We start from the raw sequence: 106,922 nt of genomic DNA on the forward strand, positions 1-106,922 counted from the left end.
CGGACACGCGCGTTTGTAAAGAAATAAAGAACCCCGCTAGCTTGTTTGTGCGTACTCTTTCACTCTCTATTTTATGTCTATTCCCTATCGCCATTACTAGTCGGGATTTGAGTGGGTCTCAACCGTCCGGAGGGTTTTCCCGCCGCATCAATTCCTTGCGCAGCTGCTGCTTTTTGCGACGGGGAAACAAATTTCCTCATCACTTAACACTAATGTCGCACAGCGCGCTTCAACAAGGCAGTCAAACTTGTAAACGCCAAACTGTTGCCGCCCGGGAAGGGTGTAGAAAAGCGGAAAAGCATATTTATCGTCAATCACTACTACTTCGAATGCGATTTTTTCATCCTTAAACGCACGGCGACGTTGTGTATCCTTGTTTTTTTTTTGCTTTGTTCGCCTGTGTAATCAGAGCTATATCGCCGGTCTTGTTTTTTCTCACTTTCGAGACACTTTTGCTTTGTTTTTTGCCATGGTATCTTCTCTTCCTACGTTTCGAGGCAGGCAAAAGGATTCTGTCTCGCTTCAGTTATTAAGAAGCGCTGATCGGTGAAAGCGCTCCAGCCAGAGAAGCGTGGTCCATTTGAAGAAAGCGTTTGCGAAAATTAAGAAACTTCATCCATTTTCCTGCTGCTTTTCTCCCTCCTACTTGTTTAACTACTTTTTGTTGCCATTTTAGTTGCTGGTGTGATTTATTCTCACCGTTACCTACCCACCCACCAACCCACTCACTGCTGAGGCGTGTGCAAGCGGGTGAGTAACGTAACGCCCTCGGAACGCTTATTAAATCCCCTACTATTCCTTCCTTCTTGCTAGCACAGACTGCTGCTTTCTGTTCTTTACAATAATAAACACACTTTCGCTACAGTTTCACCACACTGCAACAGCACAAAAGCAATAGCACTGTTTAATACATAATTTCAGCTTACGGTTACACGATTACTACACCTTTTGCTTACGGTTCCTATACAAACCAAGTCGGGACTTTTAAGTTTAAGCTGTTGTTTTTAAAACGCTGTGCGCGGTTGTTTTGTTGCTGTTTTGTTTCTTATTGTTCATCTTTCGCTTATGTACACACTGAGCAGCGGCAGTACGGTCAATGTTTTGCGCTAATGTTTTTGCTTCTTCGTGCGTATTATTTCAAACTTAGCATTGAAGACGCTTTATGCGAATGAGGAGCAACCCGCTTTCAACACGACGAAGCCGATAAAATGGAACTTTATCAAATGAGAGACACCGGAAGGGAAAAAAGAAATACATAAAACGGACGACCATCGCAAGACAACGCACGGGTTCGACTCAATTAATTATACTTTAAACTACCTACATCCAAAACTTTCCAGCTCAACAATGTTCACAAACATTTCAACGCATCATCATTATGTGTATGTGGTGATTGTTCGCATTTAACGAAGCTGTACGCAGCGTTCTGTTGTTTTTTTTATTATTAAGCACGAATAAGTTTATTTAAAACAAAACATGGAATGCATTCTTCCTTCATGCTGCGCTAGAACTAGAGGGAAGACTTGGCACGAAACGATCGAACAATGGCACCGCCAAACGGATACACTAAAAGACATAGTTCCGTGATAAGATGATTAAGTCACTCGAACGCTCCTCCTTAACGAACAGACCCTTTACGCAGCTCATGCACGACGACAATCACGAAGGAGGAGTGTTAGATTGTGGCGTTACTATCTAATCGTGCCACAATTTGGAATCCGCACCAGGTGCCCGGTACGCTGCAATCGGACAGACGGGAAAAGAACTATTGGCAGGAATACCTACTACAAGCTAATGGCACATTCGGTTCTTGACCCCCGATTCAGTGACGCCGGCACCTGGCTGCGTGTGGCTTAACCATTTAAGAATGGTGCCCGTTTCGCGATTACTTAATCCAAACACTTACTTTAATATTGGACAATATTCGATCCCGGATACGATACGTAATCTCGATCGTAACAAACCGATTGCTTTCGATACACTTTATCTTAAACCGATAGCAGCGTCCTCTCATACATGTGGTGCTGCTGTTGCTGCTTGTCGACCATGTTTTGCGCTTTCTTGTCATAAAACCATTGCTCTACGCGTACTATAGTTATCTATATATACAATCACAGTTTTAAGTTGCACCATCATCCACAAATGTAACACCATATGTTGCCTGCAAAAATAGAACATAGGAAAACAAAACGATTAAAAAGAGTTCATTGAACGCAACAAAGGCGCTTTGCCGTAAACAAATACATACCATCTCTGCAAGGAGCTATATTTTGAGATCAACATATTTCGCTCCCTGTAGTTCTGACTCAGCAGCACTACATGGCCGTCCATCCGGTGTCGAAGGTGAACATTTGCAACAATTTCAATGTTTCAATTAAAACAAATAATTTAGAAGGAAAAGGTAATTTAATTTGAACTACGGTTCGACAGCGCTTCTAGCAGTGTGCAGGGCTGGTTGGTTGTTGTTTCCCTCTGCAATTGTCGTCCGTTTTAAGCATGCTCCGGGCAAAGATGATTGTCTCATGATTTTGATTCGTCCAATTCAGTGCGTATATTATGCTATTTTCCATCATTCGGTTCGTTGTCGTTTAGTTTCAAACTCGTTGTTTCGTTGTACCATGGCGGCAATCGGCCACTACCTTTGACGGCCGTTCGCTTACACCACAATCTCGTGAATGACACGGCGATTGCGGGAGTTTGGTGTCGAGTAACCGCTTTCCATTGCCAGCGCATCATCGTAGCTCATCGAGAGATGCTGATTCTGCACGGGAGACTTTGCCTCCTCCTGCTCCATGTACGGATCCGGCAGCCCGCTCACATCGTGGTACGGAGATTCAGCAACAAAGTCTACGGCGAGAGAGAAAATCGGATTAAAATCGTACCACACCCCATACCACACACCATGCTCCGAGAGGCAGAGAACGACAGACACTGATGGGAGAGTAGACACATTGGCTCAGTTACAAACACTCACCCATATGCTGATCCATGCGTTTCTTGGGCTTGTGAACGGACGCGTACGGATCGCTGCAGTAGTCCTGGCGCGATGGATTCTGGCTGTTGCGCATGTTGTGATGGTAGTCATCTCCACCGTGCTGGCTGGCTGTGGTCATCAGATGCGGGTAGGGAGCGTAATCGTCAACGGCACCATAGCCCCCATGGGTCATTGGGTCATAGCCGTAGTTTTGCTGCATCTGTTGGTCCATGTAATTGTGCTGCGGGATCATGTTGGCCGAGTTCGAGGCAGCAGCCGACATTTTCAGCTGCCAGATAGAGTCCTGTGAGTTGACGCTTCCACCGTTGTTGGAGTTGGAGTACGAATTCTCTACGTAGCCCATGTTTGACCCTAATTCGTGGAACGATACAAAACCAAACAGAAGATGTTAAATACGCATGGCAGTAGTTAGCCAAGTAAAACCCCCAAAAAAACCCGTACAAGAGCGCCAACTGTAGCAGCAGTATGCGCCTACAAAAGCACCATCGTTGTGCGAAACTTACAATCATTTTGCGGTACTTGCGGAATCATTGCATTCTGCTGGTGGTAGCCGTACGTTGGCTGCTGGCTTGCATACAGGGCCGTGTTTTGATCCATTGCCAAATCCATCGAATGCTCGAGGGCCTTATTTTCCAGGCTGCTGGCCGAATAGTACGGTGGCGGAGCTTGGTTTTGTTGGGCCACAATCGACGGATGGATTGAATCGATATCGTACTCCTTTGACTTTACCGATTCCTTCTTTTGGTTGCGCCTGCAACGGCAGAACATCACCAACAACACGGCGGACAGGGCGGCAACAACGCTGCACACCAAAATCGCTATCAATGTCGGTAGCTCGACAAAAGATGCTTCCTGGATCAGAGATTGTCCAACTGTAAAGAGGAAGGGGAGGGAAAAAATGTTAGCAATTTGAACAAACTTTACCCGCTCCCTCCATCACCAATGATACTTACTGTCAGCTTCCAGATATTCACCACAGTATTCGTGATTAATTTTCAGACACAGCTTTACCCGCACTCGCGGGTTCAATTCGTCTTCGATCGGAATGGGAATTTCGTCCAGTGTGTTGCCCAGTGAGCGTCCATTGTTACGTCGATTTGCGACAAAATGCTTTATCTCGTGCTCACGGTACGTTGGATCGTGACCGTTTACCTGCAGGTCCACCTTCTCGATGATGTGCCAGGCTGCCATCGGGGTATCGCCGTACATAACCGATTCAACGATCGCCACCATCGATAGACAAGTTGCACCAATGTTTAGGCCCAGGATCTTCGTCTCGGGATCAAAATTAGCCATCAGTGGAATCGGTATCTTTTCCACCTTCGTCGTCGCACTGATTTCGTTCGAATGCTCCGAGACACCCTTAGTGTTCAGTGCTTTCACCTTGAAAACGTAGCTCTGGTGGTGGTCCAGCGGGCTGATGGTGCACGGCACCTCACGCTGACAGTCGTACTCCATCCATTCAGCACCGCTAGCGGCCACCGCTGCACACTCTTCCGTCATCAAGCTTTCGTTCGGGATCACTATTTTGCGGTACGAGACAAAATATTTCGTGTTTGCAAGACCACCGTCGAACCCGGGGTTCCACGACAGAACGACATAGTTCGAACCGAGCTCGACCGCTTTCAGCTTGTTGGGTTTCTCTGGTGGGCCCTTCGGTTGCAGCCGAATTGGCACTTGGATGTGGTTCAATGAATTCGACACACGGCAATGATACTCGCCATAGTCCTGGTGACGCACATTGCTGATCTTCAGGATGCTTGTGTACACGTCGTTACCGTCCGAGTTAGTGATAATTTCATAATGTCCACCCGTGCTCAGCAGCGTCGTTCCAAAGTGCCACAAAAATTCTGGCTTCGGGTACGACTGTACCTTGCACAGCACCTCAGCCGTTTCCTTGATATCGTTCGCCACCTTGTTGTACTGGTGCAGCACTATCGGTTCATGTTCGATCTTGAGGTGCATCGTTGAGTTTGCCTTGTTCACTTCATTCTCATACAAACACGTGTACTGGCCACGGTCGGTGGAAATGAGATCGTTTCCGTTCGGGCGTGCCTTTCCGGTGAACTTCAGCATGCTCTGCACGGTCACCATACCGTTAGGTCCCTTGTCGACGTTCGTCTTTACCTCATAACGGTGCAGTTCCGGGGTGATCTCCACGTCGTCCTTCAGCCACGTGATCGATGGTTCCGGCTTTCCTTTAGCGCTGCACGTTACGAAGAAATCTGCCTCGCCAGCGCGCTTAATCATGTTCGACTGCAGCTTGGCCAAAAATTGCGGTGGCTGATGAATTTCCAGCGTAGCGCTTGCCATCCCACCGTTGCCGAGCTCGTTGCTTGCGTGGCAGTGATATTTGCCCTCGCTGGACAGTGCCGCCTTCGGTATCAGGTATTGCGCTCCCTGGGCAATCACCGTCGTCGAGACCTCGCCGCCCACATCCCGGTACCAACGGTACTGCGGATCCGGATAGCCGGGAGGATCAGCTTTGCACATCAAGCTGACACTATTGCCAACGTGTACAACCGGTTTTTCCGGCGTAATTACGGCCTGCCCGGGGCGGTGACGCACCAGCAGCGCTACCGAAGCATTGCCTTCACGCTCCAGCGTCTTCCCACCGTACGGCTTCATCATATTAATACCCCGGCAAATGTACGTCCCGGCGTCTTCCGCACGCACGTCTCGCAGCACCAGCGTATCGCCATTGCGCCGGAAATCAATATCACCCTCCTTCAGCCACTCGATGGTCACTGGCGGTGGGTTGGCGGTAACGTTGCACTTAATATGCACGGTTTCCTTCTCTTCGGCCGTCTTGGCTTTGGTTTCGATTTGCACAATCGGCGGGTAGAGGACGTTCAGGGTGATTTCTTGCTCACCGATCTTATCCAACCCGTTATCGGCCGAACAGGTGTAGCGGCCGGCATCCTGCAGCGACACCCGGTGGATCGTGTGCGTTGGATGTGACGAAATGAAGCGCCCGTTTCGTGTCCACTTCACCTGCTCGGGTTTGGGTTTGGCATCGATGTTACATTCCAGCTTGGCCGTTTGATCGCGCTCGACACTCAGCGGATTTTCTGGACCAATCTCCACCCGCGGGTAGTCTGTAAAGAAGAATAAAAGAAGAAAATGAATCATTTTCTCTCGACAATGGGTAATATCATGTAATATTTACATTCCATACGATCAACAGATGGTACATGAGCGATATTTTCAAATGTACCCAATCGAAATTAGATACACTGTTTTTACATGGTGGTACAAAATATGCGTCTTGGGTGGCAATTCAATGAAGAAAAACCATTCATCCTTAAACTAGTCTAAACTCCATTAAAAAAAACATAATCTCGATCTTCTCATCAAATCATCATCTGATGGAGAAAAAAATGTAAAACGTTTACAACAGCCAATCTCGCCATCGAAATAGTTTTCGCTCATAGTACACCCTTGCCATATTGCTGCCTAGCAGGGAAACCATTTAAATACGATACTTTTAAGAAACTTGAGCACGAAATTTAATCTTTTGCTACTTTTTTGTGCCTCCCGTACAACATCCATCCAAGTTAAGATCGTATCTCAGCAACGCTATCGATAATGTTACTGAATATTATCATTTTCTTCATCTTCTGCCATCGTTATAAACTGCGCAGATGATTCTTCTTCTTCTTCTGTTTAGGTTGATGGGTTACATCCTCCTATACTCTCTTTTTGGGAGGTATAATCAGAGGCGTACCATCTGAGTTTGGGAGTGGACTGTCATCCATGTCTCCTTTTTTTCCAGGTTGGTTTATATTGTGTCGTTAGTTACTTAGTCTTTTTTCCGTTATTTCCTCCGTTCATTATTATTATTATTATTTTTATTTTTTTGTATTATATTGTATTTTTGCCTACGTTATACCGGGCTAGATTCGGTTTATTATTTCTAAGCGATTTTCCATTATGGTTCCCCTTTCATGGTCTTTCCTTAAATTAAATTTAAATCTTTTTTTTTTTTTTTCGTTTGTGTTTGTGGGTTGTGCTGGTTTTTTTGTTTTTTTTTGTGAATGAGTTGTTATTATTATTATTTTTGTGAGGTAAGAGAATAGTTGTTCTGTTTGTTTCTTTTGTATGCGGTTGTATGGTTATTGCTTATTTTTCTGCTTATTATTTTTATTTTTTCACGTCCCTCTGTTTCTGAATTGGGATTTGCCACCTTAAGGGCAAATTCCAGCAGAGAGGGTGTTCTGGTTGTGACTAGTGGCATATGGCTTTCTATTCATCTTGTTGCAATTCTCGTGGAATTGAAGGATGCATGTGGCCTGCCCTTTCTCCTCAAAAATACGATGGAGGTCCCGAGTTGTAGGTAAGGTTTTCCTTTTATTTTTTTTTGTTTTTAATAGAAATGTATAAAATATTAAGTAGATAAATAACTGAGTAAAAAAAATTTTTTTTTTTCAATAAATATGTGAATAAATATGTCAATAAATGTGAAGGAACGAGGTGGAAAATGTTATGGATATATAGACTGCGGTACGTAATGAAAGTATGTATGAAATGTGACCGTTTGTATATATGATGTGTATTTAGTTGTCCCTGAACCTAAAATTTCTATAAAGATATATTGTTTTTTTGTATAAACTCTATTATTTGTTTGCAGGTTTTACCTGATTTGTCTAGCCAGTTCTTTGTGAGGTTTTCTTTAGTGATCTCTGTGTTTCTTTGGTATATTTTACAATCAAAAATTTTATGTCTCCCTGTTTTTGGTGTCAGGCATGTTTCGCATGTTCCATTTTGCATTATTTTCATAATGCTTAACCAGTATTCTGAGTAATCGTGTCCTGCTATTATTTTATTAATAGTTTTTATTTCATTGCCTTTTAGTTGTATGTGTTTGTGCCATATTTCTGTTTTAAATTCATTTTGAAAGCATAGGAATTTTTTCCCTTTTGATTGTGCCGTGTTTTTAAACCATGTTTGTGTTTTTTCTATCATTTCGTTTTTAAAAATATTGATGGCGTCTATGTATCTGATTTTATTGTTTATTGTTGTGCTTGATATGGTTCCTTTTTTTGCTAAGTCGTCTGCGATTTCGTTCCCTTTTATTCCTATGTGTGATGGGATCCATATAATTTGAGCGTCTATTTGACTTGCTATGTTTAAAATGTTATAAAATAATTCCTCAATTTTTGTTTCCTTGGAGGTTTTCCTTAGGATAGTGCAAGAAGTTAGACTATCTGTGTATATTATTGGTTTTTCAATTTTTAATTCTGCCGCTGTTTGAAGTGCTTTTTTAATAGCAATTAGTTCTATTGTCGTTATGGACGAATGATTTTTTATGTTGTAGTTGTAGTAATGTTGGTGTGATTTATTTTTTATGTATATTCCTATACCCGCTTTATCTGACGTTATACTTCCATCCGTGAAAATGGTTGGTTTGTCCTTATTATTTTTGTATATGTATTCTAGTGTTTTTTGTTTTAGAGTATCTTTGTTGTTATTGTTTTTTGTACCTATTAGTTCTTTGAGTTCAGTGTTGATTGGTGGATATTTCTTTAAGTCGTTAGTTTTTGCTATATATATATTTTTTATAATATTTATATCTTTCTCGTATAGTTCTTCCTGGAAAGTTTTTTTTCTTTTTTTGTATCGCGTGTTATGTTGTGTGTCTAATTGTTTTCTTGTTGTCTCTGAGTATACTATGTCTTTCACCAGCTCCTTTCTGGCTGTGAAGTTGCTTCTAAAATTGAAAGGGACTTCCGCGGAGATAGCATGCAATGTGTTAATTGGTGTAGTTTTTGTGCATCCTGTAGCTTTTCTTAAGGCCTGATTTATAATGGTGTGCATTGTTCTTATTTTATTTTTGTTGCAATTTAGTGTGTATGATGCTCCCGATTCTAAGGTGTTTCTGATGGTGGCTCTGTATATATTAAGACTTTTTTCCGGATTTAAATTGTTGTGTCTGGCGCATGCTATTTTTAGAAGATTTAAGCGGTTAGTGGCTTTGTTTCTCAAGTGTTCTACATGTTTTTGGAAGTTTAGTTGATTATCTATTATGGTACCAAGATATTTGTATATCTTTGTATTTTCTATATTTGTGTTCCTAATTGTTAAGCGTATATTGTTGTCTTTTTTTCCAAAGATAATGTATTTAGTTTTTGCTATATTTATGGTTAGTTTTAGCGATTCCACATTTTTGGTAAAAGCGTTTAGTGCCTTTTGTAGATTTGTTTGTAACTCCCGTTCATTTTTTCCCTTGCTGAGGATGACAAAGTCGTCTGCATATTGTATGATTGTGTTACTTGGGTGTGATTCGTGTATGGTTCTGTGTATTTCTTTGGTGTATATATTAAATAGTGTAGGTGACATGACATCTCCTTGTGGTAGGCCATCCGTTATTAGCATATTTTGTGATTTGTTATTACTGGTTATTTGTAGATTTCTGTTTCTTAGGAAGAAACAGATGATGCCAGCCGCGTGAGGTGTTTATTTTCTTTTCAACTGTCATAAACATCCAATCGTTTGCCTGACACTCGTTTGCCTGGATGATGCGACGAGCGGACGGATGGTACAAATACTTTTTAAAGGACAAATCTGTCTCTTACACGACGGCGCACCCAGCGGAGAAACACGCAGAAAAGGATTGTCAGATCAGATTCAAGAGCCGTGCAAGCGCCGCAACTGTGCCACTACTACGACACTTTGTCATCCGAAGAAGAGAAAAAAACGTGCGAAAAAGCGAAAGAAAATAAAAACCCGTCCGCACCCTTGCAAGCTGACAAGCAAGCAAGCAAGCATGAGCCTTCCATACCTTGGGTAACGTTACCTACCGTCACGACGACCACTGCCAGCCACACCAACGGAGAATGCGGATGGATCTGCTGACACACCTGTAGCCTTCGTACGCTGATGGCGATGGCGGCAGCAGGCAAGCTGCAGGCTTTTCGCTCGTGTTGCTCTTTACTTTAACGTTAACTTTCGTCCCTTTCGGTCGCGCTTAACGGATAAGTTTGCGCGGTGACCGCCCGGTGTCCGGCAGTGTGTTTGGGAAGGGGCAGAGCCACGTTTCAAAATGATAATGAACATCTGCCGCGGGAGAGTCGGTCGATCCCGGGACAGGTTTTTCAACTTCGAGACAACATGAAAAATAATAAGCAAAACCCACCGGACGACACACCGAAGAGGAAAATAACAACCTGCTGCTGTTGCTGCTGCTGCTGCTGCTGCTGCTGCTCTCGTCGCACGTTAGGAGAAAAGTGGCCGCTCAAGACGCTTCACAGCAGCGTTTGTCGAAGAGACACAACCCAAACCTGCTTGGAAAGTACTGACAAATTCGTTGGTTCATCGCCATTGTCGACGACGTGGCAGTCCAGAGCGCGGTCAATCGAACCGTCATCAGAGGGTGCGCACCATCGCCATCGTCGTGTCATCAGCAGCAGCATCATCGTCATCTTCGCTTTAACAGCGGCATGAATTTTAAATTAACGTTTCGTTTCAGATCAAAACAGCTACCAAACGGTGCAAACGATGATGACGTTGCTGACACACACACACGCTGTATCTCTCTGATGAATATAAGAAAATTCGTCACGATGAAAGCTCTCAAAACTCCAACCAGGACAGAGCACAGAGCAAACGGTTATGGGATGGATGGTGTGTTCCAAAAAACTTCCCTCGTTCCTAGTTTGACAAGATCGACTTCACCCGAGAACACAATCGTCATTTCGAATAATCGATCCCTGTATAATTAATTGAAATCAATGAAGATCGGATTTCCTCATTAAATGTGTACGAAGGGGTTCTTAGGTAAATGAAACGTAGCTCATAATCCGACGTAGCCACGTGGAAAATAGTAAAGCGGATGGAGGAAGAGAGTAAGAAAGACAGACAATAAGATCAGGTTACAGGCATTCTACATCCAAAGATTAAAATGAACACCTCCCCATTTCTTTCGGCAATCTATCTATTAAGATATATGTTAAGTAGTGTATTGCTTGCTCGCTTGCTAGGGTGGTACAACGACTCACTTTAGCCAAGGTACGGCCAAGGTACCTGCAAACTATTCTGCATTTTATCGCTTACTGTTGCAATCATGCAGTGACCAAAACGATACTGAATATTTCATACTGCATTCATTTGACACTGAATAATAATAATACAGCAATCGATCGATCAGTTGACTACACGATGATAAGCCACTGTTCATGCCACACAAAAATGCACCCCCATCTCCTCCCCCTGCATATTGATTGGGCAGCAGGGCGGCAGTGCACGGTCAAGTTCAGCTGTCAATATCGTACTATAATTGCAAGGAACATATTTTTTACTCGCTAACCACTCACTAGGGCGTACTGTGAAGTAAAAAAGAAAAACATCAAGCTTCACATTCAACTCTTCCATTGCACTAATGGGACAACAGCAATCCCTTTTCGGCAGGTATTCGGCACAGCAACATGCGTGCAACACACTCCACACAACACGCCAATGCACCTGCCACATCGTAATGATGTTGCATTTTCCACCTTTTCCACCTTTTGCTGCATTGTTGTTTCCATTCCCCTTGATTCATTGTTCTTTTTTTCCTTCTTTTTTTAACTTTCATCGTCAAGGGCCCGAAAAAAAACAATATGCTCGTGTCAATTTGCTTGCCCTGGATGTAGGTGAAACAGGGTAAACGTGCCATAGTGCAACGTGTTGTCATTGCTGAACTTCAATTGGACAATAACACATGCTCCAATCATGTTTTCATCCACCAGTTCTTCTGCTAGCCTACAAACGATGCATCACTTCAGTTAACGGCTCCACAAAACCTTCCACATCGACTCGTCATTTGGTTGTGTAATGAAACGGTAAAGCTACTGATTGACGGCAAGCAGCGTCAGTAGAGAATCATGAGAGAATAATAAATAGCATCATACATATTTAATTAATCAAACGTTTCATTTTACCTAAGATTCATTTAAGATAATTTCGAAATAAACAAGAAAAAAATTGAAATTGATGATTGAAGTTAACATGTTGCTACAAATTTGGTTTTAAATTTGCAATAAAAAATGTCAAAAACATTGTAATTGTACCACCCTACTTCTCGAAACAGATACATACCACTTCAACCACTAGCTCCAAAGTATTCGTGGGAAAGCTTTTCACCCACAAGAAGTAAAAGTTTTTAGATCAATTTCAACACATTCCTTACTACAACTCTTTTACTGCTATCCTCCTCAAGAGCAGAGCTTTTGCAAGGAATTGTGTTTCGATCGAACTAAAAATAAGCCTTCAACTAAAGTCAATACTTCTTTCGCCCACCAAGAAAAGCTTCAACAGAAAGCGGAAGAACTTTTCTCACCTTGCTGTATATCTATCTATCTACATCCCATGCACTTTCCATCACCTGCAACAGCCACTGCGCTGCTTTCCCCCACTACATGCTTCACTACGCGTTCGACAATACGGAAGGCAGGAAAGAGAATAAAAGGAGTGTATTATGCTAGAGCACTGTTAGCATGAATTTTATAACTTCTACAAAAATAACTTTCTTCATTGCCAACGATGAAAAACTATGGATTCACGGGCGTTTAGTCACATCTGGTGCAGCAGCAGCAGCAGCAGCGCAGGATAGGGGGAAAATGAAAACAAAGGGCGGCAGGCACCCGCAGGCGAAGAACGAAGCAAGATTGTGCGATAGATTTGAGCATAAAAACAACCCCAGGATGCTTTACCGCCGAAGCGCGCAGAGAGTGAGTGTCGAGTTTTGCTTTCTTCCATGCTCCACTCACACACACACACCAAATCGCATCTCAAGTTTTTCCAAGGCTGGCCACAGCACTGCATTCCTCTTGCAACCGCAAATGTGTGCGATAAAATTCGCGGATAAAAAACTTTCCTCCGCACCACATCAAGCGAGAACCCTACAACAGCATAACATCATCCCCCCGCCGCGCACGGGCATTACTCTAGCTGCTTTTGCTGTAAGTTTCCGTCTGTCTGCCGTTGCTGCATGGCCGGGTGGTTGTACGGGCCTTGTGGTAGTGTGTATGTGTTAGTGCTTCATAGTTCCACTTGCTCAAAATTTGCCTCCCTGTCTGCAGAAGAGGAGGGAAAAATGTTTAAAACTAACAAGGAAGAGCGGGAATTTCCCTACAGCCATTGCGCAGCGACAGCGGTTCCGCGTGCACCGCCCGGGGGCCATACCCCGGGAGCATATTGAAGAGACCCGGGACAAGCCAAAAAATAAAAAAAAACTAACAAAGATAGAAACGTACTTTTATTTTACCAGTTGTTCAGCAAGAACTTGGGACGACTAGCAACTCGGGCAACTGCTTCACCAACACTAAAGAATGTGCACTAAAGAATGGAAAAAGCTGAAATTTTTCCTTCCCAAGCCCCACGGGACGATTCAGGCCATCAATTTTTCTCTTCGCAGTCGGTCCCGGGTGTGCTGTCACCATCACTATCTCCCCAACCCCTCCCCCATCCAGTACCTACCACAACCCCCATTTCTAGCCCACTTCCAAACGCAGATCTTCCTGCTGGAACCGGTTGTCAAAAATCTTGCACAGGCCATTCATTTTTACTTCCTGCAAAACTAAAGTGATCCAGAAAAACGAAAAGGACTCCTCCTTTTCTTACCACTCCACTGTACTGCCGTTCGCTTTTACCTCGTTTTCCTATCTTCTCTTCCTTTCCTACATAGATTGGTATCGCTGTTTGCAGTTAGAGCTCCACACCACTGCTCTCCCGATGAAACGGGTCAATGTAAAATGTCGGAAAAACAAACGGTCACAAAAACAAGCGGAGCGACCAATCCACCAATTCCGAAACCCATCCGTGGTCCAAACTTCCGGCCAATGTTGTACGGAATATGGTTGGGAAACAAGCAGCCAGAAACAAAAAGCAAAGCCTTCTAAAAAGGAGCTATACGCCGTTACGAGCGTTTGAGCACCAAGTACATTCCCACTGCTGATGGGCCGTCCAGCGGTCCAGCGGTCCAGGAATGGTGACCAATAAATTTCCATCGAACTCGGCTAGCTAACGAGGTAAGCATTTTATTCTGTAACTGAAATGAAAAAGAGCTTTTCGGGGAACAGTCTTTTTCAAATACAATTTTGACATTTTAAACTAGCCTTAAAAATTCAAATCCAACAACTCATTGCAGAAGGACATATCTTTTATTGTAAAAATTGAAGACGTATTTTAAAATTAGTTCTTCAGCGTAGTTAGGTAAACTACTTTTGCAATGATTTTTTTTTCTTAAGCAAGTGAGCCTTACTTACACCTTGTTTCGTCCTCTACAATTGCTTTCATAGGGCTATACAACACCGACACAATCGCGCTATCGCAACGAGCAAATCAGAAGTTCCCCCTACATTTTGATGCACGATAACACCACACTTGGACATTCCATAGTGGGTTGTTTTTTCTTCTTCTTCCTGCGCGAATTACGCATACCACCCACGATTTATTTATAGACTACAACTGACAAACTGGTCAGCCTGCCGTGCCGCGCTGCCAAGCTGCTTGGAGGTGCTCCAAACTTGCAATGGCACACCGAAGACGTATAAGAAGGTCCAACACCGAATGCAAGAATTTCTTGCAGGTCTTTCCCCACCGCGAACCTGGATAGAATGTGTAACGCGGCAACCGTAGTTACAAGCAACCCCCCTAGAGATCAAGATTTGCTCGTTAAGCCACCTGCTAGATGTGAAGGCTACTGCTACTTGCACCTTCCTAGTCCGCACAGCTCGTGGAAACAAAGCAAAGATGCATAAAAGAAATGCATCGTACCCGTTTTTTGCACCTGCACACCTCTAAGAACTGCCCGTTGCACCAATTTACATTACAACACAAAACTGGCTTCGGGTTGCTGCTACACACCGTTGTTCGCACAACTGCACAGAGCAGTGCGGGCAAAATGAGCAAGGAATACACATAAATTAGATTTCCAGCCAGTCTTGGCTTGCTACTTGGGACCGTTTTTCACCTGACGAATTCGTAGCTCCAAAACAAAGTGGGCAGTAGAAATCGATAAATTATCTTTATCTACTCCCCCATCGGAGGCGGAACTGAGGGGAGGGGGGCGGTGTTCGTAATGGCGTTACTGTTAGCTTTTTGCTTCGCTCAAGTTTAGGACAATTAATTTAGCTTCGTACAAAATGGCACAGCAGAGTAAAACAACAACAACAAAAACACCTTTTGTTCTGAAGGATGCGTAGCAAATAATGGTGCAACGAAGCGTAGAAGTATTGCGTACCGATTTGAATGCTATGGGGTGTGTATTGTTATTTTTCAACATTTCGATTGAAATCATAACATCCAGCCGTTCAGCTCCTATCACCCAATTTTAAACGCACGCAGAAAACAACAACAAGGCTGTTGCCCCGCTACGACCTTCTTAATGTGGAGGGAATTAATTGCCGTCCTGCTGGTTAAAAGAAGTCGACAGCAACATTCTGTTGTCTACCGTCGACCGACGCGAACCCGCTGCTACACACCAGCATAATTTATGCCAATGCGGGCAAATTTTTCACTGTCTTCAAACTATTTTTCTATCCCCGTCCAATCTGTTACCGTCCGCGTCCGTTTCTTTCCAGTCAGCAGGAAACGCGATCCTCAAGATACTTTTTTTTCGTATACGGACACTCCAGGTCTAATGCGGAGTAAACCATTCCTGTCTAGGACGTTATACAATCCTCTCTCTCTTCCCTGTGCAGGAACATATAGAATACATACACACACACACACATTCAGGCCGAAGTGTGTGTGTGTGTGTGTCCACATCCAACGCGCAAAAGGTAAATTAAATGAACAACATATTTTACGACACTGACGCGCAACCCACTCACACCCGACACATCACCTTGACTTGCTTAATCACGATAGCGAATGTTTAGCTGATGGCCAACAGGTACGGTATAAATCTTATTTAACGGAACAACGACTTACAACATAGCAAAGGATCGTGGAAAATGTCGCCTTTTATCACTGACTTAGCACACGTTAAAAGTGTCTCCATAAGTTACTCAACGCATCCGGATGTTGAAAGGTTGACAAAGTCAACCATTTCAACGTCAAACCGGGGAGAGAGATAGAACAAACGAGCGATGTTTTGTAGCTCCAACTTGTCCAATTCCACGACAGTTTTTATCGAGTTTTACAAAAGTACAAGTGATGTAACAATAAAGTACCATAAATTGCACATAAATCAACAATTAATGTTCAAAATATCCAATGATCGTTCCTAACTCTTTGATCCTAACCCCGTAAGATACAAATAAGACATCTTCTGTAGCATTGCATTCTACGAACGCTGGGTACAGTAGCTCCATAGCATTATTGTCATTCCGTTGTCTCGTTGAGCCATTCTATCATTCCCGTAAACGCTTAAAACGACCAGCAAACAAGATACTTTCAAGAAGTACACCTTCCGAAAGCAGCATACCTTGTACGATCATTTAAACCATCATTTTTCATTCGTAATGACAGCAAATTGCCTCCTTCAAAAATTACAGCAGCAGCAACCGAAAGGAAAATCCGTCAAGCAGGAATCATTCAGTCAAATTCCTATTGTCATTCACGAGACCCTACCAAAACATTACAATGTGACGCTTTTTCGGCCCATTTGTCCTTCGCCATACAATGAAAAAAAAAGAAGCATGGCCTGACGTCTTGCTTGTTGTTAGTACGGTTGCCTTCCTTTTGCCGTGGGCTGCTAATGTAAAATCCATTTACAAATTCTTCATTCCAGCATCCGGAGAGCATAATTTCATCGACTGGTGGTGATTATTTTACCTCCACACCGAGATGATGATGACACTTAGAGCGTAATGTAGTACGCTCCAATAGCGTGTAAGAGACTTGCAGCAGCAACAGCAAAAGACAGAATCCCATTCCCCAGAAAGAACCCTGCAGCTTGCTATTTTCAACGGAGATTAAGTGACTCGTGGTAATCTACAGCACTCGAGCGAGCGAGCGAGCGAACGAACAAACAACGAACCCATGGTGCGTAACGTTTAAGACCCTGAATAGAACAACCTCCACACGCTCTACATATCTTCGGTCCGTATACCCTCGCCTTAATGCCCTCCACAATTCATTAATCTCTTACGCCCTCGTCTGCAAGCAACAGAAGTCTCTGCAGCGGAAACGAAAACAGTAGAAGCCAAAGCCTCTACCGGGCAAAACGAGAACGAGAAACCCGTCACTGGCAGCTGCCAAATTCCGATGGAATGATTTTTCATCTTCGCATCGCACTCAGTCACCACCACCACCATCACCAAAAACCGCCCGTAGGCCAATCCGGCACTCGATCGAGCTACGCGCAGGGCATTTTTCCCAACGCTGTCCCAAACCCGAAAAGTGGAAGGTTATCTACCCGTGAAAAGCATTTTGAAATCGTTTTCTAACCGTTACGGTTAATTTTGTTCGTGCACGGAGAGTTTCCTTTTCCTTGCGTGCTGCTGTGCCGCGCGCGAGCTTGAACTACATTCTACAATTAGAAGGGCCTACTCTCAAGATATGAGTAGCAACAGAGGCACACACGACTGTGACCCGCAGTATCTTAATCTACTGCTCAACTCAACTGTTTGCCGAGTCTTTTTTGGGGGTACTAGCCTTATGCGACAATGCTGCGTAGAAATCCGGCAAATTACGCTTATCACCATTTCTTCACTGTTTCACGTGCTGAGCGCTAAGTGGGATAGCGTGGTTTAGGCGCTTTCTACAGTACTACACACTAGAGTAATTCAAAAGCTTTTACTATGTACACGAATTATAGGCACATGCTAGGAGAAATCCATGATATAGAAGCCTACCTAATCTATTACTTTATTGTAGTACTAATTGAGCCACACAAACCCTAACGTTGGCACGTTGGCTAATAATGGTCCAAAAAAGCTTCGTATAAAAGAACACCCAACAGGCGAAATATAAAAGTGACAATGAAATGTCCAACAGCAACGAAAAAATATGTAACATTTATGAGATTGGGAATCATTAAGTAAATAAGTAGATTCAACTCAACTAAGAAGTTCATTCGTTCAAAAAAATCCATTTTACTGTTGCAAAACCGATAACCCACGTTGCTAAGTCGTATCGTTCTCTGTTATAACGAATTACAGCCAACTTTAGCAAGATGGTAAGACTATTCATCCTCAACGGTATTTCTTATCTCTGGGATTGGTTAAATTTCGTAACAAAGTGCAACAAAACATCAGTCGATAGAAGACAGCAACCGTTCTGCATTGTCGTTAAACGTTTGCCCATCTGCATTCTGCAAACGGATTCTGCACCGTTTCGATTGCAGCACATACCGAACAACAACACACTATAACAAGACCGACTTTGTACAAAATTGACAAACTTTTCAAATTACAAACATTCCGGTATTCATCTGGCTGGGTAATTTATTAAAATACATTAAACATTTGTTGACGAAGAGACACATCCTCGACGTTCCATGCAAGCGGGGCTTTCCTGTTGGGCCGAATGGGCCGTCCAGAAGAGATGCTCCTTTCCATGCAGCGAATGGGGGGCCCCCACCACCGATAAGAACTTTTAATATATCGTGCTATTCTCTAAACTAGAAAACTATTTACGTCCCTGTCAACAGCAATAGTAGTAGCAGTAAGCTCGATACCAACCAGTGCTAGGCGTTCTCATCCTACAAGAGCCTGATACACGAAAATACGAAGTGACACTGAAATTGTTTACGCTTTTCGTGACTATGGCCGAACAAGTTGTTTCTGAAGGATCTGTGTATTGGAACCACATACTAATACAAGTTCAAAACAATGCTTCAACTCCACAAACTAGTTTAGAGACATCGTCTAGTCGTCAGAACATCGAAGAATACAACAAAATTTATTCGCAAAGCAATTGAACTTCTTGCTTCCCTGTGCTTTAAACCTAGAGCGCTATATCTACACCATTCACACTAATTAATCAAATGATAACATTTTCTTCGTTATCCTCTTCGACACAGTTCAACAAAATCTGGTCGACCCAACAGATAAGGGTTGGCGGCGATGTTGCTGCCCACTGAGATACAAATAACCATGAAGTTGACGATAAAATCAGATTTCACAATTGCCCACCGTAACGAGGCCGTACCACAAACAAGCTTTAAATCAGATGAAAAATAATTAGCATTTGTTGCCTTCCAAAGTGGGCGGAAGGAGAGGTCACAAAGCATTGAGCATAAAATAAGCACGAAACGGACCTGCACAACAGTTTATATATATACCCGGTGTTGTATTGCGCGCCCAAAGAAAACATCTGTGCTTCTCCCCTGTCACCTCCAATGCAGCAGCCGCCGTGTAGCTGTACATAAGTCCAATTTTACCAGTCCTTGAGCAAATCCAAACAACGCACAAATCGTAATTTCAATTTTCGCTTCGAAACACCAACAAGAACGGCTAGAAATGTGCTCACGGGGGATAAAAACAACACCAACAAAGCACAGTAAATGAGCACACCCAAGCAAGGACACACACAAAAAAATCGAGAAAAGTGAAATAAGAGAATATATACACAGCAGAATGGCAAGTGAAATAACAACCGACGACTCACTCCCCTCACTCTCGATGTGCAGTCCCCCACGTCCCCCCACCTAACACATCGCTCAACCACCACGACCGTGAGGCGGAGGAGGGTGCGCAAATGAAGAACTTGGAGGCTAATTAACGGAAAACAAAATTTCACTGCCATCAACACCGGCAGCAACTCTAGCCGTACACAGCGTGTCCGTCGTCGTCGTCGTCGTCCGTTGTTCTCGCAATGCTTCCCTCAAGCCACCATCTTCTTCTGCCTATCCAACCTTACTTATCACCGACTTTCTAAAGGTTCTGCCTTTCCTCTAACTATGCGAGTACAGCACTGTGTTGTGTGGTGCTGTGGCGCTAATGATGCCCATTAACTTTTTTCCCCCACGATTTGATTCGGTTATTAAGAGCGGTCAGTTTGCCTAGTTCCACCGTTGCAGTAGACTCGACCCATGCCCGCCTTGGGGACAAAAGATATCCGAAAGAGAGGTGAAAGAGTGATACCACGCACAGAGCGCTCTGTAGCGATCCTATCGGTGGCTGTTCTGTAGCGTAATGGAGTACCTTCGCCTGCCGCCCGCTGAGTTGCGAATGACACAAATGACAGAAACCGACCCAAGAATTATCATCCACAAAACGGTACAAACCCATCCAGTTTATCCCAAATTCATCGAAAACAAAACATTGTGAAACTAATGAGAAAATGAAAATACAGCGAACACCCTGAAGCCGTTATGTTCTGCTAATTTAACTGCACCGATTATATCGTACTGTATCGTGTTGGAACTTTTTAATGTTATCTTATTGTTTATTTATTATATTAAAAAATAAGATTTTCTTTAAAAACCTATGCGTATTCTATATGTTTGCTTTTTACTGTATCATCACAAAATGCTTTTTGGCATTTCTATAGTGTTAAGAGAAAAGCGAATTTGTGCAGAGCAATTCAGACATAAAAAGACCTTCTTCCTTATCAAACGTTCAACAGCAACGCGATTGCAATAAACTGCAACCATAGCACGAACACACTGGAAAATCTAAAACAATCTCTTATCCTGTTCAATAAATGTACAACGTGTCTATTCATCCATTGTCATTGTTCATCCGAAGCACATCAAAAATGCATTGAATATTTCACAAATCTGAGCAACAACATATCACGGCCCACGTCCACCGACAAAACCAACGACTTAAACACAAGCAAATCAAAATAATAATCAAAACACGGCACGGAGGAGCACGTGGCGTACACGCCTCATCCGACGCTGCTCTCTAACATAAATCCATCCAACGAAGCAACATGAATATTCTTCTTCAAAAAATGCAACAGTTACGCTTCGTTCAACCGCTACCTTGAAGCTGGTTCCTTTTTTTATTTTGTGTGTGTCCAAATCGCATCATCCCTGTCAATGTTGCCATTTTTGAAGGGATGAAGAATTGTGAATAACTCACGGTGCCATATTCAAATCATTTCCTGGAACACGATCTGGTGGAGATCTCAAAACCAGTACACATACACACAAAAAATCGTATCTGGCTGGCTCAGCGTGAAGGTCGAAAACGCAAAAAGAAACGGGAATGAAATGAAAGTAGAATCCAACCAACCATCAAACGCCTCACGGAAGGGAATTGGATCGAAGGAAACGGAATAAAACAAAGGAAAGAAAGAAAAAAGAAAGTTTGCACAGTCAGCCGGAAAGCCTTTACTACGCTACGGAACGAACAGAAACAGGCACAGAAAGGCCCCGCACAGTGGCGCGCGAATTTGTCTGATTAATATTTTACGTGTCATACTTCCACGCACAATGATGGCGCCCTGCTTGTTAGGAAGATAACTCCTTTTTTTTGCTTGCCAGCAAAAACCGATATGCTTCTGTGAGTAACTAGCTGAGTTCAGGTGTAACATGATTCATAATTTGCCATCTCCGGCAGCAGAAGCAAACGAGGTCAAACTAGGAACAATCGCATTCAAGATGCTGATTTGCCTACGTTTTTTTTAGAGCGGATTGAAAGACGCCACGGGAATTCCCTGCTAAAAACTGTGGAACAGCTTCCAAAGATGTGTCCATCTGCAAACGAGTGACTGAATCATCTGCGCTCCAACACATCAAACAACAACAACAACAACAAAAACAACTAAAATCTCTACAGCTCTCGAAAAACGGAATGTACGTGTGACTGACTAATGTCTCACTTCCTGGAAGTGTTCGATTAGCTGTCCCAAACGCTCGCTCATCGATCATCTTCCCTGATCACAGTCGTTCGTTCGTGGTGCGATATTTAAGCATAATTACAGGAAGACGCACAAATGAACGCCCGCTCCGTGCGATTTGAGAGCAACGGTGCGCGGTGCTACATATGGAAACTACAGTGAAATCGGGTACTTACATCGCACCGACAATGTCGTAACCGTTTCCAGCCGCTGGCTCTCCGGCATCGCTCTGTTCCACACGACGCACGTAAACTTCGCACCATCATCCTCACGGCGTGGGATAATGGTCAATGTGCTGGTCGTCTGCATGTCACGCGATCCCCCATAGATCAGATTGGCGGCCAATGGTGTTGTACTTCCTTCACGGTACCAGCTGCGAACATTGACAAAGTTGCAAAAGGGAGCGGCATATTTTTATCTTCATGAATGACACACTGGATATTTATTTTGAAACTTACGAAATGGTGGGATCCGGGGAGCCACCCACACTGCTACAGGTGAGTTCCTGCTTTTTGTCTTCCGTGGCGGTCGTTTCGCTGCCCGGAAATATTAGCGGAGGCTGTGGCGGAGTAAGAACCGTCAGATTGTAGTAATCTTCGTAGATCGCATTGTCACTGCCGATCTGCTTGATGCGACACTCGAAGCGGCCGTTATCGCGCGCGTACGATACATTAAAGATTTGCAGATCGTAAATACCCTGATTAGGTCGGTAATCAATCCTAGGAAGAGAATAAAAAGCAATAAAATTTGATTTTTCAGACGAAAAAAGAAACAACCCTATTCAGTATCGGTTAAGCACACTTACTTGTAGTTGGGGTTGAAGGTGTCACCCTTGATCGCAACATTGTCGTACTTATTTGGTGACTGCTGCGCCCAATAGTAAGAGTATTCCCGGTCCGAGTAGTGCTCGTTGAAGCGACACTTCAAGATCACATCCTCACCTTCCCGTGTGTCCATCGTTTTGTTCGCCATCGCCAAACCGAGCAGCAGTAAAACTGTAAATAGAAGAAAAAAATGTAAACAATGCATTAGCATTTGCCTGAAAATCGTGGTACGAAGATTCTGCAGAAAACAGCAACAGGCGGTAAACATTTTTAGCTATTCGATAAATATTGATACGTCGGTTGAAATGTTTGGTTTTCGCTCATTACTGGACCGGATTTACAAAACAACGAATGAACGATCGTTTCGTAAGATCGTATCTCGTATCTCCCCCCATTGTCATATAAAGCACTTTCAGCAAGTAAACAGCACTGTTAAGTCGAGTAACTCATTGTGCATATGGTATCAGTTTCAGCAGACGAACAAAAAAGCTATGAGAGTAAACAGTTTTGCTCCACAAGCAGTTGATCCATTTTTATGTTGACGGTAAACAAAACTTCGCGGTAAAATTCCTGAGAAATTGCGTAAACACAAACAAAGCAGACAACTGGAGTTTATTCGGTGATGCAAAAAGAAAACACACAAACCTTTTTACTAATTTGGATTAAAACTCCTTTCAAACATTGAGTGTTTGTGCCCAAGTAAGACGGTATTTGAAAATAAATTAAACTAACGGTAGTATACGCAGAACATGTGAAAACGTTTGCGAAGCCGTTCTCACCCACTTGTGCCACTTGTTTTGCCGCCTTGAGCCATAGTATGGTGCTACTGACATCCATGGGACATGGTAACCCCCCCCCCCTCCTCTCCTCATAACAGTAGCCATGAGGCCATCGTGTGTGGCTCTCACCGCTAACGCTTTGTTTCTAACAAGACAATTAAATTTCCACCCAGCCACGACACTGCACACATAGCGCCGCCCGGCCGGCGTCTTTTCCGCACGACGGATCTAGTCTGTCCCGAAACGATACTGGCACGACACCTTGCAGATGCTCTATTGTGTACAGCGTCGCTTGGGGCGACGATTGAACTTGTTGTTGTTGCTGCTATTGTTATCAAACCATATGTCGGCCAACATTAGGTCGGTGACTTTTCACCCACGATTTTTTCCATCAAATGTCTCACGCACGGCATCACATCACGCGTGATACACCAAACAGTGTCCATACCATACATCAAGCATGTGTGTGTGTGTCTGTGAGGAGGGGATGTGTTATTCATTTTCCTATCCAATGTTCTTAGCACCTCTCCCCGCGCTTGAGTTCCACTTCACCATAGCAGCCCCATTGTTGGAAAGGCCCCACAACCCACAGTTAGTTTACTTGGGCTTGTTTGTTTTATTGTTCGGAGTTTTCGCCCATACTCATTCATTTGGCCTTTGCTCTCTTTACGCGGCCACGCCATTGCTGGTGGCGCGCTGTGGCACGGCGCACTCGGTGAATTCATAAAGTATGAAACAGTTAAGAATCGTGTGATCATTATCAAACATAATTACATTATGCTGCATTGTTTATAAGACCCTTTCATTCCATTCTTCCGAATCGGTTTCCCGTTTCTCAGCGCATACATACACATATGGCAAAAAGAAACCGGGGCAACCGGTAGGAGACGGGATTCAATCTGAACGATGAACTCAGTCCCACGGGCGTCATCGTTGTCGTCGTCGTCGTCCTCGCCAAACGAACCAATCAGTCAAGCGTACAAATCAAGTCACAAGTCAACACCACACTCAACCCCCCGATCCGGCGGCTTCGGCAACTCCTTACAAATCAAACCTAATTCACTAATGACTGTGCAGAAAAATACCTGCGAAACGGCATCTGCAAAATTGTGACTTCCTAAGAAATGTTTTCCCAGGCGGCCCACCATTCGCCGGCTTGCTGTAGCAACAACGACGGCATGGCGAATATTTCGCAAAGAAAATGATGAGAAATCATTCCATATTGCCAGGACATTTATACTTCAAAACAGCCTGGAGCTATTGATACAAGATGCTACAGTAGCTGTTGCTAACTCGCCAATGTGTGTATCAGTCAATTGTCATCTTGTGCGAGACACCGTACGGGCTAATGGATATTCTCAGGCTTAATGTAAATCACCTGATTGCGCACAAGCAACGCTACACCACTTCTTGGGGCTTTTTTTCTACAGTACATGCTGCAAACGCTTCATCTCATTTCGCAATACAAATATCCCATGCATTTCATTTACCTTCAGCTCCCGGCCATTCACACTAATTCACTCTGCTTTATTGCATAGAACAGTATTACACAGCTCTTCCTGCAATTCCAACAACATGTGCGCGGCTCTAAGACTTTCATTTCCTTCGTGATTGCCTGTCAATCCCACCCCGAATGGAATGGAATTTTACAGCAATTAATATTTTACTCCACGTACACATCCCACCATCGCTAACTCACTCAACACATCAGATTCTTAAAAATCAATCAACTAATCGAAATCCACCCAGTGTACCAGTGAGTAGGAATTAGTAATGCTCTTCCTTTGTACCCAGACCATCACTTTGCAGTGAAAAAGAAAACCCAGCAACTTAACATCGGCTGTGTACAACCACGATCAACCGATCGACTAAAAACTACCTCGCCGTGGGTATGTCTATCCAATTGGCTTGGTTTTTGCTTTTTCCACCAACTTGAACGCACAGAAAACCATCGAAAATCGTACATTGATACTGCGGGAAACGAAATACTTCACGCGAGTGCACGAACCCTCCATGATGCATTAGCCGAGCTAGTCTAACTATTCGCTTCAGTTCCACTTTCAAAACTACCTCTGTTCATCATTGAGTCATTCACGTTCGTGGCGGTTTTTTTTTTTGCACTTTATGATACTTTAATTTCCATGACCAAACCACCACCGTGTGCGCTAAGTTCGTTTTGGTTTCTCTTTCGTCTCGCAGTATCGCCACAAAGACCGCGTAGCTTTAAGCATAAGCTAAGTAAACGAATCAATAAAGATGTGCGTTCGACATGGTTATGATTTTCAGATCTTCTTCAGCAGCGAACAGTGTAGCTAATTCACACCTAAAAGTGAAAATCATTACCCGAACAGTGCATTCGTACAAAAAATGTGCATTAGTTACATGATTTGTTATAATAAAATGTCTATACATCGATGATTGCTGATACAATGTGGAATGGTTGTATATTCAACCATTGTACTCGTTTTGGTACAGCTGTTAGATGCAATAACAAACAACAGGTGGAACTAATACCGAGCTTAAATCGAAAGAAGAAACATTCAATCGCTTTTATGGCAAATGATAAAGAAAAATAGCATCTCTATACCAGCTAAAGACTACCTGTGATCCATCAAAGTCAAGTAACGAGAAAGAGGGAATGAAATATACATCTTCCAGGAAACGTTAAACGCTCAATTCATTCACTAAAATCCTCCCGTAGTTTCGGTTTCCAGATATTTTCATCTACTTTTAATCAAACTGGAATCTAACGCCTGAAGTGATTTTTAAGCTGTAATCAAAAATATAGCTTCCGTTCCATCCGCCATCGCTCACTGGCAATCGTAGTCGATTTATTTCGTAGAATGCTGCTCTCTGTGCTTGTCGTCCTATATCCAAACATTTTTAACATTTTCGCGCGAATTTTGACCATCGTTTCGTTCACGCGTTCGTGTTTATTGCTGCTATCGATGCTATGATTCTCTGGACTCCTCGCAAATACAGACGATTCCCCGTCCGATGACGATTTTGCATTTCAAACACAACCATAGCTACGTCGTCAACAATTTCACAAGAAATAAAAAAAGACCTAGCACTACCGACGCATCACTGGCACAGTATTCTAACCATCACTCTGTGTCGACTTCGCCCCCAGCTTTAAGCGCATTCCAAGCTTCTTCTCGATACAGCCACCGCTTCACCGAACACCAAACCGACAACTTCGCCTGGATTCCCACCACGGACGATGGTTTCCTATAGCTCGAGGATGAAAATTAATTAAATCGTCCCGAAGTTGAAAATTAATCTGCGAAATCGGAAACTTTTCTTAGCCCAGTCAAACACGCCGAGCACCGGGCAATGTGCCGGTTACCCAATGAACGATCGTCAGCATATTGAAATGATGCCCTCGATTAGACGACGACGTGAGGGAAGCTGAGTGAACTGACAAAACAAAAAAAAACAGCACGACTAAAAGGTTCCTAGTAATCGTGATCGGCATACTAACCATAGCCCGTGGGGCTCCGTTAAACACGCACTTTAACTTCCAAACATCACACAGAGAAAATGGGGTACGTAGGCGCAATGTAATTGGTTGTGTAATTAGTTGTACCACTCTTGTTCCCCGAAAAACTTCAAAGCCCACAGACATGTACCACAAGACGGAAGACTGCAGCACACGAGTGTTTGTGCTGATGCTATCGATACTATAGCTAAAACATTAACAACACTCGATTTTAGTATGTCCCCACCTGATTACTTCTGCCTTCCGAAGACCGTCAAACCCTCCCCCAAGGGCTGTACGAAATACTAACCGGTATACTTTGAGCTTTCTCGACTCGTCTTCATACATACCACACTAAGCAAATCAATCACACACCACCACCACCTTGGTGACCGACATTAAAGTGGCACTAAATTTCAAATTGGCACACCAAAGAACCGACCACCCTTTCGCCGGAAATTATGTCGCCCAGCGTATGCGGGACAACTCTTACGACCGGCGCCGCCGCACACGCTCGAGTACCGAACGAAGTGCAATTTTTCAAATCCCAACGCCATGGCTCTGCATCGAGCTATACTCAAACAATAAGATAAATGATGCTAGAGTCAAGTACTACAACGCAGACCCCGTACCCGGTTCCCGGTATTTCTTCCATGTGCTTCGTTTCTGTTCGAAAGTAGCAAGTGTTTGATAGCAAGACAACCACCAGTTGAACAGCGTTTTATCATTCATCATAAAACCTAAATGATTTAGAAACTATCTTGAACGAAGATCTTTTCTCTTTTTTTCTAGATTGATGGTATATTTTTTATTGGCGAAACAAGTATTTTATCACAACGTAATTCCTTATTTAAAACAAATAAGACGACTGTATAACTTTTCAATGAAAGGTATAGATGAGATTCGAAGAACAATTAACAAACCCGCTAATAACATTTAATTGTTTGTGGTTGTCAATCTTATCGTAATAGAACACTCAGTATTCAATCAAACGAGAGTTCGTGCCTAAAACTTCACAGGTCATCCAATTACATGCTATTAATTAATTAACCTTCGAATTTCACGGTTCTGATTGGGAAAATTGTACGCGAAATAGAATGGATAAGCTTAAAAGCCCTATTCTCAGCCGAACCGGAAGGCGCAAGACTCGCGTGAACATATACACAAAACAAACATTCACCAACCACGGACTGCGGTGAAGAAAAATAGCTCCATGCTTTCCAAGATCCGAAGTGTCCGATTGTGTAGAGTGGTTTTCCTCTATTGTGGTGCCCCCGTCATAAACAACACAAAACCGAACGTAAAGAGAACGCAATGGCAACGCGCAACACTAACGCCAGCAACCATCAACCACCCAGACACAAGGACAAGTAAGCCATTAATTACCCTCACACGAAAAATAACCGCTAATAACCGTAATGGTTCTGACCACTATAGGCACACTTCTTCCTGCATCCCAAACATACCACCGCCGCCAGCCAGTGCTCTCTCATATGCCAGCCGAAAGATGTGGGTGCCCATTTGCCTGCCAAGCATCATCAAACGGTACCATATCGGTTGAGTTAAGCTGAAGTGCAGGCTCGCTTGATATTGATTATGCTAATCAACTTTGATTAATCAGCTGTCGATAGTGCGCCGTGAGCCGGTCAAATGGACCCACGCACACAAACTGTTACTCTTCGTAAAAGGGCATCCACGCAAATGTGCACACAACATACCTTCGTCAATGAGCGCAAAATGAAAAACCTGTTCAGTGGAAAGCGGACAAAGCTTGTGTTACTATTTTTGTTTTTAATAGTGAAAGAATTTATGAGTAGTCATTCCTTGTTTTCACCACAAATTTTACATTACATTTTAAAGACGATATTTAGTATATGAGAAGTGACCATTTGTGACCAGTGTAGTCAAGGCCCAAAACTTGTCAAATGCTCGTTTAACTACACAAAACTAACCTTTCTTGCTGGCCATGTTCGGGGCATAAAAATGACATCATGTTCAAGTGACGAATGAATTGCTCTTTGTCACAAGTCCGCCCTCCGCCACGAGCTATCGCCACGATACATCGATATACCAGCAGAACCGTGTCATTAAAATGACGGTTTGCCAAGCCGTCCGCAATAACTGCCCTTCATGTCACCAAACGATACGCCAATGATTTTGAGCGAAACAAATCTCTTAACTAAGCGTATTTATGAAGTGTACACGCCCCGGGGTTGAAAAATCCGAAAGGAGTTGCTCAACCACCAGCAGTTGAGTTTATTTTCCCCTCGGTAAACCAGCCGGGAGAGACACAGCAGAGGAAAAAACGGGCTTGCTCTGCTTGGCGCAAATGTGCGTCTCACATTCTTGCGCGCAATACAATCCGATCCAATTTTCTTCGCTCCAGGCCACCCATTTGTGTTCCACGACTCATTTTTTCTGTCTTTTTTTTTTTGCTAGTCAACGCTCCGTTCCGAGCACGATCTCTTGTGCCCGCAGATAGCTTGTGATCCACGTTTACTCATTTCGAAGTGGGCCATTTGCGGTGCTCCACGCTGGTGTGCATTGGCAGCAAATGTAGTGTAACCGCAGCATAACACGATTTAATCACCGAGCCACACCTCAAAATACGTCCTTGCAATAGGAACCGTTTTCTTACGCAGCGTGCAGCTAGAGTGGAGTAGGAAAAGGCACAACTAATCTCAATTGGTGGCCAACCATCCTAGAGCAAGTTCAACGAGAGACTGCAGCCCAACTGGGCGGCTGCAGACAACTGTTCAAAGGCAGACAATAAAAAAACGTATGTCCTTCACGCTGCACCATTACGAATGCTGACAGTTCCTGTGGAAGTGTTGATGAATTGGACAAAAAGAGCAAGAGAGCCCATGTGAGTCACCAAAAAGTAGAGCACTGTTCTACGCTGCCCAGATCACGTACTACAAAAAAATCATATAAATGGTATACGTTTTCAGAACCAGTGTGCATCATGCCACTGTTGATGCATACCATTACACAAGAAAAAAAAACTTGCAGAAAATTAAAAGTGTACGCAGGGAGATTTGATCGTGATGTTGCATTTCCGAAAAGAACGGTGACACAAGGCACGCCGGAAAACAAACCGATGAACTAGAAGAAAAATGACACTAAAGAAATGAGTTCGAAGCGCAGATAGAAAGACAACCCTGATCGCGCCATCGGATGTAGACGAGATTAAACCCCCGTCCAGCATCCAGCATACACTATCACATCACGCTTATGTGTGTGTCCGAGCATCGGCAGCTCAACTTCCTTTCCACAGCAGTTAAAACTAGCACAAAAATGCGAAAGCTCAAAAAAAGGGAAACAGACATAAAACCGAACGAAACACACCACTCCGCGAGAGAAAGAAAAAAAAACGCTCCATTCACGTGCGGTCGCGCGGTTCCGACCGAAGCGTCATGGAGAAAACAAGTCACGCGCAAACCGCCATCGTCTAGTCTATAGCTCCATAAACGCAGCTGCAGCAGCAGTAGCAAACGCGAGGAGAAAGTATGAAATCGAAATTAATTTTGAACGGAAGCTTCAAATCCGATTCAAATCCAGCGCCACTGCTTGAGCCATCATGCCTTGGCGCGTACCACTCAGAGCACTTCCGCCGGCGCTCCGAACAAGGGATAAAAGATTCGGTGAGGTCACATACTGTGGCAAAAGGGTTTTGCTCGTCCGGCTTCCCGCACATACACACACACACACAGTTGCGTACGTAACGTTTCTTTTCCTCCCCCCTTATCGAGGTCAGCCGATCGAACAATCTACGGGTTGCGTTCCAATTATCCAAAAGGTGGTACAGAATAATCAGATTTGTCCGTCTCTTGCTCCATCTGTGCATGTCCCGGTACTTGGCTGCCAGATGATAGCGACACAACTGCACTCAGCTTAAAGTAGCACGAGACTAAAAAGAAATAAAACAAAATCTGTAACCCGACCGTGGCACTTCGCTTTGTGTGAGACGTCCAATTGCGTGTTTGGCATGATCGACGTGAGGACACGGACGCTCCAAATCCGTCCCCGGCAATCTGTCATCGATTATGAACACGGACATTCCCGGACAAAACCGTTCCATTGGTTTGACTCATCCTTTCCGACCATCTTACTGTGTGCAGCTCAATGCACACTTATCCATTCCGCCGAACGCCGCCAGCTCCTCACCGAGACGGGAAAAGAGCAGGATTTTCTTTAAGTATTATCGATGATTTAAATCACCCCGCTTGGGAAGGCTGTCATACTAGACACACACACCATGCACAGTGGCTACTTACTGTGCAACATCCTCATCAAACGGGCGCTTCGCCACATGCATTTCGCAAACGACGGAGTAGCTGTAGTGGACGGACACGGAGGCGGTGCTGTGATTTGTGGAATGTTTATTCGTACGAAGCGTATACAAACGACAATGACAAACACTCCCGACATCACGGTTTGTTCACGACGCCTTCGAACCCCGGCATCCCTGATTGAGCCATAATTTATGCATTGCCTCGCCGAGCCCCGAAAATAAGGACCTGCGCCTCGTGAGACGCAGTAGTGCTGCCCGAGTGAGTGGAGCATCAGCAAGAGCAAGACATTGATCTTTCCGGAGCCTTCTATTGCCGTGATGGATAGCCTGATCTCCTGACGATGCTTAATTGTTCCCATTTCCCGGAAGCATCCAAAGGCGCACTAGGTAAACAAATTTCACTGTTCCGAAACTTCTACACTAATCCCCGTAGTGTCGATTGCAAACAAGGAATGGATGTTGCAACTATCCTTTCCGTGCAATAGAATTTAGTACAAAAAAGATACATATATTAGATGAAGGCGAAAGATAGGATTACCCAAGATAACACGACCAAGTGCGTCCTTTTACGCAAACAAACACGCAGACACACCCGGGCACACAATCAGTTTGCATTTACGACTGCACTGAGTAGTGGCTGATTGTTTGGTTTATTTGACTTCATCTGCCAAACCGAACACAGTTTCTATAGTTTGAAAGTAGAAACACTCTAAAAAGTTCATTAACTAATCCACTAGAGCATGAACAGTAACGGGTACCCGAAAATGGTACAGCATTTGTTATGTCTGATGCTGCGCTTTATATTCTGTTTCGATGCCATAGTACAAGCACGGATTATTGCATCCACAGCACGTCCTGCGACGAAAGACTCTGCTGTTCCGAATTAGGGTTTAAAATTGAACAGCTACAAGTAATCTCATACCAGAACAAATAAATGATAGACAGTACCCAGCGTCCGAGAGATAGCATCGCTCTCTATACTGTCACAGTACTTTTCACGATCCTTTCGAGACGGGTGCAGCATGGAACAAGCCAAAGGACACACAACATAACAAGCACTGAGCATGAAAAAACGAACACACTCACACACACACACTCCTTCACTACGGAAGAACTAAATTGATTGCTTAAGATTATAATCAATCTATCTCGGGAGCTCCCAGCAGCACGGCTAAACTCGATACCACCAAGGGAGTATGCATCCCAGTTTTGATGTTCACCCTCTACCGTACCACACCCAGAGTTAACAAGCAGAGATGTTTCGTGCGATAGAATCTCTTCCATATTCTCAGCACCAACACACCGAAAAACACCTCAGCTCGGCGATGTGCTACGTTATTTGCATGTTCGCTTGTTACGGCTCGATCTTACCATCTCCAACCGTTACTGGTCGCATCAAGATAAGATCCCAAAAAGCGTAAGGCAGATTGAATGTTCCAATGTTTCTCTTTCTCTACCTCGCAAGATATTCTTCGTTTTCCGCCCTGTTGAAGCCAGAGTACCCTCGAATCGCGACGAAAGACGAATTTTCAGCCAGGAGAATGCATGGTGCAGAGTACTTATGTCGATACTTTTCACTTCCACTTCAACGGTACCAAACTCGTACACTCTAAGACTCGTCGATTTTTTGGCAGCTCACATCACCGGCAAATGCACACGGGACCATGTGCGCGCTGCATGGTTCGCATTCCAAGCGGTGGACGGAAGAGATGAAAAGCAATATGTTCCGTAAAAGACATAAATGTACTCTTGGGATTCGGTGCCAAACGAACGCCGGCAACTGCTTCCACGAGTGCTGCTGCTACTGCTGCACCGATGTACCCGTGACCCGGAAAAACGGGTTTCATTGATGGCTGTGCTTGAACGCCCTCGAGAAGGTGGTAACGACACAACTGTAATTAATCATGATTTGAATGCTACTACTTCAAAATCAATCCCCGGGCGTGTATAACGTCCTCCCCGTTCAGCGAACCCGGCAAGTAAAGGGTGGTGTTTGGTTTTGAGAGGTGAAATTATTTCTTTCTCGTGGGGAGAAAGCGGCAGAGCGCAATTTTTCACAGTTTTTTGTTTTGCTCGCCTGTATTGGCAAATGTGTCTGTGCAAAATAATTCCAAAGCTTATCGACATTTTTGCGGCATGCTTGGCGTTTAGGAATGTACTTGCTACTATCCTTACATTCTTCTGCTGGCGGGTATGGGTAGCGTTAATTCAAACAGTGTGGAATTAGATGCCAACTTGTTGAAGCTTCCAACACAAAAGAGCTTACCAGACGTCACTCACCACGACCACCACTAAAATATTATGATAACATATTTTTGTTTCACTTAGTCCAACGCTTTGCACCGGTGGCGACCATCGAGATCAAAACCGTTTTGCCTTAGCCGCGCTCTATTAGAGTGCGGCAGTGAAGCGCTTCAAGGTAGGAGGATCATCCGGTGGATTTAATTATTAGCCTGGAGGAACATTCCACCACAACACTATTCCAAGACAATCGTATGAACCAACGGCTCTCCATCATCATCATACCATTGCGTTCCCTCTAGTGACAGCGATCATCATGATTGATTGTCTCTCCGCAGCGACCCTCGTCGAGCGCGGTTTCGTCAAAGCGAGCTCATCATTAGCGCGATACTCCGCGGCGCTTGACGCACAAGCTCGATTTTGCAACACTTTTTCGCCGTTTTACGCCGAACAGACGCGATAAACTCCACTCTATTTATCTGTACTGCAAAATAAACCTGTGATGGATTTTCTAATCAATCCTCACTCCATACGACGCGTAAGATCCGGCAACGCAAAGGTCCCACCCCTTACCCGTTGACGGCCACATTCCCCCCCTGGGGGCACATGTAGCAAAGGGCACCGAAGAAAATGGTCGGCGCAAATTTTGAAACTTTCTCTACACCTTCTACCCCATTCCCAAGCCTCCCCCCCTCCAGCGTCAGCAGCTACGTGGGAATGGAAGGGCTGGCCCAGCACATGTTGTGAGCTTCTAAGCGGTTTTGATCAGTCAACTGCAAAAATAGCTTATTCAAGAAACGAAACATTAATTAGAATTCGTAGCAAACCACGTAGCGCTACCAGCGACCAGAAGTACGGCCCCGTTTCGACGCCACTCTCTCTCTCTAACTCTCCGGGAAAGAATAATCTTTCATTCGCAGGCATCAGCCCAATGCCAGCGCCGTTAAGCCGATACAATCCTACTTCAGCGAAGAAAGGACTTTCGTTTGGTTCGTTGGCTCCGTTGACTGGTTGAAGGATTTGGACGGCTGCGATAAGATGTTCCCGATCAAGTAATCCTCCACTGAGATGATGACGATGGGAGGGGGAAGGGAGGGTTGATGCACTGCCGTTGTCGATTATTACGCCACGATTCACCCACTTACCCAGTTATTCATTCATGCTCTACTTGAACAAACGACATTATTTCTACAGCTCGTACTTTGCGATTGGAAAATGATAGAATTACACAAAGCTGCTCTGAACGATGTACACGCTGAACGACGCTTCACAAAAACTGGCCACCCCTCACATCGTCTGTAGCTGTGCGCTTGTTGCACTTGACCAAAAACGAGCGACCAGCTTCTAAAAATGATCCTTTTGGTTCGAACCTCATATCCTTTGCTTTTTTGCTTCCATCATGCTCGGAGGCTATTTTCATTGCGGGTTACTTGCCGCGTGTTGCAACTCTAGAAAATGGCCAAGAAACTACGCTTCAAGATATACACACCACCTACCCACGTACCCACGTCCCCCTTGCATGCGCATTCTTGAATCCTAATAGTGCATCTGCTACCCAACACAACGCCCCAGGGAATCTATGTGTGTGTATGCGTGGTTCCGCACAGCAACGGAAGCGCGCTAGAAGTGCAACTACGAAACTGTAACAAATTTTCTCGAGCGTCAAGTGCTTCTTGAACAATTGAAAACATGTTTTCGTATGTGGAAGCACTTGAGCACTATCTTTCTTGGCACCTACCATAAGCGTGCTGCCTCCTGGTAGGACACAATTCGATCACACCACAGTCGCCTCGGGCCAGAACATAAGACGCCAAGCAACCGTTCTCCGAACCGGAATGTTCGATGGAATCAAACCGTTGCCGATGTGTGGCCCAGGGTACACCAAAATGAAGCTCTACCACTAACAACACCTCTTCAACTCGACGGAATCGTCCATAACACATTGGTTCCGTGCGAACGAATCACATAAGTGCAAATAGATGGATAAATAGATCCGCACGGACGTACGTTCGTACGTACGTGAACGTGTGGACAACCAAGGTCCACCTGCATCGCTGCTGGGACAATTACGCTACTACCCACAGCAACAAAGCTCTCCTCACATGCACAAACACTATCAGCACGTTATTTTTGCCTTACTTTAATTTAATTTCACACACTGCTCACGTTACTTTCACTCCATCCTATCGGCAGGGAGGGAGGGATGGGGAGGTCGGGTGAGCTGGAGAGATAGCGATAAGTCGAGTTTCCCACAAGCGTAATACACTTGGAAAAATGCAGTTGAGAATCAAATATCTGTATCTAGAGGTGTTTCAATGGACCGTCTGCCGGCAAGCAGACCAAACTTGCACGCATCACCTCATCACAGATCGACGATAATCGTTATGATAATGCCGCAGAAATGGTTACAGAATTAAGGCACACTTAAAAGATAATGCAACATAGAAAGCTATTGTAGAAGATTAATTTGAAGTAGTCTTCTAAAGCAAAGCATAACGAAAAATGTTTCAATTGCAAGCATTCGATTTAATTAATTTGGTTTAATTATTTTGATTAAAAACATGTATATTAGCGAATAAATCGTCATCATTGTTTCCCTAAATAACTCCAAATAATTTGTTAAAAAGATTCTTGTTTTACTATCAAAAATCCTTCACCAAAACTTTACTCATGCCACAGGTGTTAGTTTGCATCAGTGTAAGTGTTCCGGAAGTGAAACTTTATCGATGAGTGGGTTCCTGCAACGACCACCACCTTCGCTCTACCACCGGAGCACACACACAGCCATTCCATTCCAGTTGGAGTGTCAGAGTGCGTAAACATAAAGCGGAAATTGAATGCAAACAGGTAGTCACGGTTGAGAAGTGAAGAAAACGCTGACGTCACCAGCAAAGGAAGAAACGGCTGAAATCGCTCAACCGTAGGACCGTTAAAGACGAAGACAAAGGCAAACATGTGCATGCTGCTAGCTTGCATACTCACCGCATACATACATATATACCTACGCACACATACCCATACACACATACATAGGTACATACGACCGTGATGGTGTGCCACAGGACGGGGGCGCTTTTACACCAACGCCACCCGCAATCATCCAGAACGAACCGAACTTGCGCTCCAGAAGAAAAGTGTAAGGGAAAATAAAATTAAAATGTTAATTTTTATTTTAACACAAACGAGGTGTTTGCTGAGCGTGAGAATTTTCTTCGCTCGTTTCCCAGCATTCTTGGCCAGCGGTTGCCTAGTCGGGGCAAAGGTTTTCCGGGCGATTTTGTTTTCCTTTTTTTGTCGCAAACCAAAATCACCCACAAGCAGCAGAGCGAAAAGAGGAAGAGGTGAAACTTCCGTCTACATCAGGGTGTCTTTTTTGTGTCCTTCGAGTTTTTATTTCGACTTTGGTTCACGCTCGGCTCCGGGTTGCCTTTGTCTTATGGTGAGTAATTTTTCACCATTTCCCCCTATCCCTTACCCCCATCCCCACAAACCAGTGAGAAAAAGGCAACGCCATAAAAACTGCACCTTTGAAGAGTTTCCAAGTCAAGCGAGGAAGAAGGCGGAAAGATTGGGGAAAAACACACCATCAAATCTTCCACCATCTCTTAGGTCACTTAGTTCAGGATAGGGTAAAACCTACCGAATCGGGGCACCCACCTGAAGACTGAAAAAAACCGCGAAACAATGGACCTTTTGCGTCTAGATTGAATGACGCAGATTAGCTCACACTGTGCTGGCCGCCTCCTACCCCGCAGGGATAAGATGGTAGGTGATATCACGCAGTGGGTGCCTCTGGGAGAGATAAAATTAATTCACTTTTATTGTTCTAACTGTCTTTCGCTGGTGGGTGGATTTTTCCCCCCACACGTCGCACGGTGCTGCCGTTGTTAGTAATTTGGCAGCTCACAATTCTTTTCCCTGCCCGTTTCCGGTGCCCGTTTTGTGTGTAGGAGAGAGCTGAGACGGCAGAGCGACAGCGGCAGTGGATGCTTATTATGCGCGATCGAGGAGGAGAGAGGTTACTGAACCCACTCGCTCAGTAGTCTCATACAAATAATGATTGAATAATTTATTTGTTTCAATTAACGAAAAGGGGAGAGGTGAGTGATGAGTTTTAAGGGTTGGACCCAAAACAATCTAAGAATAAAACAACACACACACAGACGTAGACACAAAATTGACCCAAACGCATTATGTATCCGGAGCAAGCAGTGGTGGAATGAAGAGCCGTGCGAAAAGCTACAAACAATAAGTATGACATTAGAATGAAGTCTATTTATCTTATATTTTGCTTAAGTCAGATACTTTGCTGTCTTGAATATTCATTGCAAGCGAGTTTAAGAAGTTTTTGTCTCGACATAATTGAAGTTTCAACGCATCATCACTGTGAGCTTTGCCAGAGTAAACATACGTGTAACGTGTAAACTGATAAATCAGCTCATCACATATACAATCGATCGTTTTTCTCAATGCGTTTGTATTAGTTCTTTTCTAGCGCCACTGTCATAGAAGCTCGTTTCGATAAACGTGGTAACCTCACACGGTAGTTTGTAATCCTTTCAACCAATTTATTTCCCTAAATAATCTTCGACAAAGGGAAGAATGTCGTTCGACTTTGAGCTATCCCTACTCGAGAGCACATTGTTCTTTTCAGCTTATACCGAAGACATGCAACATTTAGAAGCTGGAAAAATAATCAACCATCGAGACACGATCACACACACGCATACAGCTTAAAGATCTAGTTCATCCGGGAATCGTTGGCTTGGGGGAACCGTGGCCTAAGCCGCTTACTTCTCCCTTTTATCTAATCTTCCACCAGAACTATTAAATTTGTTACGATCGCTGACTATGCCGCCGATACCCTCGCTTCCTACTGCTTTAATGCAGATTAGAAAAAACTCAAGATAGGATGTAGTGGAAATGAGTGGATCACGTGAGGATTTATTAACATCCTTCAAATATATGAACATGCCTCTTCTTTCGCTGCTAAGCGTGATCTTGTCAAGATTCACGTTTGGTTGAAATCCACGTTTGCTGGCTAAAACAAACCTTCCAATTTTCGTGATTACCGCAACCAACCCACACGTCTGTCTGAAGCGGCTTAATTACACACGACGTTTAATCTTCGATGCCTCGAGCTGCTGTTGCTGCTGCTGCATTTACTAATTTTGTTCGATTTTTGGTGAAACATTCGAGACGAATTTTTGATTAAATTCAATTTATCCTTGACACGATCGCCTGCAGTTATGGAACTGTTTTTCGATTTAAAAATGTTTGAACAAACCATGGCCAAGCATTAAGTTCACTGCCATCCCAAGATTGTACCGCTATAATTTCGGTAGTTTGTACTGTTAGCAGTATGTGTATATAAGATGTGTATGTGTTTGTTTGGGTCGGTCTATGACCTCATTGCAGCGATTTCTCACCATGATAGAAGGACTGCCGATACTCGCGGGGCAAAGGAAACACCATCATGGCTGGCGAAAATTTGTCGACAAATTATCGCACACGCATCAAAACATTAAAGCTTTAATAACCATCACACGAACACGACCGCACTAGCGATGCTGTGCCCCAGCGGGCATGACCAATCCCGCATGGTGCATGTAACGATCAACGCTTTTCTGTAATCGTTTCTTTCCGTAGCTGCTCAATCCGAAGGCCAGCGCGGTATGGACCAGACACATTTGCCAAGACAAAGACGCCCTTTAAAGCCCTGCCGGTAATATGTCACCATCAATTGCACTCAACATTCAAGTGCAGGCATACGGTTCATTCACAACCATACCAACCACGTACGCATGTGGGAAGCGGTGTCTTTCACATTTTAAGACATTTCGCATACAAACTTTTCAACCGCACTTCCAATCGCACATGTCCCCATGCTTCATGAGACGGGAAAATTGCTCGCCCGACTGACTGCACACAATTATGATTATTATTTTCATTTATTATTGTCATTGCAAACACATTGTACGGTCGGTGGCTGTCCCGATAGGCCGGTGGGATATTTTCTCACAGCAACGCAATGTGTAAAATCGCACGAACATTCTTCCACCGCTTTCCTCCCGCTCATTGCTAACTCAATTCCCACCTATCGGTGGATATGAGGAGTCATTGCATACGCCCAGTCCACTGCACTTGGCATACCAAGCTGGCCAGGTATTCTAGGACCGCAAGACCAGCCCACCTCCTTTCCACAACACGCAATGAGAAACCCAGGGGGAGGAAGTTAATAGAGCATCTCCTTGCCAGAAACAAACATTGAAATATTTCGAATATTTTTCGCATATCCAGCATATACACCCCAGCCACAGTCATCATACTTTATACTTCCCAGGATGCAGTTCTTTGGGACCGCGCTGAGAAAGGACCATGGCAGATTTCTCTCGTGCATCGCATTCTTGTCAGATTCTCAAAGATTGATTCTGGATAGCGACCTCAAAGCAAGTGGATCGTACGCTTGACGATGTCACGACGTTTAGTCGTTATTTTTTCTTCTGCTTCTGCAACTGTAAGATTTTCACCGTTTCTGTCCCTATAATTACACCTGGACAGCCCAACACAGCAGGGCCATCTTTTCACTCACTGCTGGTGTAACCTAAATAACACCATAATCGTCATTGCATCCATGTCACCCTCGCGCGATGCCCCATTTAAACTCAATTGCATCGAACGGGGTCTTAAATGAAAGACAACACTAATGCCGCTAATTGCATCAATTAAAATCAACTCCAAACCGAACCGGGGAAACCAACACACTCAATGCCATCCAGGCATAATTTGATTTGCCAGGATTTGTTTTGATTTAATTATGACTGGGCAATTTGCTCGGCTTACTTCACTCATTACTACCGCCTTATTATTTTAAAGACTGCATAAACAAATTGCATCCTAACTAGCAAACACCCCGGGCAGCATCAACTGCGTGGAAAAGGAGGGGGAGGTAAGGAGGGGTACATAATTTACATAAACTCATTTCTGCACGCTTGCCTTGATAGTTAGAAGCGGTAAAAATCGCCCATCCGACCCCAATTTCAATCAAACGAAACAGATTGTCCACCAACGGCCATTTGTCGCGTTGGACATGCTAGCGGCCATCACACATACGAATCAAGGAGAACCCACATTGATTCTTCCGCTTGCAAATGGCCGACCAGCCAGACCTTTGATAATGAACCGTTACGTTGCTTCTCCTTCGCCATTGCTTTATGCAACCCGTCCACTCAATCCGGCTTGCTTGTGAGGGTCCAAACACGACGACGACTGATAAAGGAGAATAACAAAAAACCACTTGCCAGAGCTTGTACATACAGAAAGAAAAATACCCCCACAAAAAGGGTTGTAAGATGGCGGAGAAAATTGAAAAAAGTGTCAGCTCAACTTCAGCGACACTTTTTCACATCGACACGCATAATGGTGTCACGAAGGGGCTGCTCTTCTCCTCCATCGCGTGATAACGTCGCACCGAATCACCTCAGGAAGTTAGTGGACGTCTCTGGGACCAGAAAAACTTTCTTTTCCCTCTCACACAAACATACTCACACGCGCTAACGTCATTGCAATATGGCTCACGAAGAGAGTAACAGAGCCATTTTCCAAATATCAATTGATTAAACAGAGAAACCACGATACTGATGAGGATCGGACAACGTCATCACACTGAGGATTGAGCATCAGTAAAAAAAAGTAACCCTGAAGGAACACATGAATGAGCCCCCCAGCAATTCGGTGGCAGGATTAAACAACCGACGACGTAGGATGAATCGGCGGGGTTTGTATAAAAACAAATCTACACAGTTCCGCCCGTTCGTAGCATACATAAATAACTTCGATAATTGCGATCGAGAAGGGGAAAGCCCGGAACAAACCTCAATGGAGGACATTCGAATGAACGATCGGAGAAAGGTCTTCCCAAATTTAAAGGGTTAAAGATTTATTCAAAACGCTGCACTGTGTCCCTCGCTCTGTATGGTAACACATGCCCGAGGCTAGCTATGGCCACCGGGCAAATTGGTAGGTGGCATCGCTTCATGCTTTTGCACGAGAACTTCAGCGGACAGACCCCCGCCGCCAGCGATAGTTCGAATGGGAAACGGTCCAACAGCCCGCGGAGAAGAACGCCATGACCGCCGATAAATTATGATCGTGAGGCTCGTGCTATCTTCGCATTTCGTTTCCTCTTGCAACACGTGCTCCTACTTTCTCCGATCGTTTTTCTCTATCGCGTTGCAAAGCTCGATCGATTGATTCGCTGCGGAATACCGAGACATTGCTTCCAAACAGCGGCCGACCCATACCAGCATCTACCCCCGCGCGTGTGTTGGTGAGCCCACCACACAACAACTTGCATCAACGTCGCCATTTTGAGGGTGACCACTTTTTCTCTTTTTATTCCCTTTTTTTATTCTTTTTAGACGTCTTTCTCTTTAACGTCTGCTGACACTTTTTTCTTCTCGTCGCTCCATCGTACATGTTCCGACGCTTTTTCTCTGTATCTACGTGTGTATAATGGCCTACATGATGACCAACCATTGCCAACATCATTAGCGTCCTCAAACACGGAACTCGAAGCGGGCGAAGCGAACAAGACAAGAACAACCCCTACAGGACCGTATGAGGAAAAAGGGTTGCCGCCTCAACCTACTGCTCGTACTCTTCCACAACACAACATCATCGATGGATATTTTTACGGTCTTGACCGGGAATATGTATGTCAACCGCTTCCCGCCGGTACTGCCGAGGAGACCAGTTCCACTCACCGCAAACACGAGAGTCGCCGGCAACAAGACAAGGAATGGGTTCCTTTTTTATGAAGCTTTTATCCAAATGAAAAGTCACAGAAGTGCCTACGGCAGAAAACGGAATGATCGACGAACTTCAATGACCACAAGGGCTACAAATACACACACACCTGGGTGCTGCGGGTTCGTTTCATCCACTCATGGGAGTTCAGTGCTTCTTGTTTCTTCAATCTCGTCTTCGTTGTCAATCTCATCAATACGGGACAATAAAATTCGATTAGCTTGAGACGAACGAGCTTTTTTTACTGATTCTGAGAACCGTTCCAGGAACGCCGTCAAATGGTAAGTTTTCTTGGCGCGAAGAGCATTTCCAGATCGCGTCTTTTTCAAATAACTCTAACAACGGACGAATCCATCATTGTAAGCATACAACAGGTGACAAAACAGGCGCGGAGAAGGTGGTCCTATTAGCAACAAGAACAATCAACCTTGATTTTCTGGTGACTAGCCCCCCAAAACCGATCCTACCAAACAGAAAGGAATTGTGAAAGTTCTGCTCTACACGTCAGTTATGCGATTGAAGTAGGAAAGGAAACCCACACCCCCACGGAAAATCCGTCGCGACGCTAAGACACGCCTTACATTACGCACAACCGCACAGAACTGTGCCTCTACGATCAAGCCTCGCATGCCACTCGTGAAGGCAAAAATGGTTAACACTCCTTATATCGCCGCGCTGCTATGATCGATTGATGGGTCACACCTTGTTGGAATTGCCTTGAAAGAAACTTAGGGGCGCACCCAACATGACGGGTTCAAAAGGGCAACCCCGAAGAAAGCAATTAACGCACTTATTCTCCAAACCAACTTCAGCCTAATGTTCCGCATCCGTTCAACATGGGAGACGCACCCTCTCTTATCTGCTCGTGTAACAACCAATCATTGAAGAAGCGAAGCACGCGATCCAACCAGAACACCACGGATCAAAGAGGATCATTAATTTTGATCATCACCGACGATGAGTGTTTGCGTATCTTTCCTCTTAGCTATCGTCCGCCCGTCATCATCTCGCCAGCATTGCAAGAAAACGATACGGGATACAACAAAATACAATGATCCCTTTTTTCGTTTTTTTTAAATATCTCAAAAGCAGCATCTTTGGCTGAGGTACTGTAGAATACCAAAATCATTCTCTGTCTTCTCTATCTCTGTTTTTGGTACGTGGCAAAACAAAAATAATGAGGCAGCAAAGGTATCGGTAGGTAGGTAAACCCTTAACTCTACATTCAAGACGGGCTATCTTACCCTTTCCAGTCAGGGTTGAATAATTACTATGCCAGGGTTTCTTGAGACTATAGAACACACAACCAACAACAATTGTTCTGGCTTAGCTTTTGTGCTCATATGCTACAGTCGCGCGCTAACAACCCCTCAATTATCTTTCTGTTCAATCCTTAACTCACGATCGATAATAGAATATCAAATAAAACATCCAGAACCGTGTACTACAAACAGCCATCCAAGCGCATTGACTTTCCATTCCTAACATCGGTGTTCAAAATCAATTAGCATCTACAATTTTAAAACAACTATAGCGCTTATGATCCTAATAGTTGACTTAATATTGCTACATGTACTGGGGTCATTAATTTCTCAACAAATGCTTGCTGCCGACATTCTTACAGATATTTAATGATTTTCAAATAACACCTACACAAACCAATTGTTAATAATTTACAAACAGCTATCACAGCAAAAACTGTTGTGCGTGACGGTTATTTCAGGCGACGAATGTATTTGGTATTTGGGATGTAGACAAACATCACTACAACTCAATATGTTCATCATGGCTCCTTTAACGATCTACACCAGGGGCCTCCAAACTTTTCAGCCCGCGGGCCGCATTGCTTCAAAAATCACTATGTTGAGGGCCATTTGATGTTACCTATAATTGAAGAGTGTACGTTTAAATCTCATTTTTATAACAAAATACTAACGATACTTGAACAGATTCGTGTTACTAAAGCTTGATTTTTGTCTAAGAAATGTAAAAAAATACAAATTCTTTTGAAAAAGTCAAAATAACCTAATATTTATTCTAAATCTGGCAAAGTCATCAGGGCCGCATTTTAAGCTCTTGAGGGCCGCATGCGGCCCGCGGGCCGTGGTTTGGAGACCCCTGATCTATACAATTCGTCTATGAAAACAGCATCAAGCTATAAAAAGCACGTGCATAGGATGCAATTTTAATTTATTTTGAAAGTGGCGTTACGGTCCAACTAAAACTATAATAACGGCAACAAACAGCATGGATCATACATTAAATTTTTAACTTTACCGCCGAATGCACACGTTCTCCGCCGCAGATGGTGTAAAATATGAAATCCATAGCTTGGTGGATGCTTACCTGCAAGTATAGAAAACAAAAACAAAATTAGAAACATAAATCATTCTGCTCGACGAAAGCACAGGACTATAGCAGAACATGCACTCAAACTTCCTTATAACAAACGGTACATCGTTGTGTTCGTGTTCTGATTTTTTAAAAAGCAGAATATGATAAGAATAGCTATCGAGTCTCTGATCCTTTGTAAACATGTTTCATCTCTAGATCGGTCCATCTAGATAATGTATACATTCCAAGAAAAAACGCTCGATCCTGATAACCATTCGGATCTCTAAAAATTGACACCCATTGAATTTAAATTTCAGTGACAAAAATAAGTCACAATTTGGATCACATTCGCGTCAGCTCGTGATATGGATAAAATATGGACAAATAAAATGTGGAATTTATAGCACCATTGTTAGGTCAGGTATACCGATCCCGCATCGCTATAGACAAGTTGCACGCAGGAATGTGCATTATTTATTTTCCATAAAATAATACTACGTGACGATTTCTTTAAAACATTCAAAAATAATTCCGAGCTGCTCCAGAGAGCTAAAGGATCAAACTCAAAAGATGTATGGTTTTGCTGTTACAAAACAGGATACGACTCAGGTAGAAGCAACAGCAATTTTACCTAACCTCCATTTATTCCTACGACACTGAAACAACTTCTCAACAAATTCAGAGTATTTCACCGTCCGATCCTTTGAAACATATGCGTCTAGGGAAAAAAAAGTTGTTTCTCACAATCCTAGCTTAATAAAGAACCGTTCCGTACACACACAAAAAACCTTTTCCTCACATTTTTTTTTCTTTCAACTTCCTGGAATCTATTCCTGGGTTGCTGCATTTGATCAGACGAAGTAACGAATCAAGGGCATACTCCAGCTATCGAAATATATTTTTACCCTCCAGCTGACCCTTAGTCACATCGGTGAGAACCAAACCATCAATCGTCTCGGCAGGGAGCATTTCGTGCGCAAAGAAACTGTTCCTACCTGAGGGCGAAAAACCATTGACACCCTTCATCGGTTTTGCTCGTGGTTTCCTCCTCATGCCAGGAAGGTGTTTCCCGAATATGTGAAAGTCACCTGAGTTATGTTTGGTCCTAGGCAAAGTTCATCGTAGCATTTCCGTTCGCTCATCTTTCAATCTGTTCTGCATTTCTTCGTAAAACAGAAACCACCTACGTCTGCGGTGAGAACAGAGCAGTCCGCCGGAAGATATCATTTATACCACACAGATGCTATTTAAATTGCAACATCCGATATAAATGTTTTGGCCCGTTAGCCGCCTTCTTTAACCCTTATCCATGAACACACGCAATGTACAGTGTAAAGTTGGGGTCGATATTTGCATCAAACTGCAACATTGGGACGCACAATTTGTTTCTACCTATGACACGCCGTTACAAGTAACATGTACCCTCTCCTTATGTGCGGAGGACACCCCGAAAGGATAAGTATTACATTACATGCAGAAATGTGATCCTTCCTTGTTCGGTGGGATCAATTTGCCTTGAACTGAAAACCATCATCGCCCTATCCGGCTATGTTGAAATCAAAACCAACTATTTCCATGGGAAAGTTCTACACACGAAGTTATTAGCACAAATTCGCATTCGATAAAGTGGGATGGAGGGACACCACTCTATCATGCACAAGATTCATAAATCTTTCTCCGATGTGTACATATCCTTTTAAAGTTTAATCTGTTCACTCTGATAAGGTCGCGAATTCAGTCATAAAAGGAATTATATCCTAAAAAGGAGCGTGACCTATACAAAAGAACACATCACCCACCAACAATAATAAACACAATTGACAATATTGTGCGCATATGTGCCCAGATCGTACGTGGAAAGGCCGATTGCATCACCGATCAATCGTCGGAAGCAAATCAACTTTGAATGATTGCACACGTATACCTTTGATGCAAAAGCGTAATTACACTTACTGAATCCATGACGCCCTTGTAGCGAGGCAGCAAAGTAATGCCTTTGCGCAACATTCCACATTCCACTGCATACGTCGAACTGAGCAGTTGAGATACACAGTAAAGATGCTGGTTCCAGTCATAAATAACCATAAACTTGAATGACACTTCGAGTGGTTTCTCCCTTTACATACCAATCATTAGCATTCCAAGGCTTGATTGTTGCAAAACTTATTCTATAAATTACAAGTATCAGATAGACGCATTTAAAAGGTTCTGTTATAAATGTTTGTCTTGGTGGTGTTTTGTAGTATTTTAAATATACAGTAACTAATGTAACGTTAAATGTTAAACCCTGAATATAATAGACTCATATGTAAAATGCTCAATATTTTTCACATTTTTATGTGCATTATAGAACGAGTATTCTATTTAAACAAAACAAACACGAATAAAAAACATGCTGCAATTACATAAGACCAACATGACACTCAAAAGAACCCACAATATAGTTATTATCCAAAGAAATCTTAAAGCGTACCTTTTTTAACCCTTTTTGCTTACCCGACTTTGTCTAGGATTGCAGAACAGTGCGCGCCTAGACTGTCGACCATTACCACAGTTACATAAAAGTGGTAACAATTTGCATCTTCTTCAGATAACAAGCAACAGCAACAAACCGAGAAACAGATGCTGCTACTGTCGCTCTACACTCCCAGTATGAATCAACTTTAAAAGATAAATCCAACGTTCAACCACAGACCCCACAAACCGAGGGCGGGAGGGAAGATACCGTCCTGCCGCGGGGATAATAAAGCGAATCTGTATGAAATACACGCTTACACAACTGCAAAGATAAAAGTGATTAGCAAACTACAGTAAAGCTACACCGCACAACAGTGTCCCGCTGGCTGACCAATGCACTACAGGTACTGGCCGATCCAGGAGATTCTGCACCGCATTTGGTGCGCACTGCTACCCAGAGCCATTTCACCGGTTGCTTGTGGCCGAAAGTTCAAGATTCCAAACGGACATGGACATTCGTCGGTTGCCAGCAGCAGCAGCAGCGGCATCAGTACGAGAATCCGGCCTTCGACCAATTCGAGGCAAGTGTTGCTGGGGCATGGCTCGGTTTAGCTTGTCGGACTTGACCGAAGTTCATACGGTTGGGTAAGAAAACATTCTGCAACACGCACCGAATATAATTTATAGAACACCGTTGAACAAGTGCAGCAATACCCCTTCGCCAACACAACAAAAGAACGTCCGTGGAGGGAACGCAAATAACAGGCGGAGCGGAGCAGGACACACCGACTTGCTACACAACTTTTCTTCTCTATGAGATATGTTCCAGAGACCGATTACAAAAAACAACAACTGAGTGGCTATCTGAAAGGTTTAATTCAAACATCCGGTAACAACACCGTAACAAATGCATGCAAAATGGTTTGCACAACCAGTTATAGCTACGTGCCGATTTGTATCTTAGCTTACTGCTATCTTTTCGATTACCATACAGGTAAACCTGCAGCAATACTTCGTGCTGTGATGCTGCGATAACTGTCGTAAACGACAAATAGGTTTTTGTGAAATCAATATATTTTCAAGTATTTCCACAGTACAGCAATAAGCAGAGCATTGGTCAAAATTATATTTATTTTAATTTTGTTATCATTCCTCAAGAACATGACTTTCCCGAACCTTAAAGGTGTTGTTTCGTATAGCCAACTACGGCAAATTTGTTTGCAGTAAAGTAAATTGGAAATTCACCTACATAAAAGCGTCGTTTCAATCATACACTTCGTTTCGTTCCGGCAGAAGCCACACTGAATATTGTTGCATTCAGTTTTCTGCAACGATTAGTTTCCATATGCTATCCTGCTAGACGCTGCTGCGCAAGGAAACTCTAAATGCCCTACTCAGCAGCATACCGTTGATAAAAGACAAACATGCATGAGCAATAATATTTATGTATTTATCTTTCCATTTCGATAGACACTTCAACCCAACAGCACACACCTCAACCCGGTGAGTACATTATACGATCCCTGTCTATGCCACAAACGGAAAGCGAACGTTGTCGTCGAACGAAGTGCCACTCTGCATTTGACACCTCGTCTTCTATAGAGCTGCTTAAAACCTCAACACACACACACACACACCACACACTAAGTCAGTAGCAGAGGAAAATGAAACCACCCAACTTCGTGCCGCACCGAACATAGCCTCCCTATCTTGCACAATTCAAATCCCCCTCTACAGCCACACACAACGACAGACTGAGAAGAGATTTCATTTCGAGCCTGAAGTGTAAGACATCGATAATGGTTATATGATTGCGTTGCATCAAGAAACTTCATCCTTTAAGATCTCGCTCAACTTCAAGGCATAGCAGTTCGGGTTCATCATACTATGGCGGAGTACATTAGGCAGCAGATAGATCATCCTGCAAATATTGTGTATTATTGTTTTAGTGTCATAGAGAAATATAAAATACATAACACAATACGAAAATAAAAGTTATAAACCATTCCATTCTTCGATGCAAATGTCTTACACATCGGACAAAACACACTGTCCCTTCCGACGCAACGAAGCTTCTTGACCAGTTTCAAACCCTTCGTCTTGGTTGGTTCATTATTTCCACCCACCCATTCACTTGTCCAGTGTTATTTCTATTGTTCAGGAATGAAAATTATTGTGCTGCGCAGCTCTTCTATTACCCCACAAACACATACACACACACGATCAATTGAGTCGATGGGGGGATTGTGTGGCATGGACGTCTCCACGCACAGTTGACCAGAGGAATCCACCAAGCGTACCCACCTATGACCCACGATACCCTACGCAAAGTCCAACGCTATCTTGCCTTCTTTACCTACCCACAATCCTTTTGCTCACAAAAAAACGGGTGAAATGAACTCGAAAGCGAAATAAAGGAAAATTATAAATTTATAGACCGTCTTTCGCGTGCATGGCGAAATTAGAGAAGAAACTACTATACCCGTTAGGCGCTGGCACCTCTCACTGGCACCTCGGCTCTATTTTCTTTTTCTCCTCCTCATGATCGTCTTTTATTGCGCTGGACAAAAATCAATGGGCGCTCTGTGGCCATACGAGAGATAAGAAACCGAACCATTAAAGCGAATGACATGCCCAAAGCCTACGTAAAACAGCGCTGAGCGGCTATTCATTCACATCAGATTGGCCTGATTAAGATTTCTTGTTTTTTCTTTCATGGGTAATAGTTATCATGAATTAATAAGGCTCGTCCTGTTGCTTTTTCTCTGAAAATGTGTTCGAATTCTAAATATCTGGGCAGATATTATGCATACCAAATAAAATTTAAATTATCAAAATAAGAAAAGGCAACAACAATCTAGGACAAAATTGTGGCCATGTTTTAAAATTACAAAAAGGGACATTTCTCCAACCGCAATTAGAAAACACAGTTCATCGAATTTCAATAAATTTCAAGGAAAAAAGACGCACTTAAGGTTTTCCTCAATATGCTACTGCCCATAAACATATACACCAAGTTATGTTTGGACATACCACAAGAGGTTTGCAAAATGGGTACATTCCTTTTGCGTCTTTTTAGCTGCTTTCTCCACATATGATTCTTCTGTTTGTGGTTCTTTCGTTTTGCTCGGTTGTTCGTATCAAGCCACGCAACCAAAAACAACCCACCAAACTCAGGTTAGCTTGCGCAGCCATCCATCCACGAACGGAGCGCGTCCATAATAGCGATGATGATTACTGCAACGATAATAATACCCCTGCGTTGTTGCTGCCCGTTTGTTCAGCACGAAGGAAAATGAAACTGGTATAAAAAAAAACCCTTCAGAACCATTTTTGTTTGGTCTTTTATCTCATTTTCCTCTCGCATCGGAAGGGATTCAGGTTCGTGGCAAAAGGTACGAGAATGGCTTCCAATTACACCTTCATAAAATCGAAAAAAAAACTCCTTCAGCTCGAAGAAAGATGCGTCAAGACAAGTTGGGGATACATTTTACAACTGGCAGCACCTCCACTCCCTTGCAGTGTGATTGGTATCTTTCCACTGCGTTCTCTGCCGCCCTCCCCAGGATGGTCGCTTTTTGTCCGCAATTCTAAGATAACCAAGAGTAGTATGCCATTTACCTTTTGTTTATGCTCTTTCTTTTGCGGAACCCTTGAAGGATGGAACGATTGACCAAGTAAAATTATTCCTCCATCGGCATGGACGTTGATGCACAGCAATGAGAACATGACAACTCATATCGTCCACAAGAAAATAACTCTAAATACAGATACCAAAAATAAGCATTCATAACAAAGTCGGAAACTACCCGTGTTGCCATCGTGTGTTCAACTCGCTTGCTATCCTCTGTCCCCGATTCAGCTAACTCTTACATCCTTCCTGTACTACCGTTTCGTTTCGTTGGACGAACGCGCCAAAACTATGCTGGAATCAGGCAGAAAGAGTTGGTCCGCACACTAGGCGACATGTGCCCCGTTATCGGTTATAGTCGTTTGCTTCATTCCCGATCTCTGCCTTTCCTTGTAAACCAGTTTGACCTGTCGAACACCACCCTTCCCTCGATATGCTCAATAGTCTCTGCAGCAAGCTGGCACCCACGAATGCCAGCAGCAACACAACTCGACGAAACCGGTTTCTTGTATTTACGTCTTTCCTGCTCTAACGGGTGCTTGATGCCATGCTCTGCTGTTTCATGCTCTGACACGGCCAACACCAACATGGCCGCCATGATACAGCCTCCGGCGCTTGGCTTGTGCTGAGGATTGAACAGGCGAACAACAAGACGACGAACCTCCACCCGTCAAACCCGGTTAACCAACCCTCAAGTCTAACACCGTCTTACCACCATGTATCTACGCCTCAAAAGGCTAAATAAGAAAATAGGGAGGCGATCGTACGGTCAATGTGTGTGCGTTTGTGCAGATAGGGTGGCCAGCCTACGACGAGCGGGAGGAAAAGAAATGAATAAAAATTAACTTTTGTACACCTTTCGGTCGTAAATTTTACGTCACAAGCCATCCAAAACACACCTGCATACAGTCGAACACACACACACACACTAACAACGAGTGTACCTTTTAAGCAGCGTTCGCAATCCTCGAACACACACTGGTTCTACATATAATGCGTTGCACCTCTTTTACGAAGAGCAGCAAACAATTTTAAAAGGAATTATAAACCATAACCATGCACACACAGTCACATTCAAGCAGTAAAATATCCTTCAAGATCGATTCAACATACACCTTTTCATCCTTCAAGTTCCACCCTTGTCCTTAACCCTTCCATATCTGACAAACCCCATCTACTAGAAAGGACCGTGCGCCAGTCGCAGCTTGTAGCCCCGAAATATTATGATTTGTGAGGAGATAATTAATGTGCCATGGGTGTGCTATCATTGGAGAGCTCTCGTCGCTGTGCGCACTCCTTCCCCCCTGCAGACACGATCACAATCGCTGCATCGATCAACGCGACAGGCAGTCGAAGCCACGGCCACAGGAACGCAATGAAATGAACGGCAGCTGCAGTTAAAAGGTGTACGCGAGTGCCCAGTTACTGCAGCATATTTGTGCAACTGCTTGCTTCTATCGTGTTGCTTTACCAGCTTCAATAAATAAATACCATTACCTCTCCTCTACACATCGACCAAACCGAGGATAGTGTGAAAAACAACCCTTTGTCACGAGCTGCTGGTTGATGGTAACAAACGTATTGAGTTCACGATGAACAAACCTTCTCAATGAAGTTCAAAAGTTCATACTGAATACATTAAAAACACTATAAAATTTAAAAGATTTCAAGATCTTTTGTTTGATATAATACAAGTTTTTAGAGTTATTCAATGATTATCAATTCATTATGTAAATCCATTCACTTTTGTCTCGCTTTTAAAAAGCACTAGATCACCTGATAGGAAATTATCTCTTTTCTAATCTTACATTTCTTTCCTACCTGGATCGGCATGGTTTTATCGCAATCGAAAGAGACACAGGACAAATCTTATTTAAGAGCTAAGAATAAAATCGTTTTATTAGCTCCCTCACCACCTCAACACCTAGGGTTCTGATAGAAACCCCCACTTCAGGCCTTAACTTTTGGTCATATTCTTAATTCACCTTTCCGTTAAAAGTAAGGTGATGAGCAAATCAAACCATTAAAGAAACCAATCAATCGTTAATCGATCCATCAGCGTACGCTTATGTCCCACCAACTTCAATTAACTGCCGCGGTACTTAAGCAAGCACCACTCTTCTCAACCAAAGATAAGGATTAATTAGTTAGTATCGTTCTTGGAAATCATCGATCGCTTTGATCATTTCCAATGTGTATTGCGCTGTTGTATTTTTAACTTAAAGTACTTCTAAAGGAAGCTTTGCTATCAGAAAAAGTGTCTCCTCTATAACCCAGAAGTTAACCATAATATCAAAACTTCGCCACTCTTCTGCTTAGAGAGCCGCTAGGCAAAAGGAGTTGCTACAGCCTATCGAAGGAAGCTGAGCTTGAAAAACCGGCTATCGATTGCCAATCTTTCCGCTTTCTTTGTAGCTTTCTCCGGGAATTTGTTCTGCACTGTACCTTTCTCAACAGTCTTCAACCCAGCATACCAGACCAGCGTAGCTTTCGTTTCACCCGTTCCTGTAGTGAAACACACAAGCACACGTTGTAAACGGGTACGCACTGTGTCTCTCTTGCTCTCTTTCCCTTTACGAAAACTAGGACATCATCATACAAATCCGCGCCACGAATATCCCCGTCGCGTTTTGTCTCCGGATGCTAGACTACGGCAGTGTCACCATGCCACCGAAATGGAGAAACATTTTGAACCCGCTTAAACTCTGTTTCCGTTGTTTCGTTTTCGTGGAGGGTTCTTGTCAAACAACGACTATCTGCATACGGTCATCTCAGGGAAGACACCTAACGTACAGACAGTGTAGCCATGGTTTGTGGCATGTCGCTCGATCCACAGTTCAACCACTGTAAAGAACGCGTCCAAATCAAGTTGTCGCACATACGTGGCAAAGCTAGCCTTACTAACTCCAAACGTAGCTTGGTCCGGAGCTCGTTATCCGTTGCCCATTATAGTCAGCGGGAGGGTCGAGATTTAGGCGTCCAGATTTTGAACTCCAACTCCGGGAGGGATCATTTCGTTTTTTTTTTCTTTTTCTTCGCTTCGTTAGTCCGCTTCACAGAAAGTAGCAGTTGGCGGTTAAAATGTTCGATCCCTCGTTCGCTCGTTAGCCGGACCGAAAGTATGTCCCCGATAATCAATTTTATTGTTATTTTAGGCAAATTAGTTTGTTTTATAGCTCTAGCCTGCCGTAGAAAACCCGAACCAATCCACACGACAAAATATATGCAGGGAGTGAAAAGCTCTTGCCCTGGAGCGCGAAGCTCTGCTAATAGAACTGAAAGGTGGCACACTATTGCTTGCGCAGGAAAGATTCCAAACAGAGGCTACGTCTTTCGATACAATTATTATCCCTTGAAATGTGTTTACGATTTAGTAAACAAAGAAATCCTCAAATAAAATCCCTGCCAAATGTCACACCACAGCAACAGATCAAAGAACAAGCATTATCATCAAACAATGCAAAAGAGTGTGTTCATGTTCTAAAGAAAATATATTAACTTTTACAGCACCATAGAACAGGTTCCATAGCAAATTATGTTATTCTTTAATAACCTTGCCCACAAAAGGGCTATGAGCGATTCAATGCACGATCACGAACATTCATTTCACTTTTCTACCAAATTGCCTTTTAATAGCAGCGTCTTGGAGATTACCACAAAAAGATGCAACCCTCATCGGCTTTTTCTTTGCCGCACAGTTCAACCAGTAATTGCTCCACAACCCATCATTATTGGAGCTCCTTCTCTCTCGAGCGCTGAAACCATACGCGGTAGCGCATCTGCACTTTCTGTTTCAAACCAACACGGAACGATTGTCCAAAAAAAAACCATCACCTGACAAGCGCTCGAGATTGCACCTTCCCGAGCCTCCGTATAATTAGGAACATGTTGTGTGATGAAATGGAAGGAAACCCGGCTTGCTTTTCACCACAAACTCCCGATCAACCCGAAAAACTCGAAGGTTTTACCTCATGCTTCTCCACACAGCCCCAAAGCTGCAGGCTACGCAGTAGACAACAGGTGTGATTTGATCTCGCTTTACGACTGCTGAAGCTGCATTCAACGATCGAAAAAACGGCACACCAAGCATTTAAAATAAAACATTCAGTCCTGCCAAAAAGCAACCGCAAATACACGACTTCAGACTACCATATGGCGATCGCCAACCGACAGATTCTTATCAAGTGGTTGGGCTGGATTTCAAAGAATTGGAAAAAATAAAAGCACAATCGTTCTGTCCTTCGCAAATGCCGTCATTTGGGAATCTTCATTATGAATATAAAACCTAGCTTCATCGGCCAAGGCAAACAGAGTTCCTGCTGTCAGCTGCTGGTCTCATACACATTTTACCCATCATCCTCAACCTGCATAAAAAAATCTACCAAAAAATTATACATTAGGACGCTTGATTTAAGCCCCGTTTGGCTCGCCACAGTGTGTCAGGCACAACAATGATAGACATTTAAACGAAAAACTTTGATCAACTAGGCACCCCTGATGCTTCGAATCTCAATCGAGACTTTTTCGCAAAAAAAATTGAAACCAGCATACTAATTTGCTACCGTTTTACTTTCGTGTTATTATTCTGCTTTTACATTTCCTTTAATATTTCAGGAAGATGATTCAAACGTATAATCTCCCATTTTCATATGTTTCTGAATTTGATCAGTCTTCGTGCTTGAATACTAAAACTAAACACATTCTATACGTGGTGGGTAAACCTACATACAAGTACAATTCCTACCATGTGAAACAAAATCACAAAGACGAAAATTAAGCAAAAGGTATAGAGCTACCAAAAGCATCCAGCCTGTGTTACCGACGCCAAAGGGTGTGCCTTCAAAACGTTATCAACCTTGACTTTTTTTTTTGCGCTGCCAAAAATGATTTACCAACTCTTTAATTTTAAAAAGTCCGTTCGTACCATGATGACCATGCAGTTTTATATGCATCTAACCAACATCACCAACATCCTTGAAGCGATACGGCTTACGGAAGACGTATATTTATACAAAAAGCATAACAACGGCCGACAGACTGATATTCCTCTAGTCTCTAGTACCTGCAGTTGGTGAATGACTGCCGATTCTCATAAGCCTAGCACTAACTAACTCACCTAACTTACCAGTTATGAGCGACCGTGAAATTTTATATTGTTCTAGTTTTTTAACCTCAAATAAAAACTTAGTGTATAAAATTAGTTGTGCAAACGATTAGCCTCATTTGAGCAAACTGTCTTTTTTTAAAACGGAACAAATGAAATTTTGATCTCGTTTTCCTCCAACTTCAATCATTGCGTACCAATTACCTAAGCCACACATGCCCAGCGGTTGACTAATTCACTTAATAGCTTCATCAGGGCAATGCTAAAAGGAAAGCTTGTTCCTTTTAAACACACTCACGGGCGCTGTTGTAGCAATCGTTGTCGCCATCGTCACAGTGATAGTCGGCGTCGCTTTCCCTTGGAAATTTTCCAGTGGAATAGTAGCGAACAAAAAATGTACCACACGTGCACTCACATTCTCACATTTACTCGTATGTGGCTACCGGTATCGTATAAAAGACACTTTCACCTTTATGTGTACAGCCCCACATTGGTGTCTGTCTTGTAGTTCACGACCGTGGCTAAAAACTTCTGGAACGGAAAAACTTTTTCACCAAACCCCGGCCCGGCGCTTCCGGCAAAGGCTACGTAGTAGGCACAGCAAGACCTGCCGTGATTGATCAGTTATGAAGTTCATCATGATGATGATGATCGCGCAGCCGACGTGACGAGTTTTGCCGTTGGAGACACTTTTTCGAAGACTTTCTTAGTTCCTCTTCCGTTTCACCACACATGTATACATGCGCGAGCAAACATCGGGAAGCCGTGCGTATTGAGATAGAGAGGAAAGGTTCATAAATCTGCCCCGGACCGCCGATTATTGGTGTTTCAACTTTCACCCAACCATTATGAAGGGAGTTTACTTTTTTTTTGCTTTATGGTTTTTATTCGGCACACCCAGCCGAAGTAGTCGTAGTCGTCCAAGAGTTCGTCCCAAAAACACCCGGAACGGAAAGCTTTCTTCTTACATTCAACTATGGGCGACGCGAGTTTTCCGCTTACGAGCGACCATTATTTAACATCCCAACGAACCTGCTTTGCTGGCCGGACTTGTGCCCTTTCTAGAAGGGCAGATTTGCAAAATATCATTTTCTGCTATTATTACGCACAGGAAAGCACAAACGGCGAGGGGAAGATAGAATTTTGGCTTTCATTATTTATAAGAGCGCCAAGCACCCGGCCGGCCGAATTAATGCGCTTCCGACAAAGCCATTTTAACTCATCTTCGCCAATCCCATCCTTTTGATCCATTCCCTACTTTTGCCCCGATAAGGCAGTTCATTTGGAAGAACTTTGCGACTTCCACATCATAACTCCCCCATCATAGCTTTACCGACGGGCGAAGCAAAGCGAGCTTGAGGGAACAAACAAATTCAAGAACCACTCAAACGTATAAATGAAATTCATCCCCAAAAATGTCACCCTCGCGCTGCTTTTGACCCGTGTTCACCTTCACCATCGCCACACCATGAATGCCATGGCACCCAGAATTAGGAAGCAAACGCCACAAATCCTCGCTAGTACATAACCTCCGAGTGGAATTTCTCGATCCGCGCTCCCTTGCCAGACGATGAGCGAGCTCTCCATACATATCCGACGTTCGGATCCGTGGTGTACTTGCGAATCGCTGCTCTGTCGACTTTTAGTTATAAAACGACGGGAAATATGTTTCCACCAGAAAGGATTGGCTAACCGGTAAAATGTACTTATAAGCCGCTTTCAATATCCAGCTTAGGATGCAGCCGTGCACTCACCCAAATGAACGAGCACGAGATATGCGCGCACAAGCAGTGCCAAGCGTCGAGGCAAGACGACGTTCGCTAAATGACACTTCAAACCCCGTTCTTCCCCACTGCACATGTGCGTCACTGTTCTCTCTTTGTGGCAGCGTTCGCATTCGACGCTGCGTTGCATACAGCCAACCGATGGTGCAAATCCGACTACTCCCTTGCCCATGCATCGGGAGAGGACAAAGCACGATCGCCAAGCAACCCGCAGCACATCAAGCGACAGAGAGAGAGAGAAAGGGTATGGATTGGATGTGTCAAGAAGTCAGGGAGTCTGTGAGTTAAAACCGGTTGTTCCCCAGCGGCGGTACATTCGAATGCGACCGTCATATTTAATACGGCAACGCTGCTATGTAAGTATTAGTGTATGAATCTGTGCGAGTGGGTATGCACCGCCAATGAATGTGTCTCGACGACGCGCGACGGACAAGGGTAAAATCGGTCCTCGGGGAAAACCATACTTCAGTGTCGCCTTCCAGCAGGCTTCTTGCATCGACAGTTCACTTCGTCTCTGGAAAGAACCAACGAAAGAGGATTCCGACTTACGATGAATAAGACAAGACAGCTCACCGTCTCCTCCGCTGCATTTGCATTAGTATTAAAATCCGTTTATTAATAAATTTGCAATATGCAAATGGTAGCTTCCGTCTTTCCATCCTCTCCATTACACAACCCCGTGCTCGCAGCAGACTGGCAAGGATGGCACAGAAAAGCCCAATCAGGGCTTTTACAAATATGAAAATTTATTGATCACCATATCACTAGCACCACTTGGCACCCGAGATACGCTCTCCTGCAATACTACATATGATTCTGTACCACCACACGCTCTGGAATGATTCCGATAGGAGCGTACGTATGCTGCTTCGCTGCGCACGGATTATGTGACTGAGGTAATAATAAATCCCAATCTGTCGACTGTTATGGATTGATTGTTTAGTGGCAATATGTACAACCCATTTCGACGACCAGCTATGATCCTTTGTACGTTTAATTTACTCATTCATTTATTTTTTCTTTCGACATTACATCACCCACAATCAAATAAAAGGCTCACTTTGGTGGTTTGAAAGCGTGAAATGAGAGATCCAAACCCCCATCACATATTTAAACCCATACGAAAGATTCAACTTATCCACAATAGAACGGAACCGAAAATTACCTTCATTTTTTATTTCTAACCAAAATATCAAAACAAAAAACTGATATTAATCCTACCTAATTGTTAAGCATTCGGTCAACAAGGCGGTAGACAATCGTGGTTGAAGTTAACCAAACAATGCTTCCATCGTAATTGCCTCTAAGTTTAACAGTTGAACCGAAACCCCGGTGTGAAAGCACACCTTACCGATCAGACGTTGCCACATTCAATCATCCAGTGAATGTTGCAATTCCAAAAGCTACAAACAGCTGCCCAATCAAGCAAAACAGGCGCAGCAGTAAATGCCTATCGCATCGGAATTATACAAACAAGCCCATCGATTGCCACGATCATCAGCGCAAAACCACCAAACAATCACACACACACACACAGCACATTGATAATCGCAATTGATCGCAACACGCATGCAATGCTGCCTTTGCTAATTGCCTGGTAAAGGGGAATTATCCTACGGAAGGCAAAACCATCGGCGGTAAGTTTGCGCTCTGTCTTCATCCATCATCAGACCCGCTTCTCATCGATATGTCACCTCAGTGTGGTGGTGTGTGCCATTTGACCCGATGCCAAGGCAGCAAAATACGGCCGATTTTCATGACTCATGGGGACAGCAATGCTAATATAGCAACAACAACAACGACGACTACGACCGACGACCGTGTGCGATACGAGGACGTCTCGAAGCTCTTCTCGCGCTTCGGGTGGAAACACAAACAGTTCAATTCAATGCCCAGCCCCAGCACTAGACCGGCACACAAATAAACCGCAAACTTCCTCCATTCCGCATCTATTTGCACCGTAGCTGCAATCTTGGTGAATCGTTACGAAAGACGATTTGTGTTTATACATTTGTAACGATACATTTTGACGATGCGCATATTGCACTAATGGGCGACTGCCTTTCCTGCCTTGGAAGGGTTGCTGCTGCAGTGAAACCGTCAGCTGGCATGTTAATCATTATTTCAACCGGAAGGATGCAAGTCAAACCTTTGTCTTTGTGCCAAAAGCATACGGTGAAGACGTCACCAGACAAAAACGCGGACAACTTGAGTCGAACTACATTGAGATCTTTCTATCGTGTAGTAAGTTTTTCAAATCGCGTATTCCCTCGATGCTAGCTTCCATTGTCTTATATTTACAAATTGCTCAACGTACACATCGTGCGATGCTCCACGCCGCTACACAAAGACCCTCTTTCTTGTCATTGATGCTAACCCCATGTACTATTCGTCAACCCTTTTGAGTCATGTCATTGGGATGCTGTGTTGCCGTCTTTATCGATGATTATTCCAAGTGTGGGCCATGCATTATTTGCAATAATCTCACGTAGTGTAAGCACCTTCGCAATAAAGCTCCATACGGTTGTATAGCTTGTGCGCTCGAATAACGATCGTTTGAAAACGCGATTTGCCACAGCGTCGGCATAACATGGCCAGACTGAACCGATTCTTCTCCGTTATTAAATGTTATTATAGATTTTATTACTTTACTCCCTTTTTTGTACACGTTCCGTAGGGCCGCAGTCTCCTCGAACCTGCCTTTGAATTCCTGCCCTCGCGATAGATGTTTTGAAACGCTGCATTGTATCATTGGTTCCTCTCAAAACGCAGGAAAAAAAAACATCACACAAGAAACAAAAGAGTAGGTACGATAATTACCTTCACCAACAAGAGAGCGTCCAAGAATCTTTTCCGAGCCAAGGATCGCACCTAAACCGCCCTAAAAGCCAACATCAACGCCACCGAAAAAGATGGTTTAAGGTAGAGATGTAGAGATGAGATGTTTCCGTCATTACTACCTTTCATTTATACCTGCATTTTTTCGGTTTCTCAGCATCACACTGTTTAGCTTGTATCCATATTTTGAGAGGTATCCCTTTGGTCACGTTTGATTCATCATGTATTTGAAAAAGTGCAGCGTTCTCCAATTCCTATGCATTGGAACTGAAGCAAAGTTTTGCTTTGAGTTTGTCTTTTTTCCCTTTCATTCTTTACCTGGTATGTTCCTCACATCGCTTTAAAAAATCCCATTTTTGCACCTTTTCCGGTCCTGAATCCTGAGCCTTGTGGGGCGTTTTTCGATAGTCCTAAATCGTTATGTTTCTGTGCATGTGTGTGCGATGGGAAGAGAACAGAATGAAAAAAAAACATGCACACAAACCCCTCCAGAATCAAACACAACAGTTGTTGAATGCGTGTGTTTCATGTTCGTGCACTGCAGCGATAGCAGCAGCAGCACCAACGGAACCGTTTAAGAGGAGGTGCATGTTTCGAATCAGTCCAATTCCAATACAGTGCAATGATGCCTGGGAATAACATCAGCCTGTGTAAGAGGAAAACTCACCGCGCCGCGCACTTGCTGCAGACACCGGATGCGCTTAGCAATTCCTTCGCTTACTGCACTTTGGCAACCAAAGACCAAAACGTTTAATTTTCCAATCTCGAATCTGAGAGAGTGAACCTCGAAGCAGCAGCCATGCAACATCAATTACGTCGAAGCCATTCAGAGCGAGCAGTTCGTCCGACGGCGATTCTGCGGCCAGTGTTTCTGCCTTTCGGCACGATTACACAGCTACAGCAACAAAGGATACTTTAAAATTTAATTACAAACATTTTGTTTCATTTCATTCCGTGCTAACCTGCTGTCATCGTAAAACTGGGGAGCTGCAGTAACAGCAGTCTCATAAATCACACTACCTGCATTCCTGCACTTCATGTGGAAATCTGTGCAAACGGAAAGGTGCACTTTTTATGACATGAATTGAGAGTCTCGCAAAAGCAATCTTTGAATTGCTTTTGTCAAAATGTGAAAAATACGCTTCAGAAAAAAACCATCATCTGCACTCTCGCTCTGTGCAGTGTGTTTCATGTTTCAGGCGATCCTTAGCCTCTCCATTACACATCCTTTACTTTTAATTTAATTAAATGAAGAACGAAACTTCACACGACCTTCCTATTACCACCAGCGAGTCGAAGCCGTGTGCATGCATGCCAATTTAATTGCTCTTGAGAGAGAGGACACCGAGATGCAACAAAGAGCAAAGGAAGCGAACTCAAATTTATGAACTCTGCGCTGCTTACGAAGACGTGCGCTATTGTGTGATGAGCTCTTTTGACCTCCCCCGGAGAGAGGTGGAACAAAAGGTTAATCGGAGAGGGACGGTAAGCGTTGTTTCTCGAGTATCGAATTTCTTGCTAGCATACCCATGCTTGAAGGAACAAAAAACTCAAACCCATCCCTCTGGTATCGTACCTTTGAGCGGTTGGTTCACTAGCAACAAGCGTTATACAGGTATTTCTTTAAAAAAGCTTTTTTTATTGTTCCCAGTGGCATTTTTTTTTCTTCTTCTTTTGCCAGCGTGTTCAAACCTCATCGATTTGGCAGGCACAGCGCACAAAACTATCATCAACAAGCATGATTGCATAGAAATCGTACGTCATTCTAAACATTTCAATGGATAGTTTGAAGGAAACATTCGCCTATTTCTGTCCATATGTGGCTGCTTCTGCCACGTACAGTAGTTCATGCGAAACACCGTATAAACCCACAACAGGCCAACAGCGAAGTGAACTGTCTTAAGTATGAAATGGTATAGTTTTTTATTCTTCTGGTAGTCTAAATACATCCTTATTTATTCCAAGAACCCACAACCGCCAAGAACTCAACAACGCAATGACAGAAAACTGATCAGTTTATTTTTGTACGATTTACCGATTGTGGCACTGTATGCTAAAGCGTCTTAAGTACCACTCTTGAAGAAACAGCAACAGCTTGCTAACCGCCAACTTCATGTGCACATGGGCATCGTTTGCACTGTACAGGTCGAAATTATGGGAATGTTTTCACATTTACCTTTACCCTTCTTATTAAATGCGTGAAATATCACGCATTTGATGTTTAAGATGCGCGGTTCGAAGGTAAAATTGCGTGAGCAAATCGATCAACCGACCGATCAGTGATGGCAAAAGGAAACATAAGAAACGTATTTATCATAAAGGGTTGCTAAATGTAAAAACAACCTCCTTCACATCTCTGATACTACCACAACCCGCACCATCGATCTTTTCCATTATTCTCCATTCGCATGCTTAGGCGTCCCCTCCCCCGGGCATATGCTCATTAGAGTACGCCTCAATGGCCGTTCAGTGTGCGTGTAGACGAGCTGTGGTAAGCTGATCAAACCGGTTCAGCGACACAAGGAATGCGTAAAATTAATGTACTGCTTCGATAGAATCATGCCTCTCAAACCGGTCCGCCCCGCCACGGCGGTTGAAGATCAAGTTCCATCTCGCCTGCCTACTCATTCTTCTGCAATTTAACCCTGAGCAGTCACTTTTTTCTATGATCAAACATGGCGGGGGACTAGCCAAAATTATCATACTAATCGCTTAACAATATTTTGGAGCTTTAACGATCCTCAATCCTGTGTTGCCACAGCAACTACACATATATGCGGTATAGTTCCATTCTAAGCTTTACAGGATTTTTTATGATCAACGTCACATAAACACGATTCCATCGAGATCAAAAACAAAAAGCTTTAAAACACAGCACAACAATTAGAAGTTCATTGGCTGAACGGCGTAGCGTTATGTAAATTTTCATAGCTTTAAGCCGATTCATGTGGGGATTTATTTTGTGGCAGAAAAGTCTCTAGAAACGATAACGTTACACAGTCACAGTCTTGCATGTTACTACCATCATAAATAGACGGCTTAACAAATTTACGCTGAAAACGTTTGCCCCAGGTTGGTAACGAATTTTCGGTGGCAGGTACTAGACGACAAATAGCCTGCCCAAAACTTGCTTATTGGCCTGCAAATGTTTGCCGTCCTTGAGCAACTGCCTCAAGCTGCACCTTGCATTGTATACGCACTACTGTCAAGGCAACATACACTTTCACTATACGAACCAAATGATGGTTCCCAAGGTCCCACATATTACGACCCTCACAAACCTTGTTGATGGTGGTGGTGGTGCACATGAAACATTTCTTCCACCAGGTAAACGAACAAAATTGCAGCTATCCACCTGCGCGAAACGAAACCCACAGATGTCGCACATGCCACGAAGATTTCTATCCAACCGACAACAGCAGAGCGCGCCTTACATAAACATGTCTGTTGCTAATCATTCGGTATACATTTATTTATAAGTTATTGACAATTTCCCCCTTTGGGGAATTTTGAAACGTGGCGCTCCGCCGAGTGCACCGGCTTTATCGACCAGACCCCTTCAGCTGAAAGCCAAACCACGAGGTGGGGGAACCAACGGATTTCCGTGGGTTGGCAACTCGTTTACAATTTACGCTTTGATGAACCATCCTCGTCAAACTGGTGTACTACTACACCGGTGAGCGATCGTTTAATGTTTTCTAGCCACAAAAATCATGTGATCCCGCGCGCAGCAAGCATTAAATAATGCCTTGATAACTGGCGGGCACACGGCAGACATTTTTTTTTTTTTAACTTTTCCAGCAAGATTTATCCAACGCAGCAAAAGGGTGGAGCGAACACACGGTTGTGGGTTTAATATTTATAAGGGCCCCCGAGGAGTTTGTTGCAACAGAAGAAACAACCGCTCTCTGTTGCTCCAATGCCGTTGATAGCAACATACCAACCACCAACGGGACAACCCTTTCTGTTACCCACCCCAGCAGTGGTGTCCTCCACCGTTTTACAGTTTTGCTTGAGTCGACGATTTTTATCTAGGTTTTGTGGTCAGCCAGCAGTGCGATTTTTTCTACTCATTTTCGTTTTTCGTTTTTCGTGCTCATGCATTTTTATACACCTCAGTACTTCTTTTCTTTCATGCATATGGTCGGTTCGCAGGTATTTAGTCATCCGATCTTATACGCCTTATTCTACAGCTGCCTGTAGTGTTTAGATACCTCACATTGGAGTTAAGCTTGGTCCATGGTCCATGGTGGGATCATATCCCTTTTAAGTCAAAATGAAAAGTTGCTCAATTCGAATGTTTAACTGCCATTTACCTCACATTACAGTTGAGTAGATGGGCCTTTTGTTCATCGCCAACTATAAAAAAATTGCTTCAAAGCAGTGGAATATCCCCTTTGCTGTATGTGTTTATTTCGTTGATTGCAAAAAGGATTTCGTCGTAATAAACTAGACTCATTAGGCATCAGGCAAAATTAGGCTTCCATAATGGGGATCCGTTCGGAAGCAATAATTGCACTTAAGCCAACGTAACAAACTTTACCCCAAAGTACACCTACCCGGTTGCGAGTAGTTACCTTTAACTTAACGCCAACTGAAAGGCACTTAAAGGCACAATAAAAATAGCCACTGCCACTCTCGGCCACCCTAACTAGGCTCAACAAGTTTCGCTACGTGAGCAGGTTTGCATGCCGCAACCCACATCCCAACGCCACCACCCCATCCCTCATCACACCAGTCGATTTAAAAGCGAAAACATAAAAAGCACCCAAACAAATGCGAGCCAACCGTCACCCGGCTGAGTGTGGTGCGCAACGCCATATTATTCACCCGCTTTGTCATTTTGTATTTCTGCCAAAGCACAAGCCTCCAAAAGCCGATCGTTTCGTGTTCCGTCGGGGGGAATGAAAGGAGTGGGGTTGAAACAGTTGCAAGAAATGGAATAACGCGATCACTTCAAGATCTTGGCTGGATCGTACACCCCACTACCCCTAACAGTCACGGAAAGGAAGGCACGTGGTAGCGAAACAAAGGCTACTAAACTTCGCCTCATGCCAGTGTGTGCTTGTTCGCGTTGGCTAGTGTGCGTAAAAGGTACATTTTTCGACTCGAGCATATAACAACCGTTTGGTGAAATCAGCTGTTGGAGGGGATCGTGTTTTTTTACTCAGTACACATTTAATCCCCCGTTCAAATGCCGTTTTCTTTCGACGACCGTTAAAACTCGTGACCATGGCGGCATTGTTGCGGGCACGACAGCCCGGCATCTAGCTTGCTCCCTTTCGAAACCATGTTTACACCGGACCTTTGAGGGATGTAGAAATAATTCTCGGATAAAAAATTATATTCGTCTGTTCTCGGATATTCCACATTTTTTGTCGTTTATAAATTCAATGGATGTTTGTCTTTAGGCTGATTCTGGGTTGATGGTGAACCTGAAAAGTTTAACACGTGTTTACATACCTGCAAGCGTTCGGCAGACAACATTTTTCGTTGGTTTGGTGCCTGTTAAAGCCATCCTCGTAGTCATTTCGAAAAGTCGACGCGAAACTCGAACCACGTCGATGCGCAACGGAGTTCGATTGCAATCTCAACTGGATATCGGGATCTTCGATGAACGTTTTTTGTTCCTGAGTCAGCAACTCGTGTCACACTGCCGCACTGCAAACTCGCAAGCTGTTTTAATGGCCGGGCGGAATTTATATCGTCATGATTAACACACACCGTTCAAAATGCGGGAAATTTTGTCTCGCGCAAGTGCCACTCTAAGCAACACGATCACACCCAAGAGTAGTGTCGTTGCACAACCTCATCATCATCACCACACAATCACCATCACACTGCGCCAAACGATGAAATTTGAGAACCAACCCCACCTGTGTTGTTTTGCAGAGCTGCCGGCAGCAGTAATGGAACACTTTAAACACGAATTGCCAAAATAACAACAACAACAAATACAGCAACTACCACCGTTACCTCACACACTGCCGCATTGAATGAATCGATCACTACGCAGGATCACACGCAATTTTACTTTTCAATTGAACAAACAACACTTTGTTTCTTCCTGCTACTTTTCGTTGCCTCAGGTGTTTCGCTTCACACAAAACGCGTATCTCGTTAGATTGAGAACATGTTTTGTTTATGCTGATGGTAAAAAACGAACGATCTTGATCATCACACGTTAAAGCACAGGTTTGCAAACACTATCAATGTAGGCACTGCCGCTCCGTGAGTTAATTTTACACAACCCCAACCACGACTTCTTTTCGGTAGCTACCGCCGTCGTGATACTATCGGAGCCTTGAATTTGCTGTTGCTATTTCATTCGAGCTGTTGCTATTTTGCATCAATTCGTGGTTGCTTTGAGACTTCTCGCTCTCACACTGGTGAAATACTCACTCACTGCCCGCTGAAGATTGGATCACTTTTGCTTTGTATCTGCTTTCTTCTTCTGCTGGCGGTTGTTGCTCATCCGGTGCTCGATCGAAAATGCTCGAGTGAGGAGCCGGCGGTGGCGGCTGCGGCGGCTGCGTGCAGTTTGTTGTGTTTTCCACTGATTAATTACCACCGGTGCAGATAATTAAATAACCGTGCCTCGACCAATTAGCATACACATTTCTTTCCTTTCCCGCTACCGATACAAAGATTGCTGATTGTGATCTTTTTGTTTCAATCTTGCGCACTCACTTTTTGCCTTTTGCTACACATTGATTCGCGTTGTTTTCATTGCTCCAGTAACCCGAAAAGTAATCAAAATTGTTTCACTCTGTTCAGCCGACGCACAAAAACCACACGGCACACATTTTAACACTCACGCTCCGTGATAACGGAATTTTGTCAGAGGCCACGATCACGGTCCGACCTCCGTTGGATTCGGATCCGTTTTAACTATTGAAAATATTGGCCAGATCCTACAAACACCGGAGGAGATCGTTGCGATTCACTAGAATTTCTTTTGCTTCTCTGCGCACACCTCCAACCCAGGTTGCTAGGGTAACACACACGGCTATGGCAAAACCGCTTCGACAGCAGCGACACACGGACGACGTCGTTCCTCCGAAACCCACTCTTTCAAACAACACGCGCGTTCCAGCAGGCCCAACGCATCTGCCGCCGCGTAAGTCGCTTGCCGTTGATTTGCTCACAAACACTCGCACACTGTCGTACTGCGTGCGTTAGAGCAACCGAGACAGCAGGCGCAATGCGAAGCGCGGCAACCACTGCTCACACGTTCGCGACGGTGTGCTCGATATGAAGGGGAGATTAAACTCACACCAATGCACCAATGCCTGTAAATGCGGCAACAGCGCAACCGGTGCTCTGCACGATCCCTGCGATTTATCTACCTAGCTCTCTTTCTCTCTCACACACACACACAACGGACGAGAGAACGCGCACCTTTAAGGTGTGCAGCGATCAGGCAAAGGTGCAGCATATGCTGCAGCAGCCAGGGTTGGAACACCTTTTACACACACTACTACACTAGCGACGCTACAGAACGGTCAAATTCATCCAAATCTAGCATATTTGATCTGAAAGGAATCGGGGTTGGTAAAACGAAGAAAAGGTATTGTTTTCAGGGCTGAAAACATTCTAACTGCGGTGTATTTTGCAAGTGAGCTAAAGTAATGTGGACGATACTATTGACATTTAAACAAAACTGAAATTGTGCTTTCCCTAGTGTCGGAGTCGCATAGGATCAACGATTTTCTTCCGCTGGATGAACGACGATCATTCAAAACGGCTTTTTTTATAAATAGCTGCTATGCGCAGTTAGATAAAGTATGTTCCAAGAATCACTACCGTTGACTTGAAGTTGAATTTTGCTACGCGCATATTTGGTTGCAATTTCATTAATCTTTGATTTGTGCTGAAAAAACGGAAAAGGTAATGAAAGTTTATGCATGCTTGAAACTCCCACGAAAGCTTTTATGGGTATTAAACAACGGATGTGAAAATTACCAAATAAATTACCAAATAATAAAACACATTTTTCCAATTAAAAAAACAAGATTTGAAGTAGTATGGAGTATGATTATTCGAACTTAATAAACTGTAGCAGACGAAATGTTAATCGTTTTTATCTTGTACATAGCACCCTATTAGTAATAATAATTATAAGAAACAATAGATTGTGAAAGCATTGCCAATCCAACAGTAATCCATGAAATAGATTGATTGAAACATAAAGACACAGAAAAAAATAAATATTGTCATTTTTTCATATTCATAAACAACCGGGCTTAAGCCACTCAGTTCAACGCAAAATGGTTAAACATACGCTGCCCCAAGGAGCTAAAGTAGCACAAGATCACTGGCAAAACGGGATTTTTACTTGAACGCTCCCCGGGGTTGCAAAACTCGAATCGGCAGACGGCATAAAATCCTGTTCTGCAGATGCGTATGCATACACCAACGCCAACACACAGTGATCGATCGAAAGTGTGCATGTGTGCATGTGCCAACAACACGAATGACCGCGAGAGCAATGAACGGGAAAATGCAATCACCTTCCTGTCCACGAACACTACCATTAGTGGCTGGAACCTCTCCCCATCCCATCTGCCCTCATACCATGCATCTTTTACCCTCGAAAGCTCAGTTCCAAGTGCATGTGTGACATCCCCTTCGTACGTCCCTTCCTTGGACCCCATTCCGTCATCGCGATGTGTGTGTGAGGACTGCCAGAAGTTTCTTTTCCCCCGTTTGCGAAGCACCCGGTTTTACTCGATCGAGAAGAAAGCTGCGTACAGCAAAAGGTAACACCGTAAAGATTTCAACAGCAAAGAATAGTCATATGAACGGATTGGCGAAGGTAGACCGAGTGCGCAGAGCACTTTTAGGGAACGATCCGACTGATTACGGTTTTCTGACCAGCACCAGGTTAGTCCTGCTGCACTTACTCACGCACGGGAAAGTAAAGAACCCGTTTGCAGTAGTCCGTTCTTCTTCGTTGCAGTCTTCACTATTTCATCCGGTCGGCCGCACGGGTCTACTACATCGTGTTACCCCACTGCGGATGTCGGGAAGGTTTCTTGGGTTGCTTGCCGATTCAAACACCCAGCCATTCTTCCTGCCAACCCAATTTCCACGACTTTCTTTGCACAATACACCCTTGCTCGAATGCGTCCACATCGGCGCACCGTAATTAGAATGTTCATCGCACATGCTATTAGCATGAAATTAAGACAAGTCTCGGTACAGGTTCAGGTAGCGGTAAGTGTGCAGTGGCCCGGCGAACCTAGCCTTACGACATTAACCTGCCGGCTGCGCTTGACTGATGCGCAAATGATGATGCAGATTACGCGCTGGTGTAACATTCTTTAACTTTGCACGATGTAAATTGCCGCATCAGCAACGACTCCTTCTGTTTGGCTTCTGGCTTATACGCTGACAAACAGCATTAATCAACCTTGTTCATTGATTGCACCGGTACATTCTGTGCGACGGAAGTGCAACCGAGCGGAAACTAGGACCTAGCTGTGTACGCATCGTAAGCTTTCTTGATGTGAAGAAAATTTCAACATACCCAGCATAAGCTTTCTTCATATGCAGAGAAATGCAGATCTCATGAGTTCTCATGTTTGTAGTTTGCTCAGATGGCATTGATTTTAAATTGAACGAGACAACTGACAAATGCTCTACTTAAAAAACTAGTACGTTAAAAAATAGTAAAACTACTTCATTGTTCTTTGTCGTTCTGAAGATTCTCGACTTGTACTAATATCCTCATTAGATAGACAATTTCCTACAAGGTCGAACATGTTTCGATTCCTGTATGATCGTACATAACTCAAATTGATGTTTTTGTTTTCTCTTCAACAGTGTTTCAAGTATATTTTATGCTTCATTTTTATTCTTATCTTTAGTTCATTGTTAGTCTTTAATTTGTATTGCTTTTTAAGCAAAGCAATGCCATATTACCAACAAACATCATGTTTTCATGAAGATTGCTTGCTTGCAATCGAGAATTACAAAAAAAAAAGAATACATATTTGTTCTATCATGCATTTCATGCATGCAGAAGATGCTTTACATTAGAATGTATAATTAATGCAATAGAATGTAATAGAATGTATAATGTATAATAGAATGTAATAGAATGTATAATTAATCTACCTAATAAAACTAGCAGCAGCATAATCAATAGTAAAATAACAAGTTTTCTTTTTAATAATGCTCTGCTTTTTGTTTTGTGCTGCAATTATGAACAGCGTTTTCATTAAAACTATTTTCACAGATTAAATAAATTTATTTCATATACCTTTAAGCTCGACACGTAACCATGTCTATCGATTCATACAGAATCCGGTCAATACGTTTGAAAGGTCAAAACATTAAAATTATGCAATATAAAATAACTGTACTGAGGAAGAGAAACTTTCAATCCAAACGCTGGGTCTCTTTAACAACTTTGACAAGCTGTTGAAGGATCTGTATCGCTCCACTCCAAATTAAATAGTTGATAAGCTAATTATCGATAGTACGACAGCTTCTCGTCGCTTTTAAAATGTTCTACTCGACGCATCAAGTGAGAACGCTGTTTAAGAGATATGCGGTAAAACAACGTCCCCAGCCGTAAATGGGAGCAACATTAACACCAGCTGATAAACTTACCATCGCGCTTCGTTTATTCTAGCGATAGTTGTTTTTCTTTCGGTGTCTTTCGACACTTGTGCTCCTATTCTGTTTTTTTTTTTGGCTATCTGACACAACGCTCCTGCTGCAAGACAAATTGGAGGTCGTACGCTGCAGTGCGTCATTTTACGCTCCAGCCTACTCAGGCCACGCAGCGCATGGCTATCGAGGTTTCCCGTAGGTCGTAGAAAAAGTATCATTTTCATAGGCTGACATCGTTTTGAAGCCGCCCATACGCACCACGGGATCCGGTCCCGATCGGAAGTATCGCTCGCACGCAACATAACGACTCTGCTCTGCGCGCGATGTTGTTTTTTCCTCCTCTCGTTGGCATTGTTTTGTTTGTAGGTTCTATGATTAACGATGCGCCGAAGTTGCCCTTAGTCCAATGGCGGCGACGATACGCGGTGCAGGGTTTCGAATGGGACGGATGCGGTGATGGGACGGACATATTAATTCTACCGATAAAAATAGCTGTAAATTATGATACTGGCTGCCCAATATTGAATTTCCTTTGAAATCGTACAAAATTTATTCGAATATCGTCGCTAATCGCTTCGGCAAAGGGATGGGATTAATGAAAAGGCGCACCATTTGGGGAATTGGAGGATGCGCTGGCAGGCTGATGCTACAGCAGCGGATGGCAAGCGTGTAGATAAACAGCCGGTCCAGATTGCTAGGAACAGGTAGAAATGGAACCCTATCCCATTCCTTCATTACTCATATGGACGTGATCAGCCGAAGATTATGGCCGGTTGTATCGAAGAAAGTGGCCGATATGCTCCGCGTCCCTTTTCTGGCGATCGAAGGGAAAGCGTGAACATGGCGTTAAATAAATGGCTTCATTTGGGACGATAACCCGGTCGCGGTGAACATGGTTGTGGTTTAAGGAGGAAAAAAAACTATTCCTCGACCATGTACGACAATCGTTTGACCATCCATGTTTAGTATGATTAGCGCATTCATGAACAAATAAAAGTTCAAACTGTTTTTGGATTAATACATTTTACCGCCAACGTTTTAATATCTTTACAGTGAACCCTGGATCCGTGCTTTGCGAGTATTATTAGATAAAATAGATAAATGAAAAAGACATTTGCTAAAAGTGGGATAGAAACCAACATTCAAATGTTTTCGAAACATTTTATTAATCATACTATCAGATGAAAATAGTAACAAGTATTTCATTTCATTATTTTAAATAACCTAAGCATGTTCATGCTTCACTTGAGCTTCGCTATAATGTAAATTATGTTATTATGTACATATCATTTAGTAGTTGAAGAAAAGATAAAATTTATATAAAATAAATAAATTTATTTCAATATGTCAGAATATGCTTTCGGAGATTGTAAGTTTGCCAAAAACAAGAATCGCACGATAGTTCTGTATCTATAAAACATACACAAATAAATGCCAGAGAGAATCGCTCTAACATGCAATTTATTGCCGCTCTTGTGTATTCAACCTCCCGCACCCAACTTAACCGAACACACTGCGTTGGACCATTGGCGCAAAAAGAAAGGCCCAAGAACGCAAAACAAGAAACGACAACAAACGTTGTTAAAACCGGTTGCTTTTTTGTATAATGCTTCAACGAAAAACGCGCAGAAGTAGTACGATCACCGGGACGGGAAGGGCAAAGACGGGAAAATAGCACCGCAATGCAGCCAAGCCCGTATTTGCTTTAAAAACATAAAATGAAGACAAATGGACAAAGGAAAGGGAAGCGGCAGAACCGACGGCCGGGCGGGGTAAATAATAAGACACTTCCAAAGACACCGTGACGCGAAGGAGACGGATTGACGGAAGACAAAAGGTAGCGAGACAAAAACACGAAAGATAGAAAATGAAAAGCTCACAAACGATCAACAAGCTTCTTGTGTTGCGTACGAGTGAGCGAGTAAGAAACGGTCCAAGCAGGGCCCCGCAGCATAAAAGCTACACACAAGTCTTTCATCAACACCATCGCAGCAGCGAGCGACCGTAGTACTTACGCACACACCTTCACCGTAAGCATCAGGTAGGGGAAGCGCGCCAGGTGAGCGGAACGTCCGCGATCGTGCGCCAACTGCCTAGCTGATCAAGATGGCTGCCAGTTCTTGGAGTCGGGCTTTTAAATTTTTACATAAATGAATATTTATCGAGCTCTCCCTTTGCGCGCTGTTGCCAAGTTCAGTGGTCCAGCATCTTTGCGATCTGCCTCCAACGGGAGGGACAGATCGAGCGAATATGCGGCAGACAGAGAGGGATATATGCCGGAGTTTAAGTTTGGTCTTGAGGTTTCCAAAATAAAACAGCCACACGATTGCGGAGAAAGCCCCGCGTAGCGCTGAGGATGCGCGGGTGGTAAAGTGGCTTCTGGAAATCGTTCTAAGACTTCTTTTCTCCTTCTGCTACGAGTACCCTCCACCATCAGCACACCGATGATGATGATGATGTGCCAAAACGCGATGATGAGCATGATCGCAACGGTGGATGAGCTAGAGCGAACCGGGGGAACATGGACGGAAACGCTCCGGGAGATGTGTTTCACCTCTTTTGCCGAGCTCATTATCGCCCATTCCGACACGGGGCCCTTAGTTTGACTGCGCGCGTGCTTCTCTCCACCCTTCAATTTGCTTGCGAGCTGGACCTGGGCTCGCGGAGTTCCGCGGAGATGATCGGTTTCCGACAAATTACCACTAGCACCATTGCCTCGACCATAAAATCTTTTGTTCGAATCACTCCAGCCCCCCTCCGGGACTGTCGCTACGAGAGATGATTTTTGGAAACGGCGTACATTTGTACGTTTAATTTCTTTTTCCGGACCGTGGATCAGATAAATCCGACCGAACCGTGGCCGTGTCATTGTAAAATCGAACCGCTTATATGGGGCAGTCGTTCGTTCAGGCAGATAATAAATTATGTTCTAGAGCTCTCAATAAAGCTCATTTCCTCAAGTCGATTAACAAAACGAGCGTTCCTAACATGGGTTAATTCGGTGAAGTCACCAAGAAAAGCCACTTACATACTAAGGCTACCGGCAAAATAATTGTCTCCTTTTGAGCTTTTTTATTCACAAGTCTTATTAAAAGCATAATGTTTTAGGAACCTTTAAGAAGTATTTATGTAACTTCTGAAACGTCATATACTTTATCAACGTCATATAGAATAATTGATAAAGTATAAATTATATAAGTTTTTATGTTATATTATTTGGAAGGTAATCGAAACTATAGATAAGAAAAATAATAGTAAGACGAATAAGCAGATGATGATAATGATAATGGAGCAGATCACAATAATGAAGACGAACCTACAGCTGAAGAGAATTACAGCAATGGGCTTTGAAAATATTTTTTTATTTTCCAAAGATTTCATGTAATAAAAGGCTGAATGGCTAACAGTAACTAAACAGTTGAACGGGGTTCAACTCCAGCTCGGGTAAGGGTAACAATAAGACAGAAGTAGACTGGTTAATTTTTTTTTATGTTAGATCATATGTAAAACATCAAATGAATGTAGAAATCGTCATTTCGTTGAAGTGTGACCGACTCTCACTTTTTTTTCAATAAATATAATAATTTTTAACTATTGTTATAATAAATTATAATTTATAAAAAGACTATTATCACACAATCATTTTAATCCTGAAAAATAAGGGTGTTATAATAAAAAATAATCTATGAAATTGTTTCTTTCAAAGCAATCCACTATGGAATACTTGGAATTAATTTTTAATTGTATTGTACTGTGCATGCGTTACTAATGATTACAGTATTTTTTAACGAAAAACTTATAAGTAAATAGAAAAAAATGGGATTACTCTTTGCTTTCAACAAAGCTGCGCTAAAAATTGTAGTTTTCAAGTTTGATCCCCAGGCTTCAAGCATCCCTCTAGGCATGAAGATTTGCTTGGCTGTGTTTTAAATTTTATTTAATTAGTCAAATCTCAATTTTGCTCGCTCAACATGGCTACGTTACGTCTGATTCTTCTCTTGATGAACACTATCACAACGCGTATCCACGTACGTGGTTGGCTCGTGCACCCGTCCCAATATGGATAAAGTTTATGGTGAAAAGAACCATCTTGAGCCGAAAACGGAGAGACCACATCCCTAATAAAGCTCATGCCACCGATACGACGGCACGGTAAGGGGCAGATCCATCTGAGACGCGCTTTAATTCTTTAACAAAATCAATTACCCTGCCACCGATTTTTACGCCACGCACATGCCACTGCTCCAAAAGGCATACGAAACGTGCTTGCCAAACTGTGGCACAAACTCGAAACGTGCATTCACAATGCAAAGCATCCTCAAGATAGCCGTCTTTCTAACGCCAAAAACATGCCATCTTTTGATTGAGCACATCATCAACCGTGCTGCATCAACAGTGAAATGAACTCAATTCGTCATAACTGAAACTAAAAAGCTACGGGCTAAAGTGCTTCCGTAATAAGACGATTGAAAGTCAAGAACTTTTTGCCCGTCATTTTCCTCTCGAACGCTCCGAGACGTTCGAGGTTTCGTCTTCACGAAAAATTGAAAGCCAAATTATGCGACTCTAAAGACCGGACTCCACCGTTGCGACTCCGGAAAGCAGACGCGGTGCAAGTGATAGAAAAACTGCATCCAACTGCTTTTGGGGAAGTTGGCTTCTTCCACTGCCTTTTTTGTGTCCGTTGATTGGTCCGCACACGCCGGTCATCCATGAGTCCCAGAGCACAGGGCACAAGCAAAACCCATTGCCGAAGTACCGGCAGGGTTCCCACTTTCGCGCGCGTATTGCTCATGTGCCTTCGGCATGCAATCGCCCGAAGCCATCCATCCCCCCCTCCCACTCTCCCCCGTCATGATCACGGACACTGATGACGGGAGCTTGTCCTTCTCGGTGGTAACGACTTGAACTGGAACTTTGGCGAAAACTTTCGACCAGATAACGGTTTAGCTGTTTTGCTCCTATTTTATGAAGTTTACTCACGAAACTTACCGGCCAGCCGGTCCGGCCCGGGCCCGGGCACAAAACTTGTCGGGCGGTGCTATCATTTTCCACGACTCTCTTTTATGCAGTGCCCTTATACCACGCTCATGTGTATGTGTAACCCTCATCCCCATCTGCTACCCCAATTCGAATGTCAGAGCATCTTTTCGATTGGGCGCTTGTTCTGTCGCGAAACACGGCCCTGTGTGACATTTGCGTCGCCCAGCAAAGCATGATTGTGGATGATTATTTTAGTGCTTCCCTAATTAAGATGTAATTATGTTGATAAAAACAAGTTTTACGGGAATGTTTGCCCGCTGGAAAAGGGGTGGGTATACCAAAAATTGCCCAAATGATCGTGATAACTTTGCCGATCACTTTGGTCATCTCGAAAACTGACGGGGGGGAAAAATCAGAGAAATACCACAACCTCATAAATGGCAACATGACAAACATTCGCTGAAAGCGTTTACAATGCATATTGGCCTTTTACGTTTCCATTTATTTTGTTTGATTTTTTTTCATTTTCATCCCATTCCGATGAAAGGCATTGGAAAACAAAGCACATAAGAGCATCAATTACATCTCTGTCGACCGTTTGCTGGTCGTGTGCGTTCTTGTTTTTTGTTTCTAATTTTTCAACATCAGCTTGGAAATGGATCGGAAAAGTTCTGATTCCCCAGACCCACCTACCCATATCAATGGGCACCCGTGGTGTGGATTACCGCAGCTCTCGCAGCGATAGTGGTTGTGGTAAAGGCGCACAACCCCAAAAAATCACCACCAGGCCAATTATTGCTATCGATCGACTTTTCACTGCATAGCAGGAGCAAGTTTTCAACACGCTGTTAAGCAACAGCTTCCCAAAAGCACCCGCCTCATGCACCACATTCGGAAGCCTACTGCTAGTACTACTACTACTACGGCGACTACTACTACGATTCCCCCTTTTTTCAGGCGAAACAAATCGAACGTAGAGGCACCGTGGGCGCAAAACTTGCATGCACAGTCACACTTTGGGGTTTTAAGGGATGCCGAAGAATTTGTTGGAGTAGGAAATGGATAAAGTTTTCCTCCTCGCCCCAAAACCACACCCCACAGGTTCGAACAGTGTGTCGTCGACACTGTGCTGGGACATTCCTGATCAATATTCAAGAATCGTCCCGTTTAACGTAAAGTGTGCACATAATGGGAACACTTTCAATCACTTTTGCAGGAAAAGAAAAACACCAACTCGCAAAAAAATAATAATATAGTGGAAATAGAATTACAAAGTTAGGTCCCAAATGCTGGCGAAGTATGTCTTTTTTCTTTTCTTCCTTTCTATGAAGCGTGCGTCGGATGTGTTGCTGGAAATTTCAGCTCGTTTTGATGGGTTCGATTGTGATTTCTGTGAATGTTGGCTGAAACAGAGGAAAATCCAAGCAGTGGAAACTTGAACCACTTTCTGTGGTGGCCTCCGTGTTGCGTTCCCTATGCTTCCCATTTTCTTATCAGTTTTAACCCATTTTTCACCGCGCGGAAAATTAATTGATATTCGTGCAATGAAACAGATACACTAAGTTTCAAATACTGCTGCAAATAGATTCCAAACAAAACCAAAAGAAAAAGGAAGTTGACAGGCCAACCTTAAGTAAGCCAGCTAACTGTATCATGAATCATTTTTCCTCATCACGTAAGAAGTTTTTCCACCCTCCCCATCCACAGATCCACACTTAACAATGGTAAAATTGAACAATTTTTCTTGCTCACTCCACTTCGCCATCAACACATACGAAGGCAAACCCGCCCAAAACGCGCGAGTCGCCCAAGTTACGCGTGACACCACAATGGCCATTATGAAGAGCATATTAATTCTCATAATCTGGCAACGGTGGGGAGAGAGCTTGCGCTAAATGGAAAAATAATTAAGCTCTAAAACAACTGACACGTCGGGATTGTAGTCTTGCCGTAAGTTGTTTTGTGTAACTTTTTCTTCAGCCCAGTTTGTGTACCAAATCACCAGCCCGATCCGGCGTTACAACGGTGACACGAATGGTTTCACCATTCAAAAAACCCACCCAAGCTGCGGGGCACTCTAATGCAAACGCTTTTACAGGCTGGAACACGCAAATCGGAACCGTCGAAGGCGCTTGCCATCAAACCCGCCAATTATTTGTTAATCTTATTTTAATAACTCTATTCCGCGCGTAAAGCACGAATGATTGAGCGATTCAGTCTTTGTTGACACTATTAGAACAATGCATGAACTGAAGTGCAAACTACATTATTAATTTCCAGTTGCATTTGCGTTCCATTTTCAAATCAGTCAACTTTGTACTTTGTTTCAAAAATGTAGCATAAATCATCGTTAATAATTGTTTTAATTTACGTCAACTGCTTTTTACACTCCACACTAATTTGTGCACATTCGGAATGCACAACACCAATCAATCTTTGTCTAAGTCGATGAATATTCGTTACCTTTTCTTGCCCCCTAAAACGTGCCTTCATAACAATCGGCTAGCATCGGCTACAATCCGTTACGGAAGATGATTCCGTCAAGCCCGTACCTGACGCACCCTAATTCTGAGTTCCTGCCCGACACAAGCACATAGATGCAGCCCCATAAATAAAACCATTCGTAACGATCAACCGCCACGTTCAAGTGGTGCGGCCTGCGTGGAGCACGATTTCCTGTCCCCTGCGTGAACACGGTTAGATGGTTCGAAACACTTGCACGTGCGTCGTGCCTCCATTTGAATGTTTTTCGTTGTTTTCGATTTCCTCATTCCGTTGCATGCACTTCCTTCAGGTCCATGTGGCAATTGGTAGAGCCGCCGACGGTACCCCGATGTACAAAAAAGGGGATGTTTTGCTTTCGTTTATTAAATGATTTCGGTTACACTTTACGCATCGCCTGGCCGCACCACACTACAGCGGATGTGCAACGGCAACCACAGTCGTCAGCTAGAAATGACCGTTGGGTAAGGATGCACTTGTCAGTTGCGGGCGTGGGTACCATAATTTCGAGGGGTCCATACTTCATACTCACAGATGCTACTGATGTCCCGAAACAGGCTGATAAGCGGCGGACAGTAAAACAAAAGCTCACGGGCGCCTGACAGAAGCCCTTTGGATGGCGATTTAAGTGTCAGTGATCGTTATCTAAACGATCGTTGCCCAATTCGGTTAATGATTGCATACCATTGTTTCCACTCTTTCTGTTCTTCGCTTTTGCGGTTGAGATGGGTTCGATGCGTCAGAGATGGTTTAGCGGATGACTTTCTTTTCCTGCTGGCCGCAGCGTCACGCAAACGCACCGTCGAGAATCATATTCATTACGTCCCATCGCTGTCACCGTTGACTGCGGAAAAACAATATCCTGAGGGCGTTTAGTTAGGTTTCCTTTTGATTGCCCATGTATGTCTCTCTGTCCATTTTACTACAACTCCTAGTTCCGTTTGGGTGTCACCCGAAGAGAAAGGTGAGTTTAAAAATCTGATCTACTTAGGTTGACCGTTTTATTTAAATCACGGACACCTACGCTCGAAACGATCAGTGAATGGGGACCTATTTCTCGATTTGGACACTAAACGAATGTTCAGTAATTGATGATTGGCCGCTTAGTTGACCAAACGCAGCTTAAATTAAATGGGATAGCTATAAAGTTGATGGTATTACCTTAAATGCCTACACTTCTCCTGATTTCTCCGTTTGATCTAGATTTGTAGAATTATTAGTTCAATTGTGTCCAATATGCGCATCCAAAATAAACTTAAAACTGATAAAAAGTGTGTTAATTTAAATAAACAAATAAATCAAACAAATAGCTATTCCTTTCCCCTGTGCTCAAGCTGCTCATATTTTATCATAAATGATTTAACAAAGAAGAGATATATAACACATTTACAGAGCAATTAATATTTCCAACAAATGCCGTTTCCAGAAAGCCACCCACTTTATTGTGTAGAATTCGTGAAACGAAAACAAATCATTTGACACATTTTATTCAAAAGGATTATGCACAACTGTAAACCTACGAGGAAGAGCTTCCATCCATTTAATTTTCATACCACTCCATTCAAACTCATGCTATTTCCTGGATTTCATTGCACTCTGTCGCTTCTAGCTATATTACTACCCTGACTTTGATCGATAAATTTGAGCGACAAATTTTAAACTCACCGCGAATACCTTGGCAGCGGCAGCGGTGGTGGGTAAAATTAACCAATAATGTTTTGACAGCGTCACACTAATCCATAGGAAAGTAAACACCATCACCAATAATCGGAATGACTTCGGTCCATGTACAAATAGGCTGTCGCCAAATTCCCGAACGCCGTGTTGCCGTCTCCCTTTCCACGACCATCGAATTTCCTCCCCATACGGTGCATCTCTATCCACGTACCGGGTCGGTGAACAAAATGCGCTTCTACACTTCCGTCAGGCTATACTTTTCATTTCATTCCGGAATCAGTAAAGCTCTTCAATTTCCATGTGATTTTCCTATACCCTATACCCCTTTGTCCGTACACTCCTCGCTGCATCGATTATAACGCACAGCCAGTTATGCTCCGCACGGACGAGCACATTATGCGCCACATTGATTGGTACCGATTATTGCCGATTGGTGGTGTCGATCAGGGCGAATTTTCCGAAACACGGTAATTAAATTAGCCCCAAGTTGATATCATGTCAAGCAATTTACACGTCCATTCCTGTGCCCTGGCGCTGTCGATCAGATTGGCTGGGTACCTTTCGGATGGCGTCCTTAAATTACCTTATCCGGCCGCGTACGGTACAGTATGAAACGGTCTTGATTTTATCTTTCCCCTTTTCTATTGAGGGTTTGTATGTAATTTTCCTCGCTTCTGACCATGTTTTATGACAAGGAATGAGATTCACATATTTCGTATAACATGATGATGATGGAAAGGATGAAAAATTTGCAGCAAGTTTCGAAATTTTGCATTTAATTTCAATTCTTTAATTCACAAAAGAAATAATATAAAGTTAATACATTATTCTTGCACAAGCATCTTATTACATCATACTATACAAGAAAAGTTCGTATTAGAAAATATAATCCTGTGCTTTAATTGAGGTGTTAGAGTAAAACGAATTTTAACTAAAATATAACTGAATCACCATTGTTAATAGTAAAAAGATCGGACTTACACAGTTTTGTTTATTTACAATAATTTGACTTTATCCCATGTGTGATATGAACATGAATTAAAAATGTTGCATTACGGGTGATAAAATAAAATAATATTTCCTTTAATTGAGCTGAATAATAGCTTCTTTTTCTGAACCTAAAAGAACCGTAAACACAAGCTACGCATACAGCTCAGAAAACTCTATCAGGATTATTTGTTTGCTTACTAACCACAGCAACAGTTTAACTCTTTGACAGTCTCATAATTTTTCGAAAATGCACAAACCCATAATGAAATAATGGCAAAAAGTTAATAAAAGAAAATAATTTTGGCCCATTCTGAAAACTGTTGCATTACGCAAAATATGATGTGTAAAATGTGTGATTATTATTGTTTTATCTCCCTCCCCCTAACCCACGTGACGATTGAATCGAGACGGAGAACAAAAGCACAGCCCGAGTCTCACTCGGACAAAACACTGAATAGGTTAATTTAATTATTGACTATCAATTTATTTATTTATGATTTTTAAACATTATGATTTTATGATTTTGTAAACTAACAAAAACGTTTAAATCTTGTCAGCTTTGTAGGCGTTTTAAAATTCTTTTTAAACATAGCACCTTTCCATTTTAACCATTTTTGCAGGGTTACTCTTACAATTTCCTATAGTTCCTCTTATTCAGGTTTTGGTTCAATAATAAGTATCATATAAACTAATTAAATATCCTTAAATAGATAATTGTACCTGTTCTCCAAATTGAAACACGAAAAGCACACTATAAACAAAGCATACATTATTCACGAAACGTTTGCAAGAGCTGTGCCAAAATCGTTTCTCACCAATTGATAGAAATTTCCATAGTCAATCGAGTAGCACTTAGAGTCATCCCATAATCCTACGACGACCATCCGTTTCTGTCGACCAAAATGCGCTGGTTTTCAATCACCACGTTCGATTAGACGTTCATTACCGACAAGAAGAGCACTAACCGCACGCCAATCATTCAATCTCCAATCGATTGTAATGTATTATAATTTCTAACCTTCAATTCGTCACCCTAGTTCTCGTTGGCAGATCACGTTTGGTGATGCGAATTACAAATTCACTCGATCGTTAACGATTATTTCGAATGCAATGCGGTAACGTCGACACCACTAAACCGACACGAGGCATTTGCTTGCACAGAATTAAACCACTTCTGGAAATTCACCTATTTTATGGGGCATTTTTCGGGTTTCATCCTACATCGTCAGCTTAGTTAGTTGAAACTCCACATCTACCTAATCGATTTCCTGGATAGTGGAAGGGTGGATCTACTTAAACATAAAGATGAGCCGATGGTAAGAATGCTTTCACGTGTTAAGTGCGCTGTATTTTTACGTTCAACCGCCATCGATTCATTTGAACATGCAGAAAATACGGAAAATACCATGTAACAGAAGTGTCGTCACGCGCTACGGGGTTCGCTCGCTGGCCAACGACCCAGTCGCGTCTTCGAGACATTTCCGTTTAACGCATGTTCTAGCACGGTTGCTTCGCGCTTCTCGAAGCGAACAACCGGAACGATGGGATGTTTGAGAATCAGAACCATCACAAAGTTTGGCTAGGCTTCGGACACGGATGACCAATATGTGGTTGGCTCGCGGGAATAGACCAACAACAGCATAACGTTACGTGGCAGCAATAGGGAAGGGAAGGCCATGTGCGGTGGTTCGGACGATAAACGAGCGAAACGAAATTTCAATTGGAAAATCGTGATTCTCATTTGAATTAAAGGTAAATTTATTCGACTGTCCATTGATGTGCAACTCTCAAAACGTGCGAATGTCGTGTTTTTAGAGTGGACGACATGAAATACGGTAGCAGGTACGTGCGTTAAATTAATATGTAATTACATCACTGACCTGCTTGAGAATTGAAAATCGATGTGATGAGGGGTCCTGGGAAACGTGTCGATCGATTAGCAGAATAGAATACCACTCATTTTAAATTACTTCTTATGTTTCAGTAATGGCATTATCAACTTTTATAGTTATTTTGCATATTTTTTGTCCATCGTACACTTAAGTCTAAAAATTTTATTTATTTATTTTTTTATTTATGACTATCAAGGTATACACAAACTCATCTATAGTCTTATAAGCTAAGTGCTCTTAAAATTAGACGCAATAGAACCTATAGTGATATTTGTATATTTCGAGACACTAAAGGGCTTAACCATAGAGATGGCAACCAGATTTACACACTCAAGTTGGCCCGGGCATTCTACACGTTTTGATAAAAAAATACGGTTTTCATAGGTAAACAATGCTTTTTATCTTTGAATGCTGTAAGCAAGTAATGCCGACCATATATTCTCTTCTATAGGGTCCGTCCCATTGTACAGTCGTCAACTCTAACGACTCTATAACATGCCCGTCATGGGTTCAAGCTTAGAATGGACCGTCCCCCCGTAGCAAGGATTGACTATCCGGCTGTGTGGTAATGAATTAAGTCTTGAAAGCCTTGTAAAAGTCGACATGTCCGCGTAGGATTTTATGTTAAATTTAAGGGTCAAACTGGAATTTTGAATCGCTTGAATTTGACTCAAAAATAAGCACAAATGAAATGTATGGAATACCCGGGTATGCTGGTTGCCAACTTGCGTGGTAAAGTTTAGAATAAATCAAAATAAAATACTTACAGGCTGTTTGAAATTACAGTTTCTTCTTCTATGGCAGATTGTCGGTCAAAGCCTGCCTGTACCACTAGTGTGTACTTAACTTTTAGTGACTTGTTCATTACATTGATTATAGCAGGATAGTCAGTCTTACGTATGGGGACACGATCCATTCGGTGCTTGAATCCATGACGGGCATGTTGTTGCGTCGTACGAGTTGACAACTGTATCACCAGACTGGCTAACTTCTTAGTTTAGAATTGAATAGAATTGAAGAGAGTGTGAATTTTCTTTGGATTCTCTTAACTCTCTTTATTCGAGTTATTTGCTCCGGAAACCAGTCAACCGAAGCGTATCCAATCACAGGACAAACAAAGCAACAGTAAAGTTATTTTAAACAGAGAGGGTCATGAAATATATTGCTGGTTCTTCTTTATAAGTGTCCTGTTGACCCTAGCAATAATGTCGTTAAATTGTTTGTCTAAATAAAGTTTAGTGTCTAATTTAATACCTAAGTACCTAACAGTTTCAGGAGGAGCAACCAATGATTAAAAACAGAAAGAAATCCTTATAATCAGAGACAGTTGTTAGAACTACGCACAGGTAAGTGCATCTTAACGTCATCCGCGTATAGTAAAACAGGGTTACCAATTAAATTGCAGTTATGCATGATGAATTTTCGAATGAAAATAGTTTAAAATATGCTCAACAAATAAAGTTTATCCCAACCAATGTGTGTCTCATAACATAGCTTATCAGTACACAGAGACAAAGAATAAAACATTCAACACATACAAAAGGTTCTGCCAGAAACTCTTCTAACATTATCATTGTTTCCTTTTTCCCAAAAACGTAGACAAAAGGAACGATTAGAATGCCCAAAAACCACAGTCTAAACTCACTCGACACATCAATCAACTAGTTGCGTTGGAACTAAAATTTCTTAATAAGGCCCGAGTGAAGTAGAAATGCCAGTTTCCCCCACAGGAGCTGGAGCTATAGAATCCGCCATAATTGGAGATAATTTGTGCGTAATCTAGTTCTTACTGTTGCTTTTGTTCAACCGGACCTCTAGCCGTTGCATTCTGTAGCTGGTCTGCCGGATCAGCTCTAGCAGATGCATGAAAGTTCACCTGCAATTATTCCATACTGAAAGGTTTACAGGTCAACCGATTAGACAAGCCCAGTCAGATGCCCTCCGGCTCTTAGTCGTTGGAAATTCGACTTCATCGTGATTATTCGGCGATTGACAGAGAATTGTGAGTTGCTCTCGAGTTAAGCTTCTCTTGACTCCTTAGAGAATACGAAGCTGCAAGCTTGAACTGCTGCTGCTGCTGGTGGAATTGAACTTTTCCATCTGATGATTTCCGGTATCGGATAGTGGCGGACTGTGGGGCTCTATCATTCTACCGGAGGTAGGTAAAAGATTCTTTTCAACGGCAACTTTTTCAACCTAGCTGCAAACCACTGCTATGCCAGAATGACTGTCAACAGTCAGTCTATGGGTGTCCGTACTTCACAGTGCCCCTCGACGCGCTGACGTCTGCACGACCCTAAGGGCATTGGAGGGCAGCGAGGGCTCGAACGGCTGCAAACAAATTCATTTCGTACGTGATTTTTTTCCGGACACAACTTTGCATACAGAACAGAGCCGGGTGAGACGCCGAACAGGGTGCGACCGTACGTCCAAGTTCATGCCGCATGCTAGCCCAGTGTCTGATCCTGGACGGCAAATCAACACCCATCTTCCTCCCCTAAAACCCCAGCAGCCCCCCTGCCCTACCCCCCATAACCCGGGACAATCGGGACGGGAATGCTTCATTAGCATTCAACAGCACTTCAAATCCGCAGCCAAAGAGCCATAAAATAACAACGAAAGTTGACTGCTGAAGATGGCAACACGAAAGAACAAGGAAAAATGGGCACTCGAAGGGGTCGAAGGGTGCTTCAATAGGGCAGCAACAAACAAGATAAAGCAGCACGATTCTTTGGAAAATTACTTATGTTTCGCATTCGAAAAGTTTTGCGCCGCGTCGCTGCTGTTTTAATTTCGAGTCTATCGCGCTACTGTGTTGTTGTGGGGGTGAGCCCATTTGGGATGCACGCCAATGGCCTCTTGTGGTCTGCCACGGTCAGTTGTGATGATGTTTCTATCTTTATTCTTATCCTTACTGCTTCTTCTCCACGATGTATTCATAAATGGAACCCATTGTGTCCAGGAGATCGTAAAGCAAACGGGGAAAACTGTGCACGTCCCATGACCAACAGCAGAAACACTCACCAATTTAAGGTTCAGCCTGTGGGTCGGTTATGACAGAACGATAGTGGGTGTTTGGGAACGTGTAAAGCTGACAATTTATTTCCGGAACCAACTACTAAAACGCTTCGGTGAACGCACGGTTTAGAAACTAGAAGCCTTTTTTGATGTGCATATTCATGTACCCTGTAAAATTACATGTGACATATTATAACAAAATTCATTCATTGTATTTTTTTCGTCAAAGGTAAAATCTTATCCCACACAATCAATTTCAAAAGCTCATTAACATCATAACTTAATATATGAAGCAAATATCCAAACAAATAATTGACAAGCTTTCAAACTACGGTAATGTAGGAAAATGTCTAAAATTACTGTATCTTGTCCACTTGGATTCTATTAAAACAGATTGTATTTTATTTATATTTTTTCCTTTTTTGCAGATGTCCCGTTTCACATTAAAAATCTGAAGCAAAAATACATTTTATTTCTATTTTGATTCACATTATTACGGCTTCGGCCGTATTTTCATCGCAACAATGCATGAAGTCCTCATTGTAATTTTTACAGCTGATGCAGAAGTAGTTTTGAAAAAGAGTACGTTATTGTAAGAACACGACCGGCATTTTAAATTGTACATGATTTACGAGTAACATTTTTAATAATCTGATACGTATTTTTTTATTTCTCATGATCATTCAATGTTTGATTTATCGTCCTTTCATTCATTGTCATATTGATACTTTAGTGAGGATATTATATATTTACAGTCCTTGCCACCTAATTTTGACTCTAAGACATCAATTTTTTACTGTGTGCATCAATTTTTGCCTCTTGCGCACCTATTTTTGTCTGTGATTCAATCGTTTTATTTACAAATATTAACGTAATTTTTGAAACGTTATGTTTCGAAATCATTGAAATTAAGTTGAGTAGTCGAGGCAAAATTTTGTGACACGTTGTCAAAAATTGGTGCCTTCAAGACAAAAATAGGTGAGTTAGAGTCAAAACGACGCGGCAACGACTGTATATTTATACAGTACAACTTCAACATATTTTATATAATAGTTGGTTCGAGGAAAAAGAAAACTATAAAGGTTTTTATTTTTTCAAATAACTAGCATTGTGGAGATTAATTTTATTTCCATTTTATAACCGATAATCAAAGAACAGCGATTCCATTTTATAATTGCTAATCAGATAACACACAGGAATCAAATGTAAAAACAGCTTCCGGATTGTTAACATTCATCTTCGTATAATCTTTGCTCGGGTTTTTTTTTATTCAATTGTTCTATTAACGATCATTCTAAACACTAAGAAGTAATTTAGCAGGGCTAGCTAAATTTATTCAAAAAATGAGGAAAGAAAACGAAACCTAACTCGCCAAATCGCCACATATGTATCCATTGTATACTGTACAAACATTTTCAAATCAATAATAACTGTAGTATCCAAGTACTGTACTACACATTAATCTGCGTAAAAACGTAATTTAAACATACAAAAATCTCTCAAAATATTCCTAATAAGTAAGGCGTTTGAAATTTTAATATTTTAAATCAAGCAACATCTGGTCACAGATGAGATTATTTTGTCATGTAAAGCTATTAAATTATAACGCAAAAATGAAAAACAACACTTTTTTTCCAGCCAAATGACCAGTCTTCGTAAAACTTTTGGAATATCCTACCATGAAAATGCTATTTCAATAAATCTTCAAGCCGCTCGTTCTCCGCTTGATGACTTACTTTGAACATAATTTTGCTCTTCAGGTATTGGGTGTGCAGTATTTAGGTGACAGCATCGTACGACAAGCATTCAAATACGCTGTGCGCTTTAAAAGTTAAGCATAAGATGAATGTCCACTGTTAGGCACAGGCAGGCTCATCAGCTTCACCACTAGGAATAACTTTTACGATGGCAATCTTTGACTTTTGGTAATGACGCTTTACATACTCGCGTCACACCTGATGTAGTTTTACTTTGTTCCACGAGACACAAGTCTGCACATTTTGATACCGTATGACAAAAGGCCGCATCGCATGCACCTTGCACAGGCTGACCCTCAGACACCCGCCGCATACGAACACAAATTACACGTACAACGGTTTAAGTGAAATGGCTTTCTGCCACCGGCAACAGCATTTTGCCGCCTGTCTGCAGTTCGCTAAAACAGTTAGCGCGAGATCATTTCAGCGTGGATTTCAGCTGAGCTTCAAGAAGAAGCGTCCTGGTACTTTACGATCGCGGCGTTACTCTTACACGATAGCGGCTTTTGCAGCTCTAGCCGGCAACGCGATGCTGAAAGGTTTGCTACACACACATTGCTGCCCAGACCAAGTGAAGCTCGCTGTTTGGCGCTGCGCTTTTGATGACAATATGTCCGCCAAAAACTCCACCCATGCGTCTGACGCTTCTAATCTCACTTTTGAAAGACCTTTGCGCTACAACATTGCCTCGTTCGTTGGCCTACGGTTGCAGTGTCTTTTATGTTGCTGCTTAATTTTCATCGTACTTCCATAGCAAAATATGTTTATTTATGATGAAGGATAAGCGTTAAGCATTAAAAAGTCGTAAATCTTTAAGGCGGTGCGCATTTTCTGGACGAATTTAAAATTTAAATCGCACAAAAAGGCTCCACGTGGTGGTTTTTGTAGCTGATGCGCTGTTTTAATAAGGGAAATATGCTAAAATGAACACAACAGGTATCGTTATTTGCTCACCCATTTGCTTTTTGATGTGAAATTCTGTCATCTTGTACGAATTCATCAGCTGGAAACACAAAATAGAAGCGAATACAAATCACAATACATAAATAGATTCTGCTTACTTCAATCATCGCAAAGCCAAAAAGGATTATTTCCATGAAAATTGCACCTAATTACAATTGTTTTCCAACGAGATAAAACCATAGTAAATGAGTCATGATTTTACTGCGGATTAAAAGTTTTGCCAAATTTCTAATTTAATGGCCAATCCATGCAGAAGTTCAACTTGAGTAGACGCTGGTATGGTTCCAGCTTTGGTGGTATAAAAATTGCCAATAAAACAATCGCAGATCCGTCCGCTCATAAATGTGTTCTAGAGCTCAAAAGTACAACAAAAAGAAAGATGCATACATTCAAATATATCGACTTGGACCGCTCCAAAACCGTCCAGCAGTAAACAACTCTGATAGCAGACGGTTATACGAGCGAATCGTGACTTTGCCCAACGGTTTCAGCTAATCGTCGGTTCGTCAAGCAACGCATATCCTTCGTTGTGTTGTGCATGTGCGTGTGTGTGTTGAGGAGTATGACAAAAAATTGTCACCCTAAGATGACAGCCATCTGACTATGGTAAGCACAGGGACCTACTTTGGATTTATCGCATCAACTCCGATGTGACTGACGGACACACCAACAGGACGCACGTCGTAATGAAGCGTTTACGAGGTCGGAAAACTGGAAAGCCATCGGAAAATGCTTTCCAGCAACACACGTCCCGATGCGTTGTGGTACAGCGCGTCCCCGAGATGCGGATCGATAGACAATGAACCCCGAAAAGTCATTATTATTCGCCTAGCACACGCTGAGAATGGCTCGTAAAACATACGTTACGGAGCTGTTTATTTCTCACAAGTAATATGCATCTTCTTTCGATCGTAACTGCCGGGTCCGGTGGAGCATTTTTCGGTTCCCAGCCCTTGCACGTCTCGCACGTCGGATCAGGTGAACCGTTTTACGACTCGTCCGAGCTCAGCGTACGCCACTGTAATCCGTCGCGAAATACAAACCGTATCGAAAACACACAAAAGCATGTTGCACATCTGCTCCATTGGGCGGACGCTGCACTGTTTCCACACAATTCACGGCTCTAGTCAACACACGTTTGGCTGCCACGGCATAAACTGAACCGTCGTAAAGCATATTTTTCAATGACACTATCAAAATTTCATAAAGGAAATTACCAGCATCCGAAAGCGTTGAAGCCGATAAAGCGACGCTAACCTTGTCCTTGGCAACAAGATTTGGGAGGTTATTTGTCTTGGGGGAGAGTAGTAGTAGAAGTAGTAGGCGACGGGCACTTTATTTGGCTTTCTCCCCTTGGTACGTCAGCACACCGAGCGATGGTGGCAGAAAATCAAGCTATCAGAAAGTGCTCCAGCGAACCACTCCCTAAAATGTGACCCAGCGTATGCCCACAGTCAATGGTTCTACTCGACACGTAATAAACCATTCATGAGCTTCGAGGACATCTCGCAGCGTTCGGACTATAAATGGAGAAATTTGACACATCCTCCGGTTCAAGAACATACCAGCTATACGTGTTTTCCGAGGGAAATAGGTAGCACAAGCGTCATGGACGCCGCATGAGCGGAACTGGGTCAAATGATGTATAAAAGTGCATGTCTGGCGGCATCCTAAATCCAACGACATCCATTATCTGACCAGCCAGGGAAGCTGATGTCATTATCCATAGCAAGAATCAGATTTATGCAAGTCATAAAACTTAGGGCATGTCTAGTTTTAACCAATAAACTTTAAGCGTTCATTTGATAGTTAGCAGCAATACACGTAACCGAAAATGCTAAACAAGTAACCGTTAAGCATCTTAATGATGGTATGTAGATATATTGATGATTGAAATTTGATTTTATTATCATGACTTTGTATTATTTATATTAAAATACAATAGCTTTCAACAGCGCTGGACGAGATATAAGTACTTGTTTGAAACGAGTAGATTAATTGGATATTTTGGGCTTTATATTATATTGAATATTAAAGAGATAAATAATAACGTACGAGTTGACGATTGGGCCGGTCTGGTGGCACAGTCGTCAACTCGTACGACGTAACAACATGCCCGTCATGGGTTCAAGTCCCGAATAGACGGTGCCCCCATACGTAGGACTGACTATCCTGCTATGGTGACAATAAGTCACTGAAAGCCAAGCCCAATTCACTAGTGGGTACAGGCAGGCCTTGACCGGCAGCGGTTGTTGTGCCAAAAAGAAGAAGAAGAAGATTAAAGAAATACTTTGTTTGCGGAGAGAGTTGACTTAATAATCAAAAGTTCGTTTGTGGAATGTCCAGAGAGGCTAGTCGGATAAGAACATGGTATTTGCTATCATAATATAGGTAAGCGACAACCCATAAGCAAAGCCACATTGACTCCGGTTTTAGTGTGCAAGAAGGGTTACAAGACTTAATAAAAAATGATTTTTAAAGAACTGTTCTCTAAAGCTAATTCCATTTCTGGAGTCAATCCTGATTCCGTTACCTGGGAAAATCTCGAATCCCAATGCGATTCCGATCCCGGAGCCGATTTCGATAGGGGAATTGGTTCTGAAGCCGACTTTGGAATTGGATCCGGAGTCAACTGCGGAGTCGGTTCCGGAATCGGAATCGATTCAAGCATCGGAATTGGCTCCAGAATTGATTCCGACCACGAAATCGGGTAGATACGATTCCGAGCTCTCACCACTAGTGCTTATGTTCTTTCGGTTCTATAAAAACAACAGATAATTGCTTAATTTTACCTTGTTATATCATCTTTTCATATTAAATATTGTACTGTACACAGCCGCTATAGGTGTAGTCATAGTAACAATATTAATTAATTAACACTGAGTTTGTTATGCTAAAAGGTATTTGGATGGAATTCGATGAATCATGAATAAGTATATATCCATGCACTTTATAAACATATTGATATAATCCTACCTAAACATCAAGGACTATCGGTGTTTGATTTATGATCTCACATGAAAGGAGAGTCAGGTTTGTGTGGAAATTTACCATTGGCATTGTGCGCTAAATATGGCTACATATTTATATTTATAATGTTTTAGTATTAGTAGCTTAGGCAGGCCTTGACCGACAGCGGTTGTTGTGCCAAAGAAGAAGAAGAAGAAGAAGAAGAAGTAGCTGCTCTTACCATGGCAGTACTCTTTTGGCACAGTACATCCGTACTGCACTCTTTCACATTTTAGCTAACCCTTTCAGGCGAATAAAATCAGCTCCCATACTACACGTAGTGGATACAGAATTTACGTTATCATCTTAATATTATTAGTATCATTCCAGCAATCAGCTGGACACGCTCGCAGCTTATGCCGCGCAAATCGAGCGCCGAGTAAAAAGTTAATTACTTAAAAAGCTTTCACGTTTGTTTTATGTGTCTCAGTTTCCGTAGCATTGCTCTGCACGCTACGTTTTTGCAGGATCTTCAGCAAAAACCCATCCACCCCGAAATGCCCAAATGGCCAATTCCGGCCACTCGAGGGAGCGACACTGTCATTTCCATCGTCTGGAAAAGTTCTGGTACTTGCTTCAACATTTCAGCCCCGGCACCACTCGGAAAACTCCCATCCCCGGGAGCTGCAAGCTGCGTGAGAAAACGCAAGGCGATGAAATATGTTCAAGTGGACAAACAAAAAAATAAACACACACAAAAAGGGCAAAGCAATGCAAACACAAACGGATCTGTACGATAATTGCATCCGGTCGGCCCTTGCTGACGCTGCTGCTGCTGCTGCTGCTGCTGCATTTTGCACTAATTTGGTAAACATTTTAACTTAATTTACGCCTGCCGAGCATTTGTCCGTTGTCTGCTACTATGTTACGCCGGGTGGTTGATAGTCCACTTTAAAGTCATTTATCTTTACTTTGTTGCTCTATTTCCCTCTCTAGCCTGGCTGTACGTGGTAATACTTGCAGCGATACTTAGTAGTGTTTCGTCTATAAAGCAATGTTGTGGGAATACCGTGATATCTTCCTAACAAAAGATACTAGATTGGAATTACAATCATGAAAATACAGTGAACCCTCTCTTATTTGACACCTCTCCAATTTGAAAAACCTCTCTTATTTGAACATTTTGCACAGTCCCTTAATTTCCAGTACATTTTTGTTCCTCTAATTTGGAAAACCTCTGGAATCTGTGTCCCTCTTATTTGTGTATGGTGTTGCCATGGTTATTGAATGATGTATGCTCAAATTGGCAATCGTATGCACAGTTTCCTATAGCAACAGTTAAGGCTGCATACTAAATGTTCTGTCTCTTTCTTGTTTGTATGGACCTTTCATTCACTTTCAACCTCTCTAATTTGAAAACCCCTCTTATTCGACAGTCCCATCGCCTCTCAAATAAGAGAGGGTTCACTGTAGTGTATCAATTTGAGTATTTTGCTGCAAGAGTCAACCTCAAGAACGAACAAAAAGCCCAGTTAGTGTATACCATTCGCTGGCCACAACAGGCATCAGTATAAATCAATTGAATTTTAATCGTAACAATACTTCATGCTCTGACCGCTAAGCTGCGATTGCACCGCAAAGCGACACTTTGCTCAACCGTATTTAATAACACTCCTCGATAGGCATTATGTGATGTTTAATTTTCAAATAAAGATTACCTTGCCAACCTTCAATGCCTGGTTCAGCCACCATCACTCACACACACACACACACAGATGACCAATTGCAATCGAACGCAGCGAAGTGTGCTCATTGATCCCATATTACCCACCCAAGTCTCGGACTTGGTACAAACACCAAAACAGAACTTAAGACTGGCAAAATTTATGATTTTAATTAAACCCCAAAAACCCAAACTCATGCCGTTCTGGCACTGTTTCCGCAGTGCAATTCTAACATCGCTTTTTGCCATACACAACTCTTTTCTTTTCTCTGCGGCGTACCTCGCCCGCGCCAGACCGGGAAACTCAAGCGGATGAAGCGCAAACCACATCGCCATTACCTTCGCTGAAGCGCTGAAGTGGTCTTCGGTCGGTGGCGTTTGGATTTGATTTGAAAAATGAATAATCCTGCTGAATGAAATCCACAACCAACCCATCGCCCCTATTGCTACCAGATCCTGAAATATAGTTTGCGCACCAAATCCTTGCCGGGTTCGATTTTCACGTTCACGTTCAATGACGGACGCGGGAAAAAGCGGGTCAGTGAAATTATATATTATAATTTCCTCGCATGCACCGTTACCACCGGAGCATTGTCCGCATCGTCGCGCATATTGATATTGGCTTGGCTGCGACGGAGCGAACGGGGGACATCTTGCACATCTGATTAACCTTCCACAAACAATGCGCACAGCGGGACCGTGAGGACGTGTTACCGTGTGCGTGTGTGTCTGATTGTAGGTGTGGCCGAACACGAACCTAGACCTAGTGTCCTTTGGCAACTAGTGTGGTGCAGCAGCATTCAGCAGCAGCCGGCCGGTGTCTGATGTTTCCGGCTTTGGGGGGTTTCCCCGCCGTAATGCATCTCTCCCTAAAAATGGCACTCGCAGTAGCGCTTGCGGTGGCGATATGACGATGTTCGACGTTGCGCCAACCAAAGTCGCATTATCCACACACCATAAAACCTTCAATAAAGTTGACAATATTTGATATTCTTCGTTTTTCGTTTTTGTTCAACTTTTTTTTTTATTTCATAATGCATTTCATTGTTTCTAGGAAAACGGCTCCAAAATCAACTCGAACGCCCCCCGATCGTCATACACCGCAAGGGCAGCGCCAACACGATGGCGCAGGACGAGCATGAAGGAGGAAGCAGACAGGATGCTGTGCCGGTGACAGTTTTGGTCAGACCGGGGGTGGGCTGTTGATTTGGCGTTGACTATGCGGAAACAGTGCACCATTGCCGCCAACTTGAGTGCACTTGGGACGTCACGCTGACGGAGTGTTCGGGAATGGATTTAACACTCGTGTGCAGTTGAATCGCATCGGATAGCATTTTTGTTGGAATTCATGGATTTTTTGGAATTTATTTTCATTTAACAACTATTGTTTAACTGCTTCAAATTGAAGTAAAACTATAATCCTACAAAACTAAGTCCTTTTTCGGGTTGTTCGATAGCTCAAACTTTAGTTGCGATCAACATGACCCTGAGTGTACAGCAGCTCACCCACCATAAAGCGTTTTCATTTCCAGTACTCCCATGCCACTGCGCTGCTGATGCCCGATGAAGGTGTCAAAACGATGCTCGGAGCACATAATAATTTTGCTATTGAATGCAATTTCCTATGATTGTGGTTCTCCTGGCCGAAAACTGCAAACACCAGCACCGAACGATGACTACCCCTGGCGCCACGATGACGGGCCACGATGACTGTCAGATTGAGGCGTTTAATGGGGGAGCGCAAGATAAGCGAAATGACAACTGGCTGGTCAGTGGACGTAATGAAGGAAAGGGCAACGGATAATGGGATCGTACGCAAGTGGAAAGGATGCGAGAGTCAGATGTTGCAAATGAATGAAAACAAAATGTTGGAACATTTCGGTGAGCATTGATCGTGCGCATGAAACAAAGTGCACAAAGTGCGAGAAACATAAAAGCAAAGGCAAGGGCAGTAGCAATGCCGTGTAGGTTTCGCATAATGAAAACTTATTGTTATGCAACTGTGTTTTTTTGTTTTGTTCTACAGCACTTTATAGCACCGTTATGCAGTGCGTCCCTACCCCGAGTGGCGGGGCAGGGTGAATGGCGTTGTCAGACAGTCATCATGTCCGGGTGTGGGCCATTCCATACCCGCTCCATGTTGACAAGGAAGAGTTCTCAATTCATTGCAAATCTCGCACACATCACTATCTACCTGGATATTTTGCGTTTGAAGCAGTGGCGTTATAAAAAGGAAAATCAAGCTCACAAAACAAAAAACAAAAACTCCGGCAGCAGCTGTGTAAAGGGAAATGGATTGCTCACGCTGCACTCAAGGGGATTTTGGACCAAAGACTGCTAGAAAAGAAGAGGAGCAACTAATACTCCCATTCGCAAGCACGCGCACACATCTTCCTGGCTTGCAGGGTGGTGTGGTGGGGTTACTGAAAGCAACAAACACCCACAGCCCCGACCCGTGGCTGTAGTGCACTGGTACAATATAACCGAATCATAAATAAAGTTTTGATTTGACATTATTCCTATCCCGACCTGTCGGCTGGTGTGTTTGCTTTGTGTGCTAGGTTTGAGGTAAGTTCAGGCACACAGCATCTCGGAATCGTTCCAGGCACTGGGAAGAGAGTCATCCAGGATGGGTGAAGCAGTTTTTTTAGTTGTTGGAATGACGCATTGTTGATATAGTATTTTTAAACTAGTTTCCCATTCTCGTTTGTTCTGCATACACGGTCATAGTGAAACTTTTCTACCCGATGATACACATTAGGAGTGAGTGCAGCGTTAGCAACGATGCCCGTGATGATGGTTTACTTGATTCTTTTTGAAACATTACTTCACTGTCACTCATCTGTACACTGCATAAATTTGTTGTGTTGTTAAAAAAAAAAACAAAGAACAAATCATGTTAAAATGGCACAGCCGCAGGGGTTCAAAAAACATTCCAGCTCGAGTTTGATCCTGATTTCTGTCTGCATCATATTTCAGGAAACTACTGTTGGTGTTTTTATTTTGCTTTTAACACACATCCAATTCACAAGTTACGTGTTAAATGGATTAATGTGTTTCGTTGTTTTCAAAATTACATAAAAATTTATTTTATCACGTAATTGAAAATTCAATTATCATTCAAAAGCAACAATCTTCCTAAGATCCTTCACGTAAAACTGTGTTAAAGGTAAGCTTTTTTTTGAAAGCTCAATCATTTCGGATAGCTAAAGAATATGATTACGGCTGCTACGGCTAGCTATGCAGTACTCAATACGGACGGTCCTAGTACATTTTCGACTGTATGCAGCCCTATCTCGGCTATAGTATTGCAAATTTTGTGTGTTTTTTTTAAAGCCTCGATTGTCTCTCGTTTGTTGGCGTAGCATTTATCTGTGACGGCTCCCCACAAATAATAGTTTAATAACAGTTCAATTGCACCTCTTTGGAGGCAAAACGACATCAGTATTTGGACAGATAATTCGATCTTCAAAAACTGTGCACAGAAGATCGATTGAAACATGCTTTCTGGCACGGAGCGCCATTCTGTTAAAATTAAATTAAAATTAAGGTCCTCATCTTCGATTGGTGCATTCATGTATTCACTTTACATGACCCCACATTGCTTTGACATTTGTCTGTAACCGACTCACTTTTTTTCATTTTCAAAGAAAAATGATTCATTGATGCCTTTCGACCTACATCCACGCTTAAATGTCTCTCTTCAAAAAGGTGTAGGTTCTCGGTTGATAAATACGCCCTAAATATAACAATTTTGCTTGTTGTCCAAACCACCAAGATGAAAAAGAAATAAGTTTTCATGAAAAGATTTTTTTCGTAAAATTTTCGCGTACATTATGCAACATTACCATGATTTTTAAAGTAACGATGCAATATTTGCCAGCGTTACTGGACCATGGCTATAAAGTTCCACCAAGTTTCGGTACACATTCTTAAAAAGCCTTAAAGTTCCATCGTCAACCCTACAGATAGTACTAATCAGCCGCAAAGTTCCAAAGAGTACCGTGTACTTGTTAAAAAGCTTTATGGTTCCACCAAGTATTGCTTCATCTCTTAATCACCCACAAAGTACGATGGAACGATTTTTTGTTAAACAGCCTATCAACTATAAATCAACTATAAAGGACGAGCTGGCTATTTGGGATATGTCATGTTATGGTCCATATGAAGTTTTACAATGCTTTTAGTAAACTACAAAAATAGTGTAGGCATAGGAATAAGAGGTTGCCTACACTATTTTTGTTTTTGTTTTTGTTTTTTTTTTATTAATTAATGCAAGAATTAAGGTGAATTTTTTCTATCAACTTTGAGTATCCAGGATGACCCAGTAATGTCAATGTCCAAGTGAACAATTAACAAGGATAACTATACAATATATGACTACATTACTTACATTAAGACATTCATTTACGCATAGTTGTCTAATTTGATATGACATAAATCTGTTAACCAATTTTATTGCAATAATTGGTCAGCATGGGCCGAATGTCTTCCTCAAAAGCAGGAACAATTATGAACCCATATGTTAGTAGCTATGTTAAAAACTTCCAAATTTGAATTACTAACGCTGCCCCCATCACCATACAAAGCAACCAAATTTTGCACACACACACAGTGCTCATAAATCTCATGGAAAGCTTTCAGTTAAACACACCACACCAATCAAGCTACGCAAACAAACGCATTCCGTCCTATTTAGTGAACAAAAACGGGCTTTGATTAGGGCGTCAATACGAACGCCCAGCACCACACTGTTTGCACTAGTCGTGGAAATGCATTAATTTCAATTTCCACCACCGCCGGAGTGAGTTGAGCAGCCGTCCCTTAGAACGTCCGCAACGTAGTTGGAGATTCAGCGTTTTGGGGCGAAACGAACGAGCCAAGCCTAAAAGGGGGGAAAATGCAGTGCAACAGTGCCGCCGCTCGTAGGTAAAAGCAAACGCAACAACAACAACAAAAAAAACACTTCCATCCCAGGAAATATGTTACTATTTTGCACCCGTTAAATCTGTTTACACTCACTCAGCGCTCTGTACGCATGCGACTATGCACCGCTGAACGCCATCATCGATGCACGCGTACGATCGTCCATGCGGAAATGAAATAAACTTCTGGAAGTATGATGCCAAAAATGGAAAATAAAAAATAAACGACGTCCGCTTCTATGGCGGAAAAAGCCCCGCCGGCACCAAAACTCCAGGAGGGGATGGGGAGATGATACAAAAACACTGCCGCTCGATGCTGCCAAATCACCCGTTTAATTGGTACAAATTTAATCTGAACAAATTGAAAATCTATCTGATTGAAAATCGGCTGCAAATGATGGCAATGACAAAAACGATACAGCATGTTCGTGTGTTTTTTTATGGGGTCTGTATTCGAGAAAAAGCCATCACTTTTTTTGTTCCTTTCCGATGGTCACGCGGAAAAACTCTACCGATAAAATGACGAAAAGGCAGTTGTACAATTTTATTGGCCGCGCTTCTATTCACATGTTTCACAATAAAATCAAGTGAGAACAATCATAACTTGTAAAAAGTATTGCACTGCAGTGAAATTTCGTGACGTATATCGCTGCTAAAGGTTATCAATTATTTGAATTATTCGTGTGGAATGGCCTGTAGACCGACGCACCTGAATTATTGTCACATGTTTTTTTTACTAAAAAAAATTACATTTATATACCAAATACTGCTTTACCATTCTCGTGGATGAAGCGTTCTTCAGTTGGTAAACAAAACGTCTCACTTTGGCGTTCATCATTTATTAATCACCTTAAGCGGCGATTAAAAATATTGAACTTGACACTTGCGCTGTTTGCAATCGACGCCACGTTGCATTGTTGATCGATTTGTCCCCAGTTTATCAACGGCCTCCCTGTGCAGTGCCATTTCATCCATTAATGTGCTTATCTTGATTCCTGATTCTTGTGTCGGATTATCGATTCCTTCATCCAACTTCCACATCAATCGGTTGTGCAGCGATACTGTATCGCTGGCCGCTAGAACGAACGGTTGTCCCTGCACAATCTGTCCGTGCTCATCTTATCGCCAAAAGCACACTCACCAGCAGCCACGTATACGTACCAAACTGCATTGATATGTGAAGTGAGCATAATTAAACCCAGCGGGCCCTATTAGCTGTGTGTGAGTTTTGTTGAATTTCACCAAATTTTGCCGGCGGCAACCGATATACGCCCGTAGGCTGGCAGAGAATGCGATAATCCGCCTTTCAGCGGGTCTGGTCTATTCCGATACCGCACCGTATCTTGCTTTATGCTTGCTTGTGTCTGATCTTATAATTTCCTTTCGTACGCAGTAGTGCCTTCTTCCGTGCACTGACCAAACCAGTCGGGAATCGGTTTGAATCATATTATATTTTCAATTATTTCCAACGGCTTTTGTTCCTTTAATGAAGTTAATTGTTTCGAGATTAGCTTTCGTTCAATTTGTCTTGGCACGGCGACAGTGCCAGCAAGAAGGATACCCGTGGCCCACGCAAGCAACTGCCAACACAGTCAATGGTCCAACTTTTGTATCACGTAGGTTCGTTTAATTGAATCGCATACGATCAACTTGCGGCCACCGGCAGGCGACGCTGCCTCCAGCTGCATTCGCAACGCAATATGGCCATATGGGGAAAAGTTAGGCAGCGATCGCTTTGCAAAGGACACAATCCCGCTGTCGTTTGCAAGAATCGCTTTCGGTGCCCATTTGAGCAACAGACACACCGCCCCGGCTGCGCCGTGTTCTCCCCACGGAATGTGCGCTTTGTGTGTCGTGTTTCGCGAAGCGCGGGCAACCCATGGCCTTCCTCACCCCCTTCTCTTCGCTTGGGAGAGGAGGAGGGGGGGGGGGGGGCAAAACATTAAAAAGCTGCTACCAGCGGATAATGTCCCGTAGGGCATGCGATGCTGGCTGTGAATTGTTTGATTAGAGATTTCGCCAGTTGATAATGTTTAAGGTTTGCGCCACCGTGCCGACCGCAACAATAATGATGCGGTTTTGTGGTTCCGATTCAGGCGCTTCCCCGCCAAACAGTTGTCAGTGGATGACCTTCCGGGGGGCCGGAGGAGGAGGAGTTTCGTAAACCGAATTAAGACACGCATTTGGAGCGTCTTGAAGTCGACGTGCGTTACACACTCTGTACGGAACCGCAGTCCGGATATTGAGTTCGTGAGACGACGTTAGCTATCCCGGGGGTAATCGAAACGGTGGTTTGTTGGAATGAAAATTAAACTATGCATATATGTAGATAATCTTTAATTAATCTTGCGGCAGACAAACAGCACGTGCAAATCATTCTCTGCTTTTGCGAATTGTCTAACAACGCCAAATAATTCAAGAGATGCATGGATTTACAACTAAAAATACAACTTCAGTCAGTCCTTGCTACGGAGTTGTAGGCTTAAACCCATGACGGGCATGTTATTGAGTCGTTCGAGTTGACGACTGTACTACGGGACAGCACAGACCCACAAATGCCTCTAAAATGCTCTGTAAATCTCAAATATTGTAATGCAATTGCACAAATTGTAGTAGGAGAGAACGATAAAACGTTTGACCCAGAAATTGTAGCCTATTTGCTTGTAAATAAATGTATGTAAAAAAATATTGGACCGCATGTCCTCGGCGCGGAACAGTGTGTTCGAGAAATGTGCCGCAGATTCAGCATTGCATCCGATGAATTCAGGTATCATCAACGTTTTCAAACATCATACCGCAGTCTTGGCATTGACTAAGACAGATTCGGGAAGGGGACCCTCGGTCTTGAGATAAAGTGTGAAACCCTGTAAATCACTAAAAGTCAAGTAGGGGAAAGCGGGGCAAAATGGACATTTTGGATTTTGGTCTGTATCTTATTGGTGATACCACTTTCCATTGATATTTTGACATCAATCCATACATCAACTTCTTCTTCATGAAAAACAATCATAACAAACAAACAAACAATGGGGGCCTTCACGATTCTAGTTAGTTTTTTGTATGGAGTTTGACAGTTGGAGGCTGAAATCATGTAAACAATCCATACAAAACCACACATAAAACTAGCCTGCGATTTTTAGTCTAGAAAATTTTAGCCTAACCGTATTAATACACGATGCGCAATCTCAGATTGCGCATATATTCGTTTTATCAAAACATATGTCATTTCGCGTAGCCAACCCTGAGCTATAAACGTCATTTCCATACAATTTCAGATTGCGCCAAGATTGCGCATAAATTTTCAAGATTATATGTCCGAGATATATAAATATTTTTTGACAGATAAATATATCAAACCGATCCGTTTGACAGATAAATATATGCGCAATCTGAGATTGCGCATCGTCTATTGCTACGGTAAAAGCTAGAATTAGATTCGAGTACCTGCTCGAAAACACGGTGTTGTTTACATTTATCCCAAGGTGCATTAAAGAGATCAGGTGGTGGAATCTAGAATCAAAGTGTATGTAGTCCTGGTGGTCTCATAGCATTTTTTCATAACCAATTTTGAACATCACTTTTTGGCAGAACGGGTGAAAACTTTTTCTCAAACAAGCTTTCTGGAGGCTTGACGAATACTCAAAACACTCTTACTATCTTCATTGAGAAGCAGAAGCGATAAAAATCAGCCTTCGAAATTCATACACCTTGGGATAAGCCCACCTGTATATTATACTCACTTAGATAGCTGCTCGAAAACTGTTATACAATGCAAACAGCTGACAGGCTGAAATTTCAGCCTACGGATTTCAAACGGAAAGGGCCCCAATAATAACAAATATATACGTTTAAAATGGATTTTAAAAATCAACGTCAAAAATCGTGTAAATGTATTGTGTGGGGTAAAATGGTCTGTGGCGACCACGGTGTGGCCCTACCACTGTTCGGAGCTGACCTCCGGTTGTACACACCGCACACGGTTAATCCAGGAAACGTCAGCCTGACATACACCGCGCACGGATTAACCGAAGACGTCAACGTGACATAAGCCACGAGGCCGCGCAATACACTTCCGCCTCATCTTTTATAAAAACCCAGCGAACACTATACGCGATCTCTTTTCCCTTTATTCTCTTCTCAAAGACACATCCAATTTTTGTAAACCATTCGACACAGTATAAATAAATCTTGGCAATCTCAAAATCTAAAAATGGTCTACCGTTTATTCTGGTAGCCAAAACTGGTGACCCCGACGTGATTGCCAAGAAAAATTTCTTTTGTTATCGCGAGTGCGAGTATTTCGACGCGAGTGCGTGTGTTTTATTGCGAGTGTGTGCGTAGTGCGTGTATTTCGTGAGTGCGTGAGTGCGTCGCCCGACCGAACATTTTTACCGCCGCGAGTGAAAATTGTGCCAGTGAAGTGTCCACAGGATCCACGATCTGGCAGTCAGCGACCGACCGACCCCCCCACGGAAGCAGATCGACGAGAGAGAGAGAGAGAGAAAGAGCACCCCAACGGTTACACCAGCAGTTCACGCCGACGATCCGGCTTGTGCGACCCGCACACTCCGCCGATGTTCCGGCTCGTGTAACCTGCGAACACCGCCGACGATCCGGCTTGTGCAACCCGCACACTCCGCCGATGTTCCGGCCCGTGTAACCACCGAAACACGCCGACGATCCGGCTCGTGCAACTAGCACGCTACGCCGATGTTCCGGCCCGTGTAACCACCGAAACACGCCGACGATCCGGCTCGTGCAACTAGCACGCTACGCCGATGTTCCGGCCCGTGTAACCACCGAAACACGCCGACGATCCGGCTCGTGCAACTAGCACGCTACGCCGATGTTCCGGCCCGTGTAACCACCGAAACACGCCGACGATCCGGCTCGTGCAACTAGCACGCTACGCCGATGTTCCGGCCCGTGTAACCACCGAAACACGCCGACGATCCGGCTCGTGCAACTAGCACGCTACGCCGATGTTCCGGCCCGTGTAACCATCGAAACATCGCCTTACGATCTACGAAGCAAACTGACGTTACGGCCCGTGTTGCTAGCAGCTTTCGCCGACGATCCGGCCCGCGCGACCGACAGCTTACGCCGACGATCCGGCTCGCGCGACCGACAGCTTACGCCGACGATCCGGCCCGTGTAGCTAGTAGCCCACGCCAACGCTTCAGCGTACGACCCCGCGCACCGCGCCAACGTTCCGGTCCACACAGCCAGCAGCCTTCGTCATCGATCTGGCACGTGTCCTCAGCTGTCTACGCCTGTGAGACCAGCGACCCGTACCAACGATCTGGCTTGAACCAATTACGCCGTCATTCCGGTAAGCCCAAATACGCCGTCAATCCGGCCCGTGCAAGTGACATCGTCATTCGCGACACACCATTTTCCGACACAGCGACGCCATTTTATTCGTGTCGGTACAGCACACCATTTTGTGTCAATAAGTTCAGCGCGACATTGTGTACGAGCAGACAGCGCCATTGTCTTCGGAACCCTACAGCGGCATTTCGGGTTTTCAAAGCACCGTGCAGCGAAACCACGATTTTACACGTGGCGTAAAAGATGATGCAACACAGCCCCGACCTGCAGCGCGCTTCCCTAGCATTACCGCTCGTCCCAGAGGCGGCTGAGATGAGACCGGCTGATGTTAACGACGCGGCTGCAGCAGCACCTACGATGGAGCCCACCACAGAGCGCCAAGTGGACACATGCCACGCCATACGATTGAATGTACCGGAGATGGACACCAACAACCTACCGTCGTTTTTCTGTGCTTTAGAACATTGGTTCGCAGCATCCGGTATCACCGCGAAAATGGACAACCGACGTTTCCATATAGCGATGGCTCAGATACCTCTTCGTTTGTTCTCGGAGCTACAACCGCTACTAGGAAACGTGCCTGCGACTGACCGATACGATTTCGTAAAAAAAACCATCCTTGCACATTACAGCGAATCTCAACGCAGGCGACTAAATCGGTTATTGTACGCGACCGAATTAGGAGACCGCAAACCGTCCCAGCTACTTGCGGAGATGCGTCGTGCCGCTGGCGAAACGATTATCGAATCGCTCCTGGTGGACCTCTGGATTGGGAAGCTACCTCCACACGTGCAGTCGGCCGTTATCGCCGCACAAGGAGCAACAGCAGACAAGACCGCCGTTGCCGACGCTATAATGGAATGCATTTCACCTCTCGCCACGACCAGCGCTTGCAACACCATGGCCGAGGTACGCACGACGACCGATTTCGAAGCACAAATGACGCGGAAAGTGGACGACCTTAGCCGCCAGCTCAACGAGTTCATGCGACAGTGCCGCCAAAGCGACCGCTTCCGGACTCACCCTCGTTCACAGCCACCAACACCGTCACGTCGTGTCACTGACGCCACCGATGGACAGTGCTACTACCACCGCCGTTTTGGAAGAACAGCACGATCCTGCCGACAGCCTTGCTCGTATCCAGCCCCCGTGTCCCCGAGCTCGGGTCAACCGCCGTCATCAGCATGAGGATGCGCCGGGAACATCGGATCGCAAGTGAACACCATCTCACCTGTCAGCAACCGGATGGTGATCTTCGACCGCAAAACACAACACCGCTACCTAATCGACACTGGCGCTGATGTTTCCGTCATCCCGAAGTCCGCTAACTACATCCCCTCGAAGCCGTCTACGATGCGGCTATATGCAGCCAACGGTTCGCCGATAGTGGTATATGGTGAGTCCCTCCGTACAATTGATCTTAGTTTACGCCGTCCTTTTTTGTGGAATTTCGTTATCGCGGACGTAAGCTCTGCCATCATAGGAGCGGACTTTCTACGCCATTATCATTTACTTGTAGATCTACGCCATCGCTGTTTAGTTGACGCGCAATCTAACCTTCGCGTAGCCGGTCAGCCGGACACAACCCGACAGTCCACCGTCAAGGTATGTGACGCGTCATCACCCGTAGCCGACCTGCTAAATGAGTTCCCCGATCTCATTATGAACTCATCCCGAACGAGAAATCCGTCTGAAGTAGTACACCGCATTGAGACCACGGGCCCGCCAACGTTCGCCCGCTCACGGCGTCTACCACCGGACAAATATGCAGCAGCCAAAGCAGAGTTTGAGTCCCTTGTACAACTCGGGATTTGCCGACCGTCTAGCAGCAGCTGGGCCAGTCCGCTGCACATGGTGCGTAAAGCGGATGGTACCTGGCGTCCCTGCGGCGATTACCGCGCTCTCAACGCACGCACCAACCCCGACCGGTATCCGTTGCCATATCTGCACGATTTCACCATGCAGCTGGAAGGGAAGACCATCTTCTCGAAGGTGGACTTACAGAAGGCATACCATCAAATCGCCATCCATCCGGACGACATCCCCAAGACGGCGATCATCACTCCCTTCGGACTCTTCGAATACACCACTATGCCTTTCGGGTTGCGAAACGCGGCCCAAACGTTCCAGAGACTGATCCACAACGTCCTACGCGGTCTCGACTTCGTATTCCCGTACATCGATGACATCATAGTCGCGTCAAGGACACCGGAGGAACACCGAGACCATCTTCGACAGCTTTTCAATCGCCTCACGCAACACGGGCTAACCATTAGCCTGGCGAAGTGTGAGTTCGCCCAAATAGAAATCTCTTTTTTAGGACACCGCGTCACCGCCGAAGGCATCCGGCCGTTAGAAGATAAGGTGGAAGCTATTCGTCAGTACCCGAAACCGACCACCGTCATGGAGCTGAAGAGGTTTTTGGCCATGACGAACTTCTACCGACGCTTCATCCCTCATGCCCTACGAGCACAAGCGCCACTATTGGACATGATACCCGGCAATAAGCGGCGCGACAAAACACCGCTTCCCTGGACGCCCGCTACCGACGCAGCCTTCGAAAACAGCAAACAGCAACTTGCCCAAGCCGCCTTGCTTGCGCACCCGGTGCAATCGGCTGAGCTATCTCTTTGGTGTGACGCTTCTGACTTCGCCGCCGGCTCCGCACTACACCAGGTCGTCGATGGGCAGATGCAACCGCTTGGATTCTTCTCCAAGAAATTCGACAACGCGCAACGTAGATACTCCACTTACGACCGCGAGTTGACCGCAGTGTACCTCGCAGTTCGACACTTTCGTCACCACCTGGAAGGACGCTCGTTCCACATCTATACGGATCATAAACCACTGGTTTATGCGTTCCAACAGTCGCTGGACAAAGCATCTCCAAGGCAAGCACGACACCTCGACTTCATCGGACAGTTCACCACCGACATCCGTCACGTGGAAGGGCAGGAGAACGTCACCGCCGACCTACTGTCCCGTATCGAAACAATCCAGTCCTCTTCGACTATCGACTTCAACGAATTGGCCGAAGACCAGTCCCGCGATCCCGAACTGACTGACATCCTCAGCGGTAAAATCAGGACGGACCTGGTCCTTCAACGCGTCCCAATTCCAATTCCCAATTCCAGTCCCAATGGCAGCAGCAAGACACTGTTTTGCGACTGTCCTACCGGCATCATCCGCCCGTACGTCACGAGACCTTTCCGACAACAACTACTTCGTGCCGTCCACAGCATGAGCCATCCCAGCGCGAGAACCACCATTCGACTGATGACCGAGAGATTCATCTGGTT

The 106,922-nt window shown here is 43.5% G+C and overlaps 1 protein-coding gene across 1 annotated transcript; it reads right to left on the reverse strand.

The window, feature by feature from the left end:
* Positions 1-373: 373 nt before the first annotated feature.
* On the reverse strand, positions 374-67,397 carry LOC1279606 (hemicentin-1). Its single transcript, XM_061654348.1, has 9 exons — positions 65,754-67,397; positions 22,521-22,710; positions 22,174-22,434; positions 21,892-22,088; positions 3,949-6,093; positions 3,499-3,867; positions 2,975-3,346; positions 2,249-2,847; positions 374-2,161 (listed from the first exon to the last, which is right to left on the reverse strand). The coding sequence occupies exons 1-8, from the start codon at positions 65,818-65,820 to the stop codon at positions 2,657-2,659; spliced, it is 3,792 nt and encodes a 1,263-aa protein (XP_061510332.1). The 5' UTR covers positions 65,821-67,397; the 3' UTR covers positions 374-2,161; positions 2,249-2,656.
* Between the last annotated feature and the right edge of the window lie 39,525 nt (positions 67,398-106,922).

The sequence above is a fragment of the Anopheles gambiae genome, chromosome 3 (assembly GCF_943734735.2).
Source record: "Anopheles gambiae chromosome 3, idAnoGambNW_F1_1, whole genome shotgun sequence".
NCBI lineage: Eukaryota > Metazoa > Arthropoda > Insecta > Diptera > Culicidae > Anopheles > Anopheles gambiae.

Bases quoted from the DNA above. Each gene is read 5' to 3' on its own strand.
- LOC1279606 (XM_061654348.1), bottom strand. From the start codon at position 65,820: ATGACTACGAGGATGGCTTTAACAGGCACCAAACCAACGAAAAATGTT. The intron at 22,711-65,753 runs GTATGTAAACAC...TTCTATTTACAG, and splicing joins TGTCTGCCGAACGCTTGCAG to TTTTACTGCTGCTCGGTTTG. The intron at 3,868-3,948 runs GTAAGTATCATT...TCCTCTTTACAG, and splicing joins TGAATATCTGGAAGCTGACA to TTGGACAATCTCTGATCCAG.